At 39.9% G+C, this 107,607-nt stretch overlaps 2 protein-coding genes and 1 long non-coding RNA gene across 14 annotated transcripts; 2 read left to right on the plus strand and 1 right to left on the minus strand.

The window, feature by feature from the left end:
• The first annotated feature begins 21,067 nt into the window (after positions 1-21,067).
• On the plus strand, positions 21,068-88,323 carry Sytl2 (synaptotagmin like 2). Of its 12 annotated transcripts, none has more exons than XM_042688435.1 (19): positions 21,069-21,546; positions 31,387-31,538; positions 33,135-33,270; positions 44,076-44,157; positions 45,618-45,732; positions 48,643-49,428; positions 55,689-59,513; positions 62,315-62,416; positions 64,339-64,392; positions 65,551-65,598; positions 69,798-69,892; positions 73,086-73,205; positions 74,720-74,889; positions 76,254-76,356; positions 78,713-78,883; positions 81,773-81,851; positions 85,036-85,135; positions 86,357-86,562; positions 87,256-88,323. In XM_042688435.1, the coding sequence occupies exons 1-19, from the start codon at positions 21,446-21,448 to the stop codon at positions 87,399-87,401; spliced, it is 6,591 nt and encodes a 2,196-aa protein (XP_042544369.1). In that variant the 5' UTR covers positions 21,069-21,445; the 3' UTR covers positions 87,402-88,323. The 12 variants fall into 12 exon arrangements, with proteins under 12 accessions (XP_042544377.1, XP_042544396.1, XP_042544369.1 ...); XM_042688453.1 differs by having other exon boundaries at positions 33,216-33,270; XM_042688471.1 differs by having other exon boundaries at positions 21,089-21,546; positions 55,689-55,760.
• A 2,394-nt stretch (positions 88,324-90,717) lies between these two features.
• Positions 90,718-96,937, minus strand: LOC122116896. Its single transcript, XR_006149032.1, has 3 exons — positions 96,859-96,937; positions 93,273-93,338; positions 90,718-90,787 (listed from the first exon to the last, which is right to left on the minus strand). It is a non-coding gene; the product is annotated as an uncharacterized LOC122116896 (long non-coding RNA).
• Positions 96,938-97,224: 287 nt separating this feature from the next.
• Ccdc89 (coiled-coil domain containing 89) lies at positions 97,225-98,721 on the plus strand. The gene has a single exon (XM_042689689.1). The coding sequence runs from the start codon at positions 97,229-97,231 to the stop codon at positions 98,345-98,347; it is 1,119 nt and encodes a 372-aa protein (XP_042545623.1). The 5' UTR covers positions 97,225-97,228; the 3' UTR covers positions 98,348-98,721.
• Positions 98,722-107,607: the final 8,886 nt, after the last annotated feature.

The following is a 107,607-nucleotide window of genomic DNA, read 5'->3' on the forward strand; positions in this document are numbered from 1 at the left end:
GACGTTTCTAGGTACATGCTGTTTGGCACAAATGCAGTTTTTACTTTCTCATTTCATGGTTGTTCCCTCTGCCTCCTGCTAGTGGCCCCTTTCTAATGTCCTGTTTGCTTAGGTTGCTACTATGAACTCAGGATCAGCCACCTCAGGACCACTATTGACTATTTTCAACACTGATCCATAGTATTTACAGGTTTTGAAGTGAAAACTTGAACTTCCTTTATGCCAGTGTGCAGATAGGAATGTAATGTACAAACATGCACATATGACATAGCATTTCAAAGGACATAAGGAGGGGTTATCTCACTTCTCTAAGCCCAATTCCTGTTCTGTAAAATAGGAATGGTAGTCAATCACACTTTCCTCACATCATTGGACTGAGGCTTGTGTAAGACAGCTGGGAAAGGGATCTGCTGAGGGGAATCTTCATAACAACAGCAGTAACTCCACATATAATCTCAACAAACAGCTGCATCTGGGCCACAATAAGTCTCACTAGAACATTTTTCTATAGGGAAGAGGTACTCAATTTTTGCTAATATTTGATTATAGAGTCACTTTGCAACCTCCCAGTCCAGATTTCTCTGTATAATCAGATGAAGGGCTGGGGTGGGGCGTGGCTCAAGGGTGGAGCACCTGCCTAGTAAATGCAAGGCCCTCATAATCATGTCCACTTGATTCTTCAGTTTCCTTATCTATTTTTTTTTTTTTTTGCTTAAATCCCATTCTGCTTAGTACACACAGCTTGTGCCTGTTTTATTAAGAAGCTCTCATATAATTATGAGTCTCTATCATCACCATGAAATTGTTCCCAACCATTCCTTTCCATTACCTTCTTGTATCAGAAGCAGGCCCAGTTGCTCATTAATTAAATTCTTGAGCCTTGGTAGCAATGAATTCAGTGTAAGAAGGCAGGCTTACTGGGCAAGCATGTCGTTAGTCATACCCACAGAGGGGAACACCTTGACTGAGAAGGTCAAGGAGATCAGCTAATTTCAGTGATGACCAGGGGTACCATGGTCAGGCGTTTCCATGTTAGCTCAGTGTTTGCACAGATCACACTTATCCCCACGTCAGCCCTTTCCGTTGTACCCACTGAGTGATAAAAGTAAGCCTCTGGGCCGAGAGCCTTTCTACTGAGTCCACCCCTTTCTACTTCAAGGAAAATACTCACATGTTGATTACTGATGGTGGCTAAAGAGTGTGTACTTGTTCTTTATCTGTGTGCTGGTCCTGGGGCTTGACCTCAGGGCTTGGATACTGTCCCTGAATTTTTTTGCTCAAGGCTAGTGTTCTACCACTAGAACTACTGGCTCCACTTTGTCTCGTGTGTGTGTGTGTGTGTGTGTGTGTGTGTGTGTGTGTGTGTGTGTGTGTGTGTGTGTGTGTATGTCTGTGTGTGTGTGTGTGTGTGTGTGTGTGTGTGTGTGTAGTTAACTGAAGATAGGAGTCTCAGAGGCTTTTCTGCACAGGCCGGCATTTATCTTTGATTCTTAGATCTCAGGCTCCTGAGTAGCTAGGATTATAGGCATGGGTTGCCAGTGTGAGTGTGTATGTATGTAGGTATTTATTAGGTATGTATGTATATATGTATTTATTTATTTATTTATGCTGGTTCTTGGGGCTTGAACTCTGGGCCTGGGAACTGTCCCTGAGCTCCTTTTGCTCAAGGCTAGTGCTCTACCACTTGAGCCACAGCTCTCCTTCTGGCTTTTTCTGTGATTAATTGAAGGTAAGAGTCTCATAGATTTTCATTCAGGCTGGCTTTGAACCTCGATCTTCTGATCTCAGCTTCCCGAATAGCTAAGATTGCAGGTATGAGCCACAGGTACCTGGCTTTGAGTGTGCACTTTTAAAGTGGAAGACAGTGCACTTTCATATATATTCTTTTCATATACATTTCATATACATTCTTTCATATACAACTTTCCACTTTTCTATATCTTACCCTCTCCAAGTAGTCTTCTGCGTTGAATTCAGTGAGTTAACATCTGATCTGCCTAAAGCTTAGTTTCTGTCCAAAGCTTGTCTTTCCTTCTAATTTTCTCTTTACTTACCCTCTATTCACCTCTCTTAAATATATTTTGATGGCTTTAGTTCTTTTCCTTCTTTGCAAATGTGTTACTATCTGATATGTGACACCTGTGTGACCTTGGATAAACCATTTGATATTGCTGAACCTTAGTTCTCTCATTTGTACAATAATACTATGACAGTTATTCCTCCTTGTTTTCTCTCTCTTGTAAGGTTGTGGTGATTGTGCTCCATTGTGAGGGTACATTGTAATCCCTCAAAACTGTGTGAACAGGATCTCTATTACTCTTTTGAGCCAAGATCTTGACAATAGAAACCAGGTCTTTCTGCTTAGTAGTTGGATTTGTTGTGCTGTGTTTAGTCTCAATCATAGGATACTATAAGAATCTTCACTAGCCATATAGACAAGGGCCTCATATCTAAAATATACTTAGAACTCAAAAAATTAAATCCTCAAAGAAACAACCACGCTATGAATCAGTGGGCTAAAGACTTAAAGAGAGACTTGTCTGAAGAGGGAATAAGAATGGCCAATAGACACATGAAGAAATGCTCAAAATAACACTGAGATTCCACCTCACCCCAGTTCGAATGGCTATAATCAGGAAATCTAATTAAACAACAGTGCTGGAGGGGATGTGGCTGAAAGGGAAAGCTACTACACTTTTGGGGGGGAGTGTAAACTCGTTCAGCTACTCTGGAAAGCAGTATGGAGGTTCCTCAAAAGACTACACATAGATCTCCCCTATGACCCAGCAGTCTCACTCTGGGCATTTACCCAAATGACCACAAACAAGACCACACTAAAGCTTCCAGCACAACTATGTTTATCACAGCATTATTCACCATAGCTAAGATATGGAACTAACCCAGATGCCCCTCAGTAGATGAATGGATCAAGAAAATATGATATATATATATATACACATATATATATGAATTTTATGCTTCCATCAAAAAGAACGACACTGCCTCATTTGTAAGGAAATGGAAAGATAGGAAAAATCATATTAAGTGAAGTAAGCCAGACCCAAAGAAACATAAGTCCCATGATTTCCCTTATTTGTAATAATAACTAGCATATGTCTAGGATAATCTTAGCAGATGAACAGAATAGCTCAATAGCTATGTACATATGACCATATAAGATGATGCTAAGTGAAATGAGCTCTAAGATATGGACACAATAAGTTTTTCTTTGTTGTTGTTGTTCTCAATGTACTAGGTGATTGCCTTTTCCTTTTGTGTTTTTCCCCTATGGTTTATCCCCTATTATCACTGTATTCGATTTTGGTATCCTATATGTATTGTGTATACATTTATCTGAACTAGGGAAGGGAAGGGTGAGACAAAGGACAAAGTGGGAACCTATCCAGCAGTGATACTCACAAGACAATATGTTGGAAATGAACTTTACAACTGGGGGGGGGGGTGATTAAAGGGGGAGGGAAAAATGAGGGAGGGGGTAACAACTTAGACAAGAAAGGTACTCACTGCCTTACTTATGTAATTGTAACCCCTCTGTACATCACCTTGACAATAAAATTTTTTAAAAAAGTATAGAATGAGAGAGGGACAGAAAAAAGGGAAGGAAGACTATTTTATGCCTTCCCCCTCCCCCATTATTGTTTTCTCCTCACTATAAGGGTATGAAACTTGTCTAGATTCTAAAAAGACATTTGCCCTGGACAGCAGTATGACTTATTTTTCTCCAATAGTCTACTTCACATCTCTTAGCTTGGTGGTACTGACATTTATTTTATCCAAAATTTTGATATATCATTATGTCCATGGGGAAAATAAAAACAAGAACTTGGAAGGTAACTGAAATATTCAAATTCAAACGCCTTATTTTGTAGGTGATATCATCAGATGGATGACTGAAACCAGAGATTTCTTAGTAGTGACAGAGTCGTGTCCAGTCTGTTTGTAGGCTGGCCATGACTGCTTAAGTGCCAGTGACCATTTGTGCTTGCCTTTGGAGGAGTCTTAAGGCCTTATTCAGATGATAAGGCTCTCCCTGAGATCAGTGCAAGGATTTTTGTTGTTCATGAAGAGTTAAGAAAAATGGATTTACTGATGATTCAACATCCACACTTTGAGTCTATTTATATATGTTACTAAATAGGGATCACACCAAGAGTAATAATCTATTTGTAACTGGGTGCATTATACATTGAGTTTAAGAGTGCTGTGCTGCAAAGCTTTGTGTTTTGGGTGTGCAGGACTCTGAGGGAAAGAATTCAGCCCTTATTGCATTTGGGTTCTTTTGCAGGGCACCATGTCTCTGGCCCTTTCTTTCACCTTTACCCCTGCTCTCCTTGGTGTGTCAATCAGAAATGGAACTTCCAACTCCAGTGCTTAGAAGCAGCATGGATTCAGGCAGGTCTGTTCACCTCCATGAACTTCAGTTTCCTTTCTGTAAGATGCAAGTGATCGTGCCCACTTGGCTGGTTTTTCTTATAGTGTATGTAATGATGGTCTGTTTCTGCCCCAGCTCTCCATCCATTCCAAGTGCTACCAATGCAGTAATTAGCATAAAAATTTTTTCAAGGGGAATGTGGCTTAGTGGTAGAGTGCTTGCCTAGTATGCATAAGCCCTGGGTTCAATTCCTTAGTACCACATAAACAGAAAAAGCCAGAAGTGGCACTGTGGCTCAAGTGGTAGAGTACTAGCCTTGAGCAAAAAAGAAGCTCAGAGACAGTGCCCAGGCCCCGAGTAAAAGTCCCAGAACTGGCAAAAAATTTTCAATAACATATGCACTTATGTTTAAAATATTATCAATATATAATAAAGCATTTTGGTTTTCTGTTCAATATCACATTCATTCTTCCATTCATTTGCATTTCCAAGGTTTGGTTAAGAATTTTCAGGCAGCTTTATAATTTATTCCTTTTGGAGGTGTTCTTTTCACTAGGTAAAAGAGAAAAGCTACCATGTTGGATATCATTTCTAACTTTAAATTGCCTTTTTAAGAATTGTGATTCCATTGGCTTAACGAGAGCTTTCATAGGGACACAGTAATGTATATTTTTCAACTGGGCAAAGATGATGTCACACTTCTGAATAGCTATACACATTTTTTCCTAATAAGGGAAAAGACTTAGAAATAACTTACTTTCTCATCTTTTGAATGAAAGAAAACCTTACAAAAATAAATTTTGCCCTTTGGAATATCACTGTGAAATGAATGTGGTACTTTGGGGGAATTTGGTACCCTATCACCACACACTGAATAGATTAGGTGCTGGAAAGGCTTCAGAGATGGGCGGCGTGATATCTCTGACTTTAAGATCTCAGGCTTGTCAGACAAATAAGTTATAATACAAAGTCCCATAGATCACAGAGCAAGAGCCTAACCCAACTTGTAAGGAAGGGTTAGCCTCATCTTCCCCAAAAGGTAAACAAGCTATGCATTGAAAGTTGAGGGATTTACAAAGCTCAGAAAGGACTTTGTATATACATCTCAAAGGCATAGAAGTGTGAGAAGTAGGTTTAAGGAGCTTCAAGCTTTTGCATGAGGGAAATGGAGAGGAAGGCACAGGGGCAGTGATCTGGAAGGGCCAATGAAACACTAGCGAGTTGAACTTACCTGAAGGCAGTGAGAGGCTGACCTTAGGTCAGAGCCCAGCACTTTATTTTATAGATGTTAAAACCTGAGAACAAGAATGGAGAGCTGAGTTTCTCTTGACCTTTTAGGTAATCAGTGCATGACTTTATGCAGCGGAGAGTCAGGGCAGAGGACCTTCACAATGAAATTTCAATGTTGACCTTGTGAAGGCAGATTCTCATAGGAACATTTGGCTAGGGATTTATTATGGGGACTGCATGGTTTGGGGTAATGACCCCAGCATGCCTTTTCTCATACTATTTCCTTTAAAGGAAAGTCCATTGCTAGCTAGAAATGTTCTTTGGCTATTTTTAGGCTGTGTGGTAGGGGGAATTAGTGGAATTCCTAAGGTCAGCTCCAGCTGTTTTCCTCCAAACGACCAGCTGAATATTTCATGAGATTTGCTCATTAGGGCTTTTATCCCTCTGTAAGGGATTGTACTGAATTGGAGTCAGGCTGGCTTGGGAAATAGACAAAGGGACTGGAGTTTGAGGAAAACGAAACTGGGCTGAGGTACTTGCTGCTGCCCATAAACTAATGTGATATTAATCACATTAAATGCAGACCTATGTACCTTCACATATAACGTGTCCTTCTGGAATCTGCCAGGCAGTTACACCATTTTATAATTACTATCATGCAGTAGTACCTCCTATTCAAGATCACCTCGCAGCCCTGTGTAGCTATCAAGCCCTGTCCTCAAAAGCCCTTAACAGGAGTTGAGGATTGGGGAAATTGCTCGTCGTTTTTTAGTATCTCCGTAGAACCCTACTTCTATTTTATCTTGGATATTATGTGAAGGCAGGTGAAGTAAAAGCATTCCTTATTTCATTATGAGTGTCTTCTTGGAGCTCATGCTGTGTTAGGAGGTGAACAGATAAATATAATTGTGTAATGTTTACCGTAGATGGTCTACAAAATGTCTTCCCTTAAATAGTCTCATTAGCTCCCTGTAGTGACTGAATAAGGGATGAGCAATGGTTAATCCCAGTTTTAGAGATGAGCAAAAAGAGATTCAGGTAAGTGCTATGTTGTTCCTAGTCACCAAACTAGTAAATGGGTGACTATATTTCAAACAAGATGTAGTGGCTTTAAGATTTAGGACTTTCCTCTTGGAACATAGCCAACAAGATTGGGGGGAAAATGACTTTATCTTTCAGCAGAAAAGTGGTTTAAGAAATGTCTTTAAAAGAAGGTAACTCTGTTTCATACTTAAGTGAGGAATGAAGGAGAATCCACAGCATGGATTTTTAAATATAATTAATCAAAGTAACATGTCTCACCAACTCTAGAACAGTAGTTGTTTGAGCTAGAACTTAATGACATTGAAAGATCAATCTACAATTGAAACCACTGTTGGTTGGGATAAATAATGCTTTAGTGGCCTTAACCAAAATTTCCATAAGAATTTTGTGTAAGTAGCACTAGTAATATCAGAAAGAGATCCAGTGTGCTTCTTTTCTATGCTATGAAATGTCTAAAGAAAACCCATCTTTAGTCTCTGGGGTATAGAAAACTTGGAGAGACACTCTCAACATTATATATTTTACTTGCTATTTAAAAGATTTTTTTTTCCAGCCAGGTGCTAGCTACTCAGGAGGCTGAAATCCGAGGATCATGGTTCAAAGCTACCCTAGGCAGGAAAGTCAATGAGACTCTTAACTCTAATTAACTTCCAAAGAGTAGATCTATAGTTCGAGTGATAGAGTGCTAAACTTGAGCAAAACCCAAACCACAACAAACATACAAAATAATCCCCTAAGCCAAAAAAAAATGAATGGAAGAAAGAGCCTCTTCAGTAAATGGTGCTGGCAAAATTGGTTAAACACCTGTAGAAAACTAAAGTTAGATCCTATATATCACCCTGTACCAGAATCAACTCCAAGTGGATCAAAGACCTCCAAGTAAAAGCAGACACCCTGAAAACATTACAGGAAGGAATAAGAGAAACTATAGGGTTCCCTGACACAGGCCGAAGTTTTCTTAATAAAGACCCAGAAACACAACAAATCAAAGAAAGGTTGGACAAATGGGATTGCATGAAGCTGCAGAGCTTCTGCATGGCAAAGGACATATCTAGTAAGATCAATAGAAAGCCCACGGACTGGGAGAAGATCTTCACTAGCTATACAACAGAAAGGCCTCCTATCTAAAATATACTTAGAACTCAAAAAATTAAATCCTCCAAAAACAAATCCTCAAAGAAACAACCTCCCCATCAACAAGTGGGCTAGACTTAGAGACTTCTCTGAAGAGGAAATAAGAATGGCCAATAGACACATGAAGAAATGCTCAACTTCTCTAGTAATAAAAGAAATGCAAATAAAAACAGCATTGAGAGTCCACTTCACAATCTAATAACAACAGATGCTGGAGGGATGTGCCAAAAGGGAACCCTACTGCTTTTTGGTGGGAGTATAAACTTGTTCAACTACTCTGGAAAGCATTATAGAGGTTTTTTTTAAAGACTCCACATAGAGCTCCCCTATGACCCAGAAATCCCACTTTTGGGCATTTTCCCAAATGAAAACAAACAAGGCCATACTAAAGCTACTAGCACAACTATGTTTATCGCAGCATTATTCACTATAGTTAAGATATGGAACCAACCCAGATGCCACTCAGTAGATAAGTGGATCAAGAAAATGTGATATTCTATGCTTCCATCAGAAAGAATGACACTGCCCCATTTGTTGGGAAATGGAAAGCCTTGGAAAAAATCATATTAAGTGAAGTAAGCCAGTCCCAAAGAAATTTAGGTCCCATGGTTTCCCTTATTTGCAATAATTAGTATATACATACAAACATATATGATAATCTTATCAGATGAGCTGAAAAGCTCTGAAGCTATGTACATATGCCCATGTAAGATAATGCCAAGATATGGACACAAGAGTTCTGTCTTTGTTGTTATTGTTTTAAATGCACTATGTGATGTTTTTATGTTTCCTTTGTATGTCCTTCCCCCTATGGTATATCCCCTGTTGTCACTGTACTTGATTCTGGTACCCTGCATCTTCTATATACATTTGTCTAATCTGGGGAGGGGAAGGGGAATAACCAAACGCTGAACCAAGTCACAGGATGACCCATTTCAACAATGATACCCACAGGACAGTATTTAGGAAATGAACTTTACAACTTCAAGTGGGGGTAGGAATGAGTGTGGGAGTCAGGGGAGGGAAGGGATAGTGCAACAACAAGGGAAGGGGTAAAAATGATCAACAAGTAATGTACTCGTTGCCTTACTGTTATAACTGTAACCCCTCTCTACAGCATTTTTGCAATAAAACAAAATAAAAACACTTCCCTAAGTTCTAGCCCCAGGAACACACACACAAAATTCTACTAATATGTGAGAAGTGCTAAAAGTGAAGTAGGTATTGAAGTGGGAATTTGATGCATTCATAAGTTTCAAAGATACTAATGTCTTGGTGAAGTGAATACTATCTTAAGGCACCTGTATATTGTATTATGGGATCACTTTGTATCAGAATCTGACTCTGGAGTCTGTGCTCTTTTGTACTTGATGTGTAGATAGGTGTTGGGAGGGCCTAGGGAAGAGGCAATATTATCAGCTTGAAGGAGGGGTATTTGTGAGGGGAAATGGGTCACAGGAGAGGTTTCATGTAAGAGATATTTAAGTTGAGACTTAATAAACAGATAAGGTTTGAATGTGTGCTGACACAAAGGAAACACATTCTAGATGGAGTGAATAGCTTGACCAAAGTTCTAGTGATGATGATGCAGATGGGGTGTACAGTGAATTGAAAGATTAAGAAGAAGCCCACAGAAGGTTGGAGAAGAGAGCCTTGATTGGAATTTTGGCATAGTCTGCCACCAGGAAATCCTGACGAATCACTTTCAAGGATGTGTTCAGTCCACAGGGACCAGGATGGAAACTGAGGACTCATACATGAAATACTTAAGTATTAGTGACCTATTTCCACTCTACCAAATTCAGTGGCTTAAAGAAACCAAAGTGGGGCTGGGAAGGTGGCTCAGTGGTAGAGTGCTTGCCTTGCATGCATGAGGCTTGGGTTCAATTCATCAGCCCCACATAAGCAAAAAAAGCCAGAAGTGGCGCTGTGGCTCCAGTGGTAGAGCACTAGCCTTGAGCTGAAGAGCTGAGGGACAGTACCCAGGCCCAGAGTTTAGGCCCCTGAACTGACAAAAATAAAAAAGAAGAAAGAAAGAAAAAAGAAAAGAAACATAAAGTGATTTTTTTAGCTGTAGAGGTCAAAAGACTGAAAATGAGCCAGCCTTACTGGCTAAAACCAAGAGTTCAGAAGAGCTTCTGGGGGTTCTATTTCTTTGTCTTTTCCAATTTCTAGAGGCTGCTTGCATTCCTTGGCTTATAGCCCCTTCTTCCATTGTTAAAACATAGTTGCAACCAGTTTTCACCCTCATATTTACTCTCTTCTTCTGACTGTCCTGCTGCCTTCATGTAAAGACCCCTGGGCCTGTCTAGATAATCTAGGACAACCTGTTCATCACAAGATCCTAAATTTAATCTCATCTATAAAGTTTCTTTTACTGTGTAAAACACCATATTTACAGGTTTCAGGAGCTGGGGTGTGAACATCTTTGGAAGACCATATTTCTTCTAAACATAGTAATAAATACATTTATGAAAGATAACCTATCAAGTATTTCTGTGCCATTCTTGAAATCTTTCTTGCCTCTCTTTTCTACCTCACATTACCACTATTCTCTTTTTTTCCATCTACTTCATTTATTCAATAAATTAGGCACCTGCTATATCGGTAGCTGCTAACAAAACAAGGATGAGAAGGTCTCTCTGCTTGTTAGTAAGAAGCAGAATTAGAAAAGAGAGGTTAATTCTGAACTAGAAACCAGGATGCCAGACTCTTGGCCTTCTTCTCTTCTTCCCCACTTTCTCTTCCCTTACCCCTTCCACTTCCCTTTTTTCCCTTCCCTTCCCTCCATTCGTCTCCTCTCTCCCCTTTCACTTTTCCCCTTCTCCTTCCCCTCCCTTTTCCTTTCCTCTCCTCCATTCCCCTTCCCATTCTTCCCTTCTCCCCCCCCCCCCCCCACACACTTATCTGTTTCCTTCTCTCTTCCTCTCCCCTCTACTCCTCTCCCTTCCCTTCTTCTGTCTTGATAGGTAGCCCAGGTCACCCCATGAACTCACCCTGTCTCAATCTTCTGCATGCTGAAATTAAATGTGTGCCTCATCATTCCTGGCTTGCTTTTGGTTTTCCAAAGCAGGGGTCAAAGCCTAAAATTGGAAGATTTAGAAGAAACTTTGATCATCAAAGAGTGGGATCTCCTCACCCAACTTCTCTCTTAATTAATCCTCAAAATTTTTTTTATATGCCCATAAGGTCTCCATAGTATTGGTATGTGTGAGGGTGTTTGTTGAAGCCAGAATCTGATTCTTCCTTAAAATGAAGTGGGAAGATGGAGATTGGAGAGATAAATGGGTAAAACAATTCATTCATTTGGAAAAGTGACTGAGTTGGTGAAATGCAGAGATTTTTTTAGTATGTGTTTATCAGGCCTTTGGTACATCCCAGACTGTTTTGCTTACAGCCAGATGTTATCCTTACAGTAACTCTGCAAGGTAGCTGGTGGCAAGACTGAGAAACATACCCTGAATCCTTAGAAGAACTGTCAGAGACCCAATAACCTCTCCTGTATGTTCTGATGTATCACAGTAGCCCTATGTCAGTGCATAGAAAATGGGCTGTGGTAGACAGTATTTGGTTTCAGAATACATCTCTCTTATACAATGGAAAGGATCAAGGAAGATTTTACACACACTCCATACCTTATAAAGCTTTACTGGGACAATGAATGACCTGAGCAGAGATTAGAGCAGGTCTGGAACTGGCATGAGGCAAGTGAAGTGCTTAGGGCACCAACACTTTGGAGACAAAATTTGTGTAACCATTGGAGCTGTACTTGGCAACCTTCTGAGTGTGTTTCCTTTGATTCTGTGCCCTAGTTACTTCTCTCTTAAGGAGATATTCATTGTCAGGGTGTTGAGCTCAGTGACATTGCTTTTTTGTTTTATGCCCTGGGTGCCTTGCTTGCCTCACCTCAGATTGTAGATTGGAACAGGTCCCACAAGGGGGAAAAGACCAATTAGTTCAGTGGTCTCAGCTCTTACTGAGTATTTTCCACAAAAGTAGAGAAGGTCCTACCTCAGAGAAGTGAAATAAAGATCACTGAGGAAGGAGAAGAGATCTGAGAGATTTTGTTTGTTTATTTGCTTTTATTTTATTTTTTCAGGAGATACTACTGTCTAGCTTGGTTTACGAATTTTGAGTTAGTGCATTTGGAGAGAGACTCACTATCCCAGGCTGGGTAGGAGTGTACATAATTGTACCCAAAGTGAGATTTCCTGTAGTCCTTTTAAAGTCAGAACTAGGGATAGTCACAGTTCAGTTAACTTTATGATTCTGGATTTAATTGCAGTGTAGTTAATAAATCAGCTGATTCCTCCACTGACTTCCTCTGAATTTGAAACTCAGAGGATAGCTAGGTCTAGAATTCATCTGTAAGGGCTGCTTTTTATCAGTGTGCCCAGTTCAGGAATGCTGTGAACTGCAGCCCGACTCACTTTTTAGCTCATTTTTTGAAATCTTTATTTACATAGGAATTTTCTATGTCCTGGGAGATTAAAGTGGTGTCCTCTGGGTTTTCTACCTCTGACATTGGACAGCTGTGCAGCCTTAACCAATTGGCCTAACCCTTTTTAGTCTCGCTTTTCTTATCTGGACAAAGAACTGGTTATGATTCTGTGATCCAGCTGTTACTTTTGTATGTTCTTAGCACAGCTGAACAACAATTGGTATATAGATGAGTGTGTTCAACTTTGACTAACTGCTATGCTTTTTACACAGAGCCATTTCTGACGTACTGGGAGTTTTGTAACTCGGAGTCCTAGACTTGGCCAAACATCCCAATCATGTGGGAACATTTTAGAAAATACAGACTCCTGGACCTTAGAAATGAAGGTTTTGGTTTATTAGTTCTTAAGTAATAGTTGTGAACCTGATGCTGATCAGCCAGATTTGGGCACCACTCTTTTATTGAAGCAATGGTGAATGTAATTAAAGGGATATCATTGCCAATGTAGACGCCTCTAAAAGTGTGAGGTTTTGTCAAAAGAGAGTAATTTTCAAGGATGCCTTCCCTTCCCCTCTAAGACCACATATAACTCCCCACTGCTCTTGTATTTGGTGTGGCTTTTTCGTTGTATTTAGTGTCCTTTAAAGATGTAATCTTCTGAGGACAGGCATTGTGCACACTATCAGAACTTTGAAGATATGGAACTATCCCTCTTCAGAGGGAACTTGCTCCATGGTGGAAGCTGGTACTCCAAGGAGAAAAGAAGTTTCTCTAAGGTGTCTGGAACCTAGGCAAGGATCCTGGCTTTTCACAAGCTTTGTAGGCAATAGGAGCCCATGACTGTGTTGGCTTTTACAGCAGCTCCACACAATACCAAGACAAACTCATTTCTGTGTCTCAAAACCCCTTCTTGATATGTTGTCAAAGGCAAGTCACACCTTTTGTTGACTGTCATCCCTTTTCTAGATTAGATATGAATTTTCAGCCTAGCTATGAGGTGTCAAATTAACTTTCAACTGCCCATTTCCTAGGCTCCTTTCTTACTTCGCTGTTAATTGTCTCTTGGAATGCTGACATGCCAGGAAAATAGAGATTAAAAGGACATTTCTAGCATGCTGATCAAGAATGACAAGTTCAGGTTCAGGTTCCTTCCCTTGACGTTTTAGGTCCATTGAGATCTGACTTTCATCACTATTTTCCATTTATACCTTATGCTCAAGATACCAGTCTTCTTTTTGAATGGTAATGCACTTTTATAGCCCAGTACTCTGCTCCAGAATGTCTACTCCCTTCTATAGTTTAGCCTTCCATGCTTGCCTCATTTTTCTTCCTAAATCCCCATGTCTCCCTCAACCCTCACATTGGTTTGTGCCTTCTTTGTTAGCATTTGCCAAGGGAGGGTTAGTTGTATGTTATGCTGTCTTCTTCACATGACCTATTAATCCTGCTCTTAGTTAGTGCTCAACTGAAATTTTGGATTCTATGGGTATTCTAAATTTAAACTTAAAGCCAGGAAATGGCAAACCTGAATTTGTTAAAAATCCAGGTTTTTCATTATGTTTGAATGTCAAATTTAGGAATAGGAGAACTATCACCTTTAATCTTTTTCTCCCTCCTCCCCCAGCTTTTTTGAGATTACCATGCCAATTTCTAGGAGATGTTAGCTGTTGGTAACCTCAGCCTGGAGCTGGGGAAATGAATGAAGTAGAAGCATGCTTCCACTTTTAGAAGAATCTTCCCCAAAGTGAAGGCCTTTGATCCTGAGCATGAAAGCCAGATTTGAATTTGCAGTTATTCCTCTATGGAAAATAAAACAGAAAAAAAGTGTACTCTTTTTATCCTATCTGTAGCTCTCATTTCTTCACTTTTTATAGATTCAGTTTATGCATTTTATTTATTTAATTTGTGTGGGGGGGGCGGCTATCTTGGACCAGACATGAGACAAGTATTCTCTCTTCTCAAGAGGTCCAATTTGGGCAAGGCATTAGGTTGAGTGATTTACATATTTGGTTGTTTTGTTTTTGTTTTTGGTGACAGCATCTTGGTATGTATATCAGGGTAATCTTGAACTCTTTGTAGACCCAGGGTAACTTCAAACTTGGGATTCTCCTGCCTTCACTTCCCAAGAGCTGGGATGACAAATACGATCTATTATACCCAGCTCCTTGGATTTTTTAAAACAAAGTGTTGCAAGTCCCAACCATGCAGAAAAAAGAAAATATTCCTGTTGGGAAATACACCTAGTTAGGGGAAAAGATGAAACTAGAATCCAAGTTTTCTTATTCTCTGCCTAGTTCTCTTTTATCCCTAGTATTCCCTCTCTGTCCATTTCTTCCTAATTATTTCCTATGGGCAGCATGCATTGGTGTTCAAAACATAGTGTGCTCTCCAATACAAACTTGCTAGAAACAGTAAAATGGAAGTAGACTTGTTTCCTGATAATGTGTGGGTGACATTTGCTTCATACATAAATACATTTCTGTGTGATCATTTAATGAACCATTCCAGTTAAGTTTAAACCTATGGACTATAGTAAGTATAGTCCATAGAATCTATACTATTCTAAGGTGTTAGTGGGCATGTATAAACACCTGCATGTTGACACAGGTGCCCCTCCCTCTCTCTTGGGGCTTGTTTTTTTTTCTATGTCTATCCATAAAACAAACCCAATGAACTCAATAGTTTTACTATTTCTAAACTTGCACCCAAGAGCATTCCAAGCTTTGAGCACCAAAGCATGTTGCTCAGAGTAAGTGAAACATACAGAGAGGGGGCATAGCAGGGTGAAAAGAGAACCCAAAAACTGGGATTCTAGTCTCATCTTTGCCCCTAACCATATATGTGGTCTTTCTGAAAAGGGAAGTGGTATCTAAGTAAAATATTAAGAACAATGTCTTCAGAATCTTAAGTCTTGGGTTCAAATTACATTCTTGTTGAGTAACCTTAGACGAGTTGTTTAATTCCATGAGCCAGCCAGTGTTCTCTTCTAAATGATGTCAAGAATACCTTTCTTCTTAAGTGGTCAGGGCGAAGAACTCATGTCATAAGCGTGAGGCACTTAGCACCACCTGCTCATTTTTCAGCCTAGAGAGAAAGGGAAGAAGAGATCATGAGAGGCTTAGAAAATGCTATGTGAAGAACAGTTGAAGGAAAGAAAAAGTTTATCTTCTTAACAAAGAAGACATAGGGGAAGTGTTAAGTCTTCCATCCTTTAAAGTTGTTATGTGAAAGGAAGCTCAAACATGGTTCCAGAGGACAGGGTGAAAGGAGCCAATTGTGGAACTTAACAGGCAGGTTTAGTCACAGTGCCAGGAGAGCCCGAGAAGGGGAGAGGTATGGCTAGGCATTGCAGTGTTAGCATTCACGCCCTACCAGCATGGGCCTGGAGAACTAATGCCCTCTGATCTGGCATCTGAAGGAGGGATTTTTCTGTTGGATGGATACAAGTAGGTTTCTGATTGTCATATTTAGTTTATTCTGTTCTCAGATTCTTCTGAACCACAGTGGAAAAAATATTCTATCCCCTTCTTCTGCCATTGTGACCCTGGACATTTACAAAGCATTTAGTTTGATGTGTGACAGAATTTGTGTCATCACTGGTGACGGGTCTTCATTGGTCAGGGCTCTTTTGGTAGGCTTTGTTCACCCCAACTCAAGAAGATTTGTACTTGCTCTCCTTCTACTTCTTCAAGTTTTCATTTTTGATGCTTTCTCTTTTGAAAAGCTCATTATGTGACAGTCATCACTAACATGAGTTTCCCTGCCCTTCCCTGAGGTCCATAGATACAACAGCTACTGGGGAAAGGAGTACAGGCTCTCTGGAACTCTCTTTTATACAGAACATACTGAGAAATAAATTGCTCTTGTAAAATAAGTTTTAACGTGGGTTTGGTCAGGTGAGACGATTGGGTTTGGAGCTTCAATTTCATGTTTTCTCTTTGCTTCTATCAAACACAAGTACCCACTATTTACAGTTTTGATTTTTCTCTTCAGCTCAATTTTTGGATAATTGACAAGGAGGAGCTCCAGTGGCGCAATCGGTTAGCACGCGGTACTTATAAGACAAGAAGAACATTGGCTTTTGTAGATGTGGTATGGCAAGGATGATATGAGGAAGTAGGAATTAAACAGTCCATATTTGAAGGTTTCACATTTCCTTTTGGTGCTGCTATTTCTAGTGCTACTTGTTATTCCATATTTGTCTCCTACAGAGCCTTACAATAATCTCTCTAAGGAAGATATCCAGGCCTAGAGAAGTCATGAGAGTTATTCAAACCTCAAAGTCTTATGCCGGATCTGGATCTAGTACCAGTTGATAATATGGATTTGACTTTCTTACTTATGGCCCCTGCAGCTAGGTTTGTGAGACTGTGGAAGTGGGAATGCCATCCTCTTCCAGCTAGATTAGTATATTTATTCAATTTCCATGGCTATTTTGAATGCAGGTACTGAGGATGTAAAGCACTCAGGGACACAAACCCTTGCTTATAACCTAATGCAGGACAAATGGACTAGACAGGGGTTTGCTACAATGAGATTAGTACTGTGACTGAGCAAGGCATGTGTTAATGAAACACCCAAGAGGGGCTTTGAAAGGCTTCTGTGTAGCTTCTGACACATAAATTGAGACCCAAGAGGAAAGGGAGTTCTAGGAGGAAAGAAAGGCATGAGGACCAAAGGAAGCAGAAATGTGCTTTAGCATAAGCAAAAGAGTTTACAGAGGAAAGAGATACTCGTTCACAGGCCACATTAAGGATTTCAGCGTTAGCTGCCATTAGCAATGGGAGCCTAAGAATGTCACCTTGTTGGATCAGAATTACAGAAAACCATTCAGTAGCATGTAGAGGATGAGTAGCACTGGATGCAAGAACTTGTAGCAGCTACTCCTTCTATGAACATGCTGGTCCCTGTGAGTCTGGGTATATTCACAGGTACCAGTATTTCTTTATGGCTACTGTTGAGAGGCTCTGCTGAGAATAACAGAAAAAAAATGAAATGTTTGCTCATTGTTTGGCCCTGAGTTTGCCCCATGCTGACTGCCAGCCATGCACTAGTAAGTCTTTTATGCTTAAGCAGAGAGTGAAAACCTACTGACAGAAGGATTTTGTTCCGCCATCTCAGTTTGGGGAATCAATGTGGAGAAGAGTACTAGAGGAGATGTCAACATTGTGGCTTATTCTAATAAAACTATTGACAAATGCTAGTCTCACTTGGTGGCAAACAACTCCTATGGCCTCATACTACTTATATGAAAGAAAGCACAGATAGAATCTGTGTCTACATCTTTGTGAGCATACCTGCAAAATCTCAAATACATAGGAGGTACTCAGTAAATATTGATTCCTTTTTCTTTTCTTTTCTTTTTTTTGCCAGTCCTAGGGCTTAAACTCAGAGCCTGGGCACTGTCCCTGAGCTTCTTTAACTCAAGGCTAGCACTCTATCTACCACTTGAGCCACAGTGCCACTTCCAGCTTTTTCTGCTTATATGGTACTGAGGAATTGAACCCAGGGCTTCATGCATGCTAGGCAAGCACTCAGCCACTAAGCCACATTCCTAGCCCTCCTTTTTCTTTTTCTTATTCTTCCTTAATGCTCCATCTCAGAGATGATATCTTATATTGCCTGACACTGTCTGACCCATTTCCTGTCTGCACTCCTCTTCCTGTTCTCCCGGCACACACTGTCCTACCAACACTGACCATCTGTGGTCATACTCCCACTTCAGAACCCTCTGATATCTGTGTGGTTTGTTCTCTCACCTTTCTCAAGGTTTTGTTCACCTGCCTCCTCAGTGAGGCCTACACTAACCACTCTTTTTTGTACCTGTATGCTGGTTCCTGGGTCTTGAAATCAAGGTCTGGGCACTGTCCCTGAGCTTTGTTGCTTAAGACTATAGCACTCTATCACTTGAGCCACAGCTCCACTTCTGGCTTTGGGGTGGTTAATTAGAGATAAGATTATCAGAGAGCTGGGCACCAGTGGCTCACACCTGTGATCCTAGCTACTTAGGAGGCTGAGATGTGAGGATCACAGTTAGAAGCCAGCCCAGGCAGGAAAGTCCATAAGACTCTTATCTGCCAGAAAACCAGAAGTGATGCTGTGGCTCAAAATGGTAGAATGTTAGCCTTGAGCAAAAATGCTCAAAAACAGTGCCCAGACCCTAAGTTCAAGCCCCATGGCTGAGAAAAAAAAAAGTCTCACAGACTTTCCTGCCCAGACTGGCTTTGATCTGTAATGCTCAGATCTCAGCCTCCTCAGTAGCTAAGATTGATTTTAGGTATGGCTATACTAACAACACTTTTTGTTTTCATTTTCATTTATTATTATTATAAAGGGGTTATAATTTCATAAGCCAGGTAATAAGAACATTTCTTTCTTTCTTTTTCTTTTTCTTTTTTTTTGTTGGTCATGGGGCTTAAATTATGAGCCTGGGCGCTGTCCCTCAGCTCTTCAGCTCAAGGCTAGTACTCTACCACTTGAGCCACAGTACCACTGCCGGTTTTCTGAGTGGTTAATTGGAGATAAGAGTCTCATGGCCTTTCCTGCCCAGGCTGGCTTTGAACCACAATCTTCAGATCTCAACCTTCTGAGTATCTAGGATTACAGGCATGAGCCACCAGCACCTGACTTATAAGTACATTTCTTTTTGGACAGTGTTACCCCTTCCTTCACTCTCTCCCAGTTTTTCTCTCCCATCCCTACCCACAGGTTGTATAGTTAATTTTCCATTAACCACCCTTTAAGGTTCAATTTGCCTCACTTCTCCATGCTTTCTCTTCCCAGCTGTTTTTCTCCTTAGCTCTTATCACCTTCCAATGTGTTACAGTTTGAATTACTTAGATTTTTTTAAAATAAAAATTAGTTTTTATTGAATTCAATCACATCTTACATCACATGTAAGTTCCACAAAGGCAGAAAGCTTTTTCTGTGATATTCATTGCAGCATCACCAGTGCTTGAATAGTGTCAGGTGATCGAATGAATGAATGAATGGATGAATGAATGAAATATTCCCTAGCAACCAGTTAGATGTCACCCAGAATAGTGGGAACTGTGTAAGCACAGGTACTAAAAGTTTCGATTTCCCTCTGAGTGCTTTCCTCAAATCTGCTTGGGTAGTGACTCCGAATTGAGTGGCTACCATTTGTTCAGAAAATAAGAATACTGTCCTTCCCTTAACAGCTAATCTAAGGGAAAAATTTTAACCCTTAAAAACTCATAAGCACAAGCACTAGTTAGTTCCTGTTCTACTTGAAGGTGTGGAAAACAACCAACATGTTTCCTTCAAAACCCTTCTAGTTACTACTTCTAGACCACTTAGGTTGTTTTTCTTCTTTGCTTTCTTCTGGTCCTCATGCCTTGAACTTTAAAACCATCACCTATGAAACCAGACAGTAGTAGAAGGCCTCAGTGGGGACAGATCCCAGAGTGTGGACAGTATCCATTTCCTTATCAGTCTTTTCTCACTGAGGAAGTTACCATACATGAAAGAAAGGAAAAATTGAGACTGTTGTCTCCTGGTAATGTTCAGTAGTTTTGCATAAGGTCCCTTCATTCATTTTCTCATTTATTCATAGTCAGAGATTCACAGGCTGAGAGCAGTCAATTACAGTGGTGAAGACATGTATGGAGAAGGCTTTTGTAGCAGGCAAGTTCCCACAAAACATATGTCACACAATGTTGGAACCTCAGTGGCTCCTATGTTTGCTCTTATGTCTGTAGGACAGCTACAGTAGCCCTGCTTCAGGTGGGCCAGAGGGATGGATGTGAAGAGTTAGAGACAATCATCTTTCACAGCCTTTAGCTCTGTCTATGGAAAGGAGAATGGGCTTCCTGGAGCAACCTTGGTCTGTCTTGGAGGATGAGTAGTTAGTTCCCAAGGCAAACAGGCAGGCAGTGATATATGCAAGAGATGGATTTTTTTCTTTTTTTTTTTTTTTTTTGTCGGTCATGGGGCTTGAACTCTGGGCCTGGGTGTTGTCCCTCAGTTCTTCAGCTCAAGGCTAGCACTCTACCACTTGAGCCACAGTGCTACTTCTGGTTTCTGATGGTTAATTGGAGGTAAGAGTCTCATGGTCTTTCCTGCCCAGGCTGGCTTTGAACTATAATGCTCAGATCTCAGACTCCTGAGTAGCTAGGTGTGACCCACTGGCACCTGGCAAGGGATGGAATTTTAAAAAAGAGATTGAACTATTATCTTAACATTTATTTAAGTAATAACTGTGAGCAGTATGCGAGAACTATGTCTTTCTTCCTTTCCCCCAGTTTTTATATACATACCAGGAAATGTTCAGAAATGAAGGGGGATAAGCTTGGTAGGTTCCTCTACACCTCCCAAAAGTTGGTCAACAAGGTAATGCTGACAATTGCCACTGCTCTCGAGTGCCTCTATCTAAAACTGGTTCTCTGCCCATGGCAGAGCACAACATACTCCAGTGAAGAGATGCACTTTGAATTTTCACTCCTGGTTCCTGACTTGACAACTGGAATCACATCTACCTGGTCTTACTGATCTTTAGAATTTTTTTTAAAGAGAGAACCATCCTTGACTCAGCTGGTTTATATCCTTGACTCAGGTAGATTATTAAACATTGATAGGCATTTTTATGAGTTCTTCATCTCAGCAGGCTGGAATTGGGTGGAAGCTTGTTCCCTGACCCATTTGCCATGTGCACAGGAAGCTGGCAGAACTGGTTCCTTCCAGCTCAAAGACCATCTCCTATCATTTGAAAATCTTGTAATATTGAGCAGTGCTGACAAGAACGGCCTCTCACTGTCTGCTGTTTGCTGTCTCATGACTCCCCAGGTCAGGGAGGCTCCAATGTTGCTGTCTCTCGTGGATCTGACGACGGGAGCCAAGAAAGGAGAGACTGTGTCTGAGACAGACTGGTCCAGAAAGAGAGCATACTAGGATGGGATGCTGCTGACCGCCCAAGCAAGAATTGCAATCTCCTCTTCCTAAGAGCCTCTACTCAAACCACTCCTAGACCACGACTACCTCATGGAAAGAGGATCTTTTTAGGATCTTGTTGTCAGCTGCCCAACACTTTTGCAAAGCCCAAACGAGACTTTTACCAACAATCTGAACAAGATAACATTTCACTTTTGCCTCCTTTTCATCTTCCTGGTTGTGCTCTTAGCTGTTTATCCCTGAGTATTGCAAGCCACATTTATTGCTATTATTTTTTGTGTACACTTTTCAAAATGATTGACTTAAGTTTCCTTACGGAGGAGGAACAAGAGGCCATTATGAAGGTTCTGCAGCGGGATGCTGCCCTGAAGAAGGCTGAAGAGGAGAGAGTCAGGTAAGAGGCGAAAAGAGTCTTCAGACTTCAGGGAAGGAAGAGGTGGACCATAGGAAAATAGAGTATATAAAAATTTCAACCATAAGTGGTAGTTTTGACTTGGAACCTAAACTTATGGGTTCCAATTTTAGGTTTGCTTCCTGCACAAACATTTTCCTCTGGTGTCTTTTAATTTACTCTTTTGGATGCCTGTCAGAAACAGATGTTGATTATAAACTTAGGCTGGGTGTGGTTTGTAGTCCCAGATACTCAGGAGGCTGAAATAGGATTGCCTGAGCCCTTGAATCTGTGATCAGCTGCAGCAACAGAGTGAGACCCCATGTCAAAGGCAAAACAAAACAAATGGAACCAAACAAACAAGTACTCTATACTCCTTCAACTTATTAAATTAAAAATGGAACATATACAAAAACATATTTCTTAGCTGGGTGCTGGTGACTCATGCCAATAATCCTAGCTGCTACTCAGGAGTCTGAGATCTGAGAATTGTGGTTCAAAGCCAGCCCAGGCAGGAAAGGCCATGAAGTGGAAATTAACCACTAGAAAACCAGAAGTGGTGCTATGGCTCAAGTGGTAGAGCCCAAGCCTTGAGCTGAAGAGCTGAGGGACAGCACTGAGGCCCAGAGTTCAGGTCCCATGACCACCACCACCACACACACACACACATACACACACACACACACACACACACACACACACACATATGTATGTATGTATGTATGTATATATATTTCTCACCCCCACACCCATATGTATGTGTTTGAGACAAGGCTTCACTGTGTCACCCAGGCTGGTCTTGAACTTGGGATCCTCTTGTCTCAGTCTCCTAGGATTCCAAGCATATGTCACACCTGGCTACAAGCATGTGTGCATATTTTTATATCCACTTCATAAAGTAGTTTTGAGGTACTAAATCATGTGCTATAATGTTCTTTGGTTTCTAAAATTTTAGAGAGAAAAAACTCATAGTTTTGCATATTTTTTAGAAATACTGGAATTGGTTTTAATAGCGAAATTAAAATACTCTGATCAAGTCAAATTTTCATTTGGTTCAAACCCAGGGAGAAGAATAGTAACTCTGACACACAAGCCTTGTTAGGAGGAACATGTCAATATTCCTATAGCTTTTGCTCACCTTTGCAGTAGAAAGAGCATAGACAAAGTCACTGACTAACTGGGCTTAGTCCATTTGCTGTCTTTGTAATCTTGTGCTATGGAGGCAGTGAAAGGTTTTCTACATGGGAATTATTAGTATTAACTTTGTGCTTCTCATCCCAGGAGTTACTCAAAAGGAGCGTAAATTGTATTCTTACATCCTAAAGCACAAGGACCATGAATAGTGGATTTATTTGCACCATTTCCTATAGCTTGGCCATATATATTGAACACGCTTTGTGAAAGAACACACTGAAAATAACTTTGAGTACTAAATAATGTCTGATTATTGCTACTGATAACTATGATGTTTAATAAGATATAAAGGCCTCAATGTTCTCATTCTTTTTTCTTCTTCCTTTTCTCTTCCTCCTCCTCCTTTTTCCTTCTCCTCCTCCTCTTCCTCCTCCTCTTCCTCCTCCTCTTCCTCTTAAAAGCAAATTTTAATCAGCTTCATAAAAATCATCCTTAAAATAAAAAGAAAAGAAAGAAAAAACAGCAAAAAAGAAAGAAAAGCCCCACGACTGACCGGGAAAAAAAAATGTCCTTGTAGCTGCCCCAGGATAGGCCCTCTTGCTCAGCAGGTTGCTGGTGACAGTTTCACCCACATTGGGGTGGTTCCTCTGCATGCCACCAACATCCGAGTGACAGTACATCTGCTCCCTTGGCAAGGATTGGGCCAGCTATTTAAGGGCTTCCAACTGGAAGTGTACCTTAGGCACTCTTAGGCCCATTATTTTTATGAGCTCACACACTGCTAGGTAGTAAGGTATAGTGGGATATAATTACCCCCTATTCAGCTTAATGTCTGAGGAAGTCAACTTTGAGACCCATCAGATGAATTGCTCAAGATCACAAAGCCAGTAGGTATCAGCATGAGGGTGAAATTGCGCTCTAATGGCTTCACATACTCATGGTATACTCTACTTCCTCTTCTGACATCTAACAATGGAGAAGGGAATCATGCTCATCTCTATGAGTCACTTGCGGCGCTCCCTGGACCTGCATGGAGCATTACACCCCACTCTCAGCAAGTACTCTACCTTTGAACAGTTTCCCCAGGAGCAGCAGAGAGCTGACATTAATCCAGCCATCAGAGCCTCTGGGTAGCCTTAATCTTCACACATTCACAGTTTATGGAGGTCTTTCATGAATGTTATCCTCTTATGTTTCTCATAGCAACCCCAAGGTTTGTCAAGGCCAGGATTGTTACACACATACACACAGCAAAATCCAAGAGTTCCTTGGCAGACTTGGTTTTGCACACTCTCCTTTCTTCTTTGTTTCTGAAGTGCCCTAGCAACTGCCAAAAATTTAGCCCCTGCTCCCTCCTTTCTCCTCCCTCCTCCCTCCTCCCTCCTCCCTCCTCCCTCCCCCTCCCCCTCCCCCTCCCCCTCCTCCTCCTCCTCCTTCTTCTTCTTGAAGAACCCTTGAGGTGGTGACAAATCTAGGGAGTTAAGCCTTGTCTACAACACTACTCCAAGGAGCTTTCAAATTGGCACCACACATCTCTTGTGGACTTGGCCATGATCCAGGAATTGGCCAGGACACTAAGACTATTAAGGAGTGCCAGTGTGGCAGGTGGGTATGAAACAATGGCTTGCAATACTGAGAGTCTAACCCATAATATGTTCACACAAGGAGAACCTTGCTGTGTCCCATTTTTCTCTGGAACTGAAGGGTCTCTGGGATCATATTCTTTTCCCACATCATTTTCCATGCTCCTATTCTGCTTCTGGACCAAAATTGGGTCTCTGAACTACTTGATGGGTTTTATCTTAGAAGCTCCTGTGCCATCCTTTGGCTATTTGTCTTTACCTCTTCTACAAGTTAAGCTTGACAGATCAGAAATTGAGACTTTGGATTCCTATCAGTCATTTTATAGGTTAAAGCCCAGAAAGGAGAAATGACTTGTCTAGGGTCAAAAGTTAGATGTGCCAAAGCCATACAAAGAAAAGCTCTTGGTTTAGTGCCTTTTCTTCTGCCCCAGGCAGCTTGTTGCAATTTTCCTTCCAGAACAGAACAGTAAGAGCTCACTCATGACACAGGGAAAGAACTCCCCTGTGTGGACATTAAAGTTAAATCCCAGCTCTACTTCCAATCATCTGTGGCTCACTGGACAATTTATTTAACCTCTCTGAGCCCCAACTCAGAGATTAGGTATGACTGTAATACCAAATTCAAAAGTTTGAAGTCAGTTTTAAGTATAATAATTTTTAATCTTCCTGACATGTTAGTTAGTGAGTACATTTTAATCCATTTATTCAACACGCAATCTGTGCTTTTATAGAACAGAAGACTGTAGTTAACAATCTGATTCTCTAGCAGGGAAATAATTCTAAAACTAATTACTTAATGTAGTGAAATTGAATAGAGCACCTTTTAAGTACAAGGAACTGCTTTGGGCAGTGATGTAAAGTGAGTTTCTAGGATAACTGAAAACATCTCATCCCTCAAAGAATTTACCACCATACGGCCTTCATTCAGTTAATAGATTGCCAATTGCAAATATGGAGCCTAAATTTTGCTTCCCTAATGTGGTTATACAAAGCCTCAGTTCTCTCTCTAGTTGGTTTGTAGCTTAGAAATACCAATTATACAACTATTCTATCACTCTAAAGAAAACATCATTAGAAAGGCAAACTTCTCATAATATTGGTACTGTTATTTCAAATGCTAACTCTCTATGCACTTGGGAGTAAAACCCTCCTGTAGCCATAAAGGTGTCACTAGTGGCCTATAGCATTCCTGCCTCCACATCCAGAATATCTGCTGCTTCAGAACCCATTATAGAAGCCCCGAAGGTGAGATTGAGCATTCACATTGAATTCTGTTCACCTGTCTGCATACATCCTGTGCTTTGATTACTCCTACTCAAGCCCACTTCAGACATTTTGGAGATGATTTAGTTTCATGTCACCTTCCATCCATAGCTATGTCAGTCATTTTAGAGATATGTTCAGTTCCTAAGTTGCTCAACCAGTCTAGTAGTAGCAGTAGACTATGTACTTAAGGGTTATCCTGTGTGGAGTCTCTGGGGTGCAGATGAGAAGACAGTAGCTCTGAATAACTCTTGTCACAATGGTCTTCCATGGTGCTTCTACCTGTAGCCACAAGTGCTGGGCTCAGGTTACTAACTTCCAAATAAAGACATTTTGCAGGTCAGCAGGGAAGCAGACATCCATATAGATGGATTATTTTCCTCTCTCTCTCTCTCTCTCTCTCTCTCTCTCTGTCTCTCTCACCCATGCACTCTGTCTCCCTGACTGCCTGTCTCTCCCATCCTGTCTCTTGACTTTTAAGGAAACACATCCATATAAACATGTATGTAATTTTAGTCTTTTATGGTTTGAAAATAACACACTGTGGAGGTGGTGTTTCCTGTGCTTTGCATCACACTGCCAGCCGGAAATCACTGCACATGTCTGTCTGTACGCCACACTAGCGCCACGTCCCCCACCCCCATACAGGCACAACCACATCTATGGCCATGATGTCTCTATAGCAGATACCGTCTCAACTGCCACCACATCTTATGATTCTCAGGATCTGGTTTCTTTTAAATGAAGGCAGTTGACATTGCAGATCTGACTGACAGGACCTCTGACAGTGTTTTCTATCGCAGGAAGCAAAAAGGAGCTAACATTTATCAAGGAGCTATACCACACATGGAGCTACACATACATTTCTTTAAAAATTTTATCTTCAGATCATTACGAATGAGGAAATAGGGTTAAACAGGGTAAATACCCTTTACATACCCTGTGCTGTCTTTCAACAGATTATGGGACTCTAGGATGTGTCTACAGTCTAAGAGATGCATTTCTTATCATTTTTACTGTAAGGACTATTGTAGTTGATTTTGTTTTCAGATGGGTTGGCTTCTAAATTCTCCATCAAAGGTTGCATTTTCTTGGTAGAGTGAGGTGTGGTAGTCATTTTAAAAACCAAACTTATATTTGGCCTTTTGAGACAGTAGAAGGTAGTGGAGAGAATATTAGTGTCGAGTTGGGCTGGTTTCTGGTCCTGACTGGGTGATTTTGAGCAAATCTCTTAACTTCTCTGAACCTCAGTCATCTCATTTAGAAAGGGAGGCCACTCATCACTATCTAAGATATCTTCTGTCACATTTTTCTTTTGTTGTCCTTGCTCTGGGGCACCTGGACACTGTAGCTTAGCTTTTTTGCTCAAGGCTGGTGCTCTACTACTTGAGCCACATCTCCACTTTCAGCTCTTTGGTGGTTTATTGGAAATGAGAGTCCCCCTCATAGACTTTTCTACCCAGCAGGCTTCAAACTGTGATGGTGAGATCTCAGCCCCCTAAGTAGCTAGGATTAGAGGTGTGAGCCACTGGCTCATGACCAATTGGTCACATTCTAAGCAAACATCTAAGAATACTTTATTATCATCATAATTGTTATAACTTGACAGTATTGGAGTTTGAACTCAGGATCTCATGCTTCCTAGTTAAGTCCTCTATCACTTGAGCCATATACAAAGCTAAGAATATTTTAAAATTACATAATCCAATCAACTACCTCGACCTGACTGTACTGGGGGATTAAGCAACAACAGCAAAAGACTAGAAAATGGATCAATCATCATCCTTACCATTCACAATTGGCTAGATAGTGTCATCCAGGTCCTGCCTATAATGTCAGGCCTTTGCGGATCATGTTGAGGAGCTGGAATGCATGTGTGTGAGCACTAGAAACAAAGGGGTGGTCTGGGAAGGAGTACTGAAGCCATGCTGGGGCACACTCTTTTCTTCTATATCTCCTCTGAATCCTCATACTCTCTGTGCACTTCAAAGAATTAATATTGGCGGTTAGAGCTATTTACTGAATTTTTACACACAATTTCAAATCTACCCCTGATAGGGAATGAATAAGTAAACAAATAAGCAGATAAGGCTTAGATGTGTAGTCTGTAGCATAGTGGGCAGGCAAAATGGCTACCTTCCGCTGATGACTAAGTTCTTTGTATCTTATGGTAACATTGTAAGGATTAAATGCTGTAATGCCTGTTAAATACCAAGCACAGTGCAGTATAAGCCAGATGCTAGGTAAGTGTTAACAGAAGAAACAGGAGACTGGATAGGAGAATGACTGGGTGCTTTGCTTTGGATCCTGGCAGGACACTGTCCTTTCTGGGCTTCTGTATCAACCCTGCCCACCAACCCAGTAGTATTTATTTATTTATTTTTGGCCAATCCTGGGGTTCAAACTCAAGGCCTGGGCACTGTCCCTGAGCTTCTTTTTTTTTTAATTTAATTTAATTTTTTTTGTATGAACATACTGTACAGAGGGGTTACAATTACATGGGCAAGATAATGCGTACATTTCTTATCAAGCATTGCAGCTTCCTCCTTTGTTTTGTCCCTGAGCTTCTTTTACTGAAGGCTAGCTCCCTACCACTTGAGCCACAGCACCACTTCTGGCTTTTTCTGATTATGTGGTGCTGAGGAAACGAACCCAGGGCTTCATGCATGCTAGGCAAGCACTCTACCACTAATCTATATTCTCAGTCGTCCAGTAGTATTTATTGAGTGTTTTCTTTATGCCCAGTTTTCTTCTAAATACAATGTGTATGTGTTGAGAGGATGGTAAAGGATAGTGTCAATCTGAAGGAATTTACCCTTTTCCTCCTTCAACTAGATAGTAAACGAATGAAGAAATCCTGTGCTATTATTTTTTTCTGCTTGTGGGGCTTAAACTCTGGGCATGGGCATTGTCCCTGAGCTCTTCAGCTCAAGATGAGTGCTCTATCACTTGAGCCACAGCCCCACTTCTGGTTTTCAGGTGGTTAATTGGAAATAAGAGTATCATGGACTCTCCTGCCCAGGCTGGCTTTGAACTGTGATCTCACATCTCAGCCTCCTGAGTAGCTAGGATTACAGGCACCAGCCACCAGTGCCCTGCTCTAGTGCTAATTTGATGGGTACAATTACAGTTCAGGAAAAAAAAAAATAGCTCAACATTGGTTAGCAGATAGATATGGTTTTAATAGCATCACAGTTGAATTTTTTTAAAATGATCTGTCTTTATAAAATCTAGACTTTGATGTCACACATAACGAGTCATCTACAAAATATTATGAGTGACTAAGAAAAGATCTAGAAGGTAGTTATTAAACTTAGTAGCAATAATCATGTTGGGAAATATGTAAGTGGGATTTATTACATTTGAAAGAATTGTCATTCTTTTGCCATTTCAAAACAAAAGGTCATAATCTTTTCCTTACTATAATGGCCATTACAGTATAGGGAAGGCATGTGTTTTCTTGTGTCTGCCTCACATAGACTGCTCACTGTGTGTGTGTGAGGAGAGTAGATGAAGGGTTGCAAAGGATCCCTACAAAGCAGAGTGCTTTTCAGTTGAACAAAATTGTCTCAGGAGAAGGAATTGAGAGTTGTTCTGCTGTGAGGGTTTGTGGTCTCCTTCAGCAATGGTGCTAATAGGTGTCATTTTTCATGATTTTTTTGACCTGTTCTGATGAGAGATTAGCATGTCATCAGTATGATGAGAAACCCCTGTCATTGTGATGCTTGATCTCCTGCCAATTTTTCATTATCTGTTGCCTGACTCACACTAGGGTGGCTGCTGAGCATTTATTTGTTCACTGATTTATTCACTCAACAAACACTCACTGGATATCAATATCAGCTCTGTACTAGGCTCTGTGCAATGTGCTAGGGTGACAAAGGTGATTAAGATGAGTTTGCAGAGTCTACAGATGACTGGGTGAAACAGATGTGCAAATAGATTGTTGGGGCATGGTGTGGTGGCTGCTACAGGAGAGGTGCCATGGGAACATAGGGTAGTATGCCCTTCTTGGGCTGGATCTGCAGAGCTGTAGGATGAGGAGCAAAGACAAGAATCAAGGGAAAGACATCCCAAGAAACTCCACCTTCATTGGCCTCTGTCCAAGGTCCTCAGGTACTTCTAGCCAAGCATGTTACAGGGTAGATTTTATTTTCCCCTAACTTTATTAGAAAGGAAAACAAAACTTAGCATGGTTTGGTCATCCATCCATGATCACATGTAGGAAGAACAAAACTGGAATTTAGACCTATTTGGGGAATAGTCTTCTGCTATACATTCCCCTTTCTACAGTCTATCAGTTGAGAAATGCAGTTTAGAGAACAGTCTAGGGTAATGGCAAGTGAGTATGAGAGTAAGTTGTGGGAAATGGATCTGAAAAGGTAACCTGAAGCCAAGTGGTCAGGTACCTCATAGCATATTCCTTCACTCTGCAGGGTGCTCAATAAATAGCCACTGTTTCCCACACATGCAGCAAAGATGCACTGAATGTAGGCCCTGACCTAGATTCAATCTTCCCAGAATGAGATGGAAAAGACTTCCATCTTCTGGAATTGGGCTCAGACTTAGCCTTGTCAGGAAAAGAAATCAGAAATCAAGAGTGGTACCAGCAGCACAAAGAGGAGTGTCTGCTCTTAAAAGCATTAGGCAATGAGAAATGATTACAAGTACTTAACAGAAATAATAATTTCTGTGATGACTCAGAACTATGAGATGCTGCTGCTGTCTTTTCAGGATTTAGAGATGGACTGTTGTGACAATGTGTGGGCAAGAACTGTGATTGAATATGTTTAGGGTATGCTCATTCCTTCTTAGCTAAATGGGAGCGGGCAGAAGGTAATTCTAGCAGTCTTTACTCTGGCTGTACTCTAGGCATGGTTGGAAACAAGGAGATATCCTTGCTAGACCTGAGTTTTTGCCTACCCCCACCTAACATGATCTAGGTGGGGGTGGATGGATGTCTAGGTATGGCACTCTCCAGCTCTACCATCTTGGCCAATTCATGTTCTCTGGCTGAAAGAGACATTCCACACGTGGCAATTCTAACTTCCAAAAAGTTGTTTCTATAAGGTCTTTATTGCACTTTATTTTGTGAGCAAGAAAAGAGAGATTTGTGGTTCTCATTTTGAGGTGATAAAAGAGATATAGAGGTTAAAAGAGAATACTATTATTTCCAACTAATATAAATTCAGAAAGTTTTAGGAAGGCAGCATTGGCCTATTCTTTAGGTTTTAGCTTTTCACTGGAACTCTTAAAAGCATCCACAAGTCAAATGTTTCTGCCCAGCCTTCTTCCCAAATTTGATCTTCCCTGATTTTAGCCTAATTTAATTTTCAAGGACGTCATGCCTGGAAGGCTTCCAGAAAAATCTCTCGTAAGCTCATTTCATCAAGATTGAAAGGACTGATGAGCTGGTAATCTTATCACCAGTTACTCGGTGAGAGTTTTTATTACGTGCCAGGCAGGTGCACAGGGCTGTTAACACATGTTGATTGATTAAATCCACGAGGTATGTTACCACCCTGAAGCCCTACTTCAAGAAGTTTACCGTATCATCTCTAAGACACTTGAACAGTTGATGCAGAAGATGACAACCACAAAGTGAAATGGATCTTAAGAAATTTTAGGTATCATCATAGGACCATGGATTAGACCTTTGTACTTTAAAAATGTTGGTCTTTACATTTCTAACTTTTCTGTCAAAGAGGTGCATTTGTTAGTCATACATGAAGTTTGTGTCTTCTAAGTCATTAATAGCTTTATTTCACTTATGTGTTTAAAATTTTCTTTATGCAGTGTCACAGTGAACTCATTTATTTTGCCCTGGGGTTCTCAGCAAAGTAAAACTCTTTTCCTTTTGTAGACATTTGCCTGAAAAAATTAAGGATGACCAGCAGCTGAAGAATATGAGTGGCCAATGGTTTTATGAAGCCAAGGCAAAAAGACACAGAGACAAAATCCATGGTGCAGATATTATCCGAGCATCTATGAGGAAGAAGAGGCTCCAAGTGGCAGGTGAGATGCTGATCCTCAGCGTATGTGTAGGACAGAGGGTAGGTTAGGGATGACTTTGTTACTGAAATTTGCTGAGGGAAATCATGTGGAGGCGTGCTTTACACAATGGATACCCTCTAATTCAAAATCTTGCCCTGGTTCAGATAGATAAGATCCAAGCCACAAAGCTGTGCAATATAAAAAAAGGAAGCTCTTTAAAGTACCTTATTCAGGTATAGTTGCCCAATTCTTGGGGTTTATAGGGGATCTACCACCTGTTCTTTGGCTTTAACTCTGTAATTTTAGAACCTTCTGAGTAAGCTAAAAGACTTACATAAAGTGAGATCCGTCTTCTTATGAATGATCTTTGACACATTATTTATCAACCAAGTACATTATTTATTTATTTACTTATTTTTGGTCGGTCATGGGGCTTGAACTCTGGGCTTGGGCGCTGTCCCTCAATAATTCAGCTCAAGGCAAGTGCTCTACCGCTTGAGCCACAGTGCCACTTCCGGTTTTCGAGTGGTTTATTGGAGATAAGAGTCTCACAGACTTTCCTGCCTAAGCTGGCTTCATACCAAGAACCTCAGATCACAGCCTTCTGAGTAGTTAGTAATAGTAGCCATGAGCCACTGGCTATGTGGCCTTAGGCAATTTTCTTGAACTCTTGAAGACCATCAATTTCCAGATGTATAAGTTGAAAAAATAGCTCCTAGCTCCTAGGATAATACTTACAAAAAACAGCACCACAGTGATTAATAGTTCTCATTCCGTTGATGATAATTATCAGAGAAGTTCAGGAATAAAGAGAGTATTTGGGTCAGCAGCAAAAGAAGTTGTTTGCTGAAAGAAAACACAGGGGTTTTATAAAAGGTCTGACATCTGCCTAGTATGAAGTAAGAAAAATTCAGATGTGTAGGGACTAGGAAATGGGGTGGAAGAGGTAGTAGAGAGGAACATTGTAGACTATAATCATTTGTTCCCCTTGTATCCCAGAACCAAGCATCATGTAGAACACATTGTAGATTGTCCCAGTAAATATTCTTCCTGCCCACAGCATCCTTTGGCTGTGCAAATTTAGTCCTGACTCTAGGTCAGATTAATCTGGAGGGAATCAAAATTTTGTTTTATCATCTGCATATTTAAAAGTATACCTAAAATAAACAAAGAAAAGTATACCTACACTCTTAGAGACAGCTTTGGAGAGAGGAGCCAATATAATAATGTGTATAGTAATAATAATATAATATGAATACCATGCCAGGTGCCTGTGGCTCACACCGGTAATCCTAGCTACTGAGATCTGAGGATCGTGGTTCAAAGCCAGCCAGGGCAGGAAAGTCCGTGAGACTCTTATCTCCAGTTAACCACCAGAAAACTGGAAATGGCACTGTGACTCAAGTGATAGAATGCTAGCCTTGAGCTAGCATTGATCCCAGGGACAGAGCTCAGGTCCAGAGTTCAAGCCCCATGACCAACAATAAATGAAATTCTGATTCTGAGACTCAGAAAGTTCAGAGCTTGGATTTGAGCCCTTAGTAATAGGAGTGGGTGAGAGTGGTATAGGTTGTGGAGGAGAGAGATAACCTTTTTTTTAATCATTTGTTGTTTCAGCTGAGCAGAGTAAAGACAGAGCAATTGGGGCAAAGGAAAGCTGGGTGAATAATGTCAACAAAGATGCTTTCCTTTCCTCAGAGGTAGCTGGTGTTGTAGAAGAGCCAGAAGAAGACACCACACCAGCAAGCCCAAGGTAAGATGGAGCTTGAGAGTTTTGTGAGTTGATGTGCTGTAGAAATGTTGGACTGGTGCTATTAGTGAAGGAAGAGGGTAGTATGTGAGAGAATTCGGGGCCATGATGGGGACAGAGTCTAAGCAATATTCTTTTAGAATTTCTAACAAATCTGAATTGTAAATAGAATTAAAATGTTAAGGGGCCATCTTTCAGCACCAGCAATAACTGCTTTTAATTTCTCCCAGGAGTAGGTTATAGTGGTATTCTAAAATGACTTTATCTCAGAGGTGAGATGAATGATGATCGCACTGTAACAGCTTGGTACAATAGAAGTAGCTCCAGCGCAGGTTTCAGGAAGGCTGAGTTCAAATCCTGAGTCTGCCATTTATTAGCCATTAGGACCATAGGCAAACCATTGAACCTTCTACCTCTATTTCTTATCCCTAGACTGGAATGCTTCTATATACCCAAAAGGCCATTATGAGACTTGGTAATAATGAATATAGAATACATAGCACATGTTAAATACTAAATAAAATTCAGTGTTGGGTGGGCATGGGCATGATGGTGCATGTGTGTAATCTCAGCTACTAAGAAGGCAAAGATTGGGAAGATAGCAGCAGTTCAAGGCAAGCATGGACAAAGAAAAGTTAGTGAGACCCCATCTCAACCAATAAGAAGCTAAGCATGATGGTTATTCAGGGGGCATTAGTAGGAGGCTCATTGTCTAGGCCAGTATGGGCAAAAATGTGAGATCCCCCCCCCCCCCATCTGGAAAATAACAAAGCAAAACGGGTAGGTGCATGACTCAGAAAGCAGTATATATGCCAAGGAAGTACAAGGTTCTCCGTACAAACTTCAGTACTGCCAAATAAACAAACAAAATGCAGTGTGTATTCAATAATTTTATTTGTGGTAGTTTTTCCGTACATGTTTTCATCTGACCAAGGAAACTGTGCATGTTTTAATCCTTCCTAAGAAGTATCTAGCTACGGAACTGTACTGCCCAAATCTTTTGAGGTATAATAATGTTCTCTTAGCTATTTAAGGAAGGTCCCATTGGTGTAGGAGAGAGTGGGAGAAACAGTAGCATTTTATCCTCAGCTGCTGGGTGAAGCTAGTTAAACTCAGAGCCTCCAACTGTGATAACGTTGATGGTGTTGCTGAAGGGGGAGCCGCTGAATGAGGTCTCAAGGCCGAGGTACCCAGAAACAGATATATTTCCAACATAGTTTTTTATGGGTGAGGGCACCCAATGTAAGTACCTCTACGCATTGCGAAGTCACATATAAGTAAAGTTCTTCCCGGCTGGGAAGGTGGCTCAGTGGCAGAGCTCTTGCCTTGCATGCCTGAGGCCCTGGGTTTGGTTCCTCAGCACCACATAAGCAAAAAGAAAAAAGCCAGAAGTGGCGCTGTGGCTCAAGTGGTAGAGTGCTAGCCTTGAGCTGAAAAGCTGAGGGACAGCGCCCAGGCCCAGAGTTCAGACCCCACGACCCCCGCCCCCCCAAAAAAGTAAAGTTTTTCCACATGGAAAATGGAATGTTAATACACTAATAAAACAGAAAGCCAAAGAAAATGGAATAATGAATTGATTAATGTACCCGTTGTTTACCCCTTCCCACCCATGAGTGACAGGGTCTACTCTGTTCCCCCAGGACAACTTGTAAAGTTCTATTTATAGAGGCCATGCTAGCTATTGGGTAAATACCTCTATAGTAGCTACCAAGTGATACTGTGGTCTCACTTGCAGTAGTTCTAACTTTACTTCTTGGGCATCTATTTCTATGGCTATAACAGAGCAATAATAGTACTGTTAATGGGAAAACAAGTAATTAGTTGGTGTATGTACAATTCTTAACATAGTCCCTAGCATATAATATTAGCAACTTAAAGGGTAGGATCTAAAATACAAATGAATACTTCAGAATGTCTAGGAGAGGGTATGAAGGGACTCTTTCCCCGCTTGGTGCCTTCTCATTTACCAGCTACCTGAAGATGAAGGCTTTACCTTTATAAAGACAAGAGATTCGAACTATTAGAAACTCTAAGAGAAAGAACATAGCCATTTAGATCCACTTCCAAGGAGCTGCAATCAGGTCTTAGGATCAGGCATGGCAAGAACCACAAAGGGGACAATTCAGGGATATCAGAGACACACTCAACTCACTGCAATTTTATCCAAGTCAAACTTCTCATCCTTCCAGATAGTCAGTCCAATTCAAAGGGCTTGAGTGGGCAAAGGTGCCTGACTCCATCTCCTCATGTTCCACAGAGAAGAGACTGGGTATTTTCTCAGTCTTCCTCACTTTCAGGCTAATAAACCTTCCATGACTTGCAAGTGTACTTGTTTTCTGCATTTCTTGTGTGACCATAGACACAAAGCTATGTTCTGTAAGTCAGAATATAGATGCCTTACCAGTATGTGGTGAGATTACCTGAAAGAAGGTGAAGGAACCATTTATCCTTTCTTAGGAAGATGGAAAATTGACAACATCCAAATGGCAATGTAATGATGCTATTTCTTATTACATAAATAAAATATGGTAAAGAAGACAAGCCTGGAGAGGATAGGAAATGTGCTAATTACCTTACTCATGTAACTGTAACCCCTCTGTACAGTATCTTTTCAAATATATATATATATATATATAAAGAAGACAAGCCTTATAATGTGTGGTATGTGTGGGAATCACTCAGAACTAACTATACAAAAAGCAATAGTTTACTTCCTCTTTTCCATGTCAGAAACCACAACTTTACTTGATATCAAGTTTCCTACAGTGTTTTCACACTTTAACCTTTGTGAACTGGGTGTGTTAAGTGTATTTAGTGCCTGTACTTTTAGACTACGTGAATTTCAATAGAGTGACTCAATACTTATCAATATTTTCTTAGCCACGTGTTGGGGAGTGTGGAGAAGGTATTTTTTTCTTTTTTCTTTTTCTTTCTTTCTCTCTCTCTCTCTTTCTTCCTTTCTTCCTTTTTTTTTTTTTTTTTGCTGGTCCTGGGGCTTGAACTCAGGGTCTGGGCACTGTCCCCAAGCATCTTTGTGCTAAAGTCTAGCGCTCTACCACTTGAGTCACAGTGCCACTTCTGGCTTTTTCTGAGCAGGTTTTGGAGTGTCTCACGACTTTCCTGCCTGGGCTGGCTTTGAACCATGATTCTCAGATCTTAGCTTTCTGAGTAGCTAGGATTACAGGTATGAGCCTCAGGTACCTGGCTTGTTTTGTTTTTTATTTGTTGGTGTTGGTTTTTTTTTTTTTAAATAAGCTTGGTGGCTGGGTCCTTCATGGTGTTGTGTGCACAATTTTGTTGAGGTCTATACATGAAGAATTAAAACACTGTACTTGGCCTAGAGTCAGGAGCATGAACATCTGCTTGTATTCTTTCTGAATTTCTCTTTGTACTTATAGCAAAGGAAGCAGAGAGGCTTATGAGCAGAGAATAAGTTTCTCTTTAGAGAAGCAAAAAGGAAACTCCAAGCTTAGCTGGGTAGTGTTGGCTGAGCCAGTATACCATAAACTGTAGTGAAGAAACAATTTTTTGTTTTTAACTTCTCTTTCTTTAAAAAAAAATATTTCTAATTATCACAGGCTAATAATACCCTTTGGGCTTTGGTGGCTCATGCCTGTTAATTCTAGCTTACACACACACACACACACACACACACACGAAATATGGAAAATAACAATGGCATAAAATGGAGATCTGGTCATATGCTGAGATGTCTCAGAAAACTCATAAATGGTTCTCAACATGTACTCCCAATTTTTGTACTTATCTCATTGTGAATCACTAATACACAGCTCATGGATTGACACTGCTCCACAAACCATATATTGATAGCACATAAATATTTGTTAGACACATACACAGTAAGCCATAGAGCGTGGCTGAGTCAGATAGGGAGTAAAGAACAAAACATCAGCTGGGCACCATTGGCTCAGACCTAGCTACTTAGGAGACTGAGAATCAGAGGGTGTCAGTTTGAAGTCAGCTTAGGCAGAAAAGTCCAAGAGACTCCATCTACAATTAACTAGCAAAATTCCAGGCTGGAGGTATGACTCAAGGGATAGAGTGCCAGCCAAGCATGCAAGAAGGCATGAGTTCAAATTTTAATACTTTAAAAAAATTAGAAGCTCCTCCCACTTGGGTCAGGACCCTTCCCATACACGCTGTACTAAGTATTAATATTATCAGGACAAGTTATTTTTCTAACTTTAGAAGTCAGCCTTTAAGAAGCCCCTTCTTTATTACTCAGGGTTATATGTTCTGTGAAACAAGTTTGGGTGCTGGGGGTGCCACTAAGAATAGTAGGCTCTCTATATGGACCAGGGCCTTATATGTCCTTGCCTCTGACACTTCTTTGTACTGAAGGGGCCTGGATATGGATATGGTCTCTCTGGTCCCTTGTCTTCAAGGAACCCGTTGTTTGGAGAAGGGGCTATGTATAATTATGAACCTGTTTGGTGTGGCAATAGTACTTAACATGTTATGAGAACAGCAGTGACTTTATAAAGAATAGAAAGGGAAGATGATCTGAGAGCTTTTGGAGGTGATTCTTGAAGGATGAGAAGGGTTATGTTAGATGGAATGCGGGGATGATACAGGCAGAGAGGCTGACCTGAGGTCTGGAAGGCCTTGGCATGCCACAGTCCTGGAAATGGTCTGGCATGGGAAGTCTGCTGTGTCCCTGCTGGGCAAAGTGTATATGAAGAAGCTGAAATCAAATTGAAAAGAACTTTGAGAGTCAGCCAAGAGTCTAGACTTTATCTTAAGTCATAAGGACCACCAAATGAATATTGTTGTTGGTGATGGTGGCCTAAACTCTGAGCCTGGACTCTGTCCCTGAGCTCTTTTGCTCAAGGCTAGTGCTCTACCACTTGGAGCTACAGCTCCACATCCAGGTTTTTTAGTGGTTTATTGGAGATGAGTCTCACATGAACTTTTTACTGCCTGGTTTGGCTCTGAATTGTAATCCTCAGATCTCAGCTTCCTGAGTAGCTAGGATTATAAGCATGAGCCACTGGTACTTGGCATCAAGTGAATTTTTAATCAAGTTTACATTTTAGAGTGACCCTTCTGATAACTGCATATAGAATGGCATAGACAGTTCAATTTGGACCTTAGAACAGAAGTTTAAATAAGAAATAGTTAGACACTAGTTGAAGGAATGGAGAGAGGAGGAAACATCAGAGCTGTAAAGATGAGATTTGTGGTGTTCATAGAACAGAAATACCTAATAATTGTTGTAAGGGATTTGAGGAAAGATTGTCTTTTCCTCTAGATCCATTAGGTTAAGGACTTAATTTACTTATATGTTTTGTTCACTGTCCTATTCCTAGTATTTGAATAATGCCCACAAATGTTTTGTGGAAAGACGGAGCAGAGTGAGAGACCGTGAGTGAACAAAAATAGCTGATGGGAGAGCAGATTACTAAATAAAGAATGTATAGCAAGTGAGGGGAGTGATAAAGACACCAATGAGTAAGTGAGTGAATGACTGAACGAAATGGTTTGGACCTTAGGGGAGTCAGTAGAAGAAGAAAATGGAGAAAAAAAATATAGCCATGAAATATGGAAAGTATTTATAGCACCCAGATTTTGTTGCTTTGCTTTGCTAAGATTCTCTTCAGAAGTATCTCCAGGCACACTGGTGCTTATAGAAAGACAGAAGAGAATTTGAGAAGCGCTCAAGATGGAAAGTTAGAAGGCATTCAGGGAGGGGGAAGCTTGATTGCTGCAGAGGTTTGTAATGTCTAGTAGTCAAAAAACAACTTATGAGTTCAGAGAGAGAGGATAAGCCCTTGAATTGGACTTGGCTGGTTTTCTTCTGGTCACTTGCCTGTGAAATGGTAGGAAAATGAGGTATTTCCTTGTGAGCAAAACTGTACATTTCCTTCTAGCTTTGTTTTGGATAGAACCAAACATTATTTTGTAAGTCAGTGTAGTGAATCAAAATGCTAATCAGAACTTCATTTGTCTGTGTTTTGGTGATACTTAAGCCACCAATCTCCTTCTTATCTCTGTTGAATGAGAATCAATCAATTCACAACTTTAGCTCTCCAATAATACTCCTTTTCCAATAATGCTCATTTTTTATACATTAAAAAGATTATTTATGGCTGTCTTCTAGCAGAAGAATTAGCTACTTGTTTTACTCCCAGTAATAAGACCAGTAAAAGGGACTAGTAGTTTGCACTCAAAGGCAGAGTACAGATGAGTCAATTTGACAAAACAGTGCATTTGGTATTTTCCCCCCAGGATAGATAGCAAATCCATTTGAAGATTTCACTTTTTAGGAGACCTGGCTCAGATAATCATTTGGATGGAGCTCTTAAGTGAATATTGAATCTTACTAGATTTCAGATTTCCTCAAACCAGTTGTAGTAGGAATAGTTTCATAGTGCCATCAAAATGTCCCATACTTGGACGGGAGAGCTTGTTTGAGTTTGACAGATGTATAGCATGAACTGTGGTAGCCCTGGACTGCCCATGAGTAAAAATAATGGCCATAAGTAAAAAACAATACTGACATACTGGGCACTGGTGGCTTATGCCTATAATCCAACCAACTCAAGAGACTAAAATCTGAGGATCATGGTTGGAAACTAGCCCAGGGAGGAAAGTCTGTGAGACTTTTTTTCTCCAATTAACCACACACACACACACACACACACACACACACCCACACACAAAGCTAGAAATGGAACTGTGGCTCCAATGATAAAATACTAGCCTTGAGCAATAAAGCTCAGGGACAGCACTTAGGCCCTAAGTTAAAGCCTCAGAACCAGCAAATAATAACAGCAGCAACAACAACAACAAACAATAATACTGACTTGAAGAAGTAGAGCTGTAGCTCAAGCCAACCTTGAGTAAAAAAATCATGTGAGAGCACAAGGTCTGAGTTTAAGCCCCCGTATCAGCACAAAAAAGAAAACAATACTGACTTGACATAGTTTATTTTTTAATTTGCTTCCTTTATTCATCCCCAAGCCATTTTTTCATTTGTTGTGTGATAGCACTAGGTACAGGGTATTGGTATAAGGTGAGAACAACCACAGATTCCAAAATAAATACTTGAAGACATTTTTGTTGCATAAGCAGGATCACTGTCTAATATTTTAATAATTTTTAATGAAGTAAACTAATTTTGTCCATGCTACTTCTAATATTATAGGCCCTTTTTGAAAAGTGCTTGAGGGAAGGAAGTTACAAAGCACAAGGTATGGAATTGTGCTTACTTCATAGTTTAAAAATCTCATCATGTGGCATGCATTGATTATATTTGGACACAGTCTACTCCCCTTTAGGAAGAATTCTAAGAAACAAAGAACATAGTATTTAGCCATAAAAAGAGTAGTATATTCTCTAAGGAAAAGTACACACACACACACACACACACATAAATCTGACCATATTACAGCAAACAGTTCTAGTCCTAAAACAAATTCATAATTCAAAGTGCCAACAAAACATGTCATAATGAGACAAAAAAAGATTCATTTCCATCAGTATGGTGTACAAGATGAGATTTGGATTGGGTTTGAAGATAATAGGAATGATTTAGGCAGGGAGAAGGGCTGGGAAACAGGTCAAGTAGAACAAGCAAAAAGTCAGTGAGTTTCTGGGAGTGGAAATAGATACATCATATAACATGAAGGCTTAACAGAAAGGAGTAGGAAGTTACGGGGACAGATGTGCCTTTCTGCAGAGTTCAGACTTCATTCCACAGACCTTACAGCCTCAGGGAAAGTTAGTAAGTAGAAAGAGGATGTGGCTCAAGTTAGGTTTTGAACTATTCAGGTTTTTGTTGTTGTTGTTGTTGTTGTTTTGCCAGTCCTGGGGCTTGAACTCAGGGTCCGGTTGCTGTCCCTGAACTTCTTTTGCTCAAGGCTAGTGTTCTACCACTTGAGCCACCACTCTACTGGCTTTTTCTGTTTATGTGGAACTGAGGAATTGAACCTGGGGCTTCATGCATGCTAGGTGAGCACTCTACCACTCAGCCACATTCACAGCCCCTGAACTATTCTAGTTTAGCAGTTGAAAATGGATTAGGGAACTGGAACTTTCAGGAAGCCTGATATGAAAGTTGACAGAAATCAGTGTTACTAAGGAGAAAGAAGAGATGCAGATGTGAGAGTCACTGGTAAGGAAACATCGCCTGGACTTGTCTCTAGTCTTTTTGTCATAAACCACTGTTGCAACAATGCAAGAAGTCAGAGCCAGTATAGTCAAGCCCTTACCATTTTTGCCTTTGGCTTTGGATATAGTGAGAGTCACTTTCACTAATGAATTTTGTTATATTGAGCAAGTTATTTTACTTCTCCAAGCCAGGGTTTTCTTAGAAGTAAAATTGGGAGAATGATACACACCTCATAAATGTTGCAAGAGCAAGCAATTTGGAGTAGGATGGATGCTGCAGTAATTGTTGACCCTTTGATAATAGGCAAGCAAAGCATCATAATATTCCTTGAGAGAAGCAAAGCTACTAAGAAGTAGCTACATTTTGGGACAGAGATTGGTTTAATTTTTTCAAGGCTGACTGTGAATTTTAGCTAACCAACTTTCCCACCTTTAAATCATTTCCTTCCTACCCCAAGCACAAGGTACCCAATGATACTGAGCCATTTCTGATTTTTAGTGACTGCCCTTAAGTTCTGACTGCGTTGTGTTTTCTTTCTTTTTTTCTGAATAGCTGGAAGACATTTTGCTTAACATCTGAATAATCTGCCCCCATTGTAGTTTGGCAAACATTATGGATTCAAAACAAAATGAAACAAAACTCAACCACCTGCCTGCTGCTTTATTTCCTGGCAATGGATCAGTTGACTTTCATTCATTTAGTCTCACCAGTTATGTACCTGGCGCTGTACAAGAAACTGTGTATGACAGTGATGGAGAGTCTCTGGAGAAACCTTCCAGTTTATCTTGAGTGATAAAACAGGCACAGAGACTAGGAATCACTTAATAGGCATGAAATACACTGCTGAGCAGAGTTCAGTAAGGGGAAGACTGGTTTCACCTTTAATAAGAAGTATGAAAATCATATGCAACATGGACAATTGAGGCTGGCATCAAAGGGAACAGGAACTGATTTCCAGGGAACATTGGGAGAAGACCATAGAAGTGTTGCCTATCCTTTGGGGTTAGAGTGACAGAAAGACAGAGGAAGAAGATGGCAGGAGAATATGGATGTTACATGGAGACCCCAGTCAGTGGTGTTTTGCTCAGGTCTTAATGTTTTATTTACTAAGGGAGATGAAACAAAACCTTCTGAGAAACTGAACATAACATCTTCTATCAGGATGTTCTCCATTATTACCCACTGGCTTTGTAAAATGACAGTTGAGAGAAATTACTTTTTAGTTCTGAGCTATTGACTAGGACATCTGAATTCTATCGATGACCATTTCTTTCTCCCCTTTGTCTCAAGATAACATAAGTTTATGCTCACCTATTGCAGGCATAGAGGACTCCTTATTCTATCTTTCTGTCCAAATTTTGGCTCCATTTTAATTTCCTCTGTGTTCTCAGCTCCCTCCTTCCATCCTCCTATTTTTGCTTCCAGATGATCAGGCTATATTTCATACCTCATCTGCTAAAATTAACTCCTTGCTAAAAACAATGAAGAGGGCAATGAAAGAAAGAATGGCTTTCTTAAAGAGTTCAGCTGTTTCCCGGGACTAACTGTACAAAAGCAGCAGTTAATATACAAAGTAAGGGGGAGAAATGCAGCTGCAGGAACATGTTGAATTTAGTGACAATAATCTTGGGCACCGTTCCATGACCTTGGAGAACACTGCTTCCTTTCCCCAGCTTTCTTTGTTTCCTCTGCCAATGTGAGGAAAAGCCAGCACCTTCCCAAGTATTTTCCAAACTCTAGACTGAAGTCACTGAGACTGATGGTATTTAACCGGAACAGAGGTTTCAGCCAACAGTGACTTCATCTCTTGGGCCTGAGGCAAGGCTTTAGAGTAGGCAGTCTGATGAGCAGGTTCCTTTTCCTCCCCTCCAGGGCCTCTATGACCCTCTCCTGCCCTTCTTCCTCTTAAAGGGAGTAGTTCCTTGGGAAAGGGCCTGCTGAACTCATCTTTCTCCATTCACTGTGGTTTTACTCTTCCCCTGGAGCCACCCAAGGCAAGTCTAGAGACTCTACCACACTAGGCTAGCTCTGGGGTCCTAAGCTTTCCCACAATCCTCCAGAAGCTCTTTTTGTCATTGTTCTGTATTTGAATAAGAACTCAGCAGGGTTGAAAAGTCCCAGGAAGTTGCCCCACCACCATCTTTTTTGTAATGTATCTCTGATCTGCTTTCTGTCCCTTTGCCAAGTCATTGGTCACACTTGAGCTTTTTCATTGGTTACTTCCTGCCTGAGTTGAGTAAGTGCTGCCATTTTTGCCTTGCCTTGCCTTATGGAATTGGACCCTCTGTGGGGTTTTATTTCTTTAATCAAGTACTCACTTTTTTGGCCTGCATTTGATCTTAGCAGTTGACTTTGAGATGAATTTCTGAAATTTAAATTGTAAACCTCTGATGTGCTATGCACTCTGGTCATAGCATCAAGGCTCCAGAGGGGTGTTTCTTGTTTTTGTTTTTTTCCTTTTCTTTTTCTCATGCTTATCTTTTCTGTTCTGCCATTTCCTTTGTTTTGGTGCTTAATTTTTCTAGGCCCTAACTCCTTTTCTCTTCCTGGCAGTTCCATTTTTACAAACTTTCTTTCCCGTCATACACTAAAGCTTTTGAAGGCTTGCTTTATGAGGCTTGATTGATGCTTCTCAAGGGATGAGATGGTATTTTCTGAATGGTTTCTTTTGCAGTTCCTGTGTAATGAGTTCAGCCTCCACTGCCATTGATGCATCCCAGGAAAACACAAGGGAATCCACCGTTTCTCCAGCCAAGGTAGATATGCTACATTGCAAAACTCTTATCTTAAATGGGAATGTCTTTTTTTTTTTTTACTTTATTCAAGCACCAAGACATGAAGAGAACTTTGTGTTAGTTTTTGTGATACTAGCTATTGATAATTAGTTACTATAAGACAGTATTTTTTGCCACCAAAAGAAAACTGATCAAGACTACGTTCATTGCTGAAGGCCCAGATTTCTTGCCCGAGAGAGTAAAACATCAGAAGCTATTTGGTGGGGTTAAATTTAAGTACATGTGGGGCTGGGAAGGTGGCTCAGTGGTAGAGAGCTTACCTTGCATGCATGAGGCCCTGGGTTTGATTCCTCAGCACCACATAAGCAAAAAGAAAAAAGCCGGAAGTGGCGCTGTGGCTCAAATGGTAGAGCACTAGCCTTGAGCTGAAGACCTGAGGGACAGCGCCCAGGCCCAGAGTTCAGGCCCCACAACTGAACCAAAAAAAAAAAAAAAATTTAAGCACATGTAATGTGGCTTTCTGAATTTCTGTTAGATATTTCTGTGAATTTCTGTTAGATATCTGCTTCTGTGAGGAATTCACCAATTTATGAGATCATAGGCATTTTGAAGGGATATTTAGTCATACTAATCTAAAAAAAAAAAAATCCCTAAAGGCAGGAGAATGATAAATTTGAGGTCAGCCTGGGCTACATAGCCAGACCCTGACTCCAAAAAAAAAATGTTGAAAGGGGTAACATTGATCATGATGCATTGTATTCCTAAACTGCTTTGTTAAAAGACAACTCCTTTCTATAGCTACTTAAAGATAACTAAAAAAAAAAAAGAACACCTCGGATTGGTCATGGTTATTCACACGTGGTTAAGCTTAACACTGGGGAAGCAAGCAGAGATGGGAGGATTCCAAGATCAGCAAAACAAAACAAGGGCGAGGGGTCTGGCTTGAGTAGCAGGGCATTTGACTGCAGCTACTGGGCACTGAGTTTAAACTTAAGCACCACAAGCAAAACAAAAGCCTATACTCTGCTAGTTCTCTTTCTATTATTAGAATTGACCGTAATAATGTCTAAGAAGTACTGCAAGATAACTGAAGAGTCTCCTAAATCCTTAATAAAAAGTCAATCACAAATTGCATACAATTATAATCTAGCATAGTGCCTGGTGTGGTAGAAAGAGCCCTGGTAGGAATCTGACCTGATTTGTAGAGGCCCAGGCTTGCCTTGACCTTGACTTGACATATCCAGGGAGACATTCTGTCCTTACTTGTAAAAAGTGAAATTTTTATTTGAATTCCTGTTTCTGAACTTCTTAAGAGTGTGATAATTGTGTGCTAACTAGATTAATCAGTTTTTGTTTTTCAAACATGCCAGATGATAGAATTGACTGGGTAATCTAGCAAATAGAAGAAATGATAAGCATATGCTAATGCTGAGTTGTTGTTATGACATTTAAACTGTTTAATAAACAATATTTTTTCCCAGCAAAGGAAGAATCCATTTAATAACTCTAAGTTGCCAGAAGATCACTTATCTCAACAAACCAAAAATGAGCAGTCAAAAAATGGAAGAGCTGGTTTATTTCAGATTTCAAAAGAGGGTAAATATTATTTTTATGGACTACATATTTTTATGGTTGTTATCTGTGGATGAGGGAAATTGTCAGAGTTCTTTTCACTAAAATAACTTCTCAGAGAAAGTGAAAAGTCCTGATGCTTTTCTTATCCTTCTGTGCCCATTGGGAAAAGAGAAATGTTAGAAACTGGATCTTCGTGTCTTCCAAATCTCGGAGCTGCCACTTGCTTTGTGACCTCCGTGCCTTGGAATCCTTCAGCAGTGAGTAGGGAAGTTTTTTAACCAAAGCCTGTCTTAACCAAAGTCTTAATAGTACTTGTTGGATACATACCACATACTAACACAGTTGTCTGTTTAAAATTAACAGAGGTTGAAAGAAATTTTTTTTTAAAGTTTGCCTCAAAAAGAACAGGCTACTTGACAAAGATCTTCTAATTTGTAATTACCAGCACATTTGCCCAGGAGCACTGGAATAATTTCACGGCTTAAGTGATTTTAGTTTGCCTCTAAGGGAATTTTATAGTTCTTACAAACTATTAAAAGGAAATAGTAGATAATTTCATCTCTTTAAAAAGAACTATGAGAAGGTAGCCATGGGGTAGAAAATTAACAATTGAGTAATATGGTGAAGGGTTTCAATTAGCCTGTTTTAACATTAATCTAGTTTCCATTGGGTACACTGTATAGTACATAAAATATTTTGTAGGAAAAAAAATCACTGGAACTGGTTACCTGTTTGCTTTTAACTTTTTGACAAAATTTTTTGTCTTAGGTACTGAGATTTTCTTTTTTAAAAAATTGAGTTGCCTTTTAGGATTCAAATGCATGAATTTTTAAAGTGATTTCTGTGTTTTTTAAAGCATTTTTGATAAATATTTCTCTCTCCTTCCCTTCCTTCTCTTCCTTCCTCCCTCCCTCCCTCCTTCCTTCCCTTCCTCTCTCTCTCTCTCTCTCTCTCTCTCTCTCCCTCCCTTCCTCTCTCTCTCTCTCTTTCTTTCTGGGTGTGTGTGTGTGTGTGTGTCTGTGTGTCTGTGTGTGTGTCTGTGTGTGTGTCTGTGTGTGTCTGTGCGCGCACCAGTCCTGGGGCTTGTCAGGCCTGGGCACTATCCCTGAGCTTTCACTCAAGGCCAGCACTCTACCATTTGAGCCACAGCACCTTTTCAGCTTTTTAGTGGTTAAGGAATTAAGACTTTCACAGACTTTCCTGCCTGGGCTGGCTTTGAACTGCAAGCCTCAGATCTCAGCTTCTGGAGTAGCTAGGATTACAGGCGTAAGCCATTGGTGCCTAACTGAGAAATTTTCTTTTTAGGTTTTTTTGGTTTGTTTTTGTTTTTGTTTGCTCGGTCGTGGGACCTGAACTTTGGGCCTGGGCGCTGTCCCTCAGCTCTTCAGCTCAAGGCTAGCACTCTACCACTTGAGCCACAGAGCCACTTTGGGCTTTTTCTGCTTATATGGTGGTGAGGAATCGAACCCAGGGCCTCGTGCATGCGAGGCAAGCACTCTTATCACTGAGCCACCTTCCCAGCCCCTCTTTTTAGGTTTTTTAAAAACACTTTTTGTATTGAGTATAAAATGCTACAAAGTAAATTAAAATACAATGTGTGCCCATACTGGCCTTTGAATTTAAATTCATGGCTTTTGTTCTTTTGTTCTACCACTTGAGCCCTACCTCCAGTTGACTTTTTGCTGTTCATGATAGAGTTTCATAGACTTTTCTGCTTGGGCTAGCTTTGAACCATGGTCCTCAGATCTCAGGAGCCTAAGTAGCTAGAGTTAGTCATAAGCCACCAGTGCCCAACCAAACATAATAATATTTTTCTTTTTTCAATTTTATTGTTAAGTAGCTGTACAAAGAGTTTACAGTTCTATTCCCCTCCATTTTCCCCTTCCAATTCTATTTTCCCTTACAATGAACATTAAATATAATGACTGTATTTACTTACCTTTCCTCCCTTCATTTGTATTCCCTGCATCATTGTCCCCTGCCCAACATGTTTCTGTTTTCTGGTATTCATTTTGTTAAACAGTTCATTAGTTATTCACAGGAGTTATACCATTGCTACTCCTCCCTAAAGTATACCATCAATCAGTTTCAAACACAGAAATCTTGAATTTGCAATCTATCTGCAGTGCAATTAAGTAGACTTTTTTAGTAGTCTTTATTTTTTAGACCAGTAGGTTTACAACACTTGCAGAAAGTATACACATTATCCATATACACTCTTTTAATTTTTAAATTTTTTTAATTGTTATTATAAAGGTAATATACAGAGGGGTTACAGTTATGTAAGTCAGGTAATGAGTACATTTCTTTTTGGGCAGTGTCACCTTTTCCTTTTCTCTCTCCCATTGTCCCTTCCCATCCCCATTGACAAGTTGTATAGTTCATTTTCCACATGGTATTTACTGAGTACCACTGCCCTGTATACTCTTATCTGCACACATGGATAGTCTCTCCCATTACTAACATCACAGTTGAATATGTTTACTGTAACTGATGAGCTCCTTTGTCATCTCTGTCACCAAAGTCAATAGTTTCTAGAAAGGATCATTATTGGTGTTATGTACTTCATGAGTTTGGAAAAAGATGTGACATGTGTTTACCACTGTAGTATCCTAAAAATTCATTTCATTGTCCTAAAAAGTCCTCTATGCCTCTGTTTATGATTTTCTTTCTATCTGAAACCAGAATTTGAACTCTTGATCTGACACTTTTGCTCACTGGCTAACACTCTATCACCTGAGCCATGCCTCTAATACCAGTGTATGATTTTTTAAAGGCTTTTCTTATGAGGGCTGCATTTATACTACTTACTTTACTATCTTTAATATTTTAGTATTTTTAAACTACATATAGGCTAAATTTATAAGGATTTTAGATTGTAGAGTTGCTCTCCAATTAATATAGTGTGACCTCATATGTTTTAATTTTCAGGTGAATTGTTCGAGTCAAAAGAAAAGCCATTTACTCAAGATATTTCAAGCCAAATGTTAGAGAAGCCAAAGCATCCCTTGCCAGAAGGGCCTGTGAGTGGGCCTCAAGGCAAAGCTCCAATCCCTAAAGCCAGAAAATTGATCTACAAATCCAATGGTTCTAAGCAAGATGATAACCAGCCTTTTCCTAGACAAAGGACAGACTCCTTGAATGCCAAAGCAGTTCCAAGAGGGATTCTCAAACGCAATTCTAGCTCCAGCAGTACAGACTCAGAAACTCTTCGCCTAAATCACACATTTGAACCTCGAACCAAAATTGTGTCACCTGGCTTAACCATCCATGAGAGAATTTCTGAGAAAGACCTGTCTTTAGAAGATGATTCGTCCTCATGCTCACTGGAGCCATTAAAGCATGTGAGATTCTCTGCAGTAAAGGATGAACTTCCCCAGAGTTCTGGACTCATTCATGGCAGGGAAGTGGGAGAATTTAGTGTTTTAGAATCTGACAAGTTGAAGAATGGAACAGAAGAGATAGAGGACACATATGGATTTCTGGAGGACCTGAAGCCCTCTCACAGAAAGCTTTTACCTTTTCATGAGTCAAGATCAAGTCCAAGTGTGACAAAAAATGAAACACAACCACCTTCTGGTTCTAGTCCAAATAATGGATTCCACTCTTACTCAGAAGTTCTGACTCCAAAAGCACAATCGATTGAGGAGTCACCCACTAGCAGTGAACACCAAGAATTAACAAGGCTTGAATCAAAATTCTCCAAAAGCCCTGCTGGTAAGAGAATCATTGTTACCAACTTACAAAAATAGATCTAGGAAGCTTGGAATGGCAAGACTAGTCAGCCCCATAGAAGAATAATTTTGCTTCCTCAACATTCTAGCTACAATTTAGACAGAGGGGTCCTGAGGCTTTTCCCAGTATTCATCCCCAGTATTACAAAAAGAACTAGGACAGCACAGTTTCTCTCTTAGTTTAATATGAGCTCTATTTAACTCTACACGAGTAACTCTATCACTTATTTAAGCAAATGACAATGTTGTGAGTTAAATGAAGGTGTCTAAATATAGTAAGAGTGATAGAAATGAGAATAGCTTTGTAAAGAGTAAAATGTATTATTACTAATGTAAATTCGTGAATAGTGTAAGTATGTGAATTACCATTTTGGTTCTCAAGAGAACCTTTACTTACTTGCCTCAAACAATGGAAACCAGACTTTGAGTATTTGCCGTGATAAAACCCCAGACTTTGGCCTGCCCAGGCTCTCCAGCCATTTGTGTCTCCAACCACTTGTTCTTTGACTTTTTAACAGTTCTGAAGGCCCTTTCTCCCTCAGGTGGTCTGAGTTGAGAAAAAGTGAAGGTACTGCTTTTCCTGCTTCTCTATGTCTTTCTGTCTCTGTCTGTCTGTCCGTCTGTACTAGGGATTGAAACCAGGATCTTAACTTGGTCGATAAATGTTTTGCCACTTGAGCCACATGTCCAGCCCTTCAAATACCTTCTCATTCTTACATTTAAAAGAAAAACAAAAGCAAGGGAAAAAATAATGCTGTGTACTCTCTCTGATGTTCCATAAATCTACAACTCTATGGTATATATATATATATATATATATATATATATATATATATATATACATGTATATGTACATATATGTATATGCATATATACATATATATGCATATACATACACACAGACAGAGGACCAAACCTAGGTCCTTACACATGCTAGGCAAGTATTCATATATGGAAGTACATCCCCAGCCTCCCATGTCATGATATGCACATGTGTGCACATGTGTGTGCATGCGTGTGCGCATACACACACATTCAGGGAAAATTTAGGATATAAACAATCAAGTTTTGTTCTACTTTCTTATTAGTATTAGGTGATTAGGTGAACCTTGTTTTACTTTTTCTCAGTCCTACAGTTTTATAAATATTCAGATCCATCTATGTCTTATAAGACAAAGTGTCCTTTACTTCTTGGACATTTTAAATCATTTGAACATAACAAACCTTTGAAAAATTGAAAATTAGCAAATACTTCTTCCAGAAATAAGAGAACTCATGTTAAAGAAAATTACTGATGCTTGATCAAACATTAGCAAATAATTGCATAGTATTTTCTAAAAGGTCTATTCAAAGGATGAAAAGAAAACCACTTTGGTAATATTTCCCTTTGTTAAAAGTAATATAAAAATATTTCCAAACTTTTCCTTGTTTTGAAACAGCACTTGTTTTTTTTCCTGACTGCCTCTATAATTGTGTATTTATGTCTTTGTGTTGATTTTTTTAAGTCGGGCTTGAATGCAAGGTCCCATGAGTCATGAAAGCTAGCTGTGAGTTGTAGTAGAATTTTTGCCTAGGTTTTACTAGCACCACAATTCTCTCTTTGGTTTTTTCTTCCAATCATGAGCTGGAATTACACCACCATACCTAGCTCTGTATGGCCTGACTTTTTTGTTTATTTTACTTTATTTTATTTTTGTTGGTTGTGGGGCTTGAACTCTGGGCCTGCATGCCGTCCCTGCGCTCTTCAGCTCAAGGCGAGGGCTTTACCACTTGAGCCACAGCTTCACTTCCGATTTTCTGGTAGTCAATGGAGATAAGAGTCTCACAGACTTTCCTGCCCAGGCTGGCTTTGAACCTCAATCTGAACTATCAGATCTCAGCCTCCTGAGTAACTGGGATTACAGGTGTGAGCCACTGGTGCCTGGCTGTTTTTTTTTTTTTAAACATTTACTGAACACAAATACCATTTTACCTTTTACATAGTTATATTGTTAGTTTCAAATCAACTGAGCTATTAAGACTGTCAGTTGTCATAAAAGTAAAAATGATTCTACATGTCAAACTGAAAAGGAAAATATCGTGCACTATATCAACCACTAGCAGACCCCTGATGTAGCCAGCAAATTTACTAAGCTTATTAAAGTCATGTGAGAGGTTTGACAAAGTGCACAATAGAATGACACCTCTGGCTTACTATAAATCACAGTGAATTACTAGAATACAACAGTGTGGTTCCTCTGTGGGGAGGACTGCAGGATGGGTGAAGATGATCAAGGACAGGATCTTTTCAGTAGGTTAGGCCAGTCAGCTTTCGCTCCTGAGCCACTGTGCCTCTGAAAGGCTGCTTAAGAAAGCTGAGACTTTTCCTTACGTGACAGTTACTAAAAAACAACAAAAAAATTTATGCATAACTTTTACATCTGATAAAAAAATAAGATACAAAACCTGTTTGCTTTATCACTAGGAAAGCTTATGTCTTCGCTGCTTCACTGTGCTCATGGGCTACTTGCACACGACTCACCCTAAATGAAAAACTGTTGATGACTTAGCAATATTCACCCCCTCCACAAACATCAAGATAGACTCCCCAAACCATCAAGTAACTGACCCTTCCCTATACATGAATACACAAAAGTATACACCACAAGTCTAGGACTAGAGGCCACATTTACAGCTTTAAACCTAGATCATCATGACTGGGGTAGTGTTGGTTTCTGCTCCTGTATTTGGAGGAAGGGAGTATTGTACAGGCCATCCTGTCTGAAGGTTTGTGAAGGTCTGCCATAAGAAAGTCAAGTGATAAGACATAAGAAGGAGCTTTCCCCTTTGAAGAGGATGTCCACTACAAAGCTGCATTTGCAGAGTAGGCAGGAACACAGCTTAAAAACTTCTGAACCTAGTCTGGGAAGGTGGCTCAGTGGTAGAGTGGTTATCTTGCATGCATGAGGCCCTGGGTTCGATTCCTCAGCACCACATAAGCAGGAAAAAAAAGCCGGAAGTGGCACTGTGGCTCAAGTGGTAGAGCACTAGCCTTGAGCTGAAAGTTGAGGGATAGCGCCCAGGCCCAGAGTTCAGGCTCTACAACTGGCAAAAACAAAACAACAACAAAAAAAACTTCTGAACCAAAACATTGAATAAATCAAAGGGCAGATTTTTATTTTTTTTACCTCATTTAATATTACAATATAGCCAGTGAGAAAAGCAAAATACTTGTCTGTGCATCGACACATCAAGCTAGCTGAAAGAAACATTTCAGATTTTTACAGAATATCTATCATAGAAACAAAATCATTGTACTTTCTTTCATCTACTCACTAGTTCAACCACTGGCTACTTCTAAACTAGCAAACATAATCCAAAATTTGACAACTCCTCAGACTACCCCATTCCCAAAACAGGCAAAATGGTCTCATTCAGAGAGCAAGTACTTCTACTTTAATGGAAACCACTAACAGGGTGCTATTCCCTGAAAATGTTAATTTTTAGAAACACTTGTCAAATGCAGTGTTGGTGTATAGAGCTATGGCTCTAAATCATATTTTACAATATTATCATACCTCAGTCCTCAGAATTACTAATTACCATCGCTAATGCCCCTCTAATGTGTTTTGGCATGACTTAAATCTTAGTTGATTGTTAAATTTAGGAGGAAACATCAGCTGAAACAGTTCATTTGGCTAACAGCCCTTCTGTTACAAGAGAACTTACCAACACATTTTGCTTATTCATTAATGCCTATTTTCCTCTTTGACTTCTTACAATGATGTGTACAGGTAAATACTGGAATATTTTAAAAATAGGGCTGGATAATAGTGGCTCACATCTATAAACCTTACTACTCAAGAGGCTGAGATTTAGAGGGTTTAGGTTCCACACCAGCTCAGGCAGGAAAGCTCACAAGATTCCATCTCCAATGTAGCTAGCAAAACTGCTGGGTGCTGGTGACTCATGCCTGTAACCCTAGCTAATCAGGAAGCTGAGATCTGATGACCATGGTTCAAAGCCTGGGCAGGAAAGTCTGTGAGACTCTTATCTCCAATTAAGTAATAAAAATCTAGAAATGGAGCTGTGGCTCAAGTGGTATAGTGCTAGCCTTAGAGCACAAAAGCTCAGGGACAGCTCCCAGTCCCTGAGTTCAAGCCCCGGGACCAGCACACACACACAAAAAATGCAAGACTGGAAGCCTAGTTCAAGTAGTACAGAGCCAGCTATGAGCAAAAAAACTGATTAAGTGTGTGAAGCCCTTAGTTCAAGCCCTAATATTGGCACCAAGAAACATCAAACAAACAAAAAATGATTAGGATCAAAAGTCTAGACTTTAAGGGTATGAATCATAAGGGTTTATCTTTAGTTCTGAGCTGCGAGAAAGCTAGTATCACACTGAATCTTACACTGAGAAAAAATAAGGTAAAAAGTTTTTTTTTTATTTTTAATGTGAGAACTTCCATAACTAACAGTTAGCTGTAGATTCTTCCAAAAATCTATAGGTATAAATATAATTTATAAATTGCATTTATACTGCCTAGACTTTTTTTTTTTGGGGGGGGGGGTCCAGTCGTGGGGCCTGAACTCTGGGCCTGGGCGCTGTCCCTCAGCTCTTCAGCTCAAGGCTAGCGCTCTACCACTTGAGCCACAGCACCACTTCCAGCTTTTTTTCTTTTTGCTTATGTGGTGCTGAAGAATCGAACCCAGGGCCTCAGGAATGCAAGGCAAGCGCTCTACCACTGAGCCACCTTCCCAGCCCCTGCCTAGACTTTTTTAAATCAATAATAGTGTATCAGTTCTTTTCATCATCAATCTCTAAATAGACAACCATATCCTTAAAGAAGGAAACAAGTAGCAACTATGTGTCAGTTATCCTACAAACTCTTTGTCATTTTATACTTAGGCAGAATTGATTATTAAAATTAGAGATCAAATATCATGAATTTACATGTGTTTTATTGCATTTGAAATGTGGCTGACTTCATAAAATTCACACAATTTTTAGGAACATCCCTGTTCGTGTGTTACATAGCATATCACTTTAAAAGAGAGAACTATTAAAACATTCATGTTTTAACTACAGTCTGAAGTAAATGCTTAATGGATGTTAACAAAATGTCTGAATTCAGATGTCTTATATGACAGGCTCAGCAAGGACTCTGCCTTTGTGATGGTTTAGAAAGAGCGAATATCGGAGCTGGGAAGTGGCTCAGTGATAGAGTGCTTGCCTTGCATGCCTGAGGACCTGGGTTCGATTCTTCAGCACCACATAAGCAAAAAGAAAAAAGCCGGAAGTGGCGCTGTGGCTCAAGTGGTAGAGCAGTAAGCCTTGAGCTGAAGAGCTGAGGGACAGTGCCCAGGCCCAGAGTTCAGGCCCCACAACTGGACCAAAAAAAAAAAAAAAAAAGAGCGAATATCCTTCTCCAGCCCACTAGCCTTAGGTTGGCTGACATCAGGAAGCAGAGTAGGGGATCACATTCTACATCAGTCCTCAGTTTAGCTCACTCACTGGGTTCACAGAAATAGCTAACACACACACACACACACACATACAAAAGGTAGAAAGGAAATGGGGCACAATGGTGGGCCTGTTCAAATCTGGGTTCTAAAACCCCAGTGTGCAAAGCAAACAGTAGGAACAGCCAGAGTCTTTATGAGCAATCTCTGGCTCTATGTATAGAAATTCTGACTCCCTGTATCAGGAATAAGACCCAACTTTGCAAATATCCTCATTTACATGTTCTGGAGGAATTGTTCAGTCTTACTTAAAAGTTGTTTTACTAACTGCTGAAATCACTTAAGGTTGTGCTTTTCACACTTGGTAATAAGCCCCCTTTAGTGTTTAAGGTCATGTGCCAGGGGATGAGGGAAGCATAGAATCAGCATGCTGTATCTTCCTGGAGTGTGTCTGTACAGAGATTTGAAGGCAGGAGAAAATTAATATTTAATGCATAACTTGGAGCAGAATGTAAGATCCACATTAATTTTTAAAAGAAGCCAAGGATTTCAAAGAAATGGCCTAACAAGGTCTACACACTACTTTCAGGGGTCTACATTTGCCTGTCTTTATAGAGTCTTTATAGAGTCCCTTTTGTAAATACCCACTTAGAATGGCTTATTACAACCTCTGAAAAAATACTGCTACAAACTGAGTGGTATAACAAGTGCAAACCAAAGTACCTTTTACAAAAAATAATGTGAATGATTGAATAATTCCTTAAGTATTCTCTTATTTACAAAAGCATTTCTGTGTTGCAGATGAACTGTCTCATTGTATTAAGCCTGAGCCATCTCAGGTACTGGATCACAGTTCTAGAGACCATCAGCAAGGTAAGCTCCCTCTTCTTGAGGCTAAGACATCCTTATGCTCTGGTTCACAAGTCAGTGAGATAAGGAAGACAACTGATGATTCCATATCTAAAGTCCTAGACTGGTTTAACCGAAGTTCTCATTCAGATGACAGTAACCCATCCTTCCAACATTCCCAAGGAATAGAGACCAAAGAAAAAGCAGACTCACCATTGAAGGATATTGTTGCCTTGGAGATGGAGAATGTCAGTCTAAAAGAAAATGACTCAAAGGCCCTATCACCTACCAAAGTTACATTGAAGCCTGTGAAACCTGACTTAACATTTCAAAGAGAGGGAGATATGCTGCTTTCTGAAAACTGTAAAGATAACAACATGAATAGCAAATCTGAATCTATGAATTTATCTCAACAAGGCACCGCAGGGAAAGATCTGAGTATACCATTTGAAAGCTATGATACTTCAAGTCAAGGAAGTAAAACTATGGACGTTAGCCAAAATTCAATAAGCACTGGAAAAGGAAATGGGTCACCTGCTGCACCCAGTAATTACTCCTGCAGCATTCTCCAAGGATCTGACTCTCAAGTGCAAGCTCTGTGCAACTCTAAGAATATTGGCAGCTTGGGCAAAGGAGAACCCAAACTTCCTGTCCAAGAAAAAAATAGAGAAAACACCCAAGTGAATCTTCACTCATGGACATTTGCCCACAAACCAAATTTGAAGGACGATGTGGAAGCAGAGATAAAGAACAAAAAAGGAAATAGTTCCATCCTTCAGGCTTCCTTAGAGACAGAGACTAGGCATATGTCCCCTGGGGCTGCCCATGGGGGATCTCCTTGGCAAGATGCTAGCGAGGTTCCCAAGAAGCAAGCACAAAGAGAGAAATATGTAAGAGTGAGTGAAAGAATATCTTTTTGGGAAAGAGAGAAACCTGCGGCTAACTTAACTCATAAAGAGCCCATACCTTCAAGTGGCCAGAAACAACCTTGTGCTGAAACATACCAACCTTTGAAGTCACAGGGCATGGCGACAGATATGAATGAATATTGTCAAGTCACTGCCAAGCGAGTGGTGCTTGATGACAATGACCAAGTACCCCATATCTCCAGTGTTTGTTCCTCAAATCAACTTGAAGAGCCCAGGCCCCAAATACCAGATCCATCCAAAGACTCTCCTTCAGCTGGCCTGTCAGAAAAATTGTCTGTGTTTCAGAAGAAGTCTGTAAAACAATTGCCAGTTGAAGACAGTTGGTGCTCTGCAGGAGATAGGACTTTACCAGCACTACCCAGTACCTCAAATACTGAGAGGGAAAGACAGATTCCTTTGGAGAAAAGTAGACTTCCAATTGGTGAATCAAACGCCAACTTTAAAGTGATGTCCCTAAAGGAAAGAACAGCTGGACCCAATACTGAGCAAGTCCATCATCACTCACAGTTTGAGAATCTGAGAAAGTTTTGGGACTTAGGAGCAAACAGTAAGGATAATTTTGAGAACACTACAAATCTCACAAAACCTACACTTTTGAATGACCAGAAACACAAAGAATTCAATGATACTAAATCATCAGGAAAAAATGTTCATGAAGTAGAAGCACTTTTAAACCATAAAAACCTTATGGCAAGACAGGAAATGAAGAAATTAAACTCAAAGTGCACGCTCCAGGTGCTACCAGATGAAACCACACTTCGGCTGAAACCATTAGGAATGTCCACTCATCAGTTGGCAGGAAATGAGCTATCCAAGGAAAATGTGGAAAAAAATTCAGAATGGTTGCTCACTCCAGTGATTAAGAAGGAAACAGATTACTCAACTCAAGAGATTGAAGAATCCATAGTGAAAATGGGAATTTTGTCTATTGATGACAAAGTCACTTTTAATGACAGTTTAGCTCCATTGCCTCCAATTCAACCTTTCGATGGACAAGTTCGTGGAAAATATGAACTCAAGCCAGGTATTTCTGAAACTAGGACGTGGCCTCAAAAGGCACATTATTCTCTTATTGAGGAAGACCTCAAAGAACCTAGGGAGATCACCGCTAAAGAGCTCATTGAAGAGCGTGTAGACAAAACAGTAGCCCCTCCAAAGTTCAAACAGGACATTTTGGCTGCTTGTCTAGACAAACTTCTGAAAGAAGCAACTGGAGCTTCATACTCTACCCTGCAAAGCACATTGGAACCTATTACCACTAGAACCAACTCTCAGCCTGAAGAAGGCAAATTTTGTGAAGAGGGAACAAAACAAGATCCCAATGCTTCAGCCTATCTGAGAGAGGTAATAGCTCCTTTTCAAGAAGAGGATGCCACTTTGGGAAATGTAGCCTTCACCCAGAAGGCTGATAGTGGTGAGTGCGAGCTCCACAGGGAAGGCTTGCTTCAAATGGCTGAAAAAGGACCCCCTTTGCTGGAGCAGGCCTCCCCTCCTTGCAGAAAGCACTATTTTGAGGATGAGACTCACTCGCCAAAAGATGTGCCTTTTACTTGGGATGCTCATCTGGCTCCCCAGGATAGGGCATTGCCCTCCCAAAAGGAAATTTCAGAGACCATAGAGAAAATCATTCTTCCATCGACACCTGTGATGGCTGATGTAAATACTACATTACAGAGGCTATTAAAAGAGGCTGGCCTGAGTTATCCACCTGGAAATGAAGCAGTTCCTGGAGGAGTGAAGGCAGAGCTTCCTGAAGGAAACTCTGTAGCAGGTAGTTTCCCAAGTCCTCTGGGAGTGGCCCCACCAAAGGTTACAGTGGACAGAGTTGTTCGTAATTCCTCCCAAATAGTTCCTGATAAAGCTTGTGAATACAGATCTTATTTAGCTACCCAAATATCTCCATCAGAACAGCTCGTTTGCTCATCTGTTTCCACTGTGGCTCAGAATAACATAGAACTACCTCAGGAAGTGGCAGAAATGGTGAGGCAAACAATTATTGAACCTAGATCAGAATGCTGCCTTGAATTCAGCACTGGCTTAGAAAAACTCCTGAGGGAAAAACTGAGGGAAACACTAGAAACCTCCCCATCAACACATGGAAAGGATCCAGAGATGCTTTCTTCATCAGAGATAAAAGGTAGTGCTGACAGGCACATTGCTTCTGAAATCCATCCTGAGGAAGTGCAAGAAACAGTAGAAAAGATCGAGGCTCCCACAATCACTGAGAGTGCTTTTGATACTGGGTTTGAGAAACTACTTAAAGAAGTATCTGAAGCTCCTCTTTATTCGCTCGAGCTGTCGGTGGAGGAAGAGGCTCCTGAGAAGGGGCCCTCACAGTCAGAGCCATCTAGAGTCTTGGGGACAATGCCCCATGTTTACTGCCCAGCCTCAGGAGCCTCTAAAATGAAGGGCAAAATGAATGATCTGGAATCCCAAGTCAAAGAGTGTGATAAACTTGTCGGGGGAGTTGAAGCTGTGGCTGATTTACTGGTAGATCATTGTGGTTCTGCAAGTGATATAGAGACCCCTGGAACCTCACGACTTGAGGACTATGAAATTGGGGCCACTAAAATGATAAGACCCCCAGAGGGCGGGGACAAGGAAAGTGATATTGCAGGGAGACAAGGGCCTTTCCAGGTGCCTGGCTTTGAAGAGGCTTCTAAAGTAATTAGTGGGTCCAGAAAGAAGCAACCTGTCCCTCTCTGGACAAACAAAGAAAACTCTCCAAAAGCAAATGAAGTTGAATATAAGAGACAAGACGAAGAGCAAGAAAAAGGCAATTTCTCTGACTCTGACTTTTCGGATAGAAACACCACTTCTAATGCAGAAAGCTGGAGAAGTACTTCTAGTGAGCATTTTTGATTTTTTAAAATTCATTATAAGTCTGCTTCATGAAATTCTAATGTAAAGGATACCTTTTTTTAAAAAATTGGGTTAACTTGATGATCCCAGTAATGCTACATTCTTTTTCTTACTTTAGTTCTCTTGAGCCTTTCTTATTTAAAAAAAAAAATTCACTTACGTTGTTTATTCAGGTGAATTACATAGGAACAGCTTTCCTACAAGGCTACCTTATTTCTCAATATATCTACCTGTAGAATTTTAGTATTTAAAAATAATCTTTTGGGTTTAGAAGGCACCTTCAACTGTGAGGTTCCTCCTAGAACTAATTGAAATTTCTTAACTAGTAATATTAAGTGAAATCTCTAGTCAAAGTTAAGAAAGTAGCACCAAAGAGCGCAAGTAAGAGCAGTGTTTTACTGCAATTTTGGCTAAATATCCAGGACAAAGTATAAAGCAGAACTTCCCTTTCCTCCAATACTTTGTGCTGTGGTATTTTTTTGCTGCCACTCCTTCTCTCTTACTTTCAGATATCTGTAGAATCTTCACCTTCTAGAATATGATTTGGGTCAGATAAATTCACCTGACTCCACTGAATGAGTTGCCTGGTGTGGTCCATTTCTCTGGCTTAGCTAATGATCTTTATCCACACTCACATTCACCCAAGTGGACCTAAGGGTGGTTGTTTCTATTAGACTATAAAGCATAAAGCTTGTCTTCATTTGCTGTTCTGATTATTTCTTTGAGGGTTTTTTTTTTTTGGTAGAGAATAAAGAATTGCCTGAATGAACAGTGATGAAATGGTATATAATGCTCTCTGGCTGGGACGGTTTAACTGAAGTTGTACAACAGCTGCTCTTAATCTCCTTCCTTGTAGTTTAATGGACTACAGTCTCAATGAAATTAGATAAGCCTTTTTGAGTGACTGAGTTCTTTTGAAAGTAGCTGTAGTGTGCCATCTTGAACACTGAAGTCCTTTTAACAAATGTTACTTTTTGTTTGTTTGTTTGTTGTTTGCCAGTCCTGGGGCTTGAACACTGGGTCCGGGCCCTGTCCCTGAGCTTCTTTTGCTCAAGGCTAGTGCTCTACCAGTGGAGCCACAGTACCACTTCCTGCTTTTTCTGAGGAGTTTATTGGAGATAAGAGTCTCACAGACTTTCCTGCCTGGGCTGGCTTTGAACTGTGATCCTCATATCTTAACCTCTTGAGTAACTAGAATTACAGGCATGAGTCACCAGTGCCTGGCCACAAATGTTACTTTAAAAAAACTAGAACATGAACCCTACTGAGATATCCTCTTAATACCCTGTCCCATGAGTTACTAGGATAAACTGCCCTAGGAACCTTGTAAATTTTCCCTAGATAGATGCTATTATCCAATGTGTGTAGCCATACTTAACAGTGTATAGGCATTGCTGATTAAAGAACAAAAAGTATATCTAAATAAGAAATTGTATGAAATAATCACCTGGACCAAGGCCAGAGGAAATAATTAAAAATTATGAGCCAATAAGAGGTATAAAAAGGTACAGTCCTTGTTTTATATCTTCTGACCTAAATGACTATTTTAGGGCAAATTGGCAGAGGAAGGCTGGGCATTAAGGAAGAAACTTACTACAAAGTTACCTTAATTTTGATGAGGGATCTGACATGTTTACTTGTGGCTGAGTTCTTCACTAGCTAGTACTTCAATATGTTCCTTTGGAGAGGGAGTCTCTATGGTCAAATCCTTTTTGAAATGCTGGAGGATTATGTACATTATTAGCATGTTCAAATCTCTGAGGATTTTAATAAGATATCTCTTAAAGTTTAACCTTGAACATCCCAAATCAAATTGATCCTAGAATCCATTTGCTCTGTCATGCATATTAACATTAGGCAGGGACTAGAATGCATTTCATTAAATTATTGTTTAGAAAAGTGGTTCTTAAACTCACTAATTCATTAATGGAATGATTCATTGATTCAGGAAATATTTTTCAAGTGTCTATTGTCATTGCACTGAGACTAGACAGTAATAAATGTCCATCCTCAAAGCAGGCTTAACCATGATAAGAGTTTTCACTGTCAAAAGAAAAATTAAGGAAAATTTAGATTAAAAAAAATTAAGTGCATTTAATTTAAGGACTGTTCTGATTCTGTTCTGAAACTATGTTCCTCTTTTCCTCTTTTTGGTCTAAAACATTTTATTTTAGAACAATAGTATTAATAAATGATAGGATTACCCCTTCCCCTTCCAAATGACTTGATTAAATAAAAAGTTGACTACCTCATTTATTTACCCTTATTTGGTTGAGATTTTAACAAAGTCATGAAATCCAGAAAGCCTGCACCTACTGACCCAGAAAGACACCCATCTGTGCACCAGATTATATACAGATGTTGAACATCTGAATGCTGCCTTCTGTGGTTTTCAGCTAACTTTTCTAATGCTTCTAAATTCATTTCAGTGCTATCTTCAAAAGCTAGAATGTTAAGTGGGAAGATTCAAAGATGGGTGCAAAATAAATCATGTGCCTAAAATAGAGAGCTGCAAACAACTAGGAAAACACTTTCCTATTAATGTGGTAATCTTGTTTCTGTAATGCTTATGTAAGAATATTTCCTGACCAGGGAAATTATATTTAAAGAGAATATTAATAGTTCAAAATTTTTACTTTTTCTTCCATGAAGTAAAAAGCACTTAGAACAAATCAAAGTAGGGAGACTTATAGCCTTTACAACCTACTGTCTCCATGTTCACTGGTTATGAAAAGGTTATTTTTCCTTTTGTATTGTGCAGTGTTCATCAGTTTTGTCTTATAACAGGTTCAGAAGAAGAACCCAGTCCTGTTTTGAAAACTTTGGAAAAGAGTGCTTCTAGGAAAATGCCTTCCAAAAGTCTAGAAGACATTTCATCAGATTCATCAAGTGAGAATAAAGTTTGCCCCCCTGTTTATACCTCATCTGAGCTTAAAGTTGCTTATGTGCTCTTGTGTGGTCTCACTGCATGTTGCCATGCACTGAAATCCCATTGCAGGGGTTAACTGATGAGAATAACCTCTCACAAGTGTGCTGAAGAGGCTCACACTTAAATGTCTTGAACTTTGCTTTTAAGATAATGTATGAACTTTGATTCTTAGAAGCCTAGGTCTCTTTGGATTGCATTGAGTGTTTACTCAAGTACAGTGAGTTTTAAAGGATTGTGGTAGCTAGTAGTTTAGTATTCATTACAAATGGCTTATTGAGTATCTGCCCAAATTTGTCTAAGAATTTTACACAGTTGCCCTCATTTAACCAATACAGGCAACCCAGTGAGAGATGAGTTGTTGTTTTCCCTGTTGTATAACTTGTAAAACTGAAGCTTGGAGATAAAAAGTCGTGTTCTTACTGTCACACAGCATACCTGGGACTCAAAATTAATGGATTATTGCCAGCAGCATTTTGAAGTGGCTCTGATATATATGACAGTGTTGAGTGTCCAATGAATTTTGCATGTTAGGAAGTAGAATTAGTCCCTGGTTCAAGGGCTTTCTTTTCTCTCTTATCCCATCTTTTCTATCCACACATTTTCTTTTGGATACTGGGACTACAAAGACTAACTCACAATACATTAGGTTTCCTTTTCTTCACTGGCTGCTGTCTCAATTGGTGAAGGATTTCTTATGTGCAGATAGAAAGTATAATGTACGTAGGGACTGTGTGCTAGGCAGTTTGATAGGCAAATGGACTTAGAAAACATGACTTCTAGAGGGTTTGTTCTTAACTAGTTTGAAGTTCTGGGTTTGGAGTGATTTTGAGACATCTGTAAGGGTGACTTACAGCAAATAAATAAGTCAGAGTTTAATTAGAAGCAAGGAAAAACTACTTCATATGAAAGTATCTGCGATTCAGGGACTCCCAAGGCTCTGAAGACAATATTCCCCAATTTGGAATGCACTCCTAGCCCTCCAAAGGGTCTCAAAATCTCAGAGCTAGGAGGTACCTTGAAAGTTACCCATTTTGATCTCCTCCTAGCCCAGAAAGATCCCCTAAAGCTTCCTCCACAGGTGATCAGCCCCTACCCAGCCTGAATGCTTCCAGAGAAGGCCAATACCATCTTTTATTGAACAGCCCTAATTTTTATGACTTATGTTGGTGATGAGCCTGGGGCAGGGTGGGGGGAGGGGCAAGGGAGGCTCCTCAACACCAATTGTTCAATTTAGCCAACCTCTTGCCTTCAGAAGGATGGAGCTATTTCCATGGTGCAGCTTTAAAGTTCTCAGGAATTTGTAGGGTTAAAAAAAAATATCACCATCAGCTGACCGGTATTCTTGCACACTCCCTTCTAAATACCGATACCCACTCTCACACTAGCCTGCCAAGATTCCACTTAGCAGCTGGTTCCCAGTTACAGCTCTTAAGTTGACTTCCCAAGCAAGTCTCTCAGCGGCATATGCAAACGATGATGCACACACACAAGTATTTGTTAATGGCCATAGGTTTGGGAAGATGTTAGTCATGGCTAGCATCTTACCCTTTGCAGAAGAATAGATAAGCTATTGCAGTCCTGTGCTTCCTTCTGCTGCTGGCTGACTGCTTGCTCTGAGCTAACCCTCTAACCCTTGGGAGTCAGTGTGCAGCAAGCAATGTGCTGATGTGAGCTGCATCAAGCTGAATGGGAGTTTGCGCTATGGCACTGGCTCAAGGAGCTCATCTAAAGGGAAAGTATTTGGGGGAAGACATCTTGGTCGCACCCCTCACTGCATCTGGATTAATTGGTTCCAACTCCGGGAGCTTCCAGGGACCATCTCATTGTTCTTTTCTCTGCAAGGGTCAGCCATGCTAACCATTTGTTAATTTCTCCTGAACAGAACAAGCAAAAGTAGATATTCTGCCAGAAGATTTAGTGCATAGTGCTGAAGATGGTAAATATCTTTATGTATTTGCATGTTTGTTTGTGTTTTAAGTTTCTGGGTGATTTAGGCAGTTATGGGGATGGTGATGATGAATAAAGAGAAGAATAGCATTTACTACTATATACTAAATAATACCAAAGTTATTAAAACCTTCTGACTTGGTGCCTTTAGTACTGTTTGTATTCTTAAGGCTTTTGCTGGAGATACTGTTGGGAGGATCGCATCACAGACTCTTGGGGAAGCAAAAGTTGCTATAAATAGGAAATTGTATTTCTGTGGATATGAGTTGATTTTTACTACTCTGACTTGCAAAACTCTTTTTGAAGACGAGGAAGTGTAGAGCAAGTTCTGGGTTAAATGAATCCTGTGTTTGAGTCTCAAGTCTTAGCATTTAGGTATCTGGAAACAGCTAGTAAAGTCTTAAGATCAAAAGAAATGGTCCCAGAATAAGGGTCAGGAAATCTGCCTATGCTTGGATAAAGACTAGACTGAGGGTAGAATTAATTGATCGGAATGTTAAGGAATCAGAGATGTCAAAGATTGTCTGTGGGTCATTTATATTACTTGGTTCAGCTTAAAAAATTAATAGGGACTAGTTCTGAATTTATGCAATTTATGTGTAATTTATTTGTATGCTAGATTTTGCATTTTTTCTAAATTGCTCTTGCTATAACTATAAAAATGTATATTTACTGAGCTTTCCTATACAAAATGTAGTGATAAAGTTCCTCAAAGATCATTCTAATTATGTCATTAAAATAAAGTAGGCAGGATTTTCATATTGATTTCTCAGATTAGTAAAGGTTGGAGGAATTGTCTGACTTTTCTAAGATCCTGTATCCTACTCAGTCAATGGGAGAGCAGAGAATGGAATCCCAGCTTCATTGCTCCCTGTTTAGTGTACCTGCCCCTACTCATGCTTTGGTTTAGCAACTTATAGGAAACCCACCGTGCCCTCTGATCCTGGAACTTAGATTTTTTTACGTGATCAGGAGACAATAAAGAGGCTAATGGAGTCACACAGGGATATGGATGAAGCAAGCTGAAAAACCTGTCAGATGTATTCTGCAATTTCATTTGTAAAACTGACATTTGAGCTTTACTTTCATGACTGTTTAACCCTTCTATTAAAATGTTATTTGTTCTCTATGTTACTCTCCTGAGTAGATAAAAAAACAGATCAGGAACCAGAAACAAATGAATGCATACCAGGAAGTGAGTAGCAGGATCTTCTTCACAATTGTTTAACTATTCCAATCTACACAGTATTCAATGTCCTGAACTAACTCATTCATACCATAGCACTTATTATTGCTAAACTCCTGCAGCTTGCAAAGCTATTTCACTTTGATAAGTGTTTTTAAAATAACTTCATTACTATTTGTTGGAAGAATAATTCGTGATTTCACTAAGGGAAGGGGCATATATCTAATACATGTATATATTATGTATGTTGCTATTACTGTATACCATTGACTTTTTGTCCATTTCTCTTCTCTCTCTCTCTCTCTCTTTTTTTTTTTTTGCTGGTTCTGGGGCTTTAACTCTAGGCATTGGCACTGTTCCTGAGCTCCTTTTTGCTCAAGGCTAACACTCCAGCACTTAAGCCACTTCCAGCTTTTTATGTGATTATTTGGAGATAAGAGTCTCATGGACTTCCTGCCCTGGCTGGTTTCAAACTGTGATCCTGAAATCTCAGCCTCCTGAGTAACTAGGATTACAGGCATAAGCCACCAGGGTCTAGCTATCTCTCTGCTCTTCTTGAGTTTTTGCTTAAAATCAAGTTAGCACTTTCTGATATCAGTGGGCTTTGAGTTGCAGTATGGTCTTAAGTATTGAATCTCTTGTGGGCTCTATACAAAACTGTAGTTATAAAGCAATTTATTAATTATTTGAACCAAAACATGAACTTAACTTTGACAAATTAGTATGTAGTATAGTTGAATATACCTCTCTACATTTCTACAAATTATATTGTATCAAGGATTTAAACTTTGAGGTTTAAAATTAGATACAAACAGTACATAATCAAGATAAAAGATAAATGGACACCTGAGTCTAAGAAATAAACACACTTCTACAACTAATGTCCATTAGCTAATTAATGTGCAACACTAAGCAAAGATCATGGTTTTTTTCTTCTTTTTTGTTCAATTTTTAAGATTACTTAGCAGTGACTATTTTCTTTTTTTCTTAGTGGTACTAGAGTTTGAACCCAAAGCTTCACATTCACCTAGCTTGCTTGTTTGCTGGGCTGACAGGCTACCATTTGAACCACATCTCCAGACCTGCTTTTTTTTAAAAAATTATTTTTGAGATAGAATATCATGGACTTTTCTGCCCAGGCTGGCTTTGAACTACTATCTTCAGGATCTCAGCCTCCTGCGTAGCTAGAATTACAAGAAGGAGCTATCAGCATCTGGCCCACAATCACTATCTTTAGGACAAATAACACATAAAGATTCTGTGGGGCCAAGCAAAGCATGTGTGGTTTCTTAGCTCCCCTATTTCTATCCATTTTGTAAACCTAGAAACCTAGAAACGCTGGAAATATGAAGATAATCTCACATACCTCTGCCCTTGGTTCCATGGTATTTTAATAGTAATTTCCTCACAGCCTTTGCGTGTGCTGACAGACAATAATGAGGAGAGCAGCTAAAGGAGGGAGCCATTAGCTAGGGAATCAATGTGCTGATGCTGAAGTCATGACATCTAGCATGTAATCTGACACTGCTCATAAGGTCCTCCTGCAAGCAATGGAGAATTGAGCTCTGGCACATGACTTGACAAATTCTTAAGAGCTGCCTAGGAAGGAAGACAGTCCAGGCCTGGCCCTTGTGAGTATGTGATTTCTGGATGCTGCAGACAAAATAAGACCATAAGAGGTGTTGCTTTTGAACTGGGAAATGCTTAAGTTTGGCCCTTTGACCTTATCTTGCTATGTTTTGTTCAATAGTTAGCCTGAGGAATGAAAAAGCCAAATATGCATATGCTTGTGTTTCTCTGTGTTCACTCAAGATCTCTTAATTGGCTTAGTTATTGGTCAAGGCAAATAGACCAGTTTTGTGCTAAATTTGGACTCAATCAATTGCTCTCTTTTTAGCACTATTTTCCAAAAATGAATCTTAGTAACTTTTTGTTTGTTTGTTTTGGTTGCTTGTGGGGCTTGAACTCAGGACCTAGGTGCTATCCCCAGGCTCTTTTGCTCAAGGCAGCACTCTACCACAGCACCACTTCCGGTTTTCTGGTGATTAATTGGAGATAAGAAGCTGATTTTCCTGTCCAGGCTGGGTTTGAAACTTCATCCTCAGATCTCAGCCACCTGCATAGCTAGGATTACAGGCACAAGCCACCAGCACCAGCTTTCTTAGTGACTTTTATTAGCACATAATATGTTCTCTTCATAAGATAAAATTAAATATAGAATCAAAACATATATAATGAAAGCCCACAAGTATAAAATTCATGATATTTAAATAGTGGCATGCCTTCATCTAACTTTAATTATAATAGGAAAGGATTGCAACCAAAAAGTTTTAGTCTCATTGACCCATACACTGCAACCTAATCTTTGTGCTACCAAAGTAACTCACCCTGACACACACACACACACACACACACACACACACACACACACACACAAAGATGGAAAAAGAGAGAGTTGTTCAATAGGAAGAGACATGAAGAATGGGTTTTGTTGTACATTTACCTTTGTGTACCTAAAACTAGATGAAAATTCATATGTGAGTAAGCATATATTTAGTTCAAATTCGATTTGCCTGCATGATTTTTTTAAATTAAAGATGAATTTAGCTAATGCTTATGGTAAATTTGAGTCTTTTGATTTCTATATAGGAATGAAATTTTATTTGGATCTGTTTTCCTAATATCACTTTTAAGGATAAGCCAAGTTACTACGTTTTCATTGTGTTCACAATATAATTTAAGGATACTGTATCAGGCAACATTTTTATTTAGAAAATAATTATATAAAATCTATGTGTCAGGCACCTAAATACTTTGGAAAATATTAACTTTTGTTGTAAGAGCTATGATTTACCATAAGAAAAGCTCAGATAATATGACTCTTAGACAAGGGAGAAAATACTTTTCTTTTTTTTTTTTTAATTTAATTTTATTTTATTTGTGAACATACTGTACAGAGGAGTTACAATTACATGGGCAGGATAATGCGTACATTTCTTACCAAGCATTGCAGCCTCCTCCTTTGTTTACCCTTCACATCCCTTCCCAGCCTCCCCCCTCCCCCCAAGAAAATACTTTTCTAACTAGAGCTGTGCACATTAGGGTTAGAATACAACCTCTTTCTGTGCCATTCACACATGTATTCACTATAGCAGAAAATACATGTGCTATATTTTTCATATTCATAGAATAATGAAGCTTATTTTTTTCACTTGTACAGGGGTAAACACTGTCTTATATGTGTAAGGTCTTATCTATATGGGTTTGATTACAGAAACTAATAAAGTCTTCTCTAAATAATGAAAAAAATAAATTCATAGAATGGTCTAGCTTAAACCATTTAAACTTGGCCTTGGGATATTCAAATTTATTTAAACTAATGTGTGTTTTCAGAATTTTCTTTTTTGGTACCGGACCTAGGACTTGAACTCAGGACCTGAGTGCTGACCCTGAGATTTTTTGCCCAAGGCTAGCACTCTACCACTTGAGCCACAATTCCATGTGAGACTTTTTCGGTGTTAGAGATGAGTCTCACAGACTTTCCTGTCCAGGCTGGCTTTGACCCACAACCCTCAGATATCAGCCTTCTAAAGTAGGCTTGCAGGCATGAGTCAACAGTGCCTGTGTCAGAAACAGTTTTTAATTTTTACTTTTCATAGTTCTGAGTCAGAAACACTGTGAGAAAAAGAAACCTCATGATCATTAAGTAAACAAGCTTGCTCCTAAGCATCTAAAAGCCAAGAACACTTCCATTGTTGAGTTATGTGTAAAGATACTTACTGTTCAAATGAAATAGTTTTTCATCCTGCAGCATGCTGGTCATACAGTGTTTCTTGAGGAGATGAACCAATAACTTATAGAATTTGGAGTTCATAGGTCTGATATTTTTAAAACATAAGTAAAACCAATTCATATTGATAAAATGTTTTAGTAATTGGAGCCCAGCTCTAGTTCAACAAGAACTAGTTTAAAAAATAACTTATATTTACAATTTGGTTCAATTCCTTGTTCTTCTCTTTTTTTCTCTCTATATAGTTTATTAAAACAGCATGTTGCTTACCTCACAGTCCTGTGCATGTGAACTACTGTGCCTTTAACCTATTTGCCCAGTGCATTTATTCATAAATTGAAAAATAAGTGTGTTTTTCAGCTTATGTCTATTATCTGACCATTGTAAGAATAATTTGAAATCAAATTCTGCTGTTTAGTTTCCACAGTGCCTTCACAACCGGATAATCAGTTTTCCTATCCTGACAAACTCAAAAGGATGAGCAAGTCTGTTCCAGCATTTCTTCAAGATGAGGCAAGTCTTGTTTTTTATACCTTCAGGAGAATGGAGCCAAACAGGCATATTTGCTTGGACTGTTTGTGTTCCACTGTAGCAGGGACCAAAGAGGACAGCAGGACCGACCCTTGCTTCCAAGTCAATGGAGGCAGTGTTGTTGGTCCTGGAACTAGGCATAGAACATCTCATGTGACTCAAACAGAAATTCTTTTTTGGTAGTGAAGTCAGATTGCCTAGATTTGGGAATGTGACTTTTGTTACAAAACAAGAAATCCAGGGAGAAATATGTTGGCAGGAATTAGCTACCCTTCTGTAGCTTGGAGCTGATTTGACTTAGTCTAGGCAATATGACTACCTTGAAAGCATTTGTTAAAAAATAATGGTGACACAGCAGATTTTACATTTATTCTTTTATTTCATCCTCCAATGATCCTGGAAGATTATTATACTCAAGTATCACAAGTAAAGAAACTGAGAACAAGGTTGGTGAAGTTGATCCAGAACTGGATCCCAGACCTGATTCTCATGCAGATCATCATACTACCTTATGACCATGACAAGTATATAGAGTCCCTTGTATATGGCAGGCACTTACACCTACTGCCTTAACAACATGACCAGTAAGTTCAGTACTTAGTATGTATATGTACCAGGCACTTACTACTCATTCCAATATCCAGATGTTCACAACTCGATTCTAGCTAGTGATTGAATGCTAAAAATAGAGTAATTCTTTCAAAAGGAACACTGTGGGATCTTAAACATGTGTGAGGACTGAATATGTGCAGATACAGCTCTCCTGAAGACCAGAATGGACAGAAAAGTATCCAGGATTGGAGAAGAAGACTATTTTCTGCCATTTTAAAAGAAGAGGAAAGACCCTCAGAGTCACTTTTCCAAAATCTAATAGCTACTAATAAGTAGATTTGGAATCTTTTTTTGTTGTTGTTGTTGGTGGTGGTGGTGGTGGTCCGTGGGGCTTGAAATCTAGGCTTGGGCGCTGTCCCTGTGCTCTAAAGCTCAAGGCTAGTGCTCTACCACTTGAGCCACAGTGCCACTTCCAGTTTTCTAGTGGTTTATTGGAGATAAGAGTCTCATGGACCTTCCTGGGCTGGCTTTGAACCGTGATCCTCAGACCTTAGTCTCCTGAGTAGCTAGGATTACAGGTGTGAGCCACCAGTGCCGGGCATTTGGAATCTTTTGACCCAAATATCTTTTGACCCAAATAAGGTCTCATGTTTTTTTTTGTTTTGTCAGTTGTGGGCCTGAACTCTGGGCCTGGGTGCTGTCCCTCAGCTCTTCAGCTCAAGGCTAGCACTTGAGCCTAGCACCACTTCCAGCTTTTTCTGTTTGTGTGATGCTGAGGAATCAAACCCAGGGCCTCATGCATGCAAGGCAAGCACTCTACCACTGAACCACCTTCCCAGCCACAGGTCTCATGTTTTTGTAGTCAGGTTGTTAGCCTAAGGTCTGAGGTCAGATTCCAAGTGAGCAAGTACTAACTTGCTATGTGATCAATCTTGGACAAATAATTGAGTCTCCCCGAGTCTGGTTACCTAGTCCCTAACCACCACATGCAGACATCAGTAGACTAACTTAGGAAAAATGCACAGCACAGTACCTGGCAAATAATGAGTATCCAGTATATGTGCGATTTTAGCTTTTACTCTGATTTTTCTTAGCAAGAATAGAAAGAAAATTCTGAGTGTTATATAAGTTACACACCCTTCTTCTCCAATCCTGGATACTTTTCTGTCCATTCTGGTCTTAAGAAGAGCTGTATCTGCACATATTCAGTCCTCACACACGTTTAAGATCCCACAGTGTTCCTTTTGAAAGAATTACTCAATTTTTAGAATTCAATCACTAGCTAGAATCAAGTTGTGAACATCTCTGAAGTTCCTGTGGCTTTTATACCATTGTAGACCCACTTTGGTCTGGATGAGGTGGAGGCGGGGTTGGTGGGTCATAGGAATGAACCATATACTAATTTGAGATCGAAACTATAGCAGTTTTTAAAATGTTCTCATTCAGTTTTAACTTGTTGAGTCATAGCCCTACCTAGAAGAATGTTCAAATTATTTGAAATTGTTTATTAGAGAGGCCAAAATTAAACTTGGTCAGTTTTTCAAAGTGTTTAGGGTTGGACTAGATATTAGAGGATGTAGGATTCACTGTCTTCTGAGACTTAACTTTATCCACATTGATTGAGTGCTAATTATATGAGAAAATAAAAAGATTGTTCCAGATCAACAAGACAGGATCCCATCCTTCCAGTAATTTACTCATGATCTGATACACTAGGTAGAATATCATATGTGCTATAATAGAGAATTATTCATGTGGGGAAAGAGTATGACAAAGACATTTAAAAGGTGTGGATGTTTTATAATCTTTGAGAAAGGAGTCTTTTCTTATCCATGTCAGTTATTAATTTTGTTTTTCTTTAACTCCCTTATTAATCTGCATTAGAATTGGCATCCATTATATTGATGAATAATTGCATGGTCTTGGAATATGTTGGCATGAACTAATGTCTCCATAACCCCAGGAGCCTCTGAAGTGCTCCATAAGCTCTGTAACTCCCGTAGGAGCTCATTCTGAATCTCTTTTTTTTGTTGTTGTTTTTTTTTAGGGGGGGTCCGGTCGTGGGGCCTGAACTATGGGCCTGGGCGCTGTCCCTCAGCTCTTCAGCTCAAGGCTAGCGCTCTACCACTTGAGTCACAGCGCCACTTCCGGCTTTTTTCTTTTTGCTTATGTGGTGCAGGGCCTCAGGCATGCAAGGCAAGCACTCTACCACTGAGCCACCTTCCCAGCCCTCATTCTGAATCTTTATGACTAAAGTTCTCCAGGCAATGTATGTATTAAAGAGTGACTGGAAAGCTCACAATGGTACTATTTCTTAGAGCACCCTGGGACTACCTTGTGGTACTGTTTCTTAGAGCACCCTGGGGCTACCTTGTAGGTGGAAAATCACTTTGCCATTTTGATCACTGTGCCCTGCCCTCTTCCTTAAGTGAGGCACAATGCAGATTATCAACTACAGCCTGCACCACTAACTCCCAGCCTGGGAATTAGCACTAGTATCCTGTGACCTTGAGAAATGTCATAAATTGGTAATTACCTAGATAATTGTCCTTGCCTAACCATAAATTCTGTCTTTGACTCATTCTGAATTTAAATACTGTTCATATTATATGATGTTTTGTAGAGTGATGACAGAGAAACAGACACAGCATCAGAAAGCAGTTACCAGCTCAGCAGACACAAGAAGAGCCCGGGCTCTTTAACCAATCTTAGCAGTTCCTCTGGCATGACGTCCTTGTCTTCTGTATGTAAACAAAAGCTCCCTGTTAATATCTCTCTGTTGTCCAAGCCTTGCTGTACCATATTCCTGCACATTGTGAAGTAGCCTGTTGTAGTTCTCAAACTTCACAGACATTTTCTCTAATTATTAACTAGCTGCTTAATAGCTAACTTTTTCTTTTTTTACCTCCTTTTCTTCCTCCTATTGCTTTTCCTTCTCTTCCTTCTCCACCTCCTTCTTCACCCCTTTTTTAGGATAGAGGGTTTTATATACATTATAACTTTTAAAAATTGAATGTAAGTACTTCAAAGATAAGCCTATCTTATCAATGGATTGAACAACTAATATTTTGTACAACAAATAGGGTGACTACTATAAAATTTACTCATATTGGCTATGATTTTTATACTATTTGCCATCAAATACCTGTTGAAAATTTAATACTGATTCACATATAAGAATAGGAGAGATGATTCTTTGCCTTCTAGAAGCATTCAAATTCCATTTAAAGGAAAGTTCCTAAATGTAGCTGTTCAAATTTGAAGAGAATTTGACTTTACATGAAACTATTCACATAAAGCAAGGTAGCTGGGTTTGTGTATGGTATGTGGGTGGAAATAAATATACTGATATATACTCATCTAAATATTTTGCTGATATACATACATGCTTTTGTATTTCACTAGACATACCAAATAAATGATGCCATGCTTAAATTCTTGCTAGCCTTGAATTTTTGAAGCTTAAAAAAATCTATTTAAATTGATTTTCTACTGACCCTCTAATGTATGCCTTTGAGAAGGCTTTAAACCCTCCTCATTAATCATCCATTTTCTACCCTTCTTGACCTCTAAAAGTGCATGGCTCACTAAGCATTTTCCTGGATTCAGTGGATGGGTAACATGGTAAAATTCCTTTTTAGTGCTGTGGAAATTTCAGCAATGTGCCACTGTGATTTGTGTGCCTGGACTTTCTCACATCTTTTTTCTTTAGCATTTTAAATACCATGAATGCCTAAAACTAGAACTCTGAATGCCACCTAGCATAAAAGCACCTCATTTTGAAATAAGCTGGCATCTAAATGACTATATTTCACTATTCATCTGTTTTTTTCTTTAGCAACTTTGAAAATTCCTAGTCCTATATATCATGTCAAGTTGTCTTTGTTTTTATGACATATTAAATCAACTGTTTTTGTATGCAGCCTAGAAAAATAGGTTAAGCCTGGTGCTGGTGGCTCACATCTGTAATCCTAGCTACTCAGAAAGCTAAGATCTGAGGATCGCAGTTCAAAGCCAGTCTGGGCTAGAAAATCCATGAGACTCTTATCTCCAGTTAACCACCAGAAAACCAAAGTGGTAGAGCACTGGCGTTGAGCTGAAGAGCTGAGGGACAGCACCCAGGCTGAGTTCAATCCCCACAACTGACCTTAAAAAAGAAAAGAAAAGAAAAAATAGGTTAAACAGGGGTTATGCTCATGATCCTTGCTCTGTGTTCACACATGAGACAGACAAACATTGTATTTCTGATGCCTCCAGGTGAGTGGCAGTGTGATGAGTATTTATAGTGGAGACTTTGGCAATCTGGAAGTGAAAGGACATGTCCAGTTTGCAGTGGACTATGTGGAGTCACTGAAGGAGCTGCACGTGTTTGTGGCCCAGTGCAAAGACTTAGCAGCAGCAGATGTGAAGAAACAGCGCTCAGACCCGTAAGTACACATCTGTCAAACCTAGATTTGAGAGGAAGTGAGATGTGTCCCAAGTAATGCAATGCCAGCCTTGAGCAAAAAATGCCAAGTGAGATTGTGAGGCCCTGATTTCAAGCCCCAGTATTGGCCAAAATTAATTATTTCATTGTTAGCTAATTAACAGTAAGTTTCTCAGGTTTAATTTATAGTCAGTTACTGGTGGCTGATACCTATAATCTGAAGATCACAGTTCAAAGCTAGCCCAGGCAGAAAAGAGACTCATCTCCAATTAATCAGTTAAAGCTAGAAGTAGAGGTATAGTTCAAGTGGTAGAGTTCTGGCCTTGAGCAAAAAAGCCAAGTAATAGAGCTGTCTTCAAGCTATAGTACCTACCCAAAATAATTGAGAATGAAGTAAAACAATCAAAAGAAGAGGCCATGTTCATTAAAGTTGGAGGGAAATGCTGTTTTATTTACTATATAAATTTGCATGTGAAACATTAAATTATAAAAAATATCAGAGAAATATGGAAGTGACCTTTGAAATCATCTTGTCCAGTTCTTTTATTTTACAGATAAGGAAACAATGACTAGAAACAAACAAGAATATCCATGAATTCAGAGAGCGAATGAAACCTTGAACCCCAGTCTCTTTTCAAACCTTTGCTAACATTAAGAATGTGTGATGCATATTCTACTATGTCCATTCGTGTGAAAACTGTTAAGACTTTAAGACTTTAAAATAAGGTGGTTTCCAAATTTAATTAAGTTCTACAGAAGAACTCTCAGGGAAAATTACCAATTCATCCTTGAAATCATAGTTTCAGTTTGTAAAGGTTCAGTGATTCTCTACTTATCCTTTTGCAGAAGCTTGATTCCTAAATATTTTACTTGGCTATCCTATCCTTCTTCCTGTTTTTTTTTTTATAGAAAAAACAATGAAGCTCAGCATTTATCTTTTTACATTGAGTATAACCCAACCAACATATACTAAGATTTTTTTTTCAGAAAGCAGTAACAAAAACATTTAAAAAGAAAAACCCCAAAGCAATTCTACAGCATCCAAACCTTTCTTGAATAAGAAATTAACCCATAGAATTAACCATTGTTACAGGTCAGACTTCTTCATTCTACACATTTATTAGAAATGAATTCAGGAAATTTCCCTTTGAAATCTTCGGAACAGTATATTAAACAACTTATTTTACCAAAATCCATTTAAACATTCGGAGATCAAAGGTGTTGGCAGGAACATTCCTTTCTTACTATTTTCCTCAATCTCATGAAGTAATTATTCCTACTGTCAGTTTTTACGTATTAGAAAAGTCGAGGCAGAGACATTACTTTCATCTTCTCTGACCATATCTATTTATGTTTTCTTCATAGATACGTGAAGACCTACTTGTTACCAGACAAAGGCAAAATGGGCAAGAGGAAAACACTCGTCGTGAAGAAAACCTTGAATCCTGTGTATAACGAGATACTTCGGGTATCTATACTCTTTCCATAGGAAAATACTAAGTAGTGACTTGTGCATTCAGTAACCATGCCTTCTTAGGTAGCATCTGTACAAATAGAGTGAGTAACCGAGAGAAAGCAAGCTTTTTGTAAGAAATAATATACTTAGAAGTGGAGGTGTGGTTGAAGTGTAAAGTACCAGCCTTAAGCAAAAAAAGCAAGGGAGAGTGTGAGGCTCTGAGTTCAGGCTCTAGGACCAGCACCAAAAAGAAAAGAAAAGAAAAATAATATATTATGAGTATTAAGTACATCATCCCATGCATTCACCACCCATAAAACCTACCAAATGGTTATTATTACTTACATCTCACTGATGAGACAATGAAACTTGGAGGAATAATTAACTTGTTCAAGGATACACAGAAAATAAAGTTAAGCTGTGCAACCAGAATAAGCTTCTACTATACAATTTTGGTCATATTGTTCACTGCTTAATATTATCTAGGATTCTATTCTCTTAGCTTTCATAACCTGCATAATAACTCCTTCACAGCCTGAAGAGTTCCAGCTTCTGCTTTCCTCTTTCAAAATCTTTGTTCTCTTTACTCTGTGTTATTTGTATTTGGGGCCAAATGCATTTATTTTTTCCAATGGCTGTCACTTTCTGCTCCTTCAGACTGGAATATTCTTCTCTACATTTCTCCCCTAACTTCCTTCCATGCAACCATTAATGCCTCTCTGAGCTGTTGTTTTGTTTTGTTTTGTTTTGTCCGTCATGGGGGTTGAACTCTGGGCCTGGGAGCTGCCCCTCAGCTCTTCAGCTCAAGGAGAGCACCCTGCCACTTGAGCCACAGCGCCACTTCCAGTTATTTTCCTGCCCGGTCTGGCTTTGAACTGTGATCCTCAGATCTTAGCCTCCTGAGTAGCTAAGATTACAGGCGTGAGCCACTGGTGCCTGGCTTCTTTGAGCTGTTTTTAATCCCTAAGCTCCCTGCCAGCTCTGCTTCTATAACCTTGCTTTATAATAGGCTGTTAACACTCAGTACTTAACTGGTTTAATTGTCTACCTCAACAGTAAGATTTTTCATTCCTTGAGGACAGATGCTGACACTGTTTTGTGTGTAGGCTCTGTCCCTTTGGGAATAAAACATATCTCCATCTCAAATATGAGAAATGAGGATAATGATCATTTTTGATCTGCAGCAGGGAAAAAGTAATAATTTCCTTTAGTAATTATGGATGTTAAACCACTTCACAAAGATAAAGAGATTAACACCCTAAATGCTTCATAAATATTGACTGGTGGTACAGTGTCTAGGGTAGGTCCCCAGAAATGTTTATTGGAAAGACAGATGTTTGGAAAGTCTACCTGGCTCATATACCACACTTTTTTCTCCCTGGGCTTTCTTTGTCCCGACTAACAGACCATTTAAAAATGAAAATATAGCAAGTGTTATTCACTCCCTCTTTTCTGAAGACTCATGTTTTTTATTATCCTCTGGACAAGGAGGAAGCCATAGTTCAGTGAATTAATTATCAGTTATTCATGTTGATTGGCCACCTGTGGATTTTCTCTAGCAAGTTTTTAATTGCTACTTCAAGATAACCCAGTTCCTTAGCTTCTACTGGGTCAACTACTTAAGCTAACTTGAATAGCAGATTCAGAGAAAGGCAGATCTGCTACAACCAAAATGGATGTTCAAGTAGTACATCATAAAATTAAATGGAGATTATTTTAGATTAAAAGTACTATTACTCCTTCTATGTTTATATACAATCAAGGTTTAACTACACTGGAGGTAAAAAATTATTAGGTGCCAGATTTCTGTTGGCCATAGGAAGCTGGGAAAGAAAATTACCTTTTCTGAAAAATTCTTAAGAATCCTGTGGGATAATGTGAGAGAGTTGTGTATGGGGAGGGCATAGATTGTATCAGAACTCTGTACTTTCTGCTCCATTTTGCTATAAACTCAAAGCTCTATTTTTTAAGTCTAAAAAGAAGTACCTTGTCATCACATAGAAAGCAGAATCATATTAAATGTGATTTGTATTTTTAACTTGTATTTGGTTTATGATATATATAATCTAAAAACATCCTGCAAAAGCTGAATAATTGGCTTTTGTTTTTAGAAAGCTATTACCAGCTATGATATTTGAGCTATGGTTGCTTATTCCAGAGGGGGAAGAGCTTCAGCATTTGTGAAAGATGGATTTGAGCTCTTTGAAATAACATACTCAGAATTAGATGACTTTGCAATATTTTTGAGACTTGAAACCTTACAGATGAGAAAATCTGATGTGCACTGATGTCTTTTGTCTTCATCCCTGTGTCATAACTTTGGCATGAAATAATGTAATTCATTTAAATTTTCTTCTTTGCACTGCAGTATAAAATTGAAAAGCAAATCTTAAAGACACAAAAGCTGAACCTGTCTGTTTGGCATCGGGATACGTTTAAACGCAATAGTTTCCTGGGGGAGGTAGAACTTGATTTGGAAGCCTGGGACTGGGACAACAAACAGAACACACAATTGCGGTGGTACCCTCTGAAGCGGAAGGTAGGTCAGAGTTGCTTACTTGGGTGGATACTTGTATGTACAGGGAAAAGCTTAGTTGTATTTAACTCACATTACTGATGTGTGGTGTGGGATCATTTTAAACTAGAGTTGAATTTACTTAACTTGTATACTCAGTGAAGATAAAACAAGAATGAAAAAGATTATAAGGAGAATGTTGAACTCATTTAACACAACTGTGTGTGACTTCATTCTTCAGGAAGGTCATTTAAGAAATGCAGTCCTTTGAAATTTGAGACATACTTTTAGCCTAGCATATGGTCACATTTTGATAAATGATCCATGTGCCACTTGAAAAAGAATATTCCATGGTGGTTTGATATAATGTTCTCAGTAAGTCAATTATACTTGCTAAAATCTTTTCTATCCCTATCAGTTTTATGTCTGTGATCACTGTGAATTACTAAGAGAGAGATGGTGTTGGATTTGTTTTTTTGTTCTTTTGGGTTTTGTCTTTTTGTTCTTTCCCTGCTGAGGGTTGAACCCATGGTCTTATAGGTAGTGCTCTACTACTGAGGTACATCCTCCCAAGCCTGTTTTCTTTTTTTTTTTTTTAATTTATTTTGAGGTTGTGTTATTAAGTATACACATACACATTTAGAATTATTTTGTCATGGATTGACTATTGTTTTAAAATACTTCTTTTTATCTCTAGTAATAATAATAATTACTGGTTTAAGATCTACTTTGTCCTTTAAGGTGTAGTGACTCAAGCCTGTAATCCTAAGTAAATGGGAGTCAGAGATGTGGGTATTGTGGTTCAAGGCCAGCCTGGCAAAGAAAGGCTTGTCAGACTCCATCATAACCAATGGCTGGATGCAGTGATGTGTGTACCTCTCATCTCAGGCTACTGGGGAAGCACAATGGCCCAGTGTGATTGCGCATGTCTGTTGTCCTAGAGACATGGGAAAGGATCAAAGTCTAGACTGACCAAGCCATAAATTGAGACGTTATCTCGACGAATGAATCCCCCTACATGGGAAGACATACTTGTAGAATGTCTCAAGTGGTATTCAGAATGCCTTGCAAAGGCAAGGCCCTGAGTTAAAATCTTAGTACTGACAAAAAAAATCTATTTTGTCTGTGTTAATATAACTCTGTTAGCTTCCATTTAGTTAGTAGTTTGTTTCTACACTTTGGCTTTCCACCTTTTGAATTCTTATAATTAATATATGCTTTCCCTTTTTTAGAAGCTTTGCCTTCAGACTTTGATAGCTTTAAATCTTTCTTTCTTAAAAAAATTATTACTTTCAGTGTGAGGGTTGATGTAGTCCAAACTAGTTCAGAAGTGATAAATATAATCAATATATACCGTTATTTAGTATATCTACATCACACACACAAAAACCAAAACAGTTCCCAAATGTGTCAAAATCACTTGAAGCCTTTGTCAGGCCCATGGAACTCAAATTCCTCAGATGTGCATTGTATCTCACTGTTAACTATTCCCGTTACACTTCAGATTCATACCCATATTTTAGAACTAAGGTGCTAATAAGTAGCCAGAATTTGAAAGTAAAATCACCTCCCTCACACGTAAATATAACATCTTTCTTACAAATAATAAGCAACATGCCTTTTATGTCTTGTCCATCACTCCTCCCTCCCTTCCTTCCTCCCTCCCCTTCTTTCCTTCCTCCTTCCCTTTCTCTCTCCTTCTCTCCTTCCTTCTTTCCTTTCCTCCCTCCCACCTCTCCTCCCTCCTTCTCTTCTTTCCTCCTTCCCTCCCTCCCTTCCTCTTTCCCTCCTTCCTTCCTTCCTTTCTCCCTCCCTCCTTCCCTCCCTGCTCCCCTCTCCCTCCTCCCTCCCTCCCTGCTTCCCCTCTCCCTCCTTCCTCCTTCCCACCTGCCTGCCTTCCTTCCTTCTTTCCTTCCTTCTTTCCTTCCTTCCCTCCCTCCTTCCTTCCTTCCTTCCTTCCTTCCTTGCTCCCTCCCTCCCTCCCTCCCTCCCTCCCTCCCTCCCTCTCTCCCTCCCTTCCTTCCTTTTGGTAGTATTGGGATTTGGACTTAGGGCCCTATACTTTTTAGGCAAGTATGCTACCATTTGTGCTACCATTTGAGTAATGTCCTAACCATTTTTGCTGTAGTTTTTTTTAATTTAATTTTATTGTAAAGATACTATACAGAGGGGTTACAGGTTTTTGTTTTGGGTTTTTTTTCACATAGGCTCTCACATTTTTCCCCTTGGGTAGCCTCAGGCTGTGATCCTCTACTTATGTTTCTTGTGTCGCAGGGATTTGCATAGCTAGAATGTCTAGTACCACACCTGGTTTACTTGTTGAGATGAGATCTCAATAACTTTTTGTCTCAGCTGGCTAATCCTCTCAATCTTCAACTTCTGAATATCTGATAGTACATGCATGACATACTATGTCAAGCTGGTCTTTGTTATTCTGACAGACTCCTTTGCATTTGATCTGTAATTATTGTGTTAATACAACTGTGAAAATATCGGCTCCCCCTTACCCACATACACATTCCCATACCATCTACTATACTCTTTTACAGAAAAGGAATGAAAATAAAATATTTTATTTGTTGATCAAAAACTTAATGTGTGTGTTTTAATAAAAATAAAAGCTCCTCAGGCTACCTCTGCCATCTTCAAACAATCCATTATTTTTTGAGCATCCCTGAGTCTGAAAGACCATGCAAGGCTTTCTGGGTTCCCTGAAAGGTTTTCTAAGATGCACGATGTTTTTCTAGTCATGGAGACAACAGTCTAGCTCTAATGTGCAAAGACATTTTCATTCAGGGCACTGAAATGATACCTAGTCCCAGAAATGAGGCAGATATGGTCCTGTAATGTAGCACCCACAAACAGGATGTAAAATCTGTGTCCTTCACCTGCTGATTGTCCTTCATTCCTCAGACAGCGCCAGTTGCCCTTGAAGCAGAAAACAGAGGTGAAATGAAGCTAGCTCTCCAGTATGTTCCAGAGCCAACCCCTGGTAAGAAATGATTTTCTATTCTCTATCTTTCTCCTCTCCAAAGATTCTATCAGGTTCCTGATATATTTTCACACATGAAGCTCTAGACAGATTTAGTAAGTTAATAATACTTTGTCAGACCAAATGAGTCAATTATAGTTGTAAACTAGAAAATTCTTGTTTTTTTTTTATGAAAAAAAACATATAATATTAAATTTCCCAACTTAACCATTTTAAGTGCACAGCTCAGTCATGATGAATATATTTACATTGTTGCATAGTGTCCTCCAGAACTTTCTCTTACCTCATTAAATAGTGGGCTGTTCCCATTAAACAACAACTCCCCTTTGCCTTTACCCCAAACCTTTTAACCACCATTCTACTCTCTGATTCTATGAGAAAATTATCATTTTTTTTCAGTCCTGGTTTTGACTTTACTCTCCTTCTGCAAAGTATGTATCTGTGCCATGTAGCTGGCCTTTCCCGTGTTCAGAATGTGGCCCTTATGACAGTGCTGATGTAAGAATGGAGCTGGGGTGGTTGTTTTTTTTCACAGATGGGAATTAGGATTCAAGGAAAGTCCTAAGAAATTAGAACTTCATTTGTACTCCATTCTTAGAGTCTTATTAGGAAGTGAAGCTTTAGTATCAAGATTGCTAATTACATCCTTGACATTGGGGCCTCATGTGTTCAGCCCAGCTATAGAGCAAAACACCAGGCCTCATCTCTACTCTCAGGCATTCTTCTTACCCACCTGTGGGACTGCTATCGCTGAAATTAGGGGTTGCAAACTCAAGTATTTAAGTAACCAGACACAGAGGTTAGCTCTATGAAGGAAGTAATAGATGATAAGGAAGTAGCTGAACTAAGATAAAAAAAAATAATAGTTAAGTATTTAAAAGAAATAGAGGTCAAAGAAAGCATATCTTGAGGCCAAATTACATCTAGACCATCATCTTGTGATTTCTGGATCTTCTTTATCCTAATTTCTTTCTTTTTTCTTTTTTTCTTTCTTTTTTTTTTTTTTTTTTTGGTCATGGGGCTTGAACTCTGGGCCTGAGCACTGTCCCTCAGCTCTTCAGCTCAAGGCTAGCACTCTACCACTTGAGCCACAGTGCCACTTCCAGCTTTTTTTGCTGAGGAATCCATGGCATTATGCATGCAAGGCAAGCACTCTACTACTGAGCCATCTTCCCAGCCCTTTGGATCTTCTTTAAAGGGGGAGTCTTTTGCACATAATTTGTATTCTATCACTTAAGGTTACCATGCATAGAAATGCCGGCTCTGTTTCTCACTTTCCCCACTATCACTTGGTCATGGGAGCTAGAGAATAGTGTATTGTGATGACTCCACCTTGGCTGTGTTCTTACTTATATAGTTCTTCCTTCCTACAATGGCTTCCTCCTTCCCCCTCTTGTCCATGTCTTAGCTGAACTCCCCTCTCATCCATAAGACTAACTTAGACATCACCTACCATACCATCTTCTAGAGCATACAGTAATACCTTGGATTTCATGCTATGTATTTATAGATTTTGTTTGAATTTCTCATGTCTAACTATAAACACTTCCAAAGGGCATAGATCATTTCATTTCTTATCATTATTTTTTGTCCCAGTATCGGAGATTAAACTCAGGGCCTTATAGTTTTGCTTGGCTTTTTCTCTCTCGTGGCTCACACTTGAATTATGCCTCCAATCCAGCTTTTCTGATGGTTAAGTGGAGAAAGAGTCTCTTGCTAGCTTCAAACCATGATCTTCATGTCTTAGTATAGCTAGGATTACAGGTGTAAGCCACCAGCACCAAACTCTCGTACTCCTTGTATATTTAATGACATTCCTAGCATAGATGTTAGCACATCATAATTGTTCACTAAATCCTGTTTGGTTAAATAATAGAAGTCTTCGTTCTATGTGTACCCAGCCTAGACAGCAACTTCAGACCACATCAGCTTCTTAGTAAGTCTCTATTCACAATATTAAATATCATATGTATATGCAATATCCCTATAAAATATGTAAACACTATTGATGCCAGTAGCTTATGCCTGTAATCCTAGCTACTCAGGAAACTGAGATCTGGAAGGATTGTGGTTCGAAGCCAGTCTGAGCAGGATATTCCGTGAGATTCTTTATTTCCAATTAAATGCCAAAAAGCCACAAGGGGAGCTGTGGCTTAAGTGGTTGAGCAAAAATAGCTCCTCAGGTACCGTGCCCAGGCCCTGAGTTCTAGACTTAGGACTGACACAAAAAATGTATGTATGTCTGTATGCATATGAAAACACTATTGTTAATAAAAATGGCAGTACTTTAGCCAGTATCTACGTTGATTACTTTACACTTAAATATGTTTAAAATACCTTCCACTAGCACTGACTTATATTAGGATTAATGCTTGAAAAACTAACATTTTATTCAGATGTTTTGAATTAACTATGAGTGGATAATTCACATCCCTCAGATCTGATCTTGTTGAACCAAGAAAAAAAAACCCTCAAAAGAACAATGGAATACTCAGAAGCAATATGAATTTTTCATTGTATTTATTTATTTATGAATGAGTGCTGGAGCTTGAACTCAGGGCCTGGGGTACTGTCCCTTACCTTTTTTGTTCAGGGCTAGTACTCTACACTTGAGCTATAGCATTACTTCTGGCTTTTGATGGTTTATTGGAGATTAGAGTCTCATGGAGTTTTTTGCCTGGGCTGTCTTCAAACTGCAATCTTCAGATCTCAGCCTCCTGATTAGCTAGGATGACAGGCATAAATCACCAATGCCCAGTTTATAAATTATTTTTATAAAGCTATCTTGAGCTCATTACAGCTAGACTGTGAATGATATAGTTAAAAACAAATAGGAGCTGGGTGCTGGTGGCTCACACTATCATCCTAGCTACTTATAGTAGGCTGAGATCCCAAGGATTGTGGTTTGAAGCCATTCTGGGTAGAAAAATCTGAGACTCTGTCTCCAAATAACCAAAAGAAAGTCAGGCTGAAGATGTGGGTCAAGTGGTAGAGTACCATCTAAACAAGTATGAGGCTCTGAGTTCAAACTCTAGTACCTCAAAAGATAAAAGAGTAAAGTTTAATCAATTTAATACTGTCATGTACTAACTAGCAACACTGTGATATATTTAAGATGACAACCTGGGATGCAAGATTATTAAAAGAGAAATAGAAGTAAACATTTTCTCTCATTCTGTTATAGGTAAAAAGCTTCATAGCACTGGAGAAGTCCACATCTGGGTAAAGGAGTGCCTTGAGCTGCCACTGCTAAGAGGAAGCCATCTAAATTCATTTGTTAGATGGTAACAGCATTAATGACTCAGCCCTCTTCAGTTCTACTTTAGCCTTAGCCTTTGCTCATTATGTTCAGTTCTCTATATCAGGGATATTGAAACTCATCATTTGTAGTTTAATAATGAAGATACCAAGTAGAGGAATCTGTAATAACAACTCCCAAGGCTACATTTACCATTTTTTTTTTTCTGTGTGGGTACTGGGGCTTGAACTCAGGGCCTGGATGCTATCCATGAGCTATTTTGCTCAAGGCAGTGTTCTACCACTTGAGCCACAGCTCCATTTCTGACTTTTGGCCATTAATTGGAGATAACAGTTTCATGGACTTAACTGCCTGGGCTGGCTTAGATCTCAGCCTCCTGTGTAGCTAAGATTATAGCATGAGCCACCAGTGCCTGGCAGCATTATTTATTTTTGAAATTGTAAAGCTAGAGAAGGATGTACAAATGAAAGTAGAGGCCTCAAACTCAAACACACTACATTGATAGGTGAGGGAAAGAGTATTAAGAGTTGATCAAATTTTGAAAGATAAGATGGCACACTCCTTGGCTCCTTTGTAGAACAGGGACTTTTTGTGGAACAGAATTCTTTTCCTTTGTTCCACACATTGTGGTCCATTTGTACCAGTCTATAGATACTTAGAAAATTATTCAATAAATAGACCTCTACTAATAGTTAAAGCTTAAGATAGCTTGCTTAGGTTTCTAAATGGCAACCTTTTTCCTATTATAAACATGGAAAGGAACTACTATCTTAGCCACTAGTTTAGATGATAGGTATTTATAACATTTTTCGATGCTATAAATATTATAACACTAATTCCTTAGGTTATCATAGGTAATCAGGAATACACTGTGATTTTAACTTTTAAAGAGACCATCAGGCAATTGCTACCATATAGAATCAGTTACTAAATGCAGACTTTGGACTTTGTGTTGTGCATGTGTTAAATAATTGCCATATCAACCTTCTGAAGTCAGTGTCATCCATTCTCCTCTGTAGGTGAGGAGGCAGAGGTTGAGCAACTGTCCCTGGCAAGCTTAGCTTATAAGTGGCAGAGGAAGATCCAAAGCAAGTCTGTCTTCTTCCCTGCCTTCCCCCAAACCACCACCAGCACTATTCTCTCCACACTTCCTTCCTTCCTTTCCAATGCTGTAGTATACTGAAAATATGCATGTTCACTATTATACCATCTCAAAACGTTGCCACAATCATGTCTCTTTTTATAGTACCATCCTTCCTGATACCAGTAGGAAAAGTCGTCAGAAGACAAGAGCTGTAGGGAAAACCACCAACCCTGTCTTCAACCATACCATGGTCTATGATGGGTTCAGGCCTGAAGATTTGAAGGAAGCCTGTGTTGAACTCACTGTCTGGGACCATTACAAATTAACAAACCAGTTTTTGGGAGGTCTCCGGATTGGCTTTGGAACAGGTAACATTTGATCCATGTTTCTTCTCCAAGAGCCAAATTCCCCTGGGATAAGGAGAGATTTCTGGTTGCCTTGCCTTGTCCTAGTGATAACAGATAGCCAGTAGGTATAATGAATAGATTAGTGAATGAATGCTATTCTGTGTTCCAAGGACTCTGGATATGAGAATTAACAGTATGTAGTGACTGTCCTTATAGCGCTTAAGTTATTGTTGGTGAGGAAAGGAGATATACCTATATTACCATCCTCTACACACACCAAAATAAAAGAAAATATTTATGGTTCTTCAAAGGTAAAGATATACTTTGGATAACTATAATAATTAACATCTATAGAGCATTGTAGTTAATTGTATTAAATGTTTTATTTACGTTGTTTAATTCTGCACAACAGATATGATACTTTCTAATATTATTCCCCAAAGAACTGATATTCCAGGAAGTTGAATTAACAGAGCTACTAAGTGACAGAGCCAGGATATGAAAATGAATCCTCTAGGCACCAGAGTCTTATCCACTTCCTGAGGGACAGCTAATGTTACTTCGATCCTAGTACAGAATCCTCCCAACATCTCTCTGTCCCTGACAAATTGTCAGCAGCCATAATAGTTGCATGAAAAGAAATCATTGCTCTGGGAATTATGAGAATGATCTTGGTAATGGGATCCCTCAGATGATCTTTTTTTTTTTTTTAAGGAAAAAGCTATGGCACAGAAGTAGATTGGATGGATTCTACTTCTGAGGAAGTTGCTCTCTGGGAGAAGATGGTAAATTCCCCCAACTCTTGGATTGAAGCAACATTGCCCCTCAGAATGCTTTTAATTGCCAAGATTTCCAAATAAGCCCAGAGCCCACAAGCTGCTCCACTGAAAAGGACTACATGGGTGGAAGCTGACCTTGGATGTCTCTGACAGATTCTTGCTTCCTATCTGCTGCCACTAAGAAATACTACACACTTCAGTAAAGTCAGTCTGCATGTGTTTCTTTGACTACAAAAGCCCAAGGAACTTAAATAATGAAAAGACCTGTGACTTATTTGTGATTCAGGCATTAAAAAGATTTGACCAAGCTAGGAATACTGAATTATTGTTGTTGCTTAAAGAAAAACCTAATTATTAAACCCAAATTATTAAATTTGGAGATGTTTTAACCAGTAAAATGTTCCAGTTTGCCAGCATGTGCTTCATATCACAATCTTGAATTACAATGAAGGCCTCTGACTCAATTAGATTCTTGCAGAATTTACCAAATTAGTAGTTGTAGAAAAAAGCAACAGAAACACAGTCCTGGGTTAGTGGCAGAGAAGGAGAACTTCAGTGATGTCAGCAAACCACACAAATAACTGTTTACTCTGTAATTACTAATAAATACTGAAGTCTACGTTAGAACAAGACTGGACTGACTGCAGACTTCTGTCTTAAGAGAACTTGCACTTTTCCTCCGTCTCAAATGTACTTTGGTGCCACCCACTGGCTATAAATGGAATTCAATTCTTGGCTTATTTTGGTTTACTTCTCTTTTTAAAAAGTAAGTCTTCAGCCTGCATTTTGCAATAAAGTATGTTAAATACAAAATGGGACTATCTTACATATATATGATTGCTTTTCTCATAAGTTTATTATATGAAGAAGCATAAAAGTTGCCACATCTAAACTTCACAAAGTTTTAATTAAAATAAAAACCATTTAATTTTACTGTACTTTCTGTGGATACATAATTTCATAAAGTATTTTGTAAAACTCTTAGAATAAATTATCATCTTACTTAAATAATATTGGCAAGTTAGCCTGACTTCGTATTTTACTTTATTTATTGATTGAATTTGTGTGTGTGTGTGTGTGTGTGTGTGTGTGTGTGTGTGTGTGTCTGTGTGTGTGTGTGTGTGTGTGTGTGTGTGTGTGTGTGTAGGTGTGTGTGTGTGGTACTGAGGTTTGGATACACATTTTGGAGCTTATTGGCAGGCACTCTGCCATTTTAGCCATACCACACCTCCAGCTTTTTTTCTTTTCTTTTCTGTTTTGCTTTCTATTTATTTTTCAGTTAAGAGTCTAGTGATTTTTCCTGGGGCCAACCTCGGTCTTTAACTCCACTCTATACTTCTCAGTAGTTGTGATTAGAGATGTTTGCCACCACACCTAGCTTCTTGGTTGAGATGAAGAGAGGCCCCACTAAAATTTTGCTTGGCTGGCTTTGAACTGCAATACCTCCTGGGTAGTTGGGATTACAGACATGAGCCACCACACTCAGTCCTGCGGTCTTATTTTAGATAAAATATTTTACATTAGGAATGCTAAAAATCTAAATTCTCTAGCAAGGCTAATAAATTCTCTTGAGCTAATGCTTATCCAGAGTCTTTTTTTTTTTTCCTTGTGACACTAAGATTTGAACTCAGATCCTTATGCTTGCTAGGCAGGCCTTTTATCACTTGAGCCCTTCCTCCAGATCTTTTTGTGTTGATTATTTGGCTATTTCTCAGATATAGTCTTGCTTTAGGTCCAAGCAAGCCTATCCTGTGATCTTCCTATTTGTATTTCCTCAGATTGCTAGGATAATGTGTGTACCACTGCACTCAGCTAGTAGATGAGGTGGATTCTTGCTAATGTGTTTGTGTGTGTGTGTGAGAGAGAGAGAGAGAAAGAGAGAGAGTCTGTCTGTCCATCTGTCCATCCATCTGTAGGAACTGGCCTCCAACTGTAATCCTGCGATCTCTGCCTCCCAAGTAGCTAGGATTATAGACTTTGAATGTTTGAGCTCTGTTTTCTTCAGAGGTGTTACTGTAACTTTTGGTGTCACCTCCCTGAGTGAGAAGTTTTGGCTACATTGTTACAAGAAGAATTTTTATTTTAAAAGTTGTTGGCAGTCTGGTGCTGGTGGCTCACACCTGTAATCCTAGCTATTCAGGAGGCTGAGATCTAAGGAATGGGGTTTGAAGCCAGCCAGGCAGGAAAGTCTATGAGAATATTATCTCTAACCAGCAAAAAATCCAGAAATGGGGTTGTGGCTCAAGTAGCCTTGAGCAAAAAATGTGATTGGACAGTGCTAGTATCAAACAACATACACACACATACATACATGTTGTTGATAAACAGGAATGTATTAAAATTTATTACATTTAATTTTTTTCTTAAAGCTTGATATTCTTTTTTTTTTGGTCAGTCATGGGACTTGAACTCTGGGTCTGGGAGCTGTCCCTAAGCTCTTCTTCAGCTCAAGGCAAGTGCTCTATCACTTGAACCATAGTGCCGCCTCCAGTTTTCTGGTGGTTAATTGGAGATAAGAGTCTCAAAGACTTTCCTGCCTGGGCTGGCTTTAAACCATGAACCTCAGATCTCAGCCTCTTGAGTAGCTAGGATTATAGGCGTGAGCCACTCGTCCCCAGCAATAGTTATTCTTAAAAAGTTTTCTGTAGTGACTCCTGGGGATATTTTTAATACATGAAATGTTACTCCCACCTAGTTTGCTTTGTAAAATATCACTGATTTAATATAGGTTTAGGGAAGCACAGAGTCTTATAGCAAATATCCAATAAATGTCATTTAAAGTAACTACTAGAGTGCTTGCTTTTTTTCTCAATAGATAGTAGAGCCTTGGATCCATTTGTTAGTAGATCAACTAACCTCTCCATTGTCTCCCTAAGTACTCAATGGGAGTATTGGCTCTACTCTCTGACCTTGGGTAAAGGAAAGATGAGTCTGGCCTCTGTGGTTACCTTGGGATATAGAAGCAGTAGAGTAGACCCTGTTCTGGCCTGTGCCACATTACAATGATTCCTCTTCAGCTTTTTTTTTTGCGGGGGGGAAGAGGGAGTCTGGTCGTAGGGCCTGAACTCTGGGCCTGGGCGCTGTCCCTCAGCTCTTCAGCTCAAGGCTAGCGCTCTACCACTTGAACCACAGCGCCACTTCCGGCTTTTCTCTTTTTGCTTATGTGGTGCTGAGGAATGGAACCCAGGTCCTCATGCATGCAAGGCAAGCGCTCTACCACTGAGCCACCTTCCCAGTCCTCCTCTTCAGCTTTTTTACCAATTTATTCACTTCCAAGAAACCAGCCAGCTCTGGAGCACTAACAAAATTGGTTCTAGTCCCTCCCCTCTCCCCTGCCTACAGCCAACACTGCGTGTTTCCTCCCATCCTGATTTCTCACCTTCGAGAGACTCTAGTCCTTTGGGCATCTATGCACAGTGCTTTCTAACTGCCTCATGAAGGCCAAGGGAATCACACAACATTGTCTTCTGGAAAAGAAAATACAAATCATAAAGTTAATTGCACCTGTAAGTAGAAAGCTTGTGCAAACAACCTGAACTCTTTAGAGAATTTAGATTAATGACCTAAAAAGGCCAGTGTAACTTTTAGGCAAAGACCTTGCTGAAACTTAAGACGTTATTAAACCAGATGCCTTTTCTTTTCCTGTGTGTGTGTGTGTCTGTGTGTGTGTGTCTGTGTGTGTGTGTCTGTGTCTGTGTGTCTGTGTTAGTCCTGGGGCTTGAACTCAGGGTCTGATTTTTTTTTTTTTTTTTTTTTTGCTCAAGTCTAGTGCTTTACCACTTGAGCCACAGCTCCATTTCTAATTTTTTGGAAGTTCATTGGAGATCTGAGTCTCACAACATCCTGCCCAGGCTGTCTTTGAACCAAATTCCTCAAATCTCAATCTCCTGAGTAGCTAGGATTACAAGTATGAGCCACCAGGGCCTAGCTGGAAGTGTTTTTTTGTTTGTTTTGTTTTTTTGTTTTAAGTTCATATTTTAAGGATTTTTTTTTCAGGGCCTTGCAATACCTAGACTGGAATGATAATACTTTTTAGGCTTTATAATTTCAGATGTTTTGTTTTCAGAAATGGAACAAAGAATATGTCCTCTAGCGCCAACCCCCCTCCTGCCAATAAAAGGGCCAGTGGGGCAGAAACTGGTTAGCCTAGATTACTTTGGAGACTTGCAAACTGGAACCAGGAATCTAGCTACTGTCTCCCTTCTCCTCTTGGAATGGAGAACAATACTCCACGCAACTCCAGCAGCTCAGCCTCCCAGCCAGAGCCCTTCTCTTGCCTATATTCTGCTTGAGAAATCCCTGGGGGAAGCTGGACCGGCTTGTTTGTCCTCCATGTCTCTTGGACTGTCTCTTGGAGCATCCACTGTGGCCAAACTTGGGTAGAGTCTGATCTCATAATTGAGATGAGTCTAATATATGGCTGTGGAGAAATAGTTCATAGAAGAATACGGTTGTGTAATGACCAGACAGTGGAGAAATCCTTCGTGCAATTCACGTGTCTGTCTCAAGTGAAAAAAAAAATCACTCAAAATTCCATTACTTTTTAAAAATTGAAGTGATATTTTCTAAGTTATCCTTAAGGAGTGCAAATGTTTGCGCTTGACAAATAGCCTTCAGTAAATAGGTTTGCTATCATTTCCTTTACTCCATCTTATGGTCTTCAGCTGTCCTTCCCGCTAATCATACCCATTCGTCAATGGGTGGCACCTGGCACAGCACAGAGACTGTATCAAGTATCCTGGCTTGTAACTCCTTGGCTTCAGTTTGAATGGCTGTGACCTCCATTCTTTTTCAAGCATGCATATGCCATGAACCTGATGGGAACTATTCTACACCTAAATTAAATTCTAAATCTAAAAGTAAATTCAAGGGCTGGGAATGTGGCTCAAGTGGTAGAGTGCTAGCCTTGAGCAAAAGAAGCTCAGAGACAGCGCCCATGCCCTGAGTTCAAGCCCCAGGACTGGCAAAATAATAAGAATGATGGAGAAGGAGAAGAAGAAGGAGGAGGAGGAGGAGGAGGAGAAGAGGAGGAGGAGGAGGAGAAGAAGAGGAGGAGGAGGAAGAAGAAGAAGAAGGGGGAGAGGGAGAGGAGAGGGAGGAAGGGGAGTGAGAGAAGGGGGAGGGGGAGGAGAAGAAGGGGGAAGGGGAGGAGGAGGAGGTAGGGGGAAGGAGAAACAAAAGTATGTCTGGGAATGTGGTTTAGTGGTACACTGCTTGCCTAAGCATGCATAAAGCCCTCCCTGGGTTCGATTCCTCAGAAAAAGCCAGAAGTGGGGCTGTGTCTCAAGTGGTAGAGTGCTAGCCTTGCGCAAACAGAATCTCAGGGACAGTGCCCAGGCCCTGAGTTCAAGCCCCAAGGCTGAATTCTGAATACTCCACTCTAACCAAAATCCTTTATGCTTTTAGTTTGCCTTTTATTATTCTATGAGAGCTATTTTTTAAATCTGTTGAAGATACTTCTTTTTTTTTTTTTTTTTTGGATCCGGTCGTGGGGCCTGAACTCTGGGCCTGGGCGCTGTCCCTCAGCTCTTCAGCTCAAGGCTAGCGCTCTACCACTTGAGCCATAGCGCCACTTCCGGCTTTTTTCTTTTTGCTTATGTGGTGCTGAGGAATCAAACCCAGGGCCTCATGCATGCAAAGCAAGCGCTCTACCACTGAGCCACCTTCCCAGCCCGACACTACTTTTTAAAATCCCTGTCAGTCATCTCCCATTATTATTTCCCTTTCCAGCCAATGACTTTCTTACTAACAACCTCAATATTCATTTGCCCCCATTTCTTTCCACTAAATACTACCCCCAAGCACTATCACAGACCATAGCCATACATAAACCCAGCAGAAGCATTCAACTCCTTACATCTTTGTATGAAGAAAATCATGCATCATCCTGACTGCAAAAGATAAGAAAATTGACAAGGAAATAGAATCCTGATGGCTTAACATCTGCAATACCTTTTTGAAGTGCTATCTAGTTTCTGTTATTCTCATTTTGATTCTCTGGGTCCTTCAGTGTTCTTCCTGTGAGACAAAATAAATAATAATAATAAATATCCTATTTGCCTAGACAAGTTGAATTGTTTTTTAATCAAAATAATATTGATTAATACTCCCCTTTCCATCTCAGTTGATGGAGGAGCCTCAACATTCACCACTTGGTAGGCAGAGCATTGGCCTAGTTTTATGACTTGGACCTCTAAGAAGGGAATATATGGATCACTTTCAAGATCAAAGAGCAGCGGGTGGGGGAGGGATGGCTGAGCAAAGAAGAGGGAAAAGTGATTATTACACTCTAAGTTCTGAGAAAAACAACAATTTTTATATTGTTCATGGGTTCCTAGAACCATATGTTGCAAATGCTTAGTGAATGATTAATGAATTTTTTAAGTTCTTTGCCTTGATAATAAATCTTTGGACTTGATATTACTTAAACAAATTCTGATTTTAAGAAATACAAATTTGGGGAAAGAGGAAAAAAGATAAAGAGAAATACATTTTGTAAACTCATTTAATTCCATCACACAACCATATTAACAGACCTAATTTTCAATACATGCTAAATTAGAAGACTATTCTAACTTTCTGATCACTTCCTGGATCTTACAAGTTCTAATTCAGCATATGAAACTTGAGATTGAAGGAAAAGGGGAAAAGGAACTTAAAAATCACAGCAAATTTATGTTTTAAAAGTCATTGGAGCTCACTTTTTTTAAAATATATTTTTATTGTGAAAATACTGTGCAGAGGGGTTACAATTACAAGGGTAAGATAATGAGCACATTTCTTATCAAGCATTGTAGCCTCTGCTTTGTTTCCCCTTCCCATCCCTTCGTATCCTTCTCCCCTCCACCGTCCCCCCTCCCCCACCAAAGTTGTAAAGTTCATTTTTCGACATAACGACTTGTACATCTCATTGTTGCAATGGGTCCTCCTGTATCCCTGTTTTAACTATTTGTTTTTTCCCTTCCCCTCCACATATACCAACATCATATATAGTGAAAGCAGGGGTTGTACCATGGGGGAGGGACATACAAGGCAACAAAGACATAATCTTATAAATATGTTAGAAACAATTGCATGAAAGATCTCTCTCTCTCTCTCTCTCTCTCTCTCCTCTCTCTCTCTCTCTCTCTCTCTCTCTCTCTCTCTCTCTCTCGTCAGTCATAGGGCTTGAGCTCTAGGCCTGGGAGCTGCCCCTGAACAATTCAGTTCAAGTGGAGCTCACTTTTACAAAAGTTTACAAAAGTTTACAAAAGTTGCCAGTTTTCAACCTTATGTTCTTTGTGTAGGCAAAAAATTAGGAAACAAAGCCCTCATATTTTAGACTTAAGGAGAAACTACAACTCTTCTTTCTGATGTTTGTTCCCAATTAGATCTGAAGCAGTTAAAAATCTATTCCATATCTATGATGACACACAGTATTTTTTTTCATCAACATGACTGGAGATAATACATCTGATCTCCACAAATAATGACTGCAGGAATAGTCAACATTTTTGTCTATGTTTAAGTTTCACAATGTCAAATTTATTCTGAATTTTGGGTTTTATATCTTGTTTTTATTTATTGTTCCAATGTGAATATTTTCTGTGCTATTAAATATTACCTATAAATATTATAATGTTCAATGACTTCATAATTTTCAGTTGTATGAATATATCATTTTTATTTTATTTCCTTTTTTTGGACTTTTAAATTTCAAGCTTTTTGTTTTCATGTTTATTTCCATCCTCCCTCTCTCCCTTTTCTCTTTCTTCCTTTTTGTTTTATTGTTTGTTTTAATTTTTGTTTTATTGTTACTTTGTTTTACTGTTACTTACTGAGAAAGGGTCTAACATTAAGATTCAGACTAGCTTTAAATTTGCTGTGTAACTCAGGCTGACTTTGAACTCAAAATCCTTTTGCCTCTGTCTCCCAAATGCTGTGATTACAGGCTTGCACGGCACTCCTAGCTTTTTAATGCTTACAAATCGTACTTCAATGAAGAGATTTGCATGAAATATTTCCTTTTAGATTACTTCTCAAGCAAGGATTTCCTCTGAAGGGTAATTAATAGTTCAAAGGACATAAAATGTTTTTAAGTTTTTAATATATACTATTAACTTTTGCCAACAGCACAGAAGAGTGCCTCTTTCTCTGTACTCTTGCCAATCCTGGGTAGTAATGCAATAAAAGGAATTTTAAATTAATTTGATAAATGAAATGATCATTTAATTTGAAACTAGTAGATTACTGTTGGGGTTCAATTCATAGGCATTTCTATTCCCTTGTTTGTAAATGTAATTACTCCTTTCTCATTTAGCATGTTAATGTTTTAATATGTATATATGATACTATTTGTCTAACATGTTTATAATTTTTTTAATTTTTAATTTTTTTTCTTGTTGGTCGTGGGGCTTGAACTCTGGGTCTGGGCGTTGTCCCTCAGCTCTTCAGCTCAAGGCTAGCACTGTACCACTTGAGCTACAGCACCATTTCCGGCTTTTTCTGCTTATGTGGTGCTGAGGAACTGAATCCAGGGCCTCATGCATGCAAGGCAAGCACTCTACCACTGAGTCACCTTCCCAGCCCTCAAATTGATTTTTATTTCATACATACTTGTCTGAGTCTTTCTAATGTGCCAGGCACTGGTCTCATCTCCAAAAATGAAACAAATGGGCATAGTCCTTGCCCAATCGTGATCTTACAACCTATGTGATGCTGGCAAGCAGTGATTACAGAAAAGCTTTCCTATCCCCACTACAAATAACAAATAGGCAACAGTGGATGCAATTAAAGAGGTGAGTGGACAATTCTAGATATAGGACCACAAAAAGCCTTCACAGACGAAATAATTGTTTAACAATAAAAAGCTGAGTAAATTGTCCACGGCAGGGTGACAAGTCCAAGGTTTCCAGGAAGAGCAACACCCACAGACAGGGCCAGAGGCTGGGTTGGTAGGGCAGCTTTGCAGGTGGATTTGCTAGGAAGCAAAAGGCCAGGCAAGCCCAGGAGAAGAGGCTGCAAAGACTTGAGAGAAGACAATTTTAAAAATCATACATGCCATAGATTTTCAATTAAGTCCTTTTCTTTTACTTATATAATGCTTCAGCTTAAGAAAGTCTTTTCTAGCCTAGTTTTGATGCCTCCCTTCATTTTATGTTTCATTCTTTATAATTTTATTTCACTTAACATTTAACCAATTCATCTGGAATTGAACTTGATATAAGCGTCTTGAATTTTTTTCTGTTTTAATGTTGTTCACATTTATAATGTGCATTCAAAAAACCAACAACTTATTTTGCTAATGGGTAAAAACAGGAATGCAGACTATTTTCTACAATATCTGTTCCCAAATAAGGACAACGCCAGGGGAAATTTCATTACGTTTGCTGCTTTAATATTTAAATATGAAAAGTGAGCCAGGTCAAATCCTAGGAGGGCAGCCTGCCAGACAATTTTAGGCTGTATTCATCGATTGCAAAATTTTGCGGAACCGTGTTCTTACAGACCCTAATCTTTTTGTGACAACTAAAGAGAGGAGGAGGAGGTCAACACAAACCTGACTTGTCTTCTCTCCCTAGAAATCTTCCTCCTCCCACTGTGCCAGAGTGAAGTTGAGTGAGGTTGGCCATGTAGAGGCTGGACCTTGACCCTGAACTGAGGGCTGTGATTGGTTAGAAAAGCAAGAAAACCCAGATCTTATTGGCTCCGGACCTCTGCGCTCCCCCGCCCTACCTCCCCGCCCCACCCATCCATCTGTGGTGTTGCTCCACAGCATTCTGAAGGACAGCCCACCAATGACAAGGCTCCTTGCTGGGAAATCTTGCAGTTGGCCAGTGCCAAGCGTCCGTAGCAACGCCCTGCGGGCTTTGGAAACCTGAGGGGAAAGGGCTGACTGTAATCTGGTGTGCGCGGAGGAAGAGTGCCTGATGCCTCAGGAAGAGAAGACTCGCAGGATGGACACCCCACCCTCTGAAAGACCCCGAGAAAAGCAAAATCAAGAAATGAAGATCCAGGAAGAGGAGGAGGAGGAGGAGTTTAAAGAACTGAAGGGGCTGAAGGAAGCCCTGGCGAACCTCCGGGGACTGTCCGAGGAAGAGAAGGGCGAGAAGGCGATGCTCCGCTCCCGCATCCAAGAGCAGTCCCAGCTCATCTGCATCCTCAAGCGGAGGTCGGATGAAGCCCTGGAGCGCTGTCAGATCCTGGAGCTGCTCAACACGGAGCTGGAGGAGACGAGGGTGCAGGCGGCGGAGAAGCTGAAGACCCAAAAAGAGCGTGCCCGGAAGCTGGAGGAGCGCTTTAAGACCCTGGCAGACAACCACGAGTTGATGATCCGCTTCAAAGATGAACACAAAAACCAGAACATCAAGCTGAGGGAGGAGAATGAGAAGCTGAAGCTGGAGAACGAAAGCCTCTTCTGCCAGGCTCTGCAGGACAAGGAAGCCAAAGTCCTGCAGCTCACAGCCAGGAGCGAGGCTCTGGCCAAGGAGCTGGAGACCCTGAAACAGAAACACGCGTGGGACGCATGCCAGGCGCAGGCCCGAGAGAAGGAGCTGCGGGCGCTGCAGAGCCAGCAGGCGTGTGCCTACGCCAAGGAGACCGATCAGCTGCGCAACCAGCTGCAGGGCCTCAAGCAGCAGCACCAGCAGGCAGAGGAGCAGATGGCGAAGGCCCAGGAGACACACAACAGCTTGAGCCTGGAGCTGCAGACCAGACTGCAGGCAGTCACGCGTGAGAAGGAGGAGTTGCTGCAGCTGTCCATGGAGAGGGGCAAGGTGCTTCAGAACAAGCAGGCAGAGATCCGCCAGCTTGAGGAGAAGTTGGAGGTCGCAGCTGCAGCCAGGAAACTTGCCCAAGAGAGGTTCGAGCAAGAGGCAGCTGCAGTGGACTGCAACTTGAGAGTCCGGGAACTCCAGCGCCAGGTGGATGGGATCCAAAAGGCCTATGATGAGCTCAGGCTGCAATCAGAAGCCTTCAAAAAGCACAGCTTGGCTCTTTTAAGCAAGGAGAGAGAACTCAATGCCAAACTCCGCCACCTCTTTCCATAAGGAAGCGTCTTCGTTCTCTTACCTCCATCCAGTTAAGCATTCAAGAGCAAAGATGTTATTCCATTGCTTCTATTTTTTTAAGTCCAAAAAAAAAGCTACTCGATGAAAAGCCACTTCGATGTTATTGTTACTATTCTAAAACAAACGCCAAATTTCAGTTATGTAACCTAGAATACACAAGATTTACCAGAGATCCTACTGTGCCTTTGAAGTCTTCCTAAATTTGCTATCTTTATCTTCCATATCTTCATTATCAATCTCAGATGTTGTCATAAATCCTGAGGGTTTTTCTTTTATTTAATTGAATTGAATCGGGATGGAAATATATCATTATGGAAATAAAGTAGGTAGCACAATTTACCATTTTGATAGATGACTTTAGGGCCCCGTAGTTAAAACACTAAGCCAATCCATGTTAGAATAACGTAGTATGAAGATTGTGCAGGGGGAAGGGTCTGATTTTATTTTGCATTAGATTGGCAACAATGTAGCTCATTATTTACCAATGCTAACTTTTGTATTCATTCCATATGAGCAGTATGATTCAAGTTAATTAAACCAACCAAGTTTTATTTTTCCTAATAGCTGAGATCACATTCCATCTTCTAAGCTGACAGGATTTAGAAAAACAATATGTCAAATGTTGCACAATATGCTAATAGACCAAAGGTCTCAAGTCAATGTAAAAGTCATAACAGATGGTATGATCTATATACTAACAGAATGTTTTCAGTTTTTATTAGTATATTTTCTTGTAATTTACTTTTTCTTTTTTAAAATCTAAGCTGATTATGCATATGAATACATAGGGCATTTTTGTAAGAGTACACCAATCTTGTGGAAATACTTAATTTATATTTTTCTTGGAAGTGGCGCTGTAGCTCAAGTGGTAGAGCACTTGCCCTGAACTGAAGAGCTGAGGGACAGCGCCCAGGCCCAGAGTTCAAGCCCCACAACTGACCCAAAAAAAAAAAAAAAAAAAAATCTTCATTGGGCTGGGAAGGTGGCTCAGTGGTAGAGCGCTTGCCTTGCATGCCTGAGGCCCTGGGTTCGATTCCTCAGCACCACATAAGCAAAAAGAAGCCAGAAGTGGTGCTGTGGCTCAAGTAGTAGAGCGCTAGCCTTGAGCTGAAGAGCTGAGGGACAGCGCCCAGGCCCAGAGTTCAAGCCCCACGACTGACCAAAAAAAAAAAAAAAACTTCATTGGTCTGGGAAGGTGGCTTAGTGGTAGAGTGCTTGCCTTGCATGCCTGAGGCCCTGGGTTCGATTCCTCAGCCCTACATAAGCAGAAAAAAAAAAAGCCGGAAGTAGTGCTATGGCTCAAGTAAGTGGTAGCGTGCTAGCCTTGAGCTGAAGAGCTGAGGGACAGCGCCCAGGCCCAGAGTTCCGGCCCCACGACCGGACCCAAAAAAAAAATTTTTTTTCTTTACATTTTAAAAGGAAATTGTTAAAATATACCTTACACTTCCATATTTCCCTGTGTTTAATTAATGATGTATAGATATTATTATGAATACTTCTTAAAATAGATTATAATACAGTATTTTTCTCACTCATTGAGCTCAGTGGTACCAAGAATTACACACAAATTAGATAAAAATATATTACTTGGAGCATTGTAATAAAACATTTTAAAGCAAGGATTTTCTTACCTTAGGCAATTTTGTAAACTATTTTTTACACATTTAGAAAGATTATGCTCTTAAGTACAAATTTTTTTCTTCAAAATGAAACACACTGCTGGCTTGAAAGGACATATCCTTCCTCTTAAAGGCTTACAAAGAACCAGAACATAGAAGCTAATTTAACCCTGATTGCTCTTTATTGAGCCCATACTATTTATCATTGAACTGAAGCAACCTGGATGAATTATATTGCTTAATCCTTATAGGTATTTGAGAAGGTAATTTGTACATTCTTTTTTTTGGGGGGGGGGGTCCAGTCGTGGGGCCTGAACTCTGGGCCTGGGCGCTGTCCCTCAGCTCTTCAGCTCAAGGTTAGCGCTCTACCACTTGAGCCACAGTGCCACTTACGGCTTTTTTCTTATGTGGTGCTGAGGAATCGAACCCAGGGCCTCAGGCATGCAAGGCAAGCGCTCTACCACTGAGCCACCTTCCCAGACCCAATTTGTACATTCTTATTTCAAAGAAGAGACTAAATTTCAGTAATTTGCTTAAAGCCACTTGGTCATTAGAGGAGCTGAGATTTCTGCTGAAGTATTATTTAATGTGAAATTATCTTTCACATGGAAAGGTGATTATTGACTAGTGAGTGCCATGTAGTGGAGTAGGCACTGAGTATAAACAGGAAAAAAGCAAACCTGCCTTGGATTAGTGCCTAAGGCTAGTGTAGGGACAACAAAACCAAAACATTCAAAACATTGTATAGAATGTGAAGTACCTTATCAGGGAGTGCTAAGAGTTCACAGAGCACACTCAGTATTTGACACCCTCCCACCTCCCCCCCCCCCCCCCAAGAGTAAGGACTGGGATGGTGAAGAGGGCTCTCAGTAAGCTGATAAAGAATTACATCTAGTGGAGAAAAGGGAGAAGAATTTGAGGCAGCACTTGCATGGATATTGAAGTTTTAAAAAAATTCTCAGAATTTGTTGAAATTATAAGGTGGCTCAGTGGTAGAGCGCTTGCCTTGCATACCTGAAGCCCTGGGTTCGATTCCTCAGCACCCCATAAGCAAAAAGAAAAAAGCCGGAAGTGGCGCTGTGGTTCAAGTGGTAGCGTGCTAACCTTGAGCTGAAGAGCTGAGGGACAGAGCCCTGGCCCAGAATTCAGGCCTCACGACAGGACCCCCTCCAAAAATAAAAAATAAAAATAATTGGGCTAAGGGGGTGTAGAGACACATGACTACAGATAAAACTCCACAAGTACGTTGAGGCAGACTACAGGGAACCTTGAAAGTCCGTCAGTCTGGCCCCACTTACTGGGAGTGGAGGGGAACAGTGGGGAGGGAGGGAGGCAAAGCACTGCAAGCTTACAAATGGAACTCACAGACCTCTTCTGACCTCAATACAGGCTACTCTGTCAGGGGAGCTGGTGCACAAGAGTGCCAACACCTCTCCTTTTCCCTCTCTTTGGGTGGCAACGTGTTCCTGGAGAAGCTAGAGGTGCATGGGGTAGGGACCCACTTGCTCAGCTAGGCTTAAGCTTTATATTAGGTTGAACCATGTCAAATTGCCCATTTTGTAGAACCCAAATGATCCGCTTCAGGCCATTTTATAAGATTCATTTTAATGCCTCGACATTTTTTGAAAGGAAAAGAAGAAATGAGAATAGGTCAGAGACAAATGCTTAGAGAAAACCATGAAAAAATAACCCACACAGAGACTTAGGAGGAACTTGTGCTTATGGTGTGCCTATCCAGTGTTTTTCATGTCAGACAACTCTTCAAGGTAGGTCGAATGACCATTTATAGATGAAAAAGTGGAATTCAGTTGTGAGTTACCAGTGTGGTTCAAAGCCAGCCTGGGCAGGAAAGTCCATGAGACTCTTAAGATCTCCACTAGAAAAAGAGAAGTGGTGCGGCTGGAAAAGTGGCTCAGTGGTAGAGCTCTTGCCATACATGCATGAGGCCCTGGGTTCTATTCCTCAGCACCACATAAGCAAAGAGAAAAAAAAAAGCCGGAAGTGGCACTCGGCTCAAGTTGCCAGATTGTTCTTATCCTTCACCCTACCCCTTTTTTTTGGCCAGTCCTGGGCTTGAAATCAGGGCCTCAGCATTGTCCCTGAGCTTCTTTTTCTCAAGGCTAGCACTCTACCACTTGAGCCACAGCACCACTTCCAGAATTTTCTGTTTATGTGGTACTGAGGAATGGAACCCAGAGCTTTATGCATGCTAGGCAAGCACTGCCACTAAGCCACATCCCAGCCCTCACTCCACCCTTATTTGTACTAGTCTACAATTTTTTTTGATATTTGTTATAGTTTGGATCTTAAAATGTATCCTTTGGTCCAGGTATTAAAAACTTGATCCCATGGGTGGGAAGGTGGCTCAGTGGTAGAGAGCTTGCCTAGCATGCATGAAGCCCTGGATTTGACTTCTCATAAACAGAAAAAGCTGGAAGTCATGCTGTGGCTCAAGTGGTAGAGTGCTGGTCTTGTGCAAAAGAAGCTCAGAAAAATGCCCAGGCCTCCAGGACTGGCAAAACAAAACAACTTGATCACCAAGGTGGCACTCTTGGGAGGTGGTGGAGCCTTTAACAGGTAAGGCTTAATGAAAGGTCTTTGCATCATTGGGGGCATACCCTTAAAGGCAATTACATGATTCTGATTCCTTTTTCCCTCTTTTGCTCCTTGGCCATGAGACATGTCTTACTCCAACACACGCTCCAGCCATGATATGTTGCCTTGCCCCAAATCAACAGGACCAAGCAGTCATGGATTGAAACCAAACGTGTGGTCTAAACTAACCATTTTTCCTTATAAGTTGTTTATCTCAGATTTTGTGGGGGATGCAGTCTTGGGGTTTGAATTTAAAGCCTGGACACTATCCTTGAGCTCTTGTGCACAAGGCTGGCACTCTACCACTTGAGCCACAGCTCTACTTCCAGCTTTTTAGTGGTTAATTAGAGATAAAAATCTAATGGCTGGCTAGCTTTGAAACTTGATCCTCAGATCTCAGCCTCTTGACTAGCTAGGATTAAAGGTGTGAGCCACTGACACCTGGCTATCTAAGGTATTTTTTATAGTGTCAAAGAATGGGATAATACAAGATTATTCATTACATCATTGTGTTAATAATAGCAAAACATAGGAAATAGTTTATATACCATTGAAATAGGTTAAATGAAGTCTAGACGCTTTACACATTAGAATGCATTGCAACTGTAGACAAAAAGAGAAAAGGAAGCTCTTTGTGTATTGATATAGACCCCCATGAGATTATATATGTATGCTATATGCATACTATCTTTTGTGCAATAGAAGAGGTAAATGGAATAAGTATAAAAATATATTCTCACATGCATAAAATATTGGACAGTACTAGTAGGACTAGTTTTTAGTAGTATGGAGAATAAGAAGTAAAATTATAATTAGAAGGAAAATTCTCCATATCCATTTCTATACATTTAATTTTTGAACTATATAAATATACTGCCTATTCAAAGGAGATTAAAATTAAAAACAAAAAATAGAAGAACCTTCCACATAGCTATTTTTAATATCCCAGTAAGCTCTATTTTTATGTAAGTGATTCAGAAGCCTGCAGACATTTCTTTCTCGAAGAACAAGGAAGGCAAGACACAGTTTGGATAAAGCCAAATATGGCCTGACAGAACTGGGTCAGGTCATTCAGCTAGAAGCTTCTGCTTCCACAAATATTCAACAACATATGGCAAATCATGATGCCCTGTTCCACTCTAGAGTGCCTCCCACTGATTAGTGTTTCTCTCCTAAATTTAAAGATTTTAATATGTTAGGTTGTAGCATGCATTTCACATATCTGTGTACACTTTAGATTTTAGAGAGGATATTTTCTCATCTCAAGCTGTTAAACCTTGGGTGTTGGGTCTTGGTTTGCACTAATAGAAGATGGTAGAGGTAGGGCAAGCCTGTCAGTCATTCTAATGTCACAATATTACTACTCATTTATTAATATGTTGAATCAGTTTAGCAGATACTTGTCAGAGTTGGTTATTGGTCAAGTGCTGTGTTAATTGTTGGGATACAACATAAATAAAACACAGAACTTATTGTCACTGAACTGCATCCTAGTGGGTGAGAAAAATGTTTAACAATAATGATATTAAAATACATTGGAAGAACCCCAAACTAATGTATAAGAGAATAAGGAAAGTTTTGTTTGTTTGTTTACTAGAGGTATATCTAAGCTAAGATCTGTAAATTGTTAATAATTGTCCAAGAGAAGAGGAAAGCATGTGAATACAGTAGCCTAGAACCTTTCACAATACCTCCTGTTTTGGTCTAAGAAAACTACAGTTCTAACAGCAGTGTCACTGAGGGCTGTAGAATGAATAGTCACGGTGGATTCAAATAATTGATCCTCTAGCTAGATTGGTCCCACTTTGCTCACATTGATGTTTCCCTCAGTTCCTGTCAGAACTCTGAGACTTCAGAATCAGAATCAATCCTCCCTCTTCCACCAGGCCCTTTAGACACATAGATTTATGGTCAACAAGTTACCTTTGGCGTTGGTACAATGAGTGCAAGAGTGTATTTGCTCCCGACAATCTGCTTTTGAACCCTGGTTATCAGTTACTGAGCAACCTTAAAGTATAAATGGAAAGATAGGACACAAGAAAGCAATCAATAACAGAGATCTGAGCATGACATGGCATGAATTTCACATTGGTGTTAACTATATACAGAGAAAAGATTTCCAAATACCTTTGGCAAACAGCAATTTTTCCATATGTCTGCTGTAACAAAGTAGCAAAAACTAGATGGCTTAGAGTCACAGAATTGTAGGGCTCTCAGCACTGGAGGCTAGAAGTTAGAAATCAAGTTGTTGATAAAGTTGTGCTCACTAATGGCTTTATGTCAGAATCCCTTCTCTCTCTCTCTCTCTCTCTCTCTCTCTCTCTCTCTCTCTCTCTCTCTCTTTTTTTGGTCGGTCATGGGGCTTGAACTCTGGGCCTGGGTGCTATTCTCAGCTCTTCAGCTCAAGGCTAGAGCTCTACCATTTGAGCCACAGTGCCACTTCTGGTTTTCTAGTGGTTTATTGGAAATAAGAGTCTCACGGACTTTCTTGCCGAGGCTGGCTTTGAACCTCCATCCTCAGACCTCAGTCTCCTGAGTAGCTAGGATCACAGGTGTGAGCCACAGATGCCCGGCCAGAATCCTTTCTTAAAGCCTCTTCTGGCTTCTGGGGATTGCTAGCAATTCTTGGCATCCCTTGGCTTACAGATCTATGGATTTCCATGTTCTCTTTTCATTTTTGAGTTTGTGTCCAATTTCTTCATTTTATAAGGACCCTAGTCATATTGGATCAGGGCACACCCTAATGGCCTCATTTCAACTCTATTGCCTCTGTAAAAACCTTTTTTCCAAATAAGGGGCCATACTAAGATATGGAAACTGGACTTCAATTTCAATTGGACACAATTTAATCCCTTTTCTCTTAGCTGACAACATTTGTTCTTAATACTTCAAGTTATTGACACCATCAGTCATTGACTTCTGGTGTTCCAACTGAAAATTTTATTCACATTTTAGGGGATAAACTGGCATTTTTCTCCTGTAATTGGAAAAAAAATCTATCCTTAATGCATGTAGGATCTGATGAGAGGGGGAATGAGACAGAGTGATAAAGGGAATGAATCTGCTCAAAGAATATTGTAAACATACCTGGAGAAATAAAATGGACAGGATAAGAAATGAACTTAAATCTTATGAGGAGAAAAATGGTTACATGTGTTAAAGAAAAATCCTAACAGAAAATACCTTCTATATGTCTTATTAGTTTTCATTTTGTATGACACAACTGCTGGAAACTTACAAGGTTTTTCTTCTCCAGGGTTCCAGTGAAATCCCTACTAAGTTTTGATCCTACTTTCAGGTAATTTGTGGACACAAGTTAGGAAGATGGTGATTTCCAGCAAAAGCAGCTTTTAAGTGTTATGGTCCCACTCGGCATGGCTAGAAATGATGCTAGGTGAGGAAAAGCTCTTCCATTGGAAGAAGTCTCTTGTTGGTTTTTAATTGTCTGACAGCAGCAGATGCAGCAGATATCCCCTAATGTTACAGCTCTTGTATGGCTGGGCCTTGTGGACTGGGATTCTTACCCCTACAGAAACAAGAGCAAAGCCCTATAGAACTCTTTCAGTGACCAGAGACTGCAATTTTTTTTTGACTCCTTGTAGCCTTCTGACTTCCTTCAGCCTTAGCTTTCGATGATGTTGAATTTTCTCTCTTTTGTCTTCCGTGTTGTCTCAGTCACTTTTGTTGTCTGTTGCTTTCACTCCTGTAGCTGACAGCCATTGTTGCTACTACTGCCACCAGGGTGACAGCTGCCAGTGCTTCCAGTGCTCCTTCGGCTGCTCCTTCTGCTCCACAGTTATTGCCGCCGCCTCTGCTACCCCTGACATACCTTCCCTTTTTGTTTGTGTTACCAACTCAGCCCACTCTACTAACGATAAAGATGGAAAGTGGAGAAGAAAAGATGCTTCTAGGAAAGCCTTTTATGAGACTCATTGTGGAAGGGAGCCAGCCAGCAAGGGTGTCTTCTGAGTCTCCAGGCCCAGACTCCTGTGACTCCCCAGTAGGCCTGGCCACTAACCTCTACCTGCGACAAAGAGACAGAGAAAAGCTGAAGAGCATCCACGGAGAATACAACACTCAGCTCATCTTTAGCTGTCTTTGGGGTACATTCATAACCCTTTGATCTAAATAGACAAAGAACTAAGGGAAGAGAGAAAGAGTTTAAGCAGTTTTAGCCAAAGTATGGCCTACTAATCTTTATAGAGGGATCCTAAGAAATTACTGCTGTCATCATTTGAGAGGAGTAATTTTGACCAACCTGATGATTGGTTTATCCAGATACAACTTTCTGTTGTTCCTTAGGGTTAGCTTCTGGTCCTTGTCATGAAGATATTTATTTGTATGTATGTGTGTGCACACACGTGCATGTGTGTACCTGTGCACTAGTTCTTGGGCTTAAACTCAGGGCCTGGGTGCTACTCCTGAGCTCTTTTGCTCAAGGCTAGCATTCTACTAATTGAGCCATGTATCCATCTCTTCCTTTCTTACAGAGATAAGAGTCTCATTGGCTTCCCTGCCCAAGCTTGCTTTGCACTGTAATACTCAGTTCTGAGCCTCCTGGGTAACTGGGATTAGAGGCCTGAGCCACAGGCACCCAGTATTAAGATTATTTTTGATCAGTCCTGTCCTTCCAGAATTCAACTGTGACTGCGAAGTGAATGGCTTAGAGCAAAGACATAAAAATAGAAGCAAGAATGCCAAACTTTTCTCCCATTTTCTGGGATCAGAGTCAGTGCTCAAGCAGTCAGCTCAAGGGTTTAAAAGAGGTAGTGCTTTTCAGCAAAAGCCACTCAGGTATCTTAAACTCTCAGGGAGCTGAACAGCTGGCTTATTTAGCCAGAAAGGGGTTGGGACAAGGCTGGCTGCGCCAATCATGGGAAGCTCTTCATGAAAGTCAAAGCTTGCACAGTTCTTCGCTCACATCACCAGTCATGGCAGTCCTTCATGCAAATGAAAGAATTGTGTTTCTACCAATTCTGTTGGGCCATCAGGTGGAAATGTCTGTAGCATCATCCAGAATTTGAA

Source organism: Dipodomys spectabilis, unplaced genomic scaffold (assembly GCF_019054845.1).
Source record: "Dipodomys spectabilis isolate Male_0828 unplaced genomic scaffold, ASM1905484v1 ptg000003l, whole genome shotgun sequence".
NCBI classification, from domain to species: Eukaryota; Metazoa; Chordata; class Mammalia; order Rodentia; family Heteromyidae; genus Dipodomys; species Dipodomys spectabilis.

Excerpts from the sequence above, each read along its gene's own strand:
- Sytl2 (XM_042688435.1), top strand. The coding sequence starts at position 21,446 with ATGATTGACTTAAGTTTCCTTACGGAGGAGGAACAAGAGGCCATTATG. Across the intron at positions 76,357-78,712 it reads TGTATAACGAGATACTTCGG|TATAAAATTGAAAAGCAAAT; the intron begins GTATCTATACTC and ends TTTGCACTGCAG. Across the intron at positions 86,563-87,255 it reads CCGGATTGGCTTTGGAACAG|GAAAAAGCTATGGCACAGAA; the intron begins GTAACATTTGAT and ends TTTTTTTTTAAG.
- Ccdc89 (XM_042689689.1), top strand. The coding sequence starts at position 97,229 with ATGCCTCAGGAAGAGAAGACTCGCAGGATGGACACCCCACCCTCTGAA.